Genomic DNA, 144,179 nt, shown 5'->3' with positions numbered 1-144,179 from the left:
TAAATTCTTTTGAGTAGTATATAAATGTGAAAACTGAGAAAACATTTCTAGGGAATATTTTACACAATTTTACGAAACACAATTCCCCCCCCCCCCCCCCCCCCCCGACTTTAAAAAAAATGTAATATTATTATTATGAATGTTGGCAAAATCGACTCATAAACCATCATTATTTTGTAGGTGAAAAGTTTATTGACTTAGTTTATTTTGTTTAACACCATTAGAGTGCATTGATTTAATAATAATTGGCTATTGGATTTCAAACATTTGGTAATTTTGACAGTCCCGTTACAGCAGCAAGGAATATTTTATATACACCATCCTACAGACAGTATAGCATCCCCAAGAAAGGACAACATCCCCCAAGACAGGATAACATCCCACAAGACAGTATAGCATCCCCCAGACAGGACAACATCCCCCAAGACAGGACAACATCCCCCAAGACAGGATAACATCCCACAAGACAGGATAACATCCCACAAGACAGTATAGCATCCCCCAGACAGGACAACATCCCCCAAGACAGGATAACATCCCACAAGACAGTATAGCATCCCCCAGACAGGACAACATCCCCCAAGACAGTATAGCATCCCCCAGACAGGACAACATCCCCCAGACAGGACAACATCCCACAGACAGGACAACATCCCACAGACAGGATAGCAATCCCCAGACAGGATAACATCCCACAAGACAGGACAACATCCCACAAGACAGGACAACATCCCCCAGACAGGACAACATCCCCCAGACAGGATAACATCCCACAAGACAGGACAACATCCCCCAGACAGGACAACATCCCCCAGACAGGATAGCAATCCCCAGACAGGATAACATCCCACAAGACAGTATAGCATCCCCCAGACAGGACAACATCCCCCAAGACAGGACAACATCCCACAAGACAGTATAACATCCCCCAGACAGGACAACATCCCCCAGACAGGACAACATCCCCCAGACAGGACAACCACCCCCAAGACAGGACAACATCCCCCAAGACAGGATAACATCCCACAAGACAGTATAGCATCCCCCAGACAGGACAACATCCCCCAAGACAGGATAACATCCCACAAGACAGTATAGCATCCCCAAGAAAGGACAACATCCCCCAAGACAGGATAACATCCCACAAGACAGTATAGCATCCCCCAGACAGGACAACATCCCCCAAGACAGGATAACATCCCACAAGACAGTATAACATCCCCCAGACAGGACAACATCCCCCCAGACAGGACAACATCCCCCAAGACAGGATAACATCCCACAAGACAGTATAGCATCCCCCAGACAGGACAACATCCCCCAAGACAGGATAACATCCCACAAGACAGTATAGCATCTCCCAGACGGGACAACATCCCCCAAGACAGGATAACATCCCACAAGACAGTATAGCATCCCCCCAGACAGGACAACATCCCCCAGACACGACAACATCCCCCAGACAGGACAACATCCCCCAAGACAGGATAACATCCCACAAGACAGTATAGCATCCCCCAGACAGGACAACATCCCCCAAGACAGGATAACATCCCCCAAGACAGGATAACATCCCACAAGACAGTATAGCATCCCCCAGACGGGACAACATCCCCCAAGACAGGATAACATCCCACAAGACAGTATAGCATCCCCCAAGACAGGATAACATCCCACAAGACAGTATAGCATCCCCCAGACAGGACAACATCCCCCAAGACAGGATAACATCCCACAAGACAGTATAGCATCCCCCAGACAGGACAACATCCCCCAAGACAGGATAACATCCCACAAGACAGTATAGCATCCCCCAGACAGGACAACATCCCCCAAGATAGGATAACATCCCACAAGACAGTATAGCATCCCCCAGACAGGACAACATCCCCCAAGACAGGATAACATCCCCCAAGACAGTATAGCATCCCCCAGACAGGACAACATCCCCCAGACAGGACAACATCCCCCAAGACAGGACAACATCCCACAAGACAGGATAACATCCCACAAGACAGTATAGCATCCCCCAGACAGGACAACATCCCCCAGACAGGATAGCAATCCCCAGAGAGGATAACATATGTGGAAGTTAATCCTTTTACTTTCAACTTTTACTGAATGCAGACATCAGATGCGATGGCTGTATAGCTACTATTCACGATTATGGATCAGCAGCAAGGGATCTTTTATCAGAATTTATTAACAAAGAATAGCGCATACCACAACGTTTGGAGAACTGGTTGTAATATGGAAACATACCGAGTCTGCCCATGGTGTGTATCGATCCTATGATAATGAGCTCTACATCAAAAAGGTGAACAGTAAATATAATACAGAAACACTGTCTCCCGCTTACCCCTTGTTTAGAGCCTGCGCTTCTGCATTAACAACTTTCATGATTTCTCTACAAGCTTTTGTACAGTTTTCAGGGCTTCCTTTAATTGTGACTAACTGAAAGAATCATAAAATAAATATACATTAAATAAATTTCAACATTAATGTAACTAGTATAAAAATGCAACTTCTATTCCAATTGTCTTAAGTATTATTTAACTGTCGTGTACAGGTTTTATTATTATTAATTGCTTATCTGCACAAAACTGAAAAAAAACAACCAAGAGTACCGGCGAGGTACATGATACGCCCATCAGGAGTTTGATGAAAAACCATAACTATATTAATGAATATGTTTTGGGTATGATTCAAGTCTAATTATGTGAAATGTTTGCAATGGGATGGATGGATGAAAAGTGTTTTGGACCAACCACCATCCCTAGTTGTTCCTACATGTGAGGTTTGATGGTCCTGTATGCATCTGTATGCAAGATATGGTCCGGACAAGAAAAAGTTGACAGATGTATGTACGATGGATGAACAACACTATACCATAATATAACCCATTATAGATGGGCGTATAAAAAGTAAAAAAAAATTAGCAAGTAGACAATATTCTAGTTTGGTTTTGGAAAAATGACAATTCGAGTAATTATGACTTACTGTTTCTTGACTATGATTATCCCTGCGATGTATATCAACTCTGGGGGGGGAAAAAACACAAAAAACAAAGGATCATTAGTATACTACAACATAAACCAAGCATAGACAATGCCACTTTATCTTTTTTAATGTTTCAGTAATGCTGCAATATAAACTTTGAAATGAAGACATAAGTAGTTTGTGATAAACATAATACTTGTTTGTGAAAATTATATGTGAGAGAGAGAGAGAGAGAGAGAGAGAGAGAGAGAGAGAGAGAGAGAGAGAGAGAGAGAGAGAGAGAGAAAGAGAGAGAGAAATATTAAAAATTAAAAATGCCACTGATGCAATCTAGAGGTATCCTAGGCTTTCATGATTAGAGGGGTCATCATTGTGACATTTGACTGATTATATACATGTACATGTACATGTGTGTATAGATAATTATATTGCATTAGAATTATGCATATAAGCATACTGATCTAATACATCTAAGGTGACAAGAGAAAATGGAAGAGATAGAACACAACAGAATGGCTTGTGACAGCATGCATTATGAATGACCGAATAGCTTGTATTAGGCCTAACAGACCGAGGAATGATGTAAGAGTTAAACCTCCTGGCAGCTTACCTAGCTCGACTCTGTGAGGTTATGTTTTTGATAGTCTGACCCTGTTTCCCGATTATTGCACCCACATATTCACTCCCAACAACAATTCTGAAAGAAACAAAAACCAAAAAAAGAAAATAAATACATTATCATACTAATACACAAAAGGATAAAGTTTGACATACATTATTATTATTATTATCCTTTCAGAGAACTAGTACACCAAGTGTTTATTAGCAACCTGCCGATATCAAACATGAGTGAGAACAGCTGCTCAACACAAACCATATGTATTGTCTCAGACCGGACAGTACATACCACGACCTTTGATATACTAACCACAGCAATTATTGGAACTAAAAACACATACACACAAAAAACTCAAGAGTACCAGCAAATGAGTCTTTAAAACCTCCGCATGCTGCAAACAATGACCACAAACTGACTAACCAGGCAGTCAAAAATTAACCAATTGATATATTCAAATATTTAATAAAAAGTGATAAAGAAGAATAAGGGAGAGAAATTCATCAACTCTACTAAAAAACGAAAACTAGGTTTAGATGTATCAAATTCCACACACATTTGATTGCCTGCTAGTGAAGTTTGGTCACATGAATCTGCACTAATAAAAGATTTTAACTAGATTAATATGGTAATTTTCTTTTTCTTAATTTAAAGTCAAAATTTAAAAAACTACATTGTCGCTTTGTGACTTAGTTGTAACTTGTAACTTATTCATGTAGAAACTATTACTCAATACATACCTTTTAAACATTTGAATGTTCCTTTTACTTTTGGTTCAGTTAGTTGGGACAAGGACAAAGGGAACTAACTAAAGGAATATATTTCTAAACAGTAAACAAAACTAACATTTAGCAGTTTTAGTTCTCAAAAACATGCACCCTGCACAAAATGCATACATAACAAACCAGTGAAGATGAAAATGTAATGAAAAATGAGCATGAAGTGATGTAAGTACATGAACCCAAAATAATTTACCACAGCATTAAACGTCATACCCTCAACACCCTTTCTCCCACCCAAAAATATATATCCACCGTCACCCTCATCCTTCATAAATAATATAATAATTTTAAAAAAGAAGAAAAGACAAAAAAAAAGACACTAAAGGTAGGAACATGACACTGGTTTAAAGTTAATATCCAGACATTTAGCAAAACATCAAACTTACTGCAAACACTAGGCCATGAATGAACAGAAACGTGTAGAGGCTAAAGTAGCACAAACAAAAACAGTGATGCAGAAATCTGAACTGTTCAGTGGCTACTATACAGAGCACACATTCACTGTATACAGCACATGTTCACTGTACAGAGTGTATTACCATGTTTCATGTTCTACAAACATCTAGATCACATTCTAACCAACTGTTCAGTGGCAAATGTACAGAGCACATGTTCACTGCACAGTGTATTACCATGTTTTATGTTCTACAAACATCTAGATCACATTCTAACCTCAACTGTTCAGTGACAACTGTACAGAGCACATGTTCACTGTACAGAGCACATGTTCATTGTACAGAGCACATGTTCACTGTACGGAGTGTATTACCATGTTTCATGTTCTACAAACATCTAGATCACATTCTAACCTCAATGGTGTTTCTTGAACTGGGCGATCTCTCCCACGGTTATTCTGTTCATATCGGTTGTACTGTCTTCGGTAACTAGATGTAAGAAGTGGATTGGACAAGAATAATATAGATAGAAAGGATAAAACAGATAAAAAAAGAACAAAATGCAGTGAACTCCATTTGAAAAAACAAAACAAAAACCCCAAAACCCAACTAAACATGAATTTCAATTAAATACTAAATTGGCATATACCTATTTTGCAAGTAAATGACATCATTGGCACAGAATAAAATAAATTTTTCTGACACCAGTATGAAATGATTTTTATGAAAACATGATAATGAATGAGAATAATGGAAGCTCTGCACATGAGTTAACCAGTGATAAGTATTTTGCATTCCCAACAATCCAGTTTTAAACAAGTGCACTGCCAAGAAGCCAGTGTTTTCCCCAGGTCCCATGTGCAGCCGTGAGCCATCCCAGTAAAAGATTCCGAAGAGAAAAGAAAGGAAAGCTACATTTGTTGTCATCAACACTTCTATGGCTATCTGATGTCTAACCTAGGATTATCTCAACACTCAGTATAGAGGAAACCTGCCAGCTATATCATTCCTACCAAAACAAGCAGCAGTTTGCTGTGCACAAAATAATCACACCCAAATTAAGTACAAACACATTGACCTCAAAACCAGTGAAATGTTAAAACTCGGGCATCGAAATAAGAATAGTGCCTGGTAACCTATGTAGAGGTTACCATAAATTACAGGCCTGGGACCTTAATTCACAAAGATCTCTTAGGCTCTGCTAGACAACAAAGCATCCTCTTTGCAAGTCTTTTAGCACTGCACTGCGAGATCTGTCTTCTATAGAGATATGGGGCCGTAATTCACAAAGATCTCTTAGGCTCTGCTAGACAACAAAGCATCCTCTTTGCAAGTCTTTTAGCATTCCACTGCAAGATTGCAAAGTTGTGAGAGTTTAGTGAATTAGGCCTCCTGGTTACCTATAGATTACAACACAATTATCAAGTCTACTATCCCCTTTATTATTCTTTTACAAAAACACCGATACTTGGACGTTCATTCGTATCACTATTCTCACTGTAAGGATACTTTTGCATAGATTATATTCAAAGAACACACAGCATATCGAAATTGAGGTGATCACTGATGTGTTCTGGTTCAAAAACATTTGTAGTAAACAAAGTACCATTCTGTACTTTCTTGACATGAGGTAACCTCACGGAAACCTGAACGACTATTCTCAAATTATTTTGATGCCTGAAAATTTTAGTTACATTAAAATAAACTTGCAATGTGTTTCCAAATTTCTACAACCCTTAGTAGCTGTTAATAACATTATTGTGCTATTAAAGACCCAGCTATGCACAGAACACTTTCCTGTACTGGACAGGCATGCACTAAAACAGCTTGCTCTGAATGTGCACGCCAAGCCTATGACCTGACCTGTCCTGACAGAGCATATTGGGAAAAAAAAAAAAAAAAAAAAAAAAAATTGCTACCCAAAACGGTTGGGTCCAAATGATTATTTAGACACCCCCCCACCCCACCCCCCCCATTGTGCCAAATTATTGAGATAAGTTAAAAGTTTGTTTGTTTAACGACACCACTAGAGCACAATGATTTATTAATCATCAGTTATTGGATGTCAGAAATTTGGTAATTTTTGACATATTCTTAGAGGAAATCAGCTACATTTTTTCATTAGTAGCAAGTGATCTTTTATATGCACCATCCCACAGACAGTATAGCATAGCATACTGTAAAACAGGCATTATTTGTGGCAGTAAATTTTCGCGATAGCAAAAATGCAGGCAGTTTGCATTTTTTAATTTTCACGGTGTCATGTTTTTTGTTTTTTTGTTTTTTTTTTAAATTACTAACACATACAAAACTATACTTTGGTACATAACATTAAATGATACTAGAGTGGTCAACTGAGGTATACGTAATATTCTCTTTCCAAGCGACTCCGCTAAGTGCTGCAGCCACATGTCCAGCGGCGACCACACATTGTGTACAATTAATGAAATTAATCCAGGAGGATGTGGTTCAATCAACTCTCCAGAAAGTGTGAAATAACGACAAACACTTGTACTAGTAATCTTGTATTAATGTTTAAACACCGGTTGTTAAAAACGTCTCACCTCTTTTGTTTTTGTCACTTGTCGATGACGTTTTTCCGGAAGTATACAAAACCATTTGTGTCCCTTATTTTGATTGGCCAATTAAAAATGGCTCATTATACTAATTTCTAAATGTTTATTCACAGCTTAACAATACCAGTTGTTCCAAAAATCAACTACATTGATCATTCTTCACAAAAACAGCGTTATGGCAGGTTCAATTTTGTAGTGGTAAAAAAAAGTGCAGACAAACCTGAAACTGTTGGTTTACCTGACCCTTCAACGTGTTTAACAATCGAAGAAGTTCAATCGACACAGGCCGCCAATGATGCCATTGATATATTAAACACTTCTACAAATCATAAACAAAAACACGGTGAATATATACTGTATGATGCAGAACAGCATGCCAAAATTGCTAAACTGTTATTTGCGTAAGTAATTTTCGTGGCTAAATTAAAAACGCGAAAATAACACATTCGCGAATAATACCCGTTTTACAGTATACCACCAGTGTTTCTGCCAGAAAGAAATTTTTGGGTATGTCACAATGGAATTGAATGCATCCCCCTGAATGAAAATGGGTTAAGTTTAGGGTTAGGGTTAAGAAAATCATATAGTAATGATAAGAGTAATTAATTTTGTGAACAAGTTAACTTTAAAAAAATAAAATTTGGGTATGGCACCATACCCGTTTTACCCTCTGGCAGAAACCCTGACCACGGCCTTTGATATACCATGGTGCACTGGCTGGAAAGAGAAATAGCCCAATGGGCCCACCGACTGGGATCAATCCTAGACGGACCGTGCATCAAGCCAGCACTTTACCATTGGGCTATGTCCCACCCCATAGTGAGATATAAAGCCCTATCGAGGGGTCTTATGTGCACTTTCCCAAAGACAGGACTGTATATACACACAACCTTTAATGTTCCGGCTGGGAGAGGAAAATACATCAGGTGAGCAGTCATACTCTGCATCCTGACACCCATCTTCTCCCCACACCCTCTACAACCAACATGAATCCATCTTTGATTTCATACTAATATATAAATAGTGCTATGAAAATAAGGAACCCTGGGAAAAACACTGCAATACAGAAGAAACATACACATTTGATTAAAGCACACAAGGAAGGTAATACCAATAAAAGAAGCTGAACACATTCAAACGAGACAAGCGAGTTAACATCCAGTGTTACAAGCGGACGTTTCAGCACTCGAGACGAGCGAGTTAACATCCAGTGTTACAAGTGGACGTTTCAGCACTCGAGACGAGCGAGTTAACATCCAGTGTTACAAGTGGACGTTTCAGCACTCGAGACGAGCGAGTTAACATCCAGTGTTACAAGTGGACGTTTCAGCACTCGAGACGAGCGAGTTAACATCCAGTGTTACAAGTGGACGTTTCAGCACTCGAGACGAGCGAGTTAACATCCAGTGTTACAAGTGGACGTTTCAGCACTCGAGACGAGCGAGTTAACATCCAGTGTTACAAGCGGACGTTTCAGCACTCGAGACGAGCGAGTTAACATCCAGTGTTACAAGCGGACGTTTCAGCACTCGAGACGAGCGAGTTAACATCCAGTGTTACAAGCGGACGTTTCAGCACTCAAGTCGAGCGAGTTAACATCCAGTGTTACAAGCAGATGTTTTAGCACTCGAGTCTCGTCTCACCTTAATGGAACCTCCTGGCGATTCATGCCTGCGTTGTTGTTTGTGTTTGCCGTTCTATTGTTGTTGTTCGTTCTTCTCGGGCGATTGTTACCTAGTTCCACCTAACAACAAATAGATGATAGCACCATAAATGTTTTGCCGTCCCATTTCTTATTTTTAGACAAAGAAGTGTCACTTTATTGTTAAAATATAATTTTGAAGCATTAGTTTTACCAGGAAGGAAGGAAGGAAATGTTTTATTTAATGATGCACTCAACACATTTTATTTACGGTTATATGGGGTCAGGTCAGACATATGGTTAAGGACCACACAGATATTGAGAGAGGAAACCCGCTGTCGCCACTTCATGGGTTACTCTTTTTGATTAGCAGCAAGGGATCTTTTACATGCACCATCCCACAGACAGGAGAACACATACCATGGCCTTTGATGTACCAGTCGTGGTGCACTGGCTGGAGCGACAAATAGTGCAATGGGCCCAGTGATGAGGATCAATCCCTAACCTACTGTGCATCAAACGAGCGCTGTACCACTGGGTACTCTATTTAAGGTTATGTGGCATCAGATATATGGTTAAGGACCACACAGATATTGAGGGTGGAAACCCACTGTCGCCACTTCATGGGCTAGTTTTACCAGGAATTCATAATTTGGACTAAATAAATACCAGCTTGCGAAAATAAGTTTTTCTTTGTCAAGTGTTCCAATGATTCATACCAGCCAAGATCTAGCAGGTGAAAGAGGGATTCAATCCTAAAACAATAATCCTAACAACGGTTCTATACTACATCCATGCTTAAAATGCATTTTAAATAATCCGACTGTACAGCCAGACAGCATTTTACTATTTAATTAGTAATGTGCTATGCATCATGTGTCCAAAAAATCTGATTAGAACTATATGGAACTTTTTAATTTTAGAATGTTAGCATTTCACCACGTGATTTAAAGTTATATAATACACATGCAACCAGAATGGCAGTTCACATGAAATTGTGTGCCCCGAGTCCCCACTTTAAAACATTGCTTAAGCAGAAACTGCACTAGTTTCTACATGTTGTCTCAATTATATAGTATAAAAATTTAAAAGAATCCTTTCCACTGAAACCATCTAACTTGAAAGAATATAAAAATAATCGACATTTCATCAGTAAAAAAACATCTTCAAGAGACAAAATAAAAGAAAAAGGAAGCCAGTAGGGCATAAAATAGGGAAAAAACCCCCAACCTAGCTTGGAAGTTAAAACAATACTAGGAAGGAATAAAATCTGACAAATAGGAGAAATAACTTTTTAAAAAAGAAAGAAGACTGGGGTATATATATTTTTAAAAAAAGTATTGGATATTAAAACCAACACAGAACATTAACAATTCTGAGGGTTTTATAAAAACCCTTTAAGACGAAGTTTGATCTCAAACCAGCTCCCAGAAATTTACATACTTTCAACAAGTTACCATTCAAGTTGTACCCATGCAATTCAGCAACAGCCCTGAAAAGAAAATAGTATTAGCAGATAAAATGTATTATAATTTAAATACCCAAAATGTAGATACACAGTAGCCAATATTCAGATAAAATAGCCATATAATTAGTAACACTGAACAAGCTATCAATCTCCTGCAACATGGTTTTGAAATAATATGTACACATATAGTATTGTATAAGTTATGTGTTCAATTATAAATAAGACATTGAATTTCACAAATTATATTACTTAATTTTGCACAAAGCCATTAAAAAAATAATTAGTCAAGTTAATAATTAATCTGGCTTCACATTTAAATATTTGTTTTAAGCAAACTGCTAAAAAACCATTTATTCCCCTCAATTACAATAAAACTGTACACAAATACATAGTGTTGAACACCAACTTGATTAAAATCTAATCCTATTTAGTTATCAGGAGGATCTATCCAAAGCCAATGTTACTCTGTATTTTTCGACCAATCAAAACACTCCAAGCAACCACTGTTCAGATAAACGGTTATTATTATGAAATGCTACCAACCAATATTCAATCTTACTGATCAAAGTAGAGGGTTCATTAGTAGTAGTTACAGTATGCAGCAGGTCGAAATTCTGGCAGCCACTAGAGCTACTACCTCTCTTGCCAGTTTTCTGCCAGAAAGAAATTTTGAGGTATGACGCTATGGAATTGAATGCAACCACAGTCAACAGTGGGTATGGGGGACCTCCCCATTAAAGAAAATGGGTTAAATTTAGGGTTATGGTTAAGAAAATCATACAGTAATAATAAGAGTAATTAATTTTGTCAAAAGGTTAACTTAAAAAAATAAAACCTGCAAAAACATTTGGGTATGGCATAATACCCATTTTACCCTCTGGCAGAAACCCTGCTTGCTTATAATTATACACCTCCCTGTATTCAGCACATATATCCGAAATTTTCTCTCAAACATACTACTACTTCCAAACATAATGAAAGGAAAGGAATAAACTAAGTCTAACTGCAGCTCAAAATATCTAATCAATCACATCCAAGTTTTAAAATTGAACATTTCATTGCAAGGTGATCAATTTCCTGCTCTCCTAAAACATTCCAGGCAAATGAAGAGGACACCGACAGTGATCTCTCTCCTAGCAAACAGTTGTAGGACACTGACAGTGATCTCTCTGCTAGCAAACAGTTGTAGGACACTGACAGTGATCTCTCTCCTAGCAGACAGTGATCTCGCTCCTAGCAAACAGTTGTAGGACACTGACAGTGATCTCTCTCCTAGCATACAGTGATCTCTCTCCTAGCAAACAGTTGTAGGACACTGACAGTGATCTCTCTCCTAGCATACAGTGATCTCTCTCCTAGCAAACAGTTGTAGGACACTGACAGTGATCTCTTTCCTAGCAAACGGTGATCTCTCCCCTAACAAACAGTTGTAGGACACCGACAGTGATCTCTCTCCTTTCCTAGCAAACAGTGATCTCTCTCCTAGCAAACAGTTGTAGGACACTGATAGTGATCTCTCTCCTCTCCTAGCAAACAGTGATCTCTCTCCTCTCCTAGCAAACAGTGATCTCTCTCCTCTCCTAGCAAACAGTGATCTCTCTCCTCTCCTAGCAAACAGTGATCTCTCTCCTCTCCTAGCAAACAGTGATCTCTCTCCTAGCAAACAGTGATCTCTCTCCTAGCAAACAGTTGTAGGATACTGACCTCTCTCCTAGCAGATAGTGATCTCTCTCCTAGCAAACAGTTGTAGGACACCGACAGTGATCTCTCTCCTAGCAAACAGTGATCTCTCCCTAGCAAACAGTTGTAGGACACTGACAGTGATCTCTCTCCTAGCAAACAGTGATCTCTCCCTAGCAAACAGTTGTAGGACACTGACAGTGATCTCTCTCCTTTCCTAGCAAACAGTGATCTCTCTCCTAGCAAACAGTTGCAGGACACTGATAGTGATCTCTCTCCTCTCCTAGCAAACAGTGATCTCTCTCCTCTCCTAGCAAACAGTGATCTCTCCCTAGCAAACAGTTGTAGGACACTGACAGTGATCTCTCTCCTTTCCTAGCAAACAGTGACCTCTCTCCTAGCAAACAGTTGCAGGACACTGATAGTGATCTCTCTCCTCTCCTAGCAAACAGTGATCTCTCTCCTCTCCTAGCAAACAGTGATCTCTCTCCTCTCCTAGCAAACAGTTGTAGGACACTGATAGTGATCTCTCTCCTCTCCTAGCAAACAGTGATCTCTCTCCTCTCCTAGCAAACAGTGATCTCTCTCCTTTCCTAGCAAACAGTTGTAGTGCACTGGTTGGGTCTATGAAAAACCTGGGTCTTACAAACAGTGATCTCCCTCCTTTCCTAGCAAACAGTTGTAGGGAGGGCACTGGTTGGGTCTATGAAAAACCTGGGTCTTAAAAGAGTGATCTCTCTCCTTTCCTAGCAAACAGTTGTAGGGCACTGGTTGGGTCTATGAAAAACCTGGGTCTTAAAAGAGTGATCTCTCTCCTTTCCTAGCAAACAGTCGTAGGGCACTGGTTGGGTCTGAGAAAAACCTCGGTCTTACAAAGAGTGATCTCCCTCCTTTCCTAGCAAACAGGTGTAGGGCACTGGTTGGGTCTGTGAAAAACCTGGGTCTTACAAAGAGTGATCTCTCTCCTTTCCTAGCAAACAGTTGTGGGGAGGGCACTGGTTGGGTCTATGAAAAACCTGGGTCTTACAAAGAGTCATCTCTCTCCTTTCCTAGCAAACAGTTGTAGGGAGGGCACTGGTTGGGTGGGTAAAAAAATTGGTTCTTACAAAGAGTGATCGATCGTACCACACATTGCACCTCAGGTGTGCACTTTATACAGAGTTACATCACATTCCTAACAATGGTTCTGTTTGACAACACTACTAGAGTACACTGATTTATTAATTATCGGCTACTGGATGTCAAAAACAATTTCCATTAGTAACCAGGGATCTTTTATATACACCATCCCAGACAGGATAGCACATACCACGGCCGTTGATATACCAGTCGTGATGTACTGAGTGGAATGAGAAATAGCTCAATGAGCCCACTGACAGGGATCGATCCCAAACTGATCGTGCATCAAGCGAGCACGTTACCACTGGGCTACATCCCACCCCCTAACATGATGAATATCCCCAAATTGGATTTCTGTCAGACTGTCACATACACTTACTGTTGAGCTTGTTCAGCAGTCTCGAAAGTCACATACACAACGCCTTCAGCACCAACTGAAAAACAATCGGACATCTTTCACTTTCAATCAATATTTCATAGTCACCAATATTCTCAAACACAATGAATTAATAATCTGTTCTACTTTCCAGTAGTCATGGTTACAGGCATTTATATGAAATCTTTTAGCTGGTTGACCTAATTTAATATTTACTTATTCAGACAGATTTCTGTGCGAGAGGTTCGTCTGTATATAGATTTTAGTCAAAATAACATCTAGTCAGTCCCATCCACCTACAAAAATGTTTGGGTTTTTCTGTAAATAACTACAGTTTGGTTTGACATAAAAAGAAAACTAAAGTGTTTTAAAAAATATACTATTTTTGTGTTCAATTTAGAAAACAATCGCCTCAGAAATAAATAACTTGTAGTAAATTCAATAGTATGAAAGAGTATATTCAGTGTTTTGTTAGAATATACCAAAGTATTCTGTATCATTCAAAATAAGTGGCTACTTATGCTTTTGCAACTGTCTCTGCAAGTTTATAAAACATTAATAGTTTAGTGCAAAATCATAAAAAAATTTGATATTATCAAGTCCAACAACACATTTTTATGCCAGTATCCAAATACATTTCACTAGTTAATGTGGCGTTTGCACCCTTCTTTTTTTTAATGACATTCTGATTTCATCGCATTAATTGCATCATATATATAGTGCACCATACTTTCTGAAGTTCATGGCTCACTTTGATACAAAATGAATGTTAGATAAAGGAAAACTAGAATGTGATAGGATGCTATAACAGAGTAGTGAAAAGAAATCAAATTTAAATAGGCCATTTTGCCCTGATTAAGTATCTGGTGATTATAAATATAATACATGAATTCAAACAAACCTTCTTCAAATTTTTGTGCATTTCCTAGTGTGTTGCTGACTAGCTGTTCGATATCTTCACGTGTTACATTGGCTGGCAAGTTCTTTATTTGTATCTTGTTTGTCTTCCTACAAGTACGACAATTAATGTTAATGGACACAAAACAAGTTTTGTCAATTTGATTTCAGCCACAACCAAATCCATGCATCAAATGGCTGTTTCTGTGAAAAGAACATGACTACACCCAACACATACACAAGAGGCCCATGGGCCTAAACGGTCATCTGAGTTAATTGTTGACCCCACCTACCACTCATGGACTGAAGGAAGGAAATGCTTTATTTAACAATGCACTCCACACAATTTATTTACAGTTATATGGTGTCAGACAAATGGTTAAGGACCACATAGATAGAGAGGGAGGAAACCTACTGTCGCCACTTCATGGGCTACTCTTTTCAATTAGCAGCAAGGGATCTTTTGTATGCACCATCACACAGACAAGACAGCACATACCACAGTGTTTGATATACCAGTCATGGTGCACTGGCTGGAATGAGAAATAGCCCACTGGGTCCACAGATGGGGATTGATCACACATCAAGTGAGTGCTTTATCACTGGGCTACATCCCGCCTATCTCATGGATCGAGTGCACAGATCTGTTATCCGTGTGTGTCAGAATAACTAAATTCATTATTTTATTTAGCAAAGGATAAAGGACGTTTTTCACCATATTTAGTTGAAAATGTACTAGTAGTTTTGAAGGAGCTACTGTTTAAAAGATAAAAAGGTTTATATAACGACATCACTAGAGCACATTGATTTATTAATCATCGGCTATTGGATGTCAAACATTTGGTAATTTTAGATATTAGAGAGGAAACCTGCAATATTTTTAAATTAATAGATCAAGGTATCTTTTATATGCACCACCCTATAGACAAGATAGCACATACCACAGCCTTTAGTATACCAGTCGTGGTGCACTGGCTGGAATGAGAAATAGACCAATGCGTCCACTGACTGGGATCAATGCTAGACTGACCATGCATCAGGCAAGTAGTTTACCACTTTGGTACGTCCCGCCCTGAATTAGTTAAAATGCAATTGGTCTATACAATTCTATTAAACTTCACCTCTCCCCAGGCACAAATCAAATACCCAATATAAATAAAATTAATAATAAACCAGGTTTTACATACATATGACTATTCTGTTATTGCATTTTTAGAAGTAGACAAATATCGAATTTCTCCTTTTAGACCCCACAACCCTGATGTAAAAAAGAAGAAAGTTTGTTTTTGTTTAACACCACCACTAGAGCACATTGATTTATTAATCATTGGCTATCGGATGTCAAACATTTGGTAATTTTGACAAGTCTTAGAAAGGAAACCTGCTACATTTTTTCATAGGTAGTAGTAAGCAGGGTTTCTGCCAGAGGGTAAACTGGGTATGGCGCCATACCCAATTTTTTTGCTGTCAAGTTGATCCTTTGACAAAACAAATTTCTTCTGTATTAATATTAATGATTATCATTACTGTATGATTTTCTTAACCCTAACCTTAAACCTAACCAATTTTCTTTCTGGGGAAAGACCCCCCTATTGCATTCAGCACACACATCGTAAATATCAATTTCATAGTGCCATACCTAAAAATTTCTTTCTGGCAGAAACACTGGCAAGGGATCCTTTAAATGCACCATCCCAGACAGGATAGCACATACCATGACATTTGATATACCAGTCATGGAACACTGTCTGGAATGGACCCACCAACAGAATGACAAAATTGTTAATTTTATTTGTTCACTGGTCAAAGATATCCACCCCCACCTCCAAAAAATGAAAATTTAATTAACAATTTTCTGTTGTTTCTTTTATGTATATATATATATATATATATATATATATATATATATATATATATTAAAAAAATCATTCACAAACTCTGTTAATCGGCACATAAGTTTGCCGATTTTTCCCCCCCCCCATATCCAGATAAACGTAAAAGAAATAACAATCTTTATAAGTAAATTTTAAGTCATACAGACTATTTTTTTTTTTTTTTGAACTAACATTCAATAATACGAAGTACTAATATGACGTGACATAATCAGAAATGACGTGACATAATCAGATATGACATTCCCTGACGACGGACTTTTTACATTCATCAAGAAATGAACCAACTCGTGTTGCTATGGCTGGAACAATGAGATGACATTGTAATAAATGTAATGGAAATATAATTATTTATAAATGAACTTTCACCATTTGAACGTTAAAGCTGACTAGAAGTATGTTTTGTTTAACGATACCACTAGAGCACACTGATTAATTAATCATCAGCTATGTCAAACATTTGGAAATTCTGACAAGTAGCCACCAAGAGGAAACCTGCCACATTTTCCTAATGCAGCAAGGGATCTCTTATATGCACTTTCCCACAGACAGGATAGCATATGCCACGGCCTTTAATCAGTTGTGGTGCACTGGTTGGAACGCAAATTCCAATCAGATGAATGGATCCACCGAGGTGTTCGATCCTGCGATGCGAGCATTTCAAGCGAGCACTCAACCAACTGAGCTAAATCCCACTCCGCAGATGGAAATGGTCACTCCATTGGTCAACTCGTATTATACATGGAATTTCAGCCAAAAATAAAACAATACTGACAATACATGTACATGTATGATCAACCAAGCAATCTTAAGATTGAACTGAAGATGTTTTACTGTGAACTACACAGTATAAAAAGACCAAGGTCATATAACATTTATAAGTACAAATATCTGGCACTAAATTAGTACTTTTTGTTCAATAAAGGATTATGTCAGAATGGTAAAAATTATGTAATGTAGGTATTTTAGGAGTCTATCTCAATCTTACATTTCTGACTCCAGGTCTGTGAATCCTGACTGAAAGAACAGAATCCTGTTCATTCCGCAGCCAGGATTTGTAAACAATTCTAATTTCCCAAGAGTAATAAACTATATCAAGTCATATTTTGTTGAGGGTAAAACAAATTGGCACATTCTAGTTGTCTTGTTTCCAGAGGCTATGTGAGTATGTCATTCGAGCTCTGTAATATCCATGTTCCATCTTGTAACATAACCCCTGAATGTTCTGTTCGGCCTTCCCTCCACCCAAAATAAGACAACCAATAATGTAATGGGACACACTCACAACGTGTTGGTTGACACAAAGCCAATGGAGGAACTAGAGCTCAACTAGAGGAAGAAATGTTCATTATTATCTATAGGGTATTCTACATACCTTCGTCTTGACATTGACGGTTCTACTTGCATTACAAAACCTAGCAGTTTGTATCCTGGAAGAAACCAAAGAGACAATATACTAGAGGGCAACTACTGGATGGAAACGCAGAGCATGTCCTAGGGAGCTAGTAGCTACTAGTCGCTACGTGTGCAGAACTAAAAGCAGGACTAAAGTTAACGAGAAAGGTGAGCAACCAGCTTCCAAATAATCTTAAAGCAACAGTACATTAATGATGAGCTATGAGGAATTATGACCTGTTCCCAGTGATGTAATGTTGCAGGAGGGTGATATCATGTTAAAAATAAAAGCTAAAATATCTGTAAAAAGCTGAAGACTATATACCACTGTCCAGGACCCATATTCACAAAAAAGTGTAAATTTACGTCTACAACTAGCACTTAAGTGTGCCGTAGATTTACGTTTACGTGCAAGAAGCACCGTATTCTCAAAGATGGTCGTAAATGTAAACGGAACTTAGTTGGACGTAAATCTACGATTTAACATTCTCACTGGAGTAATTAATAAAAACACATTAAAAAAACGATGGCTACTGGGTAAATAACAAATGCACAAAACGCAATTTTATTTGTCGTCTGCTAACAATAACATTGCGAACAGTGAACCATGGCATTTTGGTATTGGTGGGGATCCGCGTTTTGGTACGAACTTGAGGACATTTCTTAAAAAGGAAAAGATAACTCAGGAGAAATTGGCCGAGTCGAAAACATCCGTTCGATCACGAACAAAAATATGTTCAATCCGTGGGCGTTCGCCATCGCAAACTGCTTCATTTATTGGAAATACTGCTAGTTTCTGTAAATAGTAAATAACGGCGATCGTGCTTGATTTATTATATGTACACAACTTACGTGCAGCGTTAGTTGCAACCTGAGGCACTCTTATATTTACGTCCAACTTTACACGTAACTTACGTTTTCGTTGTTTCGTGAATAGCTCTTCAGTCGTAGATTTACGTTTACGTGTAAAACTAGGCTTACGATATTTTGTGAATATGGGTCCTGGCTTTCTGCCAGAAAATAATTTGAGGGTACGTAATAAAAACAAAACAGACAAATAATTTGAGGGTAAATAATAAAAACAAAACAGATCCCAAGTGCACGTTGGCAGGGAACATTTTGTTTTCAAAATCTTAAGTAATTAGCAGTATTTCTGGTAAACTGAAAATTAATTAGCAACTATTGTTTAAAGTTATAAAATTGTGTAGCGATCCTTGAAACATACACAGCAATTTGCAACACGATATTGAACAAAACGTTCCCTGTATGAGTTTTAAATCTTTTGAAATTAAAGCCTGCATTTCATGTACTTTGACAAATTTGAAACAGCAGAAGCCTATTTCACAAAACGTAAGTTTACTAGCAATTACACCGGTCATTCATTTACATGTGATTGACATCTTATTTCATGCAGAAAATTACATCATTACGGAAGATGGAGCATTTTAAGGACAAAAGTAAGTGAAATATGTGTACTTCAAAACTATATTTGTTGTACTATAGTAGTAATAAAAATTGTGGACGAGTACAAAACTAGGCTACGATGTTTTGTGAAATTGAGACCAGTTATACATTAAATCTGCACACCCTAGTTCCATCCAGCGAAAATAAATTATAATTTGGTTAATCTACAAACCTGTAACACACTTAGATCACGTTTTTATCAAATGGAGTAAAAAAGCAGGTTTTATATCGATAAATACCATGGGAATCCCCATGTCCCAATTGCTTGAAATAATTTTGAAAGTTAGTATTTTGATGTCACTGGTAGATGTCGCTCGAAGTACAACAATGCCTACGTCACGACAAATTTCACAGACTTGGGGTGCGTTTCTTTCACCTCTCCTGGACATGTTCCAACTGTTCTGTCCTGTTGTATCCCCTCTCCAGATATCGTAAGACTTGGTTTTATTGGTTTTAAGGGTTTGTAACGTTTTGTATTGAGACACTTACTTGTCTGAACTTTATTGTTACTGAAAATGTTCATGAACTGTGAAGAAAAATCTCACAAATGAACAACAACAAATCGGATGTTGATTGCGCGAACCGTGCACGAGAAAACAAACCGAACCAAAATGATAACGGTCACATGGTATACCAACGTCTGTGACATTGAAATGGAAATATCCCCTCTAAAAATAGATTAGAATTGTCTGCTCAATGGTTTTTTCTCAAACGTGCGTCCGTTTTTTAAGAAATACGAAAAATGTATTTTGTGGTATTACAAACACCAGGATTACCAGGATTACCAAAAAACACTTCAGGTGAATGGAAATGTATATTCTAAATAATAAATGGTAAGTAAAGTGCAATTTTATTTGTGAAAAAATGGGTTTAATAGCTAAAAACAACGTCGTAATGGTTAACAACTAGCCGTAACTAGGGTGTGTCCTTTTAATAGTAATGTATCCATTAATTTCTAACATTTTAGATTACATAATTTTACACTCTGTACCCTCTAGCAGGAACCCTGGTTACATAAAGGTAATTTTTTAGCATTTCAGATCAAATCGAATTCTTTTTGTGAAAATAATTTTACACCCAAAAAGCTGAAAATAAGATAAAAATGACACTGCAAGTGTTTATGTTCAACAATAAGTTTAATAACCAGTGTGAGTGCGACCAACATTCGATCTTGCCGATACTCTGTATTGGTCTCCATTACAAGATCTGACACAAGTTTGTCATATCTTATTCAGGTAACCTGTTTGTTGCCAAGTTAGTGCTGGGAATCAGTTGGAATTCCATCGATTATAATCATATTGCACAAACTAATCAACTTTCTATCTGAACACAAGAAACATTTTTAAAAATAGGAACATACACCTATTGTGTTCACCAGGAATTTCTTTATGTCCACATGAAAGCAAACACCAACCCAAACATATTTACACACCAATTCCAGCATCTAAACTTGTGGAACAATTACAGTTAATATTTACCCACACAATCGATTATATATTTTTATAATCGATCATCACATCGATAAAGCTGAACTGATCAATTTTTGATTTAAAAAATCTTGAGGGATTTCATTAAGGAATAAACAGGTCTGTACCACTCACCATCAAAATCTGAAGTTGCATCATAAGATTGAAGGTGCAATTCACCCTTGGACAGAAAACAGGTCTATTCAGTTCTTGTATTGGTTGAACATGTCAAATTTTTTTTACAAATCTGCATAAGTTGGTGGGTTTTTTTAGACAATGATGGAATACATTTATATTTTGACATAATTATATGGATAAATTAATTGAACCTTCTTATCTTTATCAATGAGCTTAGATTGGACAGCTGGGTGATGGCTATAGTCTTGTGTTCAGTACCATATATGTATGCATTTAGTGGCAAGTTGAGCTTGATTGAATGCTGGGATGCACTGCAACACCAGCACTGCATGCTGGCAAAAATCTTACCTTTCCTTTCAAACCACAAAAATTCTTATTCTACTACTAGCGTTCCATTCAAGAAGTATTGTTTTGCATTTGCTTAGAAAGTACTATTAATATAAATTTGCTAATAACTGGTAACTTGTTTATTATTCTTTATATTAGGATTGGAGATTTCTTTGGCCTTCTATAAAGAGAGATCCAACAAAGACATGAACATTTTAACCATGTACATGTATTAAAAGATAATGATTTGTATAAATATATTTTTGCAACAAGTAAATTAAGAGAGGAATATTCATGCATAGCAGAAAATGGGTACAAAAGCTGTAATGATGATCAAGGTTGAATAAGCTGAAAACTACATATAGCATAGATTTAATAAAGATAACTTTATAGCATTTCAGATCAAGTCCTGTTCTGTTTGTGAAAACTTTTACGCCAAAAAGCTGAATTCAGACAAAAAGCTTAAAATTAAAAACATCCATGAAAAAAAGTAATGTCACCAAAAACAATACTTTTAAGGGGACACAAAATGATTTTGACTAACACTAACAGAGCCCTTTTAACAACTAAAATTACATGTTAATACACTTTTGTGTTAAAAGAATCAGTGTCTCTTGTACATACAAACACTGATATTCTAAACCAGTAAATGCATTTCAGTCATTAAAAATGCTCAGCTAAAAATTAGTTACAAAAGCAGCAAACATGGCTCGCGCTGTCATTCGCCAATTGCAAAACAATTTGCATAAGATTTTTTTCAATCTCGATTTTTAAAACCAAACATGTTTTTAACCAATTTTGTTCAATTGATCCGCCTTGCGGTGTCAAGCGATATTTACATGTCCACGTGGCCAGTCTACTATTCAGTAGTGTACTGCCAGCTACTTGTCGTAAAGCTAGAAAACGCGATTAAATAAAATGAAATACTGTTTTAAGCCATGTTGCATTGTTGATACTAAATATTTGATTACTAGCGACAATAGTAAAGTTTTACTTTTTATTAGTCATGTTTTATCGTACCGGTTAATGTAAATCTAGGTCACACAGTTAGAGTTTGTTTCTCACTTATATATACAATCATTATTAGTTAAAACTTTCTATGTTTACAGATTATATTTCAAACATTAAATGGTGAAATTATAATTCATTTGTGCTGTATCTACATCCCTCTGTTCCTTGCACAGAAATACAAAACACTCGAAACTGGCATAAAACTGAAAGAGCTGTTTTCTCCACTTGTGAAAGACAGTCGCACGCCAGTGTTTTGATAGCATTAAGTTACATAAAGATGTTTCCTTTGTCTTTATTTTGCGTGACTGGCTATAATCTCGAGTTGGACACCATAATAATTATGAACAGTATTCAGTTTATAAACCATATAGGTAAGTTAAGAGGGTAAGTAAAAAACGAGGTCATGGGGTAGGGTATGATCAAGAGTTACGCACTTAAAAAAAAAATAAAAAAAAATCCTCATAAAATAAAAGAGCCAGTCTGGCCATTTGGTTTCTATAAAATATGACTTTCTATTTTGTGTGTGCGTGTGTGTGTGTGTGTATATATATATATATATATATATATATATATATATATATATATATATATATATATATATATATATATATATATATATATATATATATATAATATAAATATATATACTCTTCAAAAGAAGAAACGCAAAACCACATTGTCGTAACATTTGGAGAATTGATTTAATTATTGAATGGTGAGTCCGATAATTACCAAATGTTGCAGGATTGTTCACAATTCACTCTAGTCCATTGTGAGTAAGTGATAGGACACACCACCAAGGTCAAGGTCATCTGAGTCAATACCGGGTGTGGCCTCCGCGTGTGTTGACAACTGCCTGCCCATTGAAGCAACCAGAGTACGGATGACGTCCCGGGGGATGGTGGCCCACTCGGCCTGCAAGGCTGCTGCCAGCTCGGGCAGGGTCTGGGGCTGTGGTTGTCGCTGTCGGAGGCGTCGGTCCAACTCGTCCCATAGATTCTCAATTGGGTTCAAATCCGGTGATATCGATGGCCAAGGAAGGACATTAATGTTGTTGTTCTGTAGGAAAGCCGTTGTGAGACGTGCTGTGTGAGGCCTGGCGTTGTCATGTTGGAATACGTTGGCGTTGGCCATAACTGGAACGATGTGTGGCCGGAGGATCTGGTCAATGTAGCCCTGTGCATTCAGGTTGCCCTGCACGTGGACCAGGTCAGTTCTGCCAGTGTGTGAGATGGCTGCCCACACCATGACACTACCCCCGCCGAATCTGTCCACTTCCTGCACGCAGTTTGCCGCATAACGTTCACCACGACGCCTATACACGCGACATCTTCCATCATGACGTCGGAGCAGAAATCGGGACTCGTCACTGAACCACACCTGTCTCCATCGCAGTTGAGGCCATTGTCGATGAATCTGGCACCACTGTTGTGGTGTCAAGATGACACCTCGCACTGGACGTCTGGCACGAATTCCTACCTCACGTAGGCGGTTCCGTGCGGTCTGGTCGGATATCCTGCGCAAACCTGGTATTGCTGCGGCTGTAGAGGTGGCAGTAGTCAATCGTTCCCGAAGGTGGCGTACCCGGATGTAGCGGTCCTGCCCGGGGGTAGTGACCCGTGGTCGACCGGATCTAGGGAGGTCACGTGTTGATCCATGTTGCTGTAACGGTCCCACAGTCTGGAGATGGTGCTTGGGGACACATGGAATGCCCTGGCAACGGCCGTTCTGGATTCGCCTGCGTCTAGTCGGCCGATGGCATTGTTTCTCTGCGGTTCACTGAGACATGGCATGTCCTGGATTGTCAACTGTCGGCCAGATACAGAGGCCAGGCAAGCGAACACCCTCCACTTTTATACTGTCGGTGTTCATGTTGCACGTGCAGACAACGCACGTGCAGTGGTGACATGGTTTGCACGTGGCTGCGTTTTTGCGAATATTCACATTTTGGAACTTTATTGTACAGTAGCTGCGTTTTATCGAATGTAACCGTGGGAATGTGTTTGGGACATGCAATGACCGTATATTCACAAAGCATGAACCGGTAGGAAACATAAAATCGGAGTTATAACCCATTTGTGTTTCTTTTTTTGAAGAGTATATATATACACACAATAATACATCTATTTATTACCAAAGAGATTAAAGATGCATGCATGCCTTTGGGCCTGTGGCACTGGAACAATATCTGGAGGGGTAACAGTCTCTGATGGGACTAGTTTTATCTTTATATAAAGCAGAAAAGAAAAAGATAACCAAAATAAGAACAGAAAATCTAATGTTTATAAATTTATTTTTTTGGTAAAATTAATGCTAGTGAAAGGAAAAGAAGGTAGTGGTTAGGAGACAATTGTTAAATAACTTTAGAGGAGCGAGTATTATCATTACAAAACCAGTGTTAGAGATTAACAGTATCCCGATATCCCGGGGATACTAGAATTAATATTGGATACCAGACTTCAAGAACCCAGTATCCCACCGGGATACCATATAATGTTGTTGTTTTTAATCCTGCATTTTTATTTTTCATTAAACAATGAAAGTCGTCATTTACTGGTAAAGTATTTTCGAGCTTGTACCCAGTCTAATGCTATGCCGTAACAATATCTCCCCCAACATGTACCCAGTCTAATGTTAAACTGGAGCAATAGCGGCGTAGCAATAGACTGGGAACCGCTAAGACGCTATTGTTTTTCTTGGATGTTTACTCCCTTCAAATTTTATTTGAGATATTGATTCCATCATGAATTAATGTCAGAATCACGTGTAAATTACTGTTAAATATCAATTTATGTTAATATATTAAAAATTAGATTCCATTTAATTGCAAATTTCACAAATCCCGCCATTGTGGCATTGCAATAGACTGGGAACAAGAACAGTGTCATCCAAGTTTGTTACTATGTTATTTATGAATTTCATTTAAGTTGGATACTAAATTCTCAGGTAGGATACCAGATTTTGAAATGTTAGTATCCAACTGGGATACTGCCCCAAATTTTTAATCTCAAACACTGAACACATAATGGGGGCAGGCCAGGTTACAAAAAAAAAAGTCAGATCTTATGTTATGTAATTGTTGAACATCTCCATAACTGGGACATTTATGAACTACTCCTGTCATTTTCAAATTATTTTGTTGTCTCATCATATTTTTTAAAAACTTTTAATAAAAACAAAAGGGCATTGGGTCCTGTTCTGGACCTCATTTATTCCAGCATTTTGCACGCATTATCTCGAAAGATACTGAATGATATAATTTGTTAGGCTATTAAATATGTAAACATTATGTACCGCGGTACTTACATTTCACACTTTTGGTGCAAAAATGTGTGTATAGTGTACCGTATATCTTCGCCTGTAAGTCGATCTCGGCTATAAGTCGAGTCCCTAATTTCAAGCCCTGAAAACATATTTTTTTATTGACCCGTTTATAAGTCGACCCATGACAAACTACTTATAAATATTGAAATATTTCTTATTTTCAGCACATGAGAACAATAATATTTGAACAAAAGAAAATTATTTTACAAACTTCGGTTTTCACGGTTTGTACATCGCAATATGATCAGACTATTCCAATCAAACTATCATTATTACATAACATCAAAACGAAATATTCCCTTAGTAGAGAGTGAAAGCTGTTTGATTGTTACTGTATAGTACTGTACAGATGGTTTTGTGCACAGACAACAACTTTATTTATAAACACTGACAACAGATCACTACGATAAAACTGAAAGTATCACGTTTTGCCGCCATATTAATACATGTAAGGAGGATAACTCTGGAAAGTACACTGGTTTTGTACCAAATGATGTGTGTCCCTATTGCTCTAGATAGTGAACTGCAGAGATCAGTCTATTTTAAGGGAAAGCTCAGTAATATTCATGAAGTTAATCACCGCCAAAACATTGTTTGAACAACCATTAATGCCAGTGACCAGATTTCAAAATAAATTCAGGCAACAGGTAGTTAGTATTGTTTACATTTTTACTATTAGTGATGACTGTTAATTTAACTAAGTGGACTGTTGTCTTGGCATGTGAGTGAGATCGTACGCCTTTTCGCATAACCAAAACCGTTCTAATGCCCCAAAAAATAGGTTATAAAAAATAAATGTGTCAAATTAACATATTTGAGTATAAATACATGGCATACTTCAACAATAAAACTTGTAAAATAATCCCCAAAACAGTAATATTTTTTGGTGAAATTTTTTTACCCTCTTATAAGTCGACCCCCCAAGTTATAAAATAATTTTTGGGTGAAAAAAATTCGACTTATAGGCGAAGATATACGGTATATCTTAGTCCAGTGAATCTTTTGGGGAACATATATATGGGATCAAAATTCACTTCTTTTAAATTACAGAGAAACATACAAATTATATCATTATATGATGCATACAAAAAGTAAAATTGCCTCTTTTGTGATATATACCACTCGTGGTGCACTGACTTCAATGAACCCATCGACGGGGATCGACCCTAGACTGACCGCACATCATACAAGTGCTTTACCACTGGGCTACAGCCAGCCCTAGACATCAGCAGCATTTCATTATTAGATTACAAGACGTAAGCTGAATAATAAGTACATTTTAGCATATACTATATTATAAAGAACAAGATTAAAAACAAAATCTTTTGACTGAAATGACAGTATGTTACTGGCGAATATATATATTTAGATTGGCGAAAGAAATTGAAGATTAGCAAATGTTTTGGCAAACAAAAATAACAACCCAGGACTAGCCCTGACTTCCAGTATAAATGCAGCACAATGATATGTTTTTTCAACAAAATTAATGTTTGTTTTGGTCAATAACACCACTAGAGCACATTAATTAAAAGTTTGCTTTGTTTACCGACAACACTAGAGCACACTGATTAATGAATCATCTATTGGACGTTGAACATTTGGTCATGAATTCTGACATAATATAGTCATCAGAGGAAACCTGCTACATTTTTCCACTAGCAGCAAGGGATCTTTTATATGCACTTTCCCAGACAGGAAAGCACATACCACGGAATTTGACCAGTTGTAGGGCACTGGTTGGAACAAGAAAAACCCCAATCAGTTCAATGGATCCACTGAGATGGTTCAATCCTGCAATGCAAGAACCTCAGACGAGCACTCAACCAACTAAATCCCACCCTGTTATAAACAGCAATGTTTAAAGACCTGAATATTTCCGTATTATTTTATAGTAAAACAACCTTGATATTAAGACCACCCCGCTACTACAGATTACGACCAGTAAAGTCAGACCCAATGGTAATTTTCAGTGCATTTGAACTCCACAAATGCGACCACAACATTTACATGCCACGTCACAATAGATAACGTAGTAAAATCTTGCCTAGTTGTCCACACTATGGGTTTAAAGTTAATTGCAGGTATATGTGTTGCTCAAACTAGCAATGAAATACTTATATCTTTTTTAGTTTGAAAGAAAGGTATTAAGTACTTTCGAACTAGGAAGTCCTAGTCAATTTCTGGAAGGTACGACGCATATTTTGTTGTACAACTTGTACACAATAATGTTGAAAAGTAACTTACACAGAGTAATATGTTTTTATGAAAGAAAATGCCAAACCATCCTAACACTTTATTTGTCACAGAAATTGGCAACAGATACGATTGGCTGCAAATCAGTCAAGTAAGACCGATGTCACGTCTTTTTATTACCTTTGGGATAGTGAACATCCTAAAACGTCAGGAGGGTGTCATTTGTCTAGACAGTTGTTCATCTCTATTGTGTAATAATTAAGAAAAAGAATGGAATCAAGCTCACAAATATCTGAAGCAGGTTTGACAATGATTATTCCTGCATCTGAATGTAAATGTTAATACACTGTCATCGCCAATGAATTTTAACAGTTTACATATTGCTGACGGCAACCGAAAAGGAGGATGGACGTAAAAATCACAATCAATATTTGCCAAACAATAATTTTGAATGTTGGTAATTCGGTATTAGGACCACACTATTAAGGCCAATTTTAATAAGTCGTGCCGATGGTCGCAATAGCGGGGTTTCACTGTATTGTTTTGGACAAAACCCAAAGCAGGGCGGCCCATCCAACCCTTTCTAAATGGTTTACTTGGTTTTTTTAACGACATCACTAGAACACATTGCTTTATTAATCATTGGCCTACTGGATGTCGAACATTTAGTTTTCTATTAGCAGCAAGGGATCTTTTATATGCACCATCCCATAGACAGGCTAACACATACCACACCCCTTGATGTACCAGTCGTGGTGCACTGGCTGGACTATGGAATTGAAATGCAACAGCAGTCAACAGTGGGTATGGGGGAACTCCCCCAGTAAGAAAATGGGTCAAGTTTAGGGTTAGGGTTAAGAAAATCATATCGTAATGATAATTTATTAAGAGTCATTAATTTTATCATTTGAAAGGTTAACTTGAAAAATAAAATCTGCAAAACAATTTGGGTGTGGCGCCAAGGGATTGTTTATATGCACCATCCCAGACAAAATGACACATAGCTCAGCCTTTGATATACCACTTGTGGTGCACACTGGAATGAGAAATAGCCCAATGGTCCCACCACCGGGATCAATCCCAGACAAACTGTGCATCAAGCGAGCGCTTTACCACTGACACTTTGTTTTTTTTTTAGAGGAAACCCATTGTTGCCACAGACTACTCTTTTATGACAGGCAGCAAGGGATCTTTTATTTGTGCTTCCCACAGGCAGGATAGCACAAACCATAGCCTTTGTTGAACCAGTTATGGATCACTGGTCAGTGCAAGTGGTTTACACCTACCCATTGAGCCTTATGGAGCACTCACTCAGGGTTTGGAGTCGGTATCTGGATAAAAAAATCCCATGCCTCGACCGGGATCCGAACCCAGTACCTACCAGCCTGTAGACTGATGACCTAAACACGACACCACTGAGGCCGGTCCACTGGGCTGTACGTCCTGCTCTTTCTTCACCATTTTTGTGTGGAAATATGTAGGAAATTATACAAATTCAAAAACCAATTATAGCATGCCAGTTTTCTGATTAATTTCACCCATATATCAAATTAACTGTCGGTTTGATGTTGTCCAGACATCTTAATAGTTTACATGATTGTTCTTTTCATGTACTAAAAATATTAAATTGAAGTTTAAATAGATGAAATTAAAAAAAGATTTTAGGTAATCTTATTGTGTACAAAGCCTAAACTGTCCAATGGTGCTAACCACTGAAATCCTGTGATTGACCTTAGGTGCTTTGCATAGTACTACAAATACTTGTCTTTTCCTGCAATAGTAAAAAAAAAAATCATAATCTGCACTGGCTGAACCATGTGGATTGACAGTTCTAATTAAAAGCATCCCTGTATATGTGCTCTAGTTACTATAATAATATACAACGCTTGCTGTTACATCATCACTCATGTACTCGCGTTGGCCGTAGGCCGAACCATCGTTACCATGCGGTCAAACAGGCTTTCAGTGTTCACCACTGGCAAATGGTCCATTACACCGACGTCAGTAACAGCAAGCAAATAGTATATCGCGTGTGCAAAAAGCTTCAGAAAAATAACATGGTGACCAGATGTCTAGATAATGAAAAAATGCAACGAATGCGTTTAAAATCACATGTCACCGGGTAACTTACGGCTGCATTCATAACCCGGCCATTTTGGATCAATGGAGGCGTGCGTTCATTCACATTGGTGCCCGAAGGGGAAAAAAATGGTGCATTCCTTAAATGCATTAATATGTAAACATAGTGCCGTGCATACCTACCGTTTAATTTGTCAACAGCCTTGTCAAGTGTTTCCTGATCTTCACAGTCTGCAAAAGCAAAGCTTCTTTTCAACAATATGTTGCTGACCGGTACAACTCCCTGCTCTTCGAACAGGCCACGCAGCGTTTCTTCTGTTACGTCACTTGACAAGTTTCCTAAGTATATTCTGAACATATCTGGCCAATCTACAAAACAAACAATACTTCATTAATAACCAGGAAATGGTTGCGTTTGATTAAAAAACAGTGACATTGGTATAACAAATGAGTACTATATTACATACGAGTTTTCAAGATGGTTGTACTCAGAACACCGGCATGGCGTAGTAATATATACAAATGAGTTTGGCACGTAATCGTGTAGGTGTTATTGGTTGGTATAACTATTTACAACCACAAGCTGTTCTTTGTTTTTCTTAGAAAAATAATAAAATCCACACAGGCATAATCATTATGATAAATATTTTCTAAATGTATAATACAGTGAACAGTGGTATGCTGTTTTATTAAAAAGTGTCGTACAACCTTCAACACCCATCCATAGAGATGGACTCGTCCACATATTTCCCCAAGTCTCCCACGTGGTTCTCGATATGGCTAATCTTGTCTGGGTGTGTGCAGACGTGTTGTTTATGATTGCGTTTGAGTGTGTATGTTAATTACTTTGGATTAACTTTAATGTAAACAGAACATTAATCAGTTAACTATCAGGATATAAGAAAATAAAGATGATGATACTCTTAAGTGTCAATTCACCCCGAATGCGTCCTCCGGTTGTCATGGGGGGCCATCCCCGGCCATGTATCCCCCACCCCATCACACCTCTTTTCATATTTGCCTGTTGTTCCATAACACGTGCAAAAGACGTGAATGCCCCCTCCCAATGTCGGTTGCCCCCTTTTAATATGAAATCCTTGTTTCGCCGATGAAGACATCGTAAGTGAGGGTGTATGGGTGCAGGGGCACTACCCACTGGTGTAAAGAAAATGCATCCCCCATCAAGTTGCTAGCATTTTCCGACGACTAGATGCAGCTCAGAGTAGCCATTAAAAATAAATCTAAAATGTCACAGTTCCCCTTTAAAAATACGAAAAAGTGGCCATTTATTTACAACTATGAAGGGGCGGGACGTAGTCCAATGGTAAAGCGTTCGCTTGATGTGCGGTCGGTCTGGGATCGATCCCCGTTAGTGGACCCATTGGGCTATTTCTCGTTCCAGCCAGTGCTTCATAACTGGTGTAACAAAGGTCGTGATGTCAATCCACCCCCACATATATATAATCAACTGTTCGATACACTAATTAACCCTATTCTACTCTATAACTCGGAAGTATGGGGCACGGAACTGCATAACAAACTAAAGAAACACAACCAATACCAATTATTTCACATATTAGAGTCTGAACCGTTTGGAAAATTACATATAACATTTTGTAAAATTAATCTTCAAGTCCCACGAAACAGTCTTATCATTGCCTGCAGAAGAGAACTGGGGCACTACCCAGTTATAAATAACATATATACATATAAATAGGCCTATTTGTAAATATGTTATGTACCTAGAAAATGTAGCAGAATCAAGGTTTATATTGTATGATGCAGTATCCTGTAGCAAAGAGCTACATACACAACACAGAACAGGCTGGCATGCTTATTTACAAGATGTGCTTGATAGTAACAACATTGATAATAGTCTATTAACTAACGCTAAAATTCACTCAAAACCAAACTATAGCTACATAAGCAAAATCCTTGATGACAGATATTACGAACACTTTAAAATTAAGCTACAGAACTCTGAAAAGCTGCAAATATTTAAACATATTAAAAACAAATATGAAATGGCAAATTACTTGAAATATATATACCAATTTTAGACAATATATATATATATATATATATATATATATATATATATATATATATATATATATATATATATATATATATATATACTGAACAAAAAAAGAAACTTCCGATTTGTACATTATAGTATTTATTGTGTTAAAGAATTCATTGTGTAATGAAATTATATAGGTAGTATTAGCCTTGAGCTGTATTATCAGGATTCATGAAATTTATCGATTATTTTTGCACTGTTAATCGTCGACAACGTGAAATTCAATTTGCACGTGCATGCATAGTTCGACATGTCCCGTGTAGTATTCGGTCAATTTGTTTTACTTGTCTTACTGACATTTTTGTCAAGTGAACGAAAACGATTCAAAATTTGTAAAAAAATTAACGTTTTTTTACATTGTAGCATTTTTAGTATGCCAAGAATACCCAATAATTTACGCGAACGGGCGATTGGCATGCTTGATGCTGGCATGTCGACAGAAGACGTTACAAGGCATGTTGGGAGTTCTAGTCGAGCGATACGAAATCTTCGCGTAAGATTTCGAACGACAGGAAGCACCAACGACTTGCCACGTCGTGGACGTCCGCGTGTTACAACGCGTGGTCAACACCGCTATATCATGAACACGCATTTGCGCAATCGATTCCAAACTGCCACTGCTACTGCTGCTAACACACCTGGGCTTCATAATAACCGAATCAGTGGGCAAACTGTTCGTAATCGTCTCCGGGAGAACGGTTTACATGCACGACGTCCTTACGTCGGATGCGTTTTAACGCAACGTCATCGTCTAAATCGTCTTAATTGGGCACGTGTACACACTCGTTGGATACGGCGACGCGGGAATACCGTTCTTTTTTTCGGATGAATCCAGATTTTCTTTACAACGTGGTGATGGCAGAGTGCGCGTCTACCGTAGGAGAAATGAACGCTGTGCTGACTGTTGTGTTCTTGAACGAGATCGTTTCGAGGGTGGGGGTTGTGTCATGGTCTGGGCAGCCATTGCCCATGGTTATCGTTCACCACTAGTCGTCATTGATGGCAATTTAAATGCTCAACGTTACCGCGATGACATTCTCGCTCATCACGTCATTCCTCTGTTCCATAACAACGCCAACATCTCGATTTTTCAGCATGATAATGCCACCTCTCATACAGCTAGAGACACTGTAAATTTTCTTAGGACAAATAACATTGATTTCATTGATGACTGGCCCGCTAAAAGTCCTGATCTCAACCCCATCGAGCATGTCTGTGATAGTCTGGACAGACGATTGAGGCGTCGTCCCAACCCACCCGATAACGTCAACGAACTTCGTCAAGCGCTCATTCAGGAATGGAACAATATTCCACAGGCAGAAATCAACACTTTAGTCAATTCTATGCGCCTGCGATGCACTGCAGTGGTCAATTCAAGAGGGGGCCATACCCGTTATTAAGTGGGTGGGTTTTTTTTTAACCCCTACCACACTTGGTCAGAATTTCTCCCAGTTTCTGTTAACCTATGGCCATGATTTTTGCACCAAACGATGCATCATGGAACACTCTTTAAACGCATATATAACAATTATTCCCCGTTTGTTTTCATCAAGTTATATTCAAGCAAAGTTAGCGGAAGTTTCTTATTTTGTTCAGTATATATATATATATATATATATATATATATATATATATATATATATATATATATATATATATATATATATATATATATATATATATATACCAATTTTAGACAAGCTCTCACTAAACTACGTCTGTGTGCTCACAGACTGGAAATAGAGATTGGACGATATATAAAAAAAATACCAATTTTAGACTAGCTTTCACTAAACTACGTCTATGTGCTCACAGATTGGAAATAGAGATTGGACGTTATAGAAATGAGCATATCTGCCGGCTGTGCAAAAAAGAACCAGAAGATGAGATTCATTTTTTAACTCACTGTTCAATAAATATGCATTTAAAAAAAATACTATACTGAAACACAATGAAAACGCAAAAACAACTTTTCATTGCAAATAACGACAAACTATTAATGAATTGATGGATAATGTAATATGACATTAATGACTGGTATTGATGAGATACATTCACATGGAAACATGGCCAGTTATCATCAGTAATCGAGTTACATTCGTAATCGAAAAGTTCAACCCCCCCCCCCCCCCCCCCCCCCCCATATCAAGGTCAGTATCTGGTGTGTCCACCATTGGCCCGTGAGCATGCGTGAAGACGACGGGGAAAGGATTGGCACAGACATCTCAAATAAGCCACAGGAATGTTCCTCCACTCCTGCAACGCCTGTGCAAGTTCAGCGACGTTACACTGTGATGGCTGGCGGTGACGTACACGGCGTCCTAACTCATCCCACATGTGTTCAATTGGGTTCAAATCCGGCGAAATGGCGAGCCAGTTCATAACGGTGATACCGGCTTGTTGCAGGAATGTCTGGGTAATTCTTGCAGTATGTGGACGGGCATTGTATTGTTGAAACAGAAGGGGACCTCCTGGTCTTCGGTGACGGAGCAAAAGTGGCTGGAGAACTGGTCTTAGAATAACGTCAACATAACGCTGGGCTGTAAGGGCATCGTGGACAATGATGAGATCATTCCTAAAATCACAGTTAATTGCCCCCCCCCCCCCCCCCCATACCATCAGACAACCGCCGCCAAACCGATCACGTTCCCTCACACATCCGTCAACGTACCGTTCATAGAGTTTCCTGTACACACGTGCTCTTCCATCGGCAAAGGAGACATAGGAACGGGACTCATCTGAGAAAACAATGCTCCGGTAAAAGGCTGGTGGATGATGTCCCGGTGTCATGATGTTACCGTTGTACGGGCGTCTGCATCTGAGTCCAGCCGTTCTGAGTCGACGGATGACCGTCATCGGATGGATAGGCCTTCCATGACGTCCTATCGTGTTGCTTGCTGTCATCGTCGCAGTTCTGAACCGGTCACGGAGGTGGTGTCGTCGAATCTGCCGATCTTGGCGTGGGGTCGTAACGGGACGTTGACCAGGTCGAGGTCGATCACGGACACTCCCGGTCTGTTGATGACGTTCAACAAGTCGTCCAATAGTTGATGGATGGACTCTGAAGGTCCTAGCAACTTGGCTTTGCGAAGTCCCCCTTGAACCATGCCCAACGCTCGCTCCCTTTGTTCTTCTCCGAGTCGTGGCATTCTTAATGTGACGAATATGACACCGTTACGTGACTTTTATGTGTCCACATACTGGCATTTCACGTGCATTGCATGCAGCATGATTGAGCATGTAGTGAACGCATTTCACACCATTTTGTGTGTTTCTGCTATTGTATGTGTAACGAGAACAAAACCAGGATTAAAACCCAGACAAAAGTACCAATCAATGGCTTCCTCTCATAAATTGTTATTTTAAGTCCAATAAATATATTTTTCATTAATCACAACAAAATATTGAAAAATATCTGTTTTGCGTTTTCATTGTGTGTCAGTATATATTATAAAGTCGGTGAAATAAGTTCTGAGTTCACATTTCTGTCTGAACTGGGAAAATGTGTTTTCCTTCTTGACAGCCCAGAACAAGTAACTCCAACTGTTGGCCATTTCTGTTATGAAATGTTCAACCATAGGCCAAATGAACTTACCAGACCCTCTACTACAACAACTTAACTTAACACAAATACACACTACATACATATACGTGTACATATCGTATAACTATTAAATGTATATATTATAATCATTGTCATCATTACTATTACTATGTATCCGATTTAACCATTTTATATTCTTATTATGTTGTCCACTGTATACCATGCCATTTTTATATGATTCATATATAAATAAATTATTTGATTTGATTTGGTATGTACTATCCTGTCTGTGGGATGGTGCATATAAAAGATCCCTTGCTGCTGATCGAAAAGAGTACGGTAGCCCATGAAGTGGCGAAAGCAGGTTTCCTCTCTCAATATCTGTGTGGTCCATAACCATATGTCTGACGCCATATAACCGTAAATAAAACGTGTTGAGTGCGTCGTTAACTAAAACATTTCCTTATAACTATAGTGCTCCGCCCCGGGTGCTTGGATCACAAGATCGAACCTCCTCGACGGACCATTTTCTGCCCGCCCCAACCAGTGCTCCACGACTGCCATATCAAAGACTGGAATGAGGTGCCATGGGGAAAGTACATACATAAAAGACTCCTTGCTGCCAATAAAGCGGTTTCCTTATTAGACTTCATGTCGGAATTAATTTGACATCCATGCAGTATAGAGCTATGAAAAGGACGATTAATTAATCAACGTGCTCTTGTGAAGTGGTCAAAACAAACTTTTGCATTTTCATTTATGCATCGATTGTTTTTAGCATCCTCCCCCCAGCTGTGCAAGGGAGGGGTGATTTAAGTTTATTGTTTTGTTTTACTGAACATGAATCGATCATAGAACCAACCACACCTCAGACGAGTACTCTAGCATATCAGTGAGCTAGTACTACTTTAGAACTATGTCATGTGGCCAAACAGTTAAATTGTCACAATTCCACTATTACAGCTCCAGCCAGGGCACCACGACTGGTATATCAAAGTACGCATATCATTTAGCTAGTACTACTTTAGAACTACGTCATGTGGCCAAACAGTTAAATTGTCACAATCCCACTATTACAGCTCCAGCCAGTGCACCACTACTGGTATATCAAAGTACGCATATCATTGAGCTAGTACTACTTTAGAACTACGTCATGTGGCCAAACAGTTAAATTGTCACAATTCCACTATTACAGCTCCAGCCAGGGCACCACGACTGGTATATCAAAGGCCGTGGTATGTGTTATCCTGTTTGTGCGATGGTGCATATAAAAGATTGCTGGCTGCTAATCGAAAATAGTAGCCCATGAAGTGACGACAGCGGTTTTCCTCTCTGTATCTGTGTAGTCATTAACCAAATGTCTGATACCTCCCGGTTTGCATCTCGCTAACCTCTACACCGAGACTACACTGTACATAGACATCTGATTTAAGTTAACAATTTTTTTTTTTATAGCTTCAACCATGCTCTTATGTAATTGCATTATAGGACGACTCCGGGCTAGGTTGGCCGATTAACAGCGCGGGACAAGAATTCCCCTTTGTTCCTATTTAAATCATTTCGTATTTCACGTCTTTGAGAAAGTAACTTTTAGAAGTTCCGTAGCGTATAGCGATCGACAATGAAAATAAAAACATGCCGGATGTGTTAGCAGTTAACCATTCAACATCCAGCGCGCTAAAATTAAACACACTACCTCGCGTCGGGCCGAGTCGTTAGAAGTGGTAGGTTTTGTTTAACGACACCACTAGGGCACCTTGATTTATTAATCATCGGCTGTTGGATGTCAAACATTTGGTAATTTTGACAGTTTTAGAGAGGAAACCCGCTACACTTTTCCATTAGTAGCAAGGGATCCTACACTTTTCCACAGACAGGATAGCACGGGCGTTGCTAAGTAGAACGGATCGGAGCTGGGCTAAGTAGGACGAGGCCGGCCTAAGTAGGACGGGGCCGGGTCACGTGGCAAGGCCGTGACGTCATCAGGGTCACAGGAAAGTAGGTCACGGTCACGGAAAGTAGGTCATGGATCTCAATAGACCTGGATACTAATGCTATCATATGCATACAAATGCCATAAACGTGTCATTGACGTCATGGTGAGTCATCTACGTCACAACAGATATTTTTTGCTTAATAAATATAAACTTTTAAAACTAATCTAATCGAAAGCTAGTGGTGTCCAGAGGGAATGCACTTGTTTAACGATTATCTACATCTGGTTACGGTGAATATCTGATATTTAACAGTTATGTCTAATATATCAAACAAAATGTGCATATTAGTTTTACAAAGTAATGCAGACATATTGGGATTCACATTATTAAGTTAAATCATATGGGAAACAAAATAAATGGAAGTGAAAGGCTACATGTCGTGACGTAGATGACACTGAAATCGGCCAGATATATCACTCCTGGCACTCCAAAATAGCGACAAAAAGTAGTGAAAAGTTTATTTTAATTGGACCTGAAATCTGCCAGTTACTGCATAGTGACTCTAATGTCTACAAATAGTGTAACATTGATTGTCACCGAGGATTACTGCTCGCAGACACAGTATCTAATAAACGTCCATAGCACTATCAGCAGTGCTATAGGACACACTGTTGGAGAGGGATCAACAGAGCCAATTGGAAGGTGTTTTGTTTACACTTGAATCGAGATTTCTAGGAATTTATCAGTTATGCAGATGGCAAAGTCCTAGCTATCTGCTGGTGATGTTGAGAATATTGCAATGGAGGTTGTTTTCAGCATCTTAATCGATGCAGTAGTGGCAGTGTTATAGTATGGAGAGATCTATTCTCAGGACCGAACACCTTGGGATGGGGGCAACTCTGAAGATGAAGCGGTGGAAGGGGCAACTCCCGAGTTTTTTGTTCATTCGATCATCATCATGATGGTTTATCTGTTTTCCCCTCATTGGCCATCGGGCTCTAACAATGTACATATTTGGGGAATGCTAGTATATTTATGACTACTACCATTTGCATTTAAAATAATAATAATAATATCTGTGAATTAATCAAGAGTTGAGTCCATATTTTTTAATGGTTACAATTTTTACGGTTCCGGGAAAGAAATTCACGGGGTCGATGCGGGGTCCTTCCGACTCCTAGGCGAAACACTGCCGAAGGTGAGGTATCAGAATATGCTTTGCTCTTCCACAGCTGAAACGAAAATTAATACCTCCCTCACCCAATTGATGGAATCTTCAAATACCTGTGCACCTAGCTACATGTGTTCCATTGTCAAGTTACAGCACCAACGTAGGCCTGCATAGACAGTTCCTCACAAGATGGCTGGACAGTCTGCACATCATTCCAACAGTTGTGTATGACCTCGAACAGTCTAGACAGCATGAACTGCATACAGTAGATGTTTGTTCTACCATGGTCTCCAACGTCTTCAGATCTACAGTCTAGACAGCATGAACTGCATACAGTAGATGTTTGTTCCACCATGGTCTCCAATGTCTTCAGATCTACAGTCTAGACAGCATGAACTGCATACAGTAGATGTTTGTTCTACCATGGTCTCCAACGTCTTCAGATCTACAGTCTAGACAGCATGAACTGCATACAGTAGATGTTGTTGTGGTCTCCAATGTCTTCAGATCTACAGTCTAGACAGCATGAACTGCATACAGTAGATGTTTGTTCTACCATGGTCATCAATGTCTTCAGATCTAGTCTAGACAGCATGAACTGCATACAGTAGATGTTTGTTCTACCATGGTCATCATTGTCTTCAGATCTAGTCTAGACAGCATGAACTGCATACAGTAGATGTTTGTTCTACTATGGTCTTAGTGTATGACCTCGAACAGTCTAGACAGCATGAACTGCATACAGTAGATGTTTGTTCTACCATGGTCATCAATGTCTTCATACCCATTGGGCATGTTTGAATGAGATTCGCTACTCAATCCTTGTCATGTCTTTGGGAGAGTCACCCTTTTGCTCAAATGATAATATATTGTCAAGTATGGTCATACCTGCCACTGAATTTTTTTATTTTTTTATCCTGCTGCCCCCTTTCCTTTCTCTCCTTTGATCTCATTTCTTCCCGATCTGGCAACTCATCCTATCTTTCATTTTCTTTCACTGTCCACCTCCACATCCCAGTCCGTCTCTCCAACCACATGTGCTTGTCTCTTATGGCTATCCATGCCACACACCTGTCATTTCCCCATCAGCTTTTAGCTGTGGGCTTAGTCTAACCAGGGGCAGGATTTAGCTCAGTTGGTTGAGTGCTCGCTAGAGGTGCTTGCATCGCAGGATTGAATCACCTCGGTGGATCCATTCAGCTGATTGTTTTTTTTCTCATTCCAACCAGTGCACCACAACTGGACAAAGGCCGTGGTATGTACTTCCCCGTCTGTGGTAAAGTGCACATAAAAGATCCCTTGCTGCATTAAGAAAAATATAGCAGGTTTCCTCCGATAACTAAGTCATAATTACCACGTTTGACATCCAATAGGCGATGATTAATTAATCACTGTGCTCTAGTGGTGTCATTAAATAAAACAAACTTTTTTCAGTAGTTACTACTGGCATTGTTAAGAGGCACTTGTAACCACCTACTATACTCCCTACTACCAGCAGTCATTAGGTAGACTGGCCTTGGTGGCGTCATGGTTAGGCCATTGGTCTACAGGCTGGTAGGTATTGGGTTCGGGACCCAGTCGAGGCATGGGATTTTTAATCCAGATACAGACTCCAAACCCTGAGTGAGTGCTCCGCAAGGCTCAGTGGGTAGGTGTAAACCAGTTGCACCGATCAGTGATCCATAACTGGTTCAACAAAGGTAATGGTTTGTGCTATCCTGCCTGTGGGAAACGCAAATAAAAGATACCTTGCTGCCTGTCATAAAAGAGTAGCCTATGTGGCAACAGTGGGTTTCCTCTAAAAAACAGTGTCTGAATGACCATATGTTTGACGTCCAATAGCCGATGACAAGATAAAAAAAATCAATGTGCTCTAGTGGCGTCGTTAAATAAAACAAACTTTACTTTTTTTAACTTTCATTAGGTAGTGCCATGGGTCAGACCAGCTTTATTAGCAGCAGAGGACAAAGATACCAGTTGGGTGCTGGGAAGTACACAGAGGAAGTTGAGACAGATAGGGTGGAAACAGATTGAAATCGTGGGAGAAATTAGAAAGTGTTTTATATTAAGATAATGAGAATGTTAGGCAGAAGGTGATAGATAGGAAAGATGAATGAAAGTGTGAGCCAGCTTTGACAGGATTTGAACCACTGTTGTCAGCTCGATTGTTCAGCAGCTTATCCACCAGACCACGGAGCTCACTTCTGCTACTAAAATTTTGGTCTTTGTTTTTAAAAGGACAAACACAAGCTGATATCTGTCTGAACCAGCCTTGGTGGTGTTATGGTTAAGCCATTGGACATACGGTTAGTAGGTACTGGGTTCACATCCCGGCACCCACACAGAGCAAGTTTTAATGACTCAATGGGTAGGTGTAAGACCACTCCACCCTCTTTTACTCTCACTAACCACTAACCCTCTGTCCTGGACAGACAGCCCAGATAGCTGAGGTGTGTGTCCAGGACAGTGTGCTTGAACCTCAATTGAATACAAGCACAAAAATAAGATGAAATAAAATGAATGAATGATATGTGTTGATCAGTTTTAAATAGCAGGATGAAAGAAAGAAAGAAAGAAGTGTTTTATTTAACGACACACTCAACACATTTTATTTACGGTTATATGGCGTCAGACATATGGTTAAGGACCACACAGATTTTGAGAGGAAACCCACTGTCGCCACTACATGGGCTACTCTTCTGATTAGCAGCAAGGGATCTTTTATTTGCGCTTCCCACAGGCAGGATAGCACAAACCATGGCCTTTGTTGAACCAGTTATGGATCACTGGTCGGTGCAAGTGGTTTACACCTACACATTGAGCCTTGCGGAGCACTCACTCAGGGTTTGGAGTCGGTATCTGGATTAAAAATCCCATGCCTCGACTGGAATCCGAACCCAGTACCTACCAGCCTGTTAGCAGGATGAGTAACAAAACCATTGAGCAATAAAACTCAGGGTGGTCATTTATTGGATTTCAAGCCTGGATACATTTTATGCCAACATAACAAAACAAAAGAGTAAATAAAATATTTTTGTTTATTTACATTAAATAATAGATTATGCTGTACTGGCATACACAATAACAAAACAAATCAGGGTTTTCAGACTACAGTTTAGTGCTGCTGCCATATTTTCCCCAACTTATAGAATTTCATCATTTAAAACGCCCAGGCTAATTCAGCATAAAATATGGTGTAAATCTCCCACCTCCTCCCCCCATTACGTAACATCTTTTACTAATGTAAAACACAAACACAACTACAGCTTTAAAAAAATCACCTTTCTCTATCAACTGATAAGTGTCGTCAATATTTTTAATATAAAGAATAACTGTAGATCCATTCTACCCTTTCAGCATCAATAATGTTATAGAATACCAGACTTTGGTTTGCCTGGGGCACCACTGTGCACCTATAAATTGAACCTAAGGGTTGTGAAACAATCTGCTTTCCTGTCTTGGACAGAGAGGCCGGTCAAGGCCGGCACCTGTGCCCACGACAGGCGTGCGCTACAACAGCTTGCTCTGAATGTGCACGTAAAACCCTTTGACCGTGACCTTGAAAAACAAACCACTTTTTCTCCATCTCCGATTACTTTGAGGAGTACAATTTTCTCCTTGACAGTCACCAGAATAAATGACAGCAATCGACAGTGCTGCCACAAAAAATGATTGTAAAATTAACCTGCAAAGGCATTTCTTTTTGTATCATTATCAGATATTTCTTTTGTTATTCTTTGAATAAAATTGGTGTCTCCAAATGATCTGAATTTTTAAGATGATTTTGAGGAGTGATTTTTTTAATGTTCCTGCACAGTACATTTACACAAAAAATGTTAGCGAATTTAGTGAGGTAAAGAAAAATTTGTTTTGTTTAACGACATCACTAGAGCACATTGATTTATTAATCATTGGCTATTGGATGTCAAACATTTGGTAATTCTTTAGAAACCCGCTACATTTTCTTAATGCAGCATGGGATGTTTTATATGCACTTTCCCACAGATAGAAAAGCACATACCACGGCCTTTGACCAGTTGTGGTGCACTGGTTGGAATGAGAAAAACCCCAATCAGTTGAACGGATCCACCGCGGTGATTCGATCCTGTGATACAAGCACCTCAAGCGAGCACTCAATCCCGCCCCCTTAGCGATGTAATACAAGACGCTAAATTTAAAGAGACATACAACAGACAGTTCCAAAAACACGTTTGTGCAATTGCTTTATCTGTGATTAACTGAAGACACAACAGTGGATTCATACTATTAGTTAGTTCGCATGCACATTAAAAACATTATTTCAACTTATTCTTTTTTTAATTTTTGATATGATGACATCGCTAAAGTTCCATGTCGCTAATAATAGTAATATGTCAATTATTTGTATTTTACTAAATTTTAAGATCGCTAATATTTTATGATTTACAGTACCCGGTATAACAGACAACAAAAAGTCTAGAATGGGGTCACAGAAACAAAAAATAAATAAATTCATAAGCACTACAAAATGAGCCATTTTTATTAATAAATAAATAATTTATTTCCTCTCCACAACATTTTTCTTTTTGTATGTTGTTAAAAAAAATTCAAATTCATTTGTCTTCTTTATAAACAAAGCAACATGTTAACAACAAAAATAACAAGCTTCAGATATATGGCAAGATATGACAGACCTATAAAAGGCACAACAAGTTTAACCTTGGACATGTAATTTCATGTGAGTGATCATTCAGTTAATGTAAAAGATATGCACATTTCAAATTAAAAGCAAGAAAATGCTACACCAATTACTGACCATGTGCTTATAAAACAAAGTCTAGACTAAACTTTGTAACAAAGACTTTAATGTCATGGCAACACCGTATAAACATCATAAGTTAAAGACAAGAGGTTTTGCTGGACTATAAGCATTGGCCCATGTTGTTATACTTTAACAAATTTCATAAATGTATGTCCGTTAAAAGTGAACATTATAATGCAATTGTTGACCATGAGCTATAGTGTGTTCTATTATAGTGCAATTGTTGACCATGAGCTATAGTGTGTTCTATTATAGTGCAATTGTTGACCATGAGCTATAGTGTGTCCTATTAGAATGCAATTGTTGACCATGAGCTATAGTGTGTCCTATTATAGTGCAATTGTTGACCATGACCTATAGTGTGTTCTATTATAGTGCAATTGTTGACCATGACCTATAGTGTGTCCTATTAGAATGCAATTGTTGACCATGAGCTATAGTGTGTCCTATTATAGTGCAATTGTTGACCATGACCTATAGTGTGTCCTATTAGAGTGCAATTGTTGACCATGAGCTATAGTGTGTCCTATTATAGTGCAATTGTTGACCATGACCTATAGTGTGTCCTATTATAGTGCAATTGTTGACCATGAGCTATAGTGTGTTCTATTATAGTGCAATTGTTGACCATGAGCTATAGTGTGTTCCTATTAGAATGCAATTGTTGACCATGAGCTATAGTGTGTTCTATTATAGTGCAATTGTTGACCATGAGCTATAGTGTGTTCTATTATAGTGCAATTGTTGACCATGAGCTATAGTGTGTTCTATTATAGTGCAATTGTTGACCATGAGCTATAGTGTGTTCTATTATAGTGCAATTGTTGACCATGAGCTATAGTGTGTCCTATTAGAATGCAATTGTTGACCATGAGCTATAGTGTGTCCTATTAGAGTGCAATTGTTGACCATGAGCTATAGTGTGTTCTATTATAGTGCAATTGTTGACCATGAGCTATAGTGTGTTCTATTATAGTGCAATTGTTGACCATGAGCTATAGTGTGTCCTATTAGAATGCAATTGTTGACCATGAGCTATAGTGTGTCCTATTAGAGTGCAATTGTTGACCATGAGCTATAGTGTGTTCTATTATAGTGCAATTGTTGACCATGAGCTATAGTGTGTTCTATTATAGTGCAATTGTTGACCATGAGCTATAGTGTGTCCTATTAGAGTGCAATTGTTGACCATGACCTATAGTGTGTCCTATTAGAGTGCAATTGTTGACCATGAGCTATAGTGTGTTCTATTATAGTGCAATTGTTGACCATGAGCTATAGTGTGTTCTATTATAGTGCAATTGTTGACCATGAGCTATAGTGTGTCCTATTAGAGTGCAATTGTTGACCATGAGCTATAGTGTGTCCTATTATAGTGCAATTGTTGACCATGAGCTATAGTGTGTTCTATTATAGTGCAATTGTTGACCATGAGCTATAGTGTGTTCTATTATAGTGCAATTGTTGACCATGAGCTATAGTGTGTTCTATTATAGTGCAATTGTTGACCATGAGCTATAGTGTGTTCTATTATAGTGCAATTGTTGACCATGACCTATAGTGTCCTATTAGAATGCAATTGTTGACCATGAGCTATAGTGTGTTCTATTATAGTGCAATTGTTGACCATGAGCTATAGTGTGTTCTATTATAGTGCAATTGTTGACCATGAGCTATAGTGTGTTCTATTATAGTGCAATTGTTGACCATGAGCTATAGTGTGTCCTATTAGAGTGCAATTGTTGACCATGAGCTATAGTGTGTTCTATTATAGTGCAATTGTTGACCATGAGCTATAGTGTGTTCTATTATAGTGCAATTGTTGACCATGAGCTATAGTGTGTCCTATTATAGTGCAATTGTTGACCATGACCTATAGTGTGTCCTATTAGAGTGCAATTGTTGACCATGAGCTATAGTGTGTTCTATTATAGTGCAATTGTTGACCATGAGCTATAGTGTGTTCTATTATAGTGCAATTGTTGACCATGAGCTATAGTGTGTTCTATTATAGTGCAATTGTTGACCATGAGCTATAGTGTTCTATTATAGTGCAATTGTTGACCATGAGCTATAGTGTGTTCTATTATAGTGCAATTGTTGACCATGAGCTATAGTGTGTTCTATTATAGTGCAATTGTTGACCATGACCTATAGTGTCCTATTAGAGTGCAATTGTTGACCATGAGCTATAGTGTGTTCTATTATAGTGCAATTGTTGACCATGAGCTATAGTGTGTCCTATTATAGTGCAATTGTTGACCATGACCTATAGTGTCCTATTAGAGTGCAATTGTTGACCATGAGCTATAGTGTGTTCTATTATAGTGCAATTGTTGACCATGAGCTATAGTGTGTTCTATTATAGTGCAATTGTTGACCATGAGCTATAGTGTGTTCTATTATAGTGCAATTGTTGACCATGAGCTATAGTGTTCTATTATAGTGCAATTGTTGACCATGAGCTATAGTGTGTTCTATTATAGTGCAATTGTTGACCATGAGCTATAGTGTGTTCTATTATAGTGCAATTGTTGACCATGAGCTATAGTGTGTTCTATTATAGTGCAATTGTTGACCATGACCTATAGTGTCCTATTAGAGTGCAATTGTTGACCATGAGCTATAGTGTGTTCTATTATAGTGCAATTGTTGACCATGAGCTATAGTGTGTCCTATTATAGTGCAATTGTTGACCATGACCTATAGTGTCCTATTAGAGTGCAATTGTTGACCATGAGCTATAGTGTGTTCTATTATAGTGCAATTGTTGACCATGAGCTATAGTGTGTTCTATTATAGTGCAATTGTTGACCATGAGCTATAGTGTGTTCTATTATAGTGCAATTGTTGACCATGAGCTATAGTGTGTTCTATTATAGTGCAATTGTTGACCATGAGCTATAGTGTGTTCTATTATAGTGCAATTGTTGACCATGACCTATAGTGTGTCCTATTAGAGTGCAATTGTTGACCATGAGCTATAGTGTGTTCTATTATAGTGCAATTGTTGACCATGAGCTATAGTGTGTTCTATTATAGTGCAATTGTTGACCATGAGCTATAGTGTGTTCTATTATAGTGCAATTGTTGACCATGAGCTATAGTGTGTCCTATTATAGTGCAATTGTTGACCATGAGCTATAGTGTGTTCTATTATAGTGCAATTGTTGACCATGAGCTATAGTGTGTTCTATTATAGTGCAATTGTTGACCATGAGCTATAGTGTGTTCTATTATAGTGCAATTGTTGACCATGACCTATAGTGTCCTATTAGAATGCAATTGTTGACCATGAGCTATAGTGTGTTCTATTATAGTGCAATTGTTGACCATGAGCTATAGTGTGTTCTATTATAGTGCAATTGTTGACCATGAGCTATAGTGTGTTCTATTATAGTGCAATTGTTGACCATGAGCTATAGTGTGTTCTATTATAGTGCAATTGTTGACCATGAGCTATAGTGTGTTCTATTATAGTGCAATTGTTGACCATGAGCTATAGTGTGTTCTATTATAGTGCAATTGTTGACCATGAGCTATAGTGTGTTCTATTATAGTGCAATTGTTGACCATGACCTATAGTGTCCTATTAGAATGCAATTGTTGACCATGAGCTATAGTGTGTTCTATTATAGTGCAATTGTTGACCATGAGCTATAGTGTGTTCTATTATAGTGCAATTGTTGACCATGAGCTATAGTGTATTATAGTGCAATTGTTGACCATGAGCTATAGTGTGTTCTATTATAGTGCAATTGTTGACCATGACCTATAGTGTGTTCTATTATAGTGCAATTGTTGACCATGACCTATAGTGTGTTCTATTATAGTGCAATTGTTGACCATGAGCTATAGTGTGTTCTATTATAGTGCAATTGTTGACCATGACCTATAGTGTGTTCTATTATAGTGCAATTGTTGACCATGAGCTATAGTGTGTTCTATTATAGTGCAATTGTTGACCATGAGCTATAGTGTGTTCTATTATAGTGCAATTGTTGACCATGAGCTATAGTGTGTTCTATTATAGTGCAATTGTTGACCATGACCTATAGTGTGTCCTATTAGAGTGCAATTGTTGACCATGAGCTATAGTGTGTTCTATTATAGTGCAATTGTTGACCATGAGCTATAGTGTGTTCTATTAGAATGACCATTGTTGACCATGAGCTATAGTGTGTTCTATTATAGTGCAATTGTTGACCATGAGCTATAGTGTGTTCTATTATAGTGCAATTGTTGACCATGAGCTATAGTGTGTTCTATTAGAATGCAATTGTTGACCATGAGCTATAGTGTGTTCTATTATAGTGCAATTGTTGACCATGAGCTATAGTGTGTTCTATTATAGTGCAATTGTTGACCATGAGCTATAGTGTGTCCTATTAGAATGCAATTGTTGACCATGAGCTATAGTGTGTCCTATTAGAGTGCAATTGTTGACCATGAGCTATAGTGTGTTCTATTATAGTGCAATTGTTGACCATGAGCTATAGTGTGTTCTATTATAGTGCAATTGTTGACCATGAGCTATAGTGTGTCCTATTAGAATGCAATTGTTGACCATGACCTATAGTGTCCTATTAGAATGCAATTGTTGACCATGAGCTATAGTGTGTTCTATTATAGTGCAATTGTTGACCATGAGCTATAGTGTGTTCTATTATAGTGCAATTGTTGACCATGAGCTATAGTGTGTTCTATTATAGTGCAATTGTTGACCATGAGCTATAGTGTGTTCTATTATAGTGCAATTGTTGACCATGAGCTATAGTGTGTCCTATTATAGTGCAATTGTTGACCATGAGCTATAGTGTGTTCTATTATAGTGCAATTGTTGACCATGAGCTATAGTGTGTTCTATTATAGTGCAATTGTTGACCATGACCTATAGTGTGTTCTATTATAGTGCAATTGTTGACCATGACCTATAGTGTCCTATTAGAATGCAATTGTTGACCATGACCTATAGTGTGTCCTATTAGAATGCAATTGTTGACCATGAGCTATAGTGTGTTCTATTATAGTGCAATTGTTGACCATGAGCTATAGTGTGTTCTATTATAGTGCAATTGTTGACCATGAGCTATAGTGTGTCCTATTATAGTGCAATTGTTGACCATGACCTATAGTGTGTTCTATTATAGTGCAATTGTTGACCATGACCTATAGTGTGTCCTATTATAGTGCAATTGTTGACCATGACCTATAGTGTCCTATTAGAATGCAATTGTTGACCATGACCTATAGTGTGTTCTATTATAGTGCAATTGTTGACCATGAGCTATAGTGTGTTCTATTATAGTGCAATTGTTGACCATGAGCTATAGTGTGTTCTATTATAGTGCAATTGTTGACCATGAGCTATAGTGTGTTCTATTATAGTGCAATTGTTGACCATGAGCTATAGTGTGTTCTATTATAGTGCAATTGTTGACCATGAGCTATAGTGTGTTCTATTAGAATGCAATTGTTGACCATGAGCTATAGTGTGTTCTATTATAGTGCAATTGTTGACCATGAGCTATAGTGTGTTCTATTATAGTGCAATTGTTGACCATGAGCTATAGTGTGTTCTATTATAGTGCAATTGTTGACCATGAGCTATAGTGTGTCCTATTAGAATGCAATTGTTGACCATGACCTATGTGTGTCCTATTAGTGCAATTGTTGACCATGAGCTATAGTGTGTTCTATTATAGTGCAATTGTTGACCATGAGCTATAGTGTGTTCTATTATAGTGCAATTGTTGACCATGAGCTATAGTGTGTTCTATTATAGTGCAATTGTTGACCATGAGCTATAGTGTGTCCTATTATAGTGCAATTGTTGACCATGAGCTATAGTGTGTCCTATTAGAATGCAATTGTTGACCATGAGCTATAGTGTGTCCTATTATAGTGCAATTGTTGACCATGAGCTATAGTGTGTTCTATTATAGTGCAATTGTTGACCATGACCTATAGTGTGTCCTATTATAGTGCAATTGTTGACCATGACCTATAGTGTGTCCTATTATAGTGCAATTGTTGACCATGACCTATAGTGTGTTCTATTATAGTGCAATTGTTGACCATGAGCTATAGTGTGTTCTATTATAGTGCAATTGTTGACCATGAGCTATAGTGTGTCCTATTAGAGTGCAATTGTTGACCATGACTTATAGTGTGTCCTATTATAGTGCAATTGTTGACCATGAGCTATAGTGTGTTCTATTATAGTGCAATTGTTGACCATGACCTATAGTGTGTTCTATTATAGTGCAATTGTTGACCATGACCTATAGTGTGTTCTATTATAGTGCAATTGTTGACCATGACCTATAGTGTGTTCTATTATAGTGCAATTGTTGACCATGACCTATAGTGTGTCCTATTAGAGTGCAATTGTTGACCATGACTTAGTGTGTCCTATTATAGTGCAATTGTTGACCATGACCTATAGTGTGTTCTATTATAGTGCAATTGTTGACCATGAGCTATAGTGTGTTCTATTATAGTGCAATTGTTGACCATGAGCTATAGTGTGTTCTATTATAGTGCAATTGTTGACCATGACCTATAGTGTCCTATTAGAATGCAATTGTTGACCATGAGCTATAGTGTGTTCTATTATAGTGCAATTGTTGACCATGAGCTATAGTGTGTTCTATTATAGTGCAATTGTTGACCATGAGCTATAGTGTGTCCTATTAGAGTGCAATTGTTGACCATGACCTATAGTGTGTTCTATTATAGTGCAATTGTTGACCATGAGCTATAGTGTGTTCTATTATAGTGCAATTGTTGACCATGACCTATAGTGTGTTCTATTATAGTGCAATTGTTGACCATGACCTATAGTGTCCTATTATGCAATTGTTGACCATCTATAGTGTGTTCTATTATAGTGCAATTGTTGACCATGAGCTATAGTGTGTTCTATTATAGTGCAATTGTTGACCATGAGCTATAGTGTGTTCTATTATAGTGCAATTGTTGACCATGAGCTATAGTGTGTTCTATTATAGTGCAATTGTTGACCATGAGCTATAGTGTGTTCTATTATAGTGCAATTGTTGACCATGAGCTATAGTGTGTTCTATTATAGTGCAATTGTTGACCATGAGCTATAGTGTGTCCTATTAGAATGCAATTGTTGACCATGACCTATAGTGTGTCCTATTAGAGTGCAATTGTTGACCATGAGCTATAGTGTGTTCTATTATAGTGCAATTGTTGACCATGAGCTATAGTGTGTTCTATTATAGTGCAATTGTTGACCATGAGCTATAGTGTGTTCTATTAGAGTGCAATTGTTGACCATGAGCTATAGTGTGTTCTATTATAGTGCAATTGTTGACCATGAGCTATAGTGTGTCCTATTATAGTGCAATTGTTGACCATGACCTATAGTGTGTTCTATTATAGTGCAATTGTTGACCATGACCTATAGTGTGTTCTATTATAGTGCAATTGTTGACCATGAGCTATAGTGTCCTATTAGAATGCAATTGTTGACCATGAGCTATAGTGTGTTCTATTATAGTGCAATTGTTGACCATGAGCTATAGTGTGTTCTATTATAGTGCAATTGTTGACCATGAGCTATAGTGTGTTCTATTATAGTGCAATTGTTGACCATGAGCTATAGTGTGTTCTATTAGAGTGCAATTGTTGACCATGAGCTATAGTGTGTCCTATTAGAATGCAATTGTTGACCATGACCTATAGTGTGTTCTATTATAGTGCAATTGTTGACCATGAGCTATAGTGTGTCCTATTATAGTGCAATTGTTGACCATGAGCTATAGTGTGTCCTATTATAGTGCAATTGTTGACCATGACCTATAGTGTGTCCTATTATAGTGCAATTGTTGACCATGACCTATAGTGTGTCCTATTATAGTGCAATTGTTGACCATGACCTATAGTGTGTCCTATTATAGTGCAATTGTTGACCATGACCTATAGTGTGTCCTATTATAGTGCAATTGTTGACCATGAGCTATAGTGTGTCCTATTAGAGTGCAATTGTTGACCATGACCTATAGTGTGTCCTATTATAGTGCAATTGTTGACCATGACCTATAGTGTGTTCTATTATAGTGCAATTGTTGACCATGACCTATAGTGTGTCCTATTAGAATGCAATTGTTGACCATGACCTATAGTGTGCTCTATTAGAATGCAATTGTTGACCATGACCTATAGTGTGTCCTATTAGAGTGCAATTGTTGACCATGACCTATAGTGTGTTCTATTATAGTGCAATTGTTGACCATGACCTATAGTGTGTCCTATTAGAGTGCAATTGTTGACCATGACTTAGTGTGTCCTATTATAGTGCAATTGTTGACCATGACCTATAGTGTGTCCTATTAGAATGCAATTGTTGACCATGACCTATAGTGTCCTATTAGAGTGCAATTGTTGACCATGAGCTATAGTGTCCTATTAGAATGCAATTGTTGACCATGACCTATAGTGTGTCCTATTAGAATGCAATTGTTGACCATGAGCTATAGTGTGTTCTATTAGAGTGCAATTGTTGACCATGACCTATAGTGTGTCCTATTAGAATGCAATTGTTGACCATGACCTATAGTGTCCTATTAGAGTGCAATTGTTGACCATGACCTATAGTGTGTCCTATTAGAGTGCAATTGTTGACCATGACCTATAGTGTCCTATTAGAATGCAATTGTTGACCATGAGCTATAGTGTGTTCTATTAGAGTGCAATTGTTGACCATGACCTATAGTGTCCTATTAGAATGCAATTGTTGACCATGACCTATAGTGTGTCCTATTAGAATGCAATTGTTGACCATGACCTATAGTGTCCTATTAGAGTGCAATTGTTGACCATGACCTATAGTGTGTCCTATTAGAGTGCAATTGTTGACCATGACCTATAGTGTCCTATTAGAATGCAATTGTTGACCATGACCTATAGTGTGTTCTATTAGAGTGCAATTGTTGACCATGACCTATAGTGTCCTATTAGAATGCAATTGTTGACCATGAGCTATAGTGTGTTCTATTAGAGTGCAATTGTTGACCATGAGCTATAGTGTGCTCTATAACGAGTGAACAGTGTTGTTCCTACTACTGCTTTAACAAAGTGCCAAAAAGCGATTATGTCAAACATTCCAGACTTTATTAAAAACAAGGACTTATTGTTGTTATTCATATGTGACGTCATTCTACCTCATATTCCAGGGGTGGCAGTGTAAAAAATAGTTGTACCGCTCAAGGTTGCCACTCTCCTTTCAAATTCACCTGTGAAGGACATTTTCACAGATACAACAAATATAATCCACTAAACAAAAAAGTGGTATGGTCATGGCGTACGTCTTTGAAAGTGGTATAGTCATGTCTGTACTGTCTACGCCACCCCTGTTTTCAGTATGTACACTACACAGCAGATGGAGAGTCACAAAAATTGTTACTAAAGTTTTGTTTTGTTTAACAACACCACTAGAGCACACTGATTTATTAATCATCGGCTATTGGATGTCAAACATTTGGTAATTCTGACATATAGTCTTAGAGAGGAAACCTGCTACATTTTTTCATTAATAGCAAGGGATCTTTTATATGCACCATCCCACAGACAGGATAGCACATACCACCCCTTTGATATACCAGTTGTGGTGCACTGGATGGAGCGAGAAATAGCCCAATGGGCCCACCGACGGGGATCGATCCCAGACCAGCCATGCATCAAGCAAGCACTTTACCAATGGGCTACGTCCTGCCCCGAAATTGTTACTATTCAAGGGAGTTAACTCATGGTCCTTTTCTTTCTATTTTTTTAAACCACAAAGCAATTTTAATGCAGGATTTTCAATAATTTTTAATAAACTGAAATAGCTTTTTTTGAAAATAAAATATATCTAATGTCATCATCTAATAGTTGACTGCAAACGTGGCAAAATCTTTTTGTCATCTGATTGTAACTTTACTTCAATATTATAAAGTTAAGCTTTAGTTGAATGATCAGTCACTCAAGAGAGAGACTACAGAGTCAGAAATCATATTGGACTGGATATAACATTTTCATGCCCTGCAGATATATATATACGTGTATATATAAGGCCACACAGTTTGTTACTCTATAGACGGTCTTTATAGTGAGGTTTAACTGTATTAAAAAAAATTACAACATCATCATCAATATCATCACAATGTCACTGTTGACATCAGTTAGACTGATAGTTAACAGTGTTATCACATTTGTCAATCACAATCACAGTACAGCTTGTCCGAGTGACTGCTAAAAATCCGGTTTCGGCTGTGCACGCAACTGTAACAATTGAATACCATAAACAATTTTATATCACACTGAAAGCTTGATCCCCTCAGCTGCCAGCAGAGCACAGCTTGGCTGTGGACCAGAACAACCAAGTCTGGAATTTTAACCTGATAACTTAACAACAAATGTCAATGAAAAGAATTTAGGGAACATCAACATTTTCACATGTGCCCATTTGTTGCAGACTAGTATAATAAACAGCCAGGGAAACGCAGATCAGGACTGTGGTTAATTTGTAATTAGAAAAGCTTTACTGGATTACAAATACTCAATTATGTGAAATGCAAAAGTAAAGTTGTTTTGTTTAGCGACACCACTAGTGCACACTGACTTGCTAATCATCGGCTACTGGATGTCAAACATTTGATAATCTTTGACATATAGTCTTAAAGAGAAAACCCACCACATTTTCCCCATTAGACAGGATAATACATACCACAGCCTTTGATATACCCATCATGGTGCACTGGCTCATACAAGAAATAGACTACGTGCCATCTCAATATGTGTTAATCGTTTAAGAAACTAAACTTAACGTTACACCTGAACATTATATTCAGTTTCTTTGGTGTTCAGTGTATTATCAAAACATTTCCAAAATGGAGATGTTTACAGTATTTTTAGCAAATATTTCTTCATAATGTATTGTACGTGCTATTTTAATTTCAGTCTGAAATATTTTGACTTATGTAATATATCGATGTTATATGTAATCAGAGCCTGTGCTTATAAAACACTGATGTCCAAACTGAAGAATTTAGCAGTCTCCACACGTTATATGTATGGGCGAGACTTACTAAAGCCTTGCGTAAAGACACTGACAGTTTTATAAGCATGGGGCCAGGGCTCACACATGACAGAATTCCATCTCGGTCAAATTTCAGAAATTGAAATATTGTCATAAATAAATGATTGAGATGTGTCAGTTAAGTAAAATTGTTTATCAACATCCCAATTTTATTTCTGGTAATTGACACGAGTAACTGGCCTCAGTAGTGTTGTGATTAAGCCATCGGACGTAAGGCTGGTAGGTACTGGGTTCGTCTCCAGGTACCGGCTCCCACCCAGAGCAAGTTTAATGTCTCAATGGGTAGATGTAAGGTCACCACACTGACTTCTCTCACACTGGCCAATAACAACTAACTACTAATCCTGTCCTGGACAGACAGTCCAGATAGCTGATGTGTGTGTCCAGGACAGCATGCTTGAACCGTAATTGGATATAGGCACGGAAATAACCATGAAAGCATGAATGAATGAATGAAGTAACTGGCCAATCTGACAGTGCAGTATTATGTAATGTAATCACACGTTTTAAACACAAAAATCCTCACCTACCCATATACCGACTGGTAAATAAATATATAAAATGTGATCTTACATTCAGAATTAATCCCTTCCTTAGTTCTTAAAAGTATAAATTAAACTGAATTAAAAAATATAAATATATATTTCATTTAATAATTTTTTTTGTATTTTTCTTAAAACAATGATACATATATTGAAATAATGAACTTTCATAGGTGCAACTATTAACCAAGTTTCACTGATCTAGGACCCGAACACAAACATATAACATTGGAGCTAAACACCAACATTGATACTGTTGCTGTTGCCAGGAAAGTAGTACCTATATTTCACCGTTACACTGTCGCCAGGAAAGTAGTACCTATATTTCACCGTTACACTGTCGCTGTTGCCAGGAAAGTAGTACCTATATTTCACCGTTACACTGTCGCTGTTGCCAGGATAGTACCTATATTTCACCGTTACACTGTCGCCAGGAAAGTAGTACCTATATTTCACTGTTGCTGTTGCCAGGAAAGTAGTACCTATATTTCACTGTTACACTGTCGCTGTTGCCAGGAAAGTAGTACCTATATTTCACCGTTACACTGTCGCTGTTGCCAGGATAGTACCTATATTTCACCGTTACACTGTCGCCAGGAAAGTAGTACCTATATTTCACTGTTGCTGTTGCCAGGAAAGTAGTACCTATATTTCACCGTTACACTGTCGCCAGGAAAGTAGTACCTATATTTCACTGTTGCTGTTGCCAGGAAAGTAGTACCTATATTTCACTGTTGCTGTTGCCAGGAAAGTAGTACCTTTATTTCACCGTTACACTGTCGCTGTTGCCAGAAAAGTAGTACCTATATTTCACAGTTACACTGTCGCTGTTGTCAGGAAAGTAGTACCTATATTTCACTGTTACACTGTCACTGTTGTCAGGAAAGTAGTACCCATATTTCACGGTTACACTGTCGCTGTTGTCAGTAAAGTAGTACCTATATTTCACCGTTACCGGGAAAGTAACAGCTATATTTCACTGTTACTGTTGTCAGGAAAGTAGTACCTATATTTCACCGTTACCGGGAAAGTAACAGCTATATTTCACTGTTACTGTTGTCAGGAAAGTAGTACCTATATTTCACCGTTACACTGTCGCCAGGAAAGTAGTACCTATATTTCACTGTTGCTGTTGCCAGGAAAGTAGTACCTATATTTCACTGTTGCTGTTGCCAGGAAAGTAGTACCTTTATTTCACCGTTACACTGTCGCTGTTGCCAGAAAAGTAGTACCTATATTTCACTGTTGCTGTTGTCAGGAAAGTAGTACCTATATTTCACCGTTACACTGTCGCCAGGAAAGTAGTACCTATATTTCACTGTTGCTGTTGCCAGGAAAGTAGTACCTATATTTCACCGTTACACTGTCGCCAGGAAAGTAGTACCTATATTTCACTGTTGCTGTTGCCAGGAAAGTAGTACCTATATTTCACCGTTACACTGTCGCCAGGAAAGTAGTACCTATATTTCACTGTTGCTGTTGCCAGGAAAGTAGTACCTTTATTTCACCGTTACACTGTCGCTGTTGCCAGAAAAGTAGTACCTATATTTCACTGTCGCTGTTGCCAGAAAAGTAGTACCTATATTTCACCGTTACACTGTCGCTGTTGTCAGGAAAGTAGTACCTATATTTCACCGTTACACTGTCGCCAGGAAAGTAGTACCTATATTTCACTGTTGCTGTTGCCAGAAAAGTAGTACCTATATTTCACTGTTACACTGTCGCTGTTGTCAGGAAAGTAGTACCTATATTTCACAGTTACACTGTCACTGTTGTCAGGAAAGTAGTACCTATATTTCACTGTTACACTGTCCCTGTTGTCAGGAAAGTAGTACCTATATTTCACAGTTACACTGTCGCTGTTGTCAGGAAAGTAGTACCTATATTTCACTGTTACACTGTCACTGTTGTCAGGAAAGTAGTACCCATATTTCACGGTTACACTGTCGCTGTTGTCAGGAAAGTAGTACCTATATTTCACCGTTACCGGGAAAGTAACAGCTATATTTCACTGTTACTGTTGTCAGGAAAGTAGTACCTATATTTCACCGTTACAGGGAAAGTAATAGCTATATTTCACCGTTATACTGTCACTGTTGCTGGGAAAGTAATACCTATATTTCACCGTTACGAACTAAATGATTCAGTGACAAACTGTGTGAATCAGTCTCAAATGTGGTTTCCCTTGATCAACACACACTCCCCTTAGAAGACTTTTAACACAATGCTCCCCACCCCATCCACCCTTATTTGTTTTTATAAAGCCCTTAATGATAGTATTTACCATAAAGCCCTGTGGTAACACTGAAATTGCTGTGTGCCCTGTATAAGAAAGAGAACCACAGTAATCAGATTTTAGAAAACATTGCAACTGAACCACCAATATTTGCAATTTCAGCACAGATGCTCTGATATTTAGCAGAAAATGGAGGTCATCCATTCCATTAATGATGGACATCAGTGATGTCATCATTTGGTTCCTTCTGCTGCTGTCAAACGTCGTGCAAGAATGATATCATAGGAACACTTAACTCTTATTTGGTACCCTAAATTGTTTTGAACAAACATGGTACAGTGAGCAATCACAGAACGTGATAAGTCTGAAAGTGTCACGTGAAACTGTCCACTTTAATCTTCAAAGGAACTTCTGGTTTTCGTTTTCTAGATCCAGTTCCATTAGAAGCATTCTTCCTTTCTTCTCTCCTGAAAAATAGCCACCAGAAGTGTGCGTAAAGCTTTACTGTTAGTTAGAACTATTATTAAAATAGTGAATTTTTTTAATTAAAACCCCAAAACAAAACAGAAATCTTAATTTACTTCTATTTAAACCTTTTTGTTAATGGACTCTCCTGGGAGTACATCCGTTGTAACACATTTCCAACTTACAATGATTACAATTACACCTCAAATACATTTTCTCGTTAGAATATTGGGGTTCATATGTTCTATGCGTTTTTCATCATGCTAATGTTTATAGTAGCCTAGCCAAAACTAGATATTACTGCCTAATAATTTTGTAACATGAAAAAATATATATTGGGGGAAAAAAGAAATTTGAACAGAATCATGAGAAACACATTGAATATACAGAGACTGGTATTCTAAACAAGAATCAATGAATTAATTTTAGTTGTTGAAAAGACTCTGTTAGTGCGTAGCTCAGTGGTACAGCACTCCTGATGCACGATCGATTCCCGGCAGTAGGCCCATTGGGCTATTTCTCGTTGCAGCCAGTGCTCCACAACTGGTGCAACAAAGGCCATGGTATGTACTATCCTGTCTATTTGACGGTGCATATGAAATATCCCTGGCTGCTAATCGAAAAGAGTAGCCCATAAAGTGGCGACAGGTTTCCTCTCTCAATATTCCTCAACCGTAAGTCCGACCGTAAATAATCATAAATAACAGGAGTTGAGTTAATCTCTTAAGTATTTAAAAAAAGAAGAAGTTTGTTTTGTTTAATGACACCACTAGAGCACATTGATGTATTAATCATTGGCTATCGAATGGCAAACATAGGGCAATTTTGACATCTAGTCTTAGAGAGGAAACCTGATACATTTTTTCATTAATAGCAAGGAATCTATTATATGCACCATCCCACAGACAGGATAGCACACACCATGACCACTGATATACCAGTTGTAGTGCACCGGATGGAGCGAGAAATAACCCATTGAGGCCACCGATGGGGATCGATCCCAGACTGACTGGGCATCAATAAACGCTTTACCACTGGGCTACATCTCGCCGCACTGATGTATTTAGAATGCCGAGAGTACATTAAAAACTGCTCAACTTACATCTTCCTCTTCTCCTCAGCTTCTCTCTTAAGTTCTTCTAGCCCCTCATCATCTTCCACTGTGTTGAAGTCATATTTGTTATCACGGTGAGACTGAAAAACACAGAATATATCAGTGTTATAAAGTCATATCACACGTGACGATTTCAATTATTATGGGAAAAATGTTTTTTGCTTCAGTGCCCTGTAATCATTAGAATCCACTAAAAACAAATTGTTTTGGTAACCATGGTAATGGTGGATTGTGATACATGATAATGGGTAATGGACTTCCAGTTCCATGAGTTTGATGACTTGCTACTGATACACTACCAGAAAACAACTATTTCTGTGAGATCTAAACACCTGCATATTGATCATCACAGTGAGACCCAACAACGTGAAAAAAGACAACATGGAATAAAACTCATCAGCGTTACAAAGACATGGTTGTCATCGTAGTCAGATCTAACAAGCAGGGTAAAATATAATTAGTGCTGAAAAAAGAGAAAAAAGAAGGGACAATAATGGACCAGTAATAATGCCTCAGATGGCCCCATGCATAAATCACCATGCGTTGCCATAGCAACAGTGAGTTTGTGGCACCACATGTACCAGCAAAAAAAAGCATGGTCATTCATCATCGGCAAAACACCACCTATTAACTCAGTTGCCTGGACAATACCCTAAATTGTTTTTGAGTATATGTATTAGCATACTGGGAAAAAACCCCAAGAGAGAATATATCAGTGTTACAAAGTATATTTGATCGTGAAAAATTAAAAATATATAAGTAGCCCTGGAAAAGAGAAAAAAGAAAATGTGATTTTACTCTATTAATACTCAAGTTTAATTAGAAGTTTTGAGGGAAATAATTTCACCACCAACATAAAGCAACTTCCCAGATATCTAAATACACCTACGTCACACGAGGTTCTGGAATACACCCTTTAAAAAACAAATCATAATGTTTTGAATAGATTAAGAAAGTTTCTGGGGATAATAATTAAACCCCTCCAAACAATCAATCATTAACAAACATTCTGAGAGTACTGCTAAAGCAATACATGTCCCCTACTGGGTCAATTTTTGGGGCTATTCCCAAGTTCAAGGTCATCTGAGAAAAGTGGGTAAATCGCCATGAAAGTCAAACGTGATCTGTAACTGTACATTATAAAGCTATACACAAAATTTCAGCTATCTCCTAAGTTGAAGAGCTTTAACTGTGTGAAAAATCGGTAAATCATCGTGAAAGTCCCACTTAATTTGTAACAGTACATGATAAAGTTATTAAAAAAAATTCAGCTCAATATCTTGATGCACTGCAGAAAACCCCCAAACAAAAAACATCTGTAAAACTATATGTTGGACAGACGGACAGACAAACAGACGATGAAATGCACAGTCCCCTCCGGTTGGACCAGCAGGGGGGACTAATAATGCCTCAGATGGCCCCATGCATAAATCACCATGTGTTGCCATAGCAACAGTGAGTTTGTGGCACCACATGTACCAGCAAGAAAGCATGGTCATTCATCATCGGCATAACACCGCCTACTTCCCTATTAGCTCAGTTGCCTGGACAACACGTTAAATTGTTTTTAAGTATTTAAGAAAGGTAGATTTTGTTTAGCGTTTTCTTCAAAGGCTAAGCAAGATTTTTCTATGATGTTCAGAATATAGACAAATTATTTGATTTATTTGTATGACAGTGACCTAGTAATTGTATGCGACACACCACCATCCCAAGTTGTTCCTACATGTGAGGTTTGATGGTCCTGTATGCATCTGTATGACAGTGTCCTAGTAACTGTATGCGACACACCACCATCCCAAGTTTTTCCTACATGTGAGGTTTGATGGTCCTGTATGCATATGTATGCAAGATATGGTCTGGACAAGGATTTACTGTTATGTGCAGTAGACCGTGAAAAGTAGGTCACAGTGATGTAGTAATAGTAATGGACAAACCTCCATTACAAGTTGAATGGATTGTAGATAATAATTAACACTCCATAACGAACTAATAATAATAATGCCTCAGATGGCCCCATGCATAAATCACCATATGTTGCCACAGCAACAGTGAGTTTGTGGCACCACATGTACCAACACAAAAAGCATGGTCATTCATCATCGGCAAAACACCACCTACTTCAGACTTATTGAGATTCCTGGACAACACTCTGAACTGTTTTTAAAGTACACGTGTTAGCATAACATAACCAAACAGGTCAAACAATACATAATGATGTAATAGAATTTTATCTCAGAAATCTACATACTGCCATTACTGGTTGTTCAAACTTGTAATTTGCACCATCCCACAGACAGGATAGCATATACCACAGCCTTTGATATACCAGTTGTGGTGCACTGTCACAACAACACTGTACCTGCACGCCTATGACATCGCCATCTGTTATATGAAATGGGGGTTGTCACTACAACACTGTACCTGCACGCCTATGACGTCGCCATGTGTTATATGAAATGGAGGTTGTCACTACAACACTGTACCTGCACGCCTATGACGTCGCCATGTGTTATATGAAATGGAGGTTGTCACTACAACACTGTACCTGCACGCCTATGACGTCGCCATGTGTTATATGAAATGGAGGTTGTCACTACAACACTGTACCTGCACGCCTATGACGTCGCCATGTGTTACATGAAATGGAAGTTGTCACCACAACACTGTACCTGCACGCCTATGACGTCGCCATGTGTTATATGAAATGGAGGTTGTCACCACAACACTGTACCTGCACGCCTATGACGTCGCCATGTGTGATATGAAATGGAGGTTGTCACTACAACACTGTACCTGCACGCCTATGACGTCGCCATCTGTTATATGAAATGGAGGTTGTCACTACAACACTGTACCTGCACGCCTATGACGTCGCCATGTTATATGAAATGGAGGTTGTCGCTACAACACTGTACCTGCACGCTTATGACTTCGCCATCTGTTATATGAAATGGAGGTTGTCACTACAACACTGTACCTGCACGCTTATGACTTCGCCATCTGTTATATGAAATGGAGGTTGTCACTACAACACTGTACCTGCACGCCTATGACGTCGCCATGTGTTATATGAAATGGAGGTTGTCACCACAACACTGTACCTGCACGCCTATGACGTCGCCATGTGTTACATGAAATGGAAGTTGTCACCACAACACTGTACCTGCACGCCTATGACGTCGCCATGTGTTATATGAAATGGAGGTTGTCACTACAACACTGTACCTGCACGCCTATGACGTCGCCATGTTATATGAAATGGAGGTTGTCGCTACAACACTGTACCTGCACGCTTATGACTTCGCCATCTGTTATATGAAATGGAGGTTGTCACTACAACACTGTACCTGCACGCTTATGACTTCGCCATCTGTTATATGAAATGGAGGTTGTCACTACAACACTGTACCTGCACGCCTATGATGTCGCCATCTGTTATATGAAATGGAGGTTGTTTCAAACTTGGAAGTTTCGGAAGGCGCGACTTCTTTCTGCCTTTATGACTCTCCGACCTAGACTGCAATAACAAGACAAATAATCTGAACTTAATTTGTAAAACAATGTTAAAGTGTGTTTTGTTTACCAACACCACTAGAGCACACTGATTTATTAATCATTGGCTTTTGGATGTCAAACATTTGGTTATTCTTACATAGTCTTTGAGAAAACCTGCTACATTTTCCCATCAACAGCAAGGGATCTTTTATATGCCATTTCAGAGACAGGACAGCACATACCAGTCATGGGATGGGAAAAACCCCAATCAGAGAAAGAGTCCACTGAGAGCATTTGATCCTATGGCTGGCACAAGAAGCTTAATCAAGAGGTCTACCGAGTTAAATCCTGTCACTGATAGGACTAGCCCACGTAACAGAAGCAGGTTTTACTCTCTTCCACCCGAGACCAAATATTGAAGTAACCGTATATGTTACAACCACAGCTTAAAATAAGCCGAGACACTGTTAAGCAAACATTCCTTTCTTTTCTGTCTGTTGTAGATAATGTATCACGGAAAAACACCTTCATTAGCACGTGAAAGAAACGTATATACCTCAGTGTTGAAGTTCAAGTAAGTATTAAATGCAATAAGAAAAACTGTTTCCTTACCACTGACATTTCTGTGATGGGAAGCCATGTGAATTTCTGTGGAAAGTGCTTAGCCATGACAATAGTATCAGCCTAAAATATAAAAAAACATAACTTAGCAGTATTCAAAATGGGTTAATGATTCTCCACAGCTGAAAAAAAACCAAACTAAAAAAAAACACAAATAAAAAAACTCAAAACACAAAACCAGGGTGTTGTACTTCCATGGGCAGAGTTTTGAACACTTGCACATTCAGCCACTAACTTATCTGCCGAAACTATTGCACATTCAGCCATTGATTCTACTGAAACTATTGTGCATTCAGCCATTGATTCATGTACTGAAACTATTGCACATTCAGCCATTGATTCATGTACTGAAACTATTACACATTCAGCCATTGATTCATCTACTGAAACTATGGCACATTCAGCCATTGATTCATCTACTGAAACTATGGCGCATTCAGCCATTGATTCATGTACTGAAACTATTGCGCATTCAGCCATTGATTCATCTACTGAAACTATGGCGCATTCAGCCATTGATTCATGTACTGAAACTATTGCGCATTCAGCCATTGATTCATGTACTGAAACTATGGCGCATTCAGCCATTGATTCATGTACTGAAACTATTGCAGATTCAGCCATTGATTCATGTACTGAAACTATTGCGCATTCAGCCATTGATTCATGTACTGAAACTATTGCACATTCATCCATTGATTCATCTACTGAAACTATTGCACATTCAGCCACTAACTCATCTACTGAAACTACTGCACATTCAGCCACTAACTCGTCTACTGAAACTACTGCACATTCAGCCATTAACTCATCTACTGCACATTCAGCCACTAACTCATCTACTGAAACTATTACACATTCAGCCACTAACTCATCTACTGCACATTCAGCCACTAACTCATCTACTGAAACTACTGCACATTCAGCCACTAACTCATCTACTGAAACTACTGCATATTCAGCCACTAACTCATCTACTGAAACTACTGCACATTCAGCCACTAACTCATCTACTGCACATTCAGCCACTAACTCATCTACTGAAACTATTACACATTCAGCCACTAACTCATCTACTGCACATTCAGCCACTAACTCATCTACTGCACATTCAGCCACTAACTCATCTACTGAAACTACTGCACATTAAGCCACTGACTTGTCTACTGAAATATTGCACATTCATCAACTAACTTATCTACCGAAGCTACAGCCACTAACAGAAACAAACTGAAAAACTACAGCACATGCAGTCACTATTAAATGCACCTACATAAATTACTGCACATTCAGTTATACACATAAAGAAACTAACTAACTGTACTGACATTCAACCACTACACAGACACAGACAGACAAACACACACACCCAGACAGAAAGTGCAGCACATGCATACAGTATCACACATACAGGCATTTCAACACAGAACTAACACAAATGCAATATGACCGAAGTTTGTGTGAAAGAACCTGAATATTCAGCAGCTCTGCAATGCTTTTGCGAAGACAGCGCGAGTCGGCGCTCTGTGACGTGTTCCAGATCAGCTCCTTCTCTGGCCCGTAGTCTCTCGTGTCTGCTATTCTCTCCTTCACAGCAAGGACAATCTCGTACTGGCTGCAACACAGTTGTATATCTAGTCAAACATCTTATACTGGTGCTAGACTATCATGAGCATCATAAGGAGTTTTTGAAAAGTTAAAGTTTGTTTTGTTTAACAACACCATTAGAGCACATTGAGTTATTAATCATCGGCTATTGGATGTCAACTATTTGGTAATTCTGACATGACGTCTTCAGAGGAAACCCACTAAATGTTTCCACTGACAGCAAGACAGGATAGCACATACCTTGGCCTTTGATATACCAGTTGTGGGACGTGGAAAAAACAAATCCGAGAATGAGGCCACCAAGATGGTTCGATCCTCCGACACAAGCCCCTCAGGTGCAGGATGTGTGGAAAGAGTTCTTTCTTGTAATAATTCCAATCTCTAAAAATCCCTTTATTATAAACCCTTGGATTGATTAAATTCGTATCACGTGATGATAAAAACTGGCATTCATAGCACCATGAATCTCAGTTTAGCACTATTTTTGGCTATATAGCCGGAACTACTTTATGAATTATGTCAACAAAGGAATCCCCGAGAAATTTCCTTGAGATTCTATTTTTAGACATCAAACAGTAATCGTCTGCCTTCAAACTTGTAAACATCTAAAAATCGTCACATATAAATTATACCATACAAAATAGGTGGCTTCAGACATTTTTTATTAAAGGTTAAAAGTTATTGAAATTACTTACGTTACATGTTTAAAGTGAATTCAAAATCCCACAGCTAAAAATCTATTTTGTCGATCCCAAAAAAGTGTACAATTCCAATGGAATTTGGTCTTTTACAAAAGCGATTTCAAAAACAAAATTCAGTTAGTTCATGCCAACCATTAGCAGTAACGCACATTCAACGGCATTGTAGTATGACGTACACGGTACACAACAAATAGCCACTGCGATCCAATCTTTAAACGACTCGGGTTTTGAAACTAGGCATATCATGTACATGTCGGGACACAGGAACGAAGCTTCAATTCGAAGCTACAACAGAGAATGTTCCACTTTCCAAAAACGAAACATCAGCATGGCACTGTCAAATGTCACGAATACTTGTGTCGCACCACTTGAAGTCACACATGCCAAAACCATCCTGTGTTGCCACTTCCACAATTACAAGGCCAGTAAACACAGAAACTCGCGACACACCTGTTTCATCCATTTCCGGAAACATTGAAACCACTTTCTCCATGTCAAATCTATCAACACATGGAATTTTGACGCACTCAAATATTTTATAACTGTAATTTCAACGTCGTAATTGGTAAATCTGGACAGTAATCAAAAAATGGCGCCCATCCACAGTTCGTAGTTAAATATTCATACACCAACCGCTTCACATATAAATTATACCATACAAAATAGATCGCTTCAGACATTTTTATTACAGGTTAAAAGTTATTAAAATTACTTACGTTATATGTTTCTAGTGAATTCAAAATGTTTCTACTTGGTATTGATATTTAATGCAAAAAATTAATATGAATTGTATTAATGTTTGTAACATTGTCATTCTCTCATTCGGCTATTGACGGAAAAAGCCGAAACTACCATAGGCATTCCGCTAATGTTGAGTATGAATTTCGTGTTAATAAAATAGTAAATAGTTGGAAAATAGAGTTCACTTTTTATTTTAAAGAGGTTTACATTAATGACATGGTTATGTGTTTGGAATTATAAGAATTGAACGTGAATATTTTTGAGTTTCATACTAGCATAAAACTCAAAAAATGTCACGTTCAATTCTTAAATGATCTCAGAAATTTTATAGCTATTTTGATTTTTTTTTAAAGCAAAAAACTGCAAACATATAGCTGAAAGAGGTTCGTTCACTCGTCTCATCCCAGGTGAACTTGAATACTACAACAATTCATAACACGTGAATGCTGATTTCACAAACTGTCCCATTGTTAGAACTTGAACCCAGACACTATTCTAGAGTGGTAAACAAGACATTTGCGCCATTGTTACAACTTGAACCCAGACACTATTCTAGAGTGGTAAACAAGACATTTGCGCCATTGTTACAACTTGAATCCAGACACTATTCTAGAGTGGTAAACAAGACATTTGCACCATTGTTAAAACTTGAATCCAGACACTATTCTAGAGTGGTAAACAAGACATTTGCGCCATTGTTATAACTTGAATCCAGACACTAGTAAACAAGACATTTGCGCCATTGTTACAACTTGAATCCAGACACTATTCTAGAGTGGTAAACAAGACATTTGCGCCATTGTTATAACTTGAATCCAGACACTATTCTAGAGTGGTAAACAAGACATTTGTGCCATTGTTATAACTTGAATCCAGACACTAGTAAACAAGACATTTGCGCCATTGTTACAACTTGAATCCACACTATTCTAGAGTGGTAAACAAGACATTTGCGCCATTGTTACAACTTGAATCCAGACACTATTCTAGAGTGGTAAACAAGACATTTGCGCCATTGTTACAACTTGAACCCAGACACTATTCTAGAGTGGTAAACAAGACATTTGCGCCATTGTTATAACTTGAATCCACACTATTCTAGAGTGGTAAACAAGACATTTGCGCCATTGTTACAACTTGAACCCAGACACTATTCTAGAGTGGTAAACAAGACATTTGTGCCATTGTTATAACTTGAATCCAGACACTAGTAAACAAGACATTTGCACCATTGTTACAACTTGAACGCAGACACTATTCTAGAGTGGTAAACAAGACATTTGTGCCATTGTTACAACTTGAATCAAGACACTATTCTAGAGTAGTAAACAAGACATTTGTGCCATTGTTATAACTTAAATCCAGACACTAGTAAACAAGACATTTGCGCCATTGTTATAACTTGAATCCAGACACTATCCTAAGAGTGGTAAACAAGACATTTGCACCATTGTTAGAACTTGAACCCAGACACTATTCTAGAGTGGTAAACAAGATATTTGCGCCATTGTTATAACTTGAATCCAGACACTATTCTAAGAGTGGTAAACAAGACATTTGCGCCATTGTTAGAACTTGAATTCAGACACTATTCTAGAGTGGTAAACAAGACATTTGCGCCATTGTTATAACTTGAATCCAGACACTATTCTAGAGTGGTAAACAAGACATTTGCGCCATTGTTATAACTTGAATCCAGACACTATTTTAGAGTGGTAAACAAGACATTTGTGCCATTGTTAGAACTTGAATCCAGACACTAGTAAACAAGACATTTGAACCATTGTTACAACTTGAATCCAGACACTATTCTAGAGTGGTAAACAAGACATTTGCGCCATTGTTATAACTTGAATCCAGACACTATTCTAGAGTGGTAAACAAGACATTTGTGCCATTGTTATAACTTGAATCCAGACACTAGTAAACAAGACATTTGCGCCATTGTTATAACTTGAATCCAGACACTATCCTAAGAGTGGTAAACAAGACATTTGCGCCATTGTTAGAACTTGAACCCAGACACTATTCTAGAGTGGTAAACAAGACATTTGCGCCATTGTTAGAACTTGAATCCAGACACTATTCTAGAGTGGTAAACAAGACATTTGCGCCATTGTTATAACTTGAATCCAGACACTAGTAAACAAGACATTTGCGCCATTGTTACAACTTGAATCCAGACACTATTCTAGAGTGGTAAACAAGACATTAGCGCCATTGTTATAACTTGAATCCAGACACTATTCTAGAGTGGTAAACAAGACATTTGCGCCATTGTTATAACTTGAATCCAGACACTAGTAAACAAGACATTTGTGCCATTGTTATAACTTGAATCCACACTATTCTAGAGTGGTAAACAAGACATTTGCGCCATTGTTATAACTTGAACCCAGACACTATTCTAGAGTGGTAAACAAGACATTTGCTCTTGATAGTTAAGCTAAACCTTCAAAAGAGTTAGTGTTCCTTATTTCTAAATATATAAACATATACACACAGAGAGAAATAATTTGGATCTGACAATAAAAATTCGTCTATTTATCAGCAAGATGTTTTTAATAGACATTTTGTTTTTGCAATGGCACTGCAACAGATATAGCACCCTTTACAATACTAGTTATAGAACATTATTGGAATGGGAAATAACAACTTCCCATGGGAATCAATTCTACAACTATCAACCCCTGAGGTGACTGCTCTACCAAAGACCTACGTCTTACTTTAAAATGTTTGTTTTGTTTAACAACGCCACCAGAGCACACGGATTTATTAATCATCCGCTATTTCATCTTACTTTAAATGCCTAAGATATGAGAAATAGAAATACTAAAAGGGGATGGCTGTCAAATAAACTGTTGAACTGAATAGCAACTGAAGGACGACTGTGGTTCACATGAAGACAAGATACCTGAGCTGCTCTTCGACATCCAACACTTGGATAGCGATTCTACTGCTGGAAGTCACCTTCTGGCGTCTGCGAACAACAAACAGAACAAAAATAAACACACACACACCCACTCTGAATATTTATTACATCACTGTAACGCAGGTCTGAACAACAGAACAAAAATAAACACACACACCCACTTTGAATATTTATTACAGCACTGTAACGCAGGTCTCCAAACAGGAAGTACAATATGGCCCACTGTTATCTTTTTTTAATAAATAGCAGGCCAAAAGAAATATGTTCTGCTAAGAAACAAATATGGCCAGCTGGAAATGAGACAGCACGAGATGAAGGAGAATTTGGGACAGTGTGTGGAAGTGAGACAGCATGGGGTGAAGGAGGGTTTGGGACAGTGTGTGAAAGTGACAACACGAGATGAAGGGGGGTTTGGGACAGTGTGTGGAAGTGAGACAGCATGGGATGAAGGAAGGTTTGGGACAGTGTGTGGAAGTGAGACAGCACGGGGTGAAGGAAGGTTTGGGACAGTGTGTGGAAGTGAGACAGCACGGGGTTAAGGAGGGTTTGGGACAGTGTGTGGAAGTGAGACAGCACGGGGTTAAGGAGGGTTTGGGACAGTAGGTGGAACTCATATCAAATGAGATAACTGTACACACATCCGTCTATTGAAAAGTGATTTGTGATTTGTTTTTGTTGTTTTAACAGGTTAATTTCACATGAAAAATGGGCTGCTTTTCACAGGCCGCTATTTTGAGCCCTGTAATGTACACAATCAGCGTATGTTTTTATATATGACACTACTATCAGCTCTCTTCACTCCTACATGTTCACAATTCCAGACCTGACCTTTGCACCGAAATATGAAGACATCATATTTTTATGATATTTTTTGCATTTTACCTCATCTGTACCATTTTTAAAGACGTGGTCACACATAAGATATGGTGCACCTATCTAAGAGACTGATGGAGGACCCCGAGTACGGTGGTCAGGCGGTTAAGATATGGTGCACCTACCTATGAGACTGATGGAGGACCCTGAGTATGGCGGTCAGGCGGTCAAGATATGGTGCACCTATCTAAGAGACTGATGGAGGACCCCGAGTACGGTGGTCAGGCGGTCAAGATATGGTGCACCTACCTAAGAGACTGATGGAGGACCCCGAGTACGGTGGTCAGGCGGTCAAGATATGGTGCACCTATCTAAGAGACTGATGGAGGACCCCGAGTACGGTGGTCAGGCGGTCAAGATATGGTGCACCTATCTAAGAGACTGATGGAGGACCCCGAGTACGGTGGTCAGGCGGTTAAGATATGGTGCACCTACCTAAGAGACTGATGGAGGACCCTGAGTATGGTGGTCAGGCGGTTGTTCTCGATAAGGCGAATGCGGATGAAATCTGGTGTTGTGATGTACAGCTCCAAAACTTGTGGCAGCATCAAGATCTTCTGTTTGAGCTCCTCTAGTGATGCGTCTTTGGATATCTGCACCTCTCCGATGGGCGCCAGGCCCTTGTGGGAGGCGCAGCTGGTGGTCGTGAGGATCTTGGACATCAGAGCTAGTTAGTCAAGAAATTTACACACATTAAAGTAGGCTATGAAACAAAACATCTGGAAATTTTAATAATGGTAGTCAGTACTGAGACTAGCTCTAAGTTTAGGGATGCACAAATCTGAAATGGCAATCCCCATTCAGTATCAGTCGAAATCATATTACAAGTTTTGGATGGACAGTGTAGAATATTTTGGACAAACTGCAAAAAACCTGAAAACAATGTACAGAAGAATAACCATCCAGAATTCCAGATAAAGTCACACATCTTTCATCTCCAGTAACAGAATGTAAAGATGTAGATATTCATTCGTTTTTGTTTGTATATCTAATTAAAGTTCAAGCACGCAGTCCAGGGCAAACACGTCAGCTATCTGTCCAGGAAAGTGGGATAGTTGTTAGCGAGAGGGAAGTACGTGTAGTGGTCTCACACCTATCCACCGAGTTGTTAGTGAGAGGGAAGTACGTGTAGTGGTCTCACACCTATCCACCGAGTTGTTAGTGAGAGGGAAGTACGTGTAGTGGTCTCACACCTATCCACCGAGTTGTTAGTGAGAGGGAAGTACGTGTAGTGGTCTCACACCTTTCCACCGAATAGTTAGTGAGAGGGAAGTACGTGTAGTGGTCTCACACCTATCCACCGAGTTGTTAGTGAGAGGGAAGTACGTGTAGTGGTCTCACACCTATCCACCGAGTTGTTAGTGAGAGGGAAGTACGTGTAGTGGTCTCACACCTATCCACCGAGTGGTTAGTGAGAGGGAAGTACGTGTAGTGGTCTCACACCTATCCACCGAGTTGTTAGTGAGAGGGAAGTACGTGTAGTGGTCTCACACCTATCCACCGAGTGGTTAGTGAGAGGGAAGTACGTGTAGTGGTCTCACACCTATCCACCGAGTTGTTAGTGAGAGGGAAGTACGTGTAGTGGTCTCACACCTATCCACCGAGTTGTTAAAGTCACTATGAGTGGGCGTCGGTACTGGGATGTGAACTCTGTACCTACCAATGGCTTAACGACTACACTTTTAAGGCTGGTGTAAAGATGTAAGAAAAAATCTGTCTTTAACAATTTCAATTTATTTTCTAATCACTAATGATAATACACAAAATGCCTTGAGTATTAAGTGTCTGCACTGCACATGATTTGCCTACCTTGAATACTACTTGCAATAGAATTGATGATCCACGAATTCTGGGAACTATCTTCAAAAGAGTACAAAAAGATGGGCAGTTGGAAATAACCCTGAAACAACAAACAATAGGTTTAATTTTCACAATACCATGGGTGAGAAATGGTGAGATTTTAAGTTTTCTACTTGTAACATTGTTTATTTCACACACATGCATACACACACACAGTCACAAACATATACTGCATTTGATGATGCTAAGTTTCTTTTTAAAAAAAAACAATTAGTGAGTGATCAAGAATGATTAAGAGATTTTCACCTTTGGAGGTAATTTTCCTTCCTTCAATAGAATGTGATCTCCATCATTAACCAAACTGTTTTCTAGTGATATGTCAAGGTCATCTAGAAGGTCGGCTGCTTCTCCACACCAGTTGGTTTTCCTTAGATGCCATGAATCACCTTAATTATTCAAAACAAAAACTCTTACAAAAAAAACCAACCCGTTTATTTTATTATATTTTATCTATTGGTTATTTTAAAGAGCAAAAGATGTTAAAATGCAGATAAGAAGTTATCTAAAACATGAGATAGATTTAAAACATTGCTGACAGATGTTAATAATCAATAATTACAAAAATCTTTAATTATTAAAAAAAACCTCAATTAGGTATCATACTTTTAATATTACTATAGACATTAATCTCTTCATTTCTAACAATTTGTTATATTTCTGCTTCTAATGTACAACTTCGAAAACATTCCTTCCATTTATGTAAATGGCAGGTAGCAATTTTTCTATGCTAGGAACACATAAGTTCGCAGTGCAATGAAAAGTAAAGTTTGTTTTATTTAACGACGCCGCTAGAGCACATTGATTTTTTTTATCTTATCATCAGCTATTGGACGTCAAACATATGGTCATTCTGACACTGTTTTTAGAGGAAACCCGCTGTCGCCACATAGGCTACTCTTTTTATGACAGGCAGAAGGGATCTTTTATTTGCGCTTCCCACAGGCAGGATAGCACAAACCATGGCCTTTGTTGAACCAGTCACTGGTCGGTGCAAGTGATTTACACCCATTGAGCCTTGCGGAGCACTCACTCAGGGTTTGGAGTCGGTATCTGGATTAAAAATCCCATGCCTCGACTGGGATCCGAACCCAGTACCTACCAGCCTGTAGACCGATGGCCTGCCACGACGCCACCGAGGCCGGTTGCAATGAAAAGGTTAAAGGAAACATGTCACGTAAACCATATTTGGCACCAACCATGTACAATTAATTATAAATTGAATCACCTAAAAAAAAAAAATTATAAAAAATTAATTACTTAAAATATCTCCATAAAAGAACCCCAGATACGAGCTCTTAGCGGAAATTGCCGATCTTTAATGAGCAGGGCAATTACGAGGTCCGTGACGTCAGAGACGCGTCGCTTGATCTGACGCCTTACACTTAAAAGCATTAGTCCGTACCACGCATGAAGAATCTAAGACTTGCACAGCTTACCAAAACAATGAGTGTTCGTTCGCAAAACGTTTTGCCGTATCAATATGAGCTGTTAGTAAATGAAGAAAGACACACATTTACTTACAACAGTGATACTGAAGAAAAAACGGATAGCGAGTCGGAGGGTGGAGAAACTGATGGTGCCAGACCAGACCGGTCGACCAATTTACAGCCCGGAGCCCGAAAGTAACCCGGAGACAAAACCAAAACTCGGATGCTAATGCCGAGGTGTATACTGTTCATATTTAGCATAAAGATACACCTCGATATGATGTATTTAAATATGTAAAAAATATAAATGTAGGACAAACATTTTTTTTTTTTTTTTTTTTTAGAAAATATCGCATTTTTTATGTTCGTGCTGTACATAATGAAATCTGTATGCACAGTGTAAACAAACGCTCTAATTTACGACAAGGCGCTTCGCTTTAATTAACCTGGCTTGTAAAACAACATAAATGACTTGAGAGTATAATCAACTTTTAAACTAAATATATTTCTATTTGCATCAATAGAACGAAATGGTGTTATAGTATTTTTCTCTCATAAAAAAAAGTAGCATATTATTAGGCCTATTGGTTGGGTGCGTTAGAGTAAAAACGACCACTCACGATACCCAAGTGATAATTTTCTTTTCTTTGGTACTACGTAATTGGTCAGTTTTGTAATTTTAGATGGGAAAGTCTACTTAATCAAGGGTTTTACAGCATTATTTACAGTAATGAAGCAGGGCGGCTGATAATGTCCATTAACATTGTACTATAGTCGCGACAGGTTACGCCACAATACCCTGTGATCTTAAAAAAACTGGCACGTATTTTGTACGTATGTCTAGACCGTGGTAATCACTTACCTGGTCGATACCCTACAATATACACCTGCCAATCAGGAATCACATGTGCAGGCCACGGAAAGAAAGGACCAATTAACTAAAACAACACTCCGATTCTCAAGTCAGCCCGTGGATGAAACATAATAGTTATTTCGACACCGACAGTAGTGGTTTATTTTGTATTGAACTTCGTGTTGCTTTGGGGCTTCGGGCGATGAGGAACGTTTTTGTGACGTATTCCGCCCGAAGATTAAAAACATTATTTAAAATTATTATTGTTTTCTACACGTTTTTCTAAAAACATATTTAAATACATCGTACTGAGATGTATCCTCATGCCAAATCCCATGTTTGTATATGCCATATTTAATTACTTATTGACGTTTCCTTCTTCGGACGGTGAATACAGATTTTGTTATGTAGGCCTACAGCCCTAACATGAAAAATCTTTTTTTTTCCAAAAAAATAAATAAATAAAAAATTCTACATTTTTGTTTTAACATATATAAATACATCATGCTGAGGTGTATCTTTGTGCCAAATATGTACAATGTACACCTCGGCATTCGCAACCGAGTACTGTATTTGTCTCCGGGTAACGTTCGGGCTCCGGGCTGTAAATAGGCTGACACCAAAGTACTATGCGGTGTTGGTGTCCAATCTTTTCTTTTGCGATAAAATACACGCGTCTTTCTTCGGATACAATCCTTTGGAAAACCATAAAAAGACAATCCCGATCGTTTAAAGTGTTTATTTTTACACCCAAAGGCCGCGCAGTACGGCACTGTTGGACTGAAAAGATCGTAAGCCCCTTACTCCATATATAAACAGTTAACAACAATGGAAGAGTACAGCGGCTCTGAAGTCACTTCCCTTTTTTTCCGAACGCTCACGAAGAAATATGCATAAATCGTACTTTGATACTGATTAGCATAATTTCTTCATTTTAAGTTAACTACACGTATTTTATTGTTATAAAGTTATTTGTATATTATTTTTATATCATTTTTCTTTTAAAATGAGCTATAATATGGTCTCGTGTCATGTTTCCTTTAACTGTTTAATCTGATGACTTATAAAGTAACATTAATGTAGCATGAAAAAAACCCCCAAAAACCCCTGTATCTTTTACTTATTGAATACATGTAATGAACTATAGTTAAACTGTTTAAGCTGTTTGCCTTCGGTGAGACAAAGACTACAAACCTCGTAGGTGACATTTGTGGATGATATGTTTTAAACATCTGCCCACGGTGATGTTGTAATCCACGGTTATTTCCATCTCAGGGAGTTCAATGTTAGGGTCACCGGAGCTCACAGTCAATGTGATCTGCAATAAAGTAGTAAAACACATCATCACTTCACTGGCCACTAGCAGAAAGAGAAAGAGTAAATTGTTTAACAACACCTGCACAGTTCCAGGCATAGAAATAAACATAGTGTCTAAAACTCATCATCACTTCATTGGCCACTAGCAGAAAGAGAAAGAGTAAATTGTTTAACAACACCTGCACAGTTCCAGGCATAGAAATAAACATAGTGTCTAAAACACATCATCACTTCACTGGCCACTAGCGGAAAGAGAAAGAGTAAATTGTTTAACAACACCTGCACAGTTCCAGGCATAGAAATAAACATAGTGTCTAAAACTCATCATCACTTCACTGGCCACTAGCGGAAAGAGTAAATTGTTTAACAACACCTGCACAGTTCCAGGCATAGAAATAAACATAGTGTCTAAAACACATCATCACTTCACTGGCCACTAGCGGAAAGAGTAAATTGTTTAACAACACCTGCACAGTTCCAGGCATAGAAATAAACATAGTGTCTAAAACTCATCATCACTTCACTGGCCACTAGCGGAAAGAGAAAGAGTAAATTGTTTAACAACACCTGCACAGTTCCAGGCATAGAAATAAACATAGTGTCTAAAACACATCATCACTTCACTGGCCACTAGCGGAAAGAGAAAGAGTAAATTGTTTAACAACACCTGCACAGTTCCAGGCATAGAAATAAACATAGTGTCTAAAACACATCATCACTTCACTGGCCACTAGCGGAAAGAGAAAGAGTAAATTGTTTAACAACACCTGCACAGTTCCAGGCATAGAAATAAACATAGTGTCTAAAACACATCATCACTTCACTGGCCACTAGCAGAAAGAGAAAGAGTAAATTGTTTAACAACACCTGCACAGTTCCAGGCATAGAAATAAACATAGTGTCTAAAACACATCATCACTTCACTGGCCACTAGCGGAAAGAGAAAGAGTAAATTGTTTAACAACACCTGCACAGTTCCAGGTATAGAAATAAACATAGTGTCTGGCAACCATGTATAAAAATAGCTGCGCTCTTACTATGCAATTAGTTTGTTTTGTTTAATGCAACCACTAGAGCATACTGATTTTTTTTAATCAATCATTGACTATTGGATGTCAAACATACGGTCATTTTGACAGTCATAGAGAGGAAACTGGCTACCGTTTTCAACTAGTAACAAGGGATCTTTTATATGCACCATCCCATACACAGGATAGCACATACCATGGCCTTGATATACCAGCTATGGTGCACTGGCTGGAGCGAGAAATAGCCCAATGGACCCACCGATGGGGATCGATTCTAGACCGACCACGCATCAGGCAGGTGCTTTACCACTGGGCTATGTCCCAGTCGCGATTAGTGAGAACGTATAAGACTAAAGTTGTTATGATTTAGGTGTCCTCACTGTACGATATAATCGCGATTAGTGAGAACGTATAAGACTAAAGTTGTTATGATTTAGGTGTCCTCACAGTACCATATAATCGCAATTAGTGAGAACGTATAAGACTAAAGTTGTTATGATTTAGGTGTCCTCACAGTACGATATAATCACAATTAGTGAGAACGTATAAGACTAAAGTTGTTATGATTTAGGTGTCCTCACATTACGATATAATCGCGATTAGTGAGAACGTATAAGACTAAAGTTGTTATGATTTAGGTGTCCTCACAGTACAATATAATCACAATTAGTGAGAACGTATAAGACTAAAGTTGTTATGATTTAGGTGTTCTCACAGTATGATTCAATCGCAATTAGTGAGAACGTATAAGACTAAAGTTGTTATGATTTAGGTGTCCTCACAGTACGATATAATCGCGATTAGTGAGAACGTATAAGACTAAAGTCGTTATGATTTAGGTGTTCTCACATTACGATATAATCACAATTAGTGAGAACGTATAAGACTAAAGTTGTTATGATTTAGGTGTCCTCACATTACGATATAATCGCAATTAGTGAGAACGTGTAAGACTAAAGTTGTTATGATTTAGGTGTCCTCACAGTACGATATAATCGCAATTAGTGAGAACGTATAAGACTAAAGTTGTTATGATTTAGGTGTCCTCACAGTACAATATAATCTCAATTAGTGAGAACGTATAAGACTAAAGTTGTTATGATTTAGGTGTTCTCACAGTATGATTCAATCGCAATTAGTGAGAACGTATAAGACTAAAGTTGTTATGATTTAGGTGTCCTCACAGTACAATATAATCGCAATTAGTGAGAACGTATAAGACTAGTCGTTATGATTTAGGTGTCCTCACATTACGATATAATCGCGATTAGTGAGAACGTATAAGACTAAAGTCGTTATGATTTAGGTGTCCTCACATTACGATATAATCGCGATTAGTGAGAACGTATAAGACTAAAGTCGTTATGATTTAGGTGTCCTCACATTACGATATAATCGCGATTAGTGAGAACGTATAAGACTAAAGTCGTTATGATTTAGGTGTCCTCACTGTACGATATAATCGCAATTAGTGAGAACGTATAAGACTAAAGTCGTTATGATTTAGGTGTCCTCACAGTACGATATAATCGCAATTAGTGAGAACGTATAAGACTAAAGTCGTTATGATTTAGGTGTTCTCACAGTATGATTCAATCGCATAATGAGAACGCACGTTTACCACAAAATATTGGCTTGGTAACCTGTAAGTTACAAATCATATTTACATTATTATCACTGCCATAAAATCCATTCACAGAGAGACTGATGTATTGTTCTTCTTTCATATCACCTTTCTCCTTACACTGACACTGGTATAAATAACTTATACTTGAACAAGCATTCGGAGAGTACTGCTGAAGCCATACAAGAGTAAACAGACCTGAGAGTCAAACTTGTTCTGTAACTACACGATAAAACTGTAAACAGAATTTCAGCTTACTATCTGGAAGCATTGTGACAAAACAAATTCCAGAAAACTACGTGTGGTACATAGAGGATACTCCCGGAGTGTCTTCCGATATCATAATTTATCAGCACGAGTTGTTAAAAGTATGAAATCCGAGGCTAGCCGAGGATTATTATACTTTTATCAACAAGTACTGATAAATTATGATATCACAAGACATGAGGAGGGTATTCTTTTTATCATCCATTATCATTCTTTTCATTTGGGACAATTGTAAACCATGTCAGTAAAGTGGGTTGAATGTCACTACATTTGGCAAGGGTAGACTCGTTAACTAGCAAAACGACAGTGGCGTGACATCACTAATGATAGGTTTAGCGCTGAAACATACACAGTGATGTAACAAAATAATATCTTGTGATTACAATTTGACCAATCAAGATTAGAAGAAGCGATATCTCCTAGGAGAATATCGCAGTTTATAGTGCCAGCGATATCTCCTGCAAAAGCCTTTAATGGATGATAAAAATGAACAGGTAGATTGAGACAAAGCCTATAATCCCCTCTGGGTTAAACATCTGCCTGGACTCCAAACCAGTTGAAACATTTCTCCTTCATATCAATCGTAAACAGATCTGCTACAATGACACATTACCTGGTGTTTTTCCGGAGCTTTGCCAGGCTCTAGTATGACAACCGACTTGTTGGTAATATTAGCATCTCCAACTGTCAACTCTTCATGCACTGTCAACACAACACAGAACAATTATAGTTTTCTTATATACAGACCATTCAATACTATTGTTTAAATCAACATCACCTTAAAGATATATTATCATGGAAGGAAGGAAATGTTTTATTTAACGACGCACTCAACACATTATATTTATGGTTATATGGCATTGGACATACGGTCAAGGACCACACAGATATTGAGAGGAAACCCGCTGTCGGTACTTCATGGGCTACTCTATTCGATTAGCAGCAAGATATCTTTTATACGCACCACCCCACAGACAGAATAACACATAACACTGCCTTTGATATACCAGGCTGGATGGAGAAATAGCCCACCGACGGGGATCGATCCCAGACCGACCGCACATCAAGTGAACCACTGGGCTACGTCCCGTCCCATATTATCACGGATAACATGGTTTGTTTTTGTTTTGAAATGTATACTTATGTGTTAGGTTTTTTTTCCCCTAAATACTATTAACAAAATTCATTTTGCAAATATTTTAAAGCATCAACAGCATTTGTCTTTGATTTATGACTAAATAGTGTTAAATTAAAAAGATGTCTATTTTTAGCGACCCATTTTGAACACTCAAAGAATTCAATAAACAAGAAGCTTTTATTTGTTTAAGTATAAACAACATCTAAATTAGATAGTATATGTATGTTTGTAAAGAATGTGACTGTTCCAACTCTCTGATGGTGAACACTATACAGATTTTTTGTAGGTGTTTTTTCAGGGCTCGAACTTAAGAATTTATCTCACATGACAATTTTTAAAAGAGTTGCCATGGGTGACGGCAATTTTTTTTAAAGCGACATTTGCAGCAAATAAACATGACTAAAAGGTTATTTTGTTATATGTAGACATATTTCAAATGTGCAAATGTTAACTACTGGCAGATAATGTACATCAGGTGTATACATTTTGCCATTTTCGAGGAGCTTTACCGATGACACAAAAATGCCATCGGTGATGCTCTCTACCTACGGCCATTTATATTTTAATGACGACAATTGTGGTCGGTGTTGTTGTTAAGTTGGAGCCCTGTTTTTGAACACTTGGTAATAACTAGAAGATAAGTCAATTAACTGACGCGGCACTCTCAGTCCCAGAGTCTCATGATCCACACGAAGACGTCCTCCGTCCAGAACCTCATTCACTCCAAACTTCTCCATGGCACACGACTTGACAGTGGACAGCAACTGGAGGGAAAGAAAACAGTTGTTTGTTTGAAGTCGCAGATTCCTAGTTTTAACATGTGAAAATGGACACTAAGTTTAGTTAATCTACAAACCTGTAACACATTTGGACAAAAAGTTAAAAGTAGGTTTTGTTTAATGACACCACTAGAGCACATTGATTAATTAATCATCGGCTATTGAATGTCAAACATTTGGTAATCCTGACACATAGTCATCAGAGAAAACCTGCTACATTTTTACAGAATTCAGCAAGGGATCTTTTATATGCACTTTACCAGACAGGAAAGCACATACCACCTCCTTTGACCAATTGTGGTGGATTGGTTGGAATGAGACAAACCCCAATTAGTTGAATGGATACATCTGGATAAAGTTACAATAGTGCCAAACAAGAGTATATCATGCTAAAATAGGGAAATTCCCTTAAAAAAAGACTAGAGTCTGTATCGATAACCATTACTTGTCAGAGGTATATGTGTTATTATAAATATGATGACCAAATGATTTCAATTATAAACAATAGTTCTAATAGTGAAAAATAGCTGTAGTGTTTAAAAACTAGGCTCTGTCACTTTACCGGCCTAGGTGGCATCGTGGTTAGGCCATCAGTCTACAGGCTGGTAGGTACTGGGTTCGGATCCCAGTCGAGGCATGGGATTTTTAATCCAGATACCGACTCCAAACCCTGAGTGAGTGCTCCGCAAGGCTCAATGGGTAGGTGTAAACCACTTGCACCGACCAGTGATCCATAACTGGTTCAACAAAGGCCATGGTTTGTGCTATCCTGCCTGTGGGAAGTGCAAATAAAAGATCCCTTGTTGCCTGTCATAAAAGAGTAGCCTATGTGGCGACAGCGGGTTTTCTCTAAAAAAAAAACCAGTGTCAGAATGACCATATGTTTGACGTCCAATAGCTGATGATAAGATAAAAAATCAATGTGCTCCAGTGGCGTCGTTAAATAAAATAAAACTTTACTGTCACTTTAATGATGCCGTAGCATACTGTTTAATCAGTAGCCACACAGTTACTGGATGGGATGGCATTTTATTGAAAGATTGGAAGGAATTTTTCCATGAAATCTTTAAAGGTAAAAATAGCTATTTGCTCTAAAATATACTCAATTCCCTAGTCATTTAGGAGTGGGTTGGGGGCTACCACCACCCGAGACCCCCATACACCTATACAAGTGGCTACAAGGTGTAGGAGTCAGTTGGGGGCTACCACCACCCTAGTCCCCCATACACCTATACAAGTGGCTACAAGGTGTAGGAGATGGTTGGAGGCTACCACCACCCGAGACCCCCATACACCTATACAAGTGGCTACAAGGTGTAGGAGATGGTTGGAGGCTACCACCACCCGAGACCCCCATACACCTATACAAGTGGCTACAAGGTGTAGGAGTCAGTTGGGGGCTACCACCACCCTAGTCCCCCATACACCTATACAAGTGGCTACAAGGTGTAGGAGTGGGTTGGGGGCTACCACCACCCTAGTCCCCCATACACCTATATAAGTGGCTACAAGGTGTAGGAGTCGGTTGGGGGCTACCACCACCCAAGTCCCCCATACACCTATACAAGTGGCTACAAGGTGTAGGAGTCAGTTGGGGGCTACCACCACCCTAGTCCCCCATACACCTATACAAGTGGCTACAAGGTGTAGGAGTCAGTTGGGGGCTACCACCACCCGAGTCCCCCATACACCTATACAAGTGGCTACAAGTTGTCTAATGTGTGGAGAAATTTTGTCTAGTGTTGGTAAAGAAACACACTCTCAACTCATAGGTTAATACATTCAAGTAGCAGCAATAAATATTTTACATACACCTCCACGGTCAGGTCACACACTACCAAAACCTTTCATACTTGTGTGAAAGAAACCCCACCAATTGTTAGAATGGGAAATAACACAATGAGTTCACTAATGGAACTCATTCTTGTTACCCATCTCACCTCGGTCGAGTACTCTACCACTGGGCTACATCCTGCTCTTGTAATTAAACAAAACTAAATTACAATTTGATATTCAAATCAAAAAAATAAAAATTATGATAATCAAATTATGATCTGCACACCATTGATGTAAATAACTGCTAGAAGGTTGAGATAAATCCATCCGAAATTAGAAACAAATTAAATATTCCTGTTTTATATTTACTTTGTAAGATGTTTATTTGTCTACTTACCATATCTTTGCTGACATGTACAGTTGTCTTGGGCCAGCTGCCATCATGAAGACACTGATGAAAAGAAATACAACAGTTAGCAACATGGATTGAAAAATCTTATGTCTAAATAAAAGATTGAGATCGACATTCTGTCAGTGATTCAAATAAAACAGGCTTAAACCTTCACCAACATTCAGATAAAGTCTGTTTTTAATGAACTGTTGATCATGTCAGAAACAATTTCACACATAAAATCATTCACATCAAACAGATTTTGAACAGATATCAAAACTGAATTGTAAAAGTGAAATGTAAAATTCAGTTGATCCTTTCTGAAACTGAATTTGAACTTTGAGTCATGGTTGAATGGTTAACAAGAAATCAGACCCAAGACTATTAGATTCTAGACTCACAAATTACAGTGCATACAATCAATTTAACGTTTTATATGAAATTCAGTGGTTTCAAATTGTTTACCAATGTCCACTGTTAGGCCATTTTTTCAAAGAAAGGCTCATTGTTATTCAGTTCATGTTAAAAAGACAAATTGAAAAATCCCCAACCCAAACAACCGTGTGCGAGGTGTGTTGGCTACCTGGCTGCTTGTTGTGTTTAGATAGCAAATATTATGTGAAAAACAGTCCAGGCTTTCAATAAAAGAAATTAATCTCGATTGATATTTTTAATTACAGAAAGTAAATAAAAATCTCTAAGTTTAGAAAAGAATTACCTGTCCACATTTGTTCTGCACTGTAATAAAGAACTGACTTTGTCGTGCAGCAGTTTTCTCGGCTAAAGAAATGCTGAAAAAAGAAATGAGAAAGAAACACATTAAACTTTAAATTTTCTCATTTAATTTGTATTTAACAATTTTTTAAATATAAAATACTATTATTATAATAAAATTCAGACTGAACCGATTGGATACAATTAATTCCGCATTATGCTGTCCTATTTTTCACAAAGTCCACAAAAATGTACTTGTCCACTATTTGTAAAAGATATTCAAAAGAGCATTTCTTTCCTTCAAACCCACACCGAATTACACCTTGTGAAACTTACAACTTAGAAATGTCCTCAAAAACCAACTTGCCTATTTTTCATTTTGTCTTCCACAATGATTTGATCCCCGTCTTTGAATTGAAGACCTTCGAGAGTCGACGTACAGTCTTCCAGAGTCTGGACGTGCATCGCAGAGTTCTTACCCACGATCTTCTTGAGCACGATGGTGGAGAAGTCCACTTGGGTGAGATCACAGATACACGACCGGAAGTCGTCGAAAGTCATGTCTCTTGGAAATCCGCGACTGAACTGAGCCGGGTTTCCGTGGATGATGGTCAGGTAGACAGGCTCACTGCTGGCGCCCACTGGAATAGGTTTATCTTTCACCTGAAATTATTGAACATCTGTTTAGTGTTACTCCATAGGTGCAGGGCGAGGGTTTCGGGGCTCAAAACCTATCCCTGCTCTAACACATGTTCTTTTTTCTCAATATATTTTCTGGGAGAGCAGAAACTTCTAACATATAAAGACTAACATTCCTGTTTCATTACTGACATTATTCGAGTACTATAAACTGGGGAATTTTTTTATAATTGGGTATAAATGTTGCATCATTTGATGTCCAACCTCAAATTGTGACATTTATATGCATGCATCATTTGCACTGCAGATATAAAAGTTGTTCACCAAATTTACATGCCGTGAACATACATTAAGATATGTATTCACAAAATAACCCACATCGCATTGTTAATCCTAACACTTGGTCTAGAGATAAATCAATGTGCTCTAGTGGTGTCTTTAAACTCCCCAAAAAATGTTTTTAGTTTAGAGAGAGAAGAAAACGGAATATTTAGTGACTGTATTTAGGCCCTGTACTAATAAAAGTGGAAATTCAAGACCTAGCATCTTGTGACTAACATCTTAGCAATGCATACAAATTACATGTGTGTGACATTAAGGATATCAGTTAAGATTCTAACATTTTATAATCTCGGGCCCTGAAGTTTTTCAGGGTAGCAAAAACTCCATCTAGATGACTGTAATTATCAAAAATAACATATTTGAAACTTTTATCAAGTTCATCTTTATAAATATTTAATCTATAATGCTGTTATCAATCGATTTTCAACTTCAAAAAGTAACCAACTGATGTTTCTTAATTAACTACAATACCTTGTGACCGTTCCAGGCAAATAGCTTTGTGTCACTATCGATGGACAGTTGGACAAGTTCCTTTGAACAGTCTTCTACAAAAAACCCAAAAACCAAAACAAAACAACCAACATTACTTTTAAAATATACAAACAGTCCACAAGTTCAAATATAAAACTTTTTATTTTTTACACATTTTTTTTCATAAGTTGGGTATTCACTGGGTAGCAGGATTGATTCGCCTTGCTGGATTATCTCATTTGACTAGTGGTCAGATATGAAAAAGACATTAAAAAAACCCCATTCCCAAAACAAGAATTCAGCAGAATTAAATGTCTCACCTAGCATAACATTTTCAGTGCACTGTGATGAAGATCCCTATGTGCAACTATAAACCAAGTTTCACTGACTTACAGTCTGTGAGAAACTGATCAAAACACAAAACTTAAACGCCAAAGTTGACAGCATTACCGTCAGAAAAGTAATACCCATATCTCACTTTTTTACTTGGTAAAGGTGAGACAAACGTTTAAAGAGGACAACTTTGAAAAGATACAGTACTACTGACGTCATTATTTTATTCCTTAGTCAGTCCTGTGTACAAATGTTTAAAGAGGACAACTTTGATGTCATTATTTTATTCCTTAGTCAGTCCCATGCACAAACGTTTAAAGAGGACAACTTTGATAAGATACAGTACAGCTGATATCATTATTTTATTCCTTAGTCAGTCATGTGTACAAACGTTTAAAGAGGACAACTTTGAAAAGATACAGTACTACTGATGTCATTATTTTATTCCTTAGTCAGTCCCATGTACAAACGTTTAAAGAGGACAACTTTGAAAAGATACAGTACTAATGATGTCATTATTTTATTCCTTAGTCAGTCCCGTATACAAACGTTTAAAGAGGACAACTTTGAAAAGATACAGTACTACTGATGTCATTATTTTATTCCTTAGTCAGTCCCGTGTACAAATGTTTAAAGAGGACAACTTTGAAAAGATACAGTACTACTGATATCATTATTTTATTCCTTAGTCAGTCCCATGTACAAATGTTTAAAGAGGACAACTTTGATGTCATTATTTTATTCCTTAGTCAGTCCCATGCACAAACGTTTAAAGAGGACAACTTTGATAAGATACAGTAAAGCTGATATCATTATTTTATTCCTTAGTCAGTCATGTGTACAAACGTTTAAAGAGGACAACTTTGAAAAGATACAGTACTAATGATGTCATTATTTTATTCCTTAGTCAGTCCCATGTACAAACGTTTAAAGAGGACAACTTTGAAAAGATACAGTACTAATGATGTCATTATTTTATTCCTTAGTCAGTCCCGTATACAAACGTTTAAAGAGGACAACTTTGAAAAGATACAGTACTACTGATGTCATTATTTTATTCCTTAGTCAGTCCCGTGTACAAACATTTAAAGAGGACAACTTTGAAAAGATACAGTACTACTGATGTCATTATTTTATTCCTTAGTCAGTCCCGTGTACAAACGTTTAAAGAGGACAACTTTGAAAAGATACAGTACTACTGATATCATTATTTTATTCCTTAGTCAGTCCCATGTACAAACGTTTAGAGGACAACTTTGAAAAGATACAGTACTACTGATGTCATTATTTTATTCCTTAGTCAGTCCCATGTACAAACGTTTAAAGAGGACAACTTTGAAAAGATACAGTACTACTCATGTCATTATTTTATTCCTTAGTCAGTCCCATGTACAAACGTTTAAAGAGGACAACTTTGAAAAGATACAGTACTACTGATGTCATTATTTTATTCCTTAGTCAGTCCCATGTACAAATGTTTAAAGAGGACAACTTTGAAAAGATACAGTACTAATGATGTCATTATTTTATTCCTTAGTCAGTCCCGTATACAAACGTTTAAAGAGGACAACTTTGAAAAGATACAGTACTAATGATGTCATTATTTTATTCCTTAGTCAGTCCCGTGTACAAACGTTTAAAGAGGACAACTTTGAAAAGATACAGTACTACTGATATCATTATTTTATTCCTTAGTCAGTCCCATGTACAAACGTTTAAAGAGGACAACTTTGAAAAGATACAGTACTACTGATATCATTATTTTATTCCTTAGTCAGACCCTGTGTACAAAATACATATAGAAAGAGAATGCATTGGAATAGACTTTGTAGTACAGTCGAACCTGCTCTAAAGGCCACCTGAATTAAGCACACACCTATTAAGATACCATATTTTATTCTTCCAAATCATCCAATGTAACATAAATTGACCTGTATGTTGAGCCAAGTTACATAAATTTACTTGTAATCTCATCGTAAAGAATTAATATATTAGTATTTATGTTGTGCTAAGTTCTGATGAATATATTTACGTGTTATCTCATCATAAAGATGGAAGCCAGCTGGGAGATCACGCATTCTATGCAGAACTAGTTGTTTAGGAACCAGATGACCGCCTATCTGCAAAACAACAAAATAAAAATCCCTTGAAACACCAAGTTAGTCACTGGATTCATCCCAAATTAAGGCCCTAGTTTTTAAACACTACAGCATATTCTTCACTATCAGAGCCGTTTGCTTATCCATTTCCCTTCATCCAAAGTGTTTCATATTTTTTGGCTGATTTGGATCAGTCGGTTGACAGCTCGCTTGAGATGATTGTGTCGCAGGATTGAACCACCTCAGTGGATCCATTCAAATGATTGTTTTTTTTCTCGTTCCAACAAGTGCAATACAACAGGTCAACGGCCGTGGTATGTGCTTTCCTGTCTGTGGGAAAGTGCATATAAAAGATCCCTTGCTGCATTAGGAAAAATGTAGCAGGTTTCCTCTGATGACTCAGAATTACCAAATGTTTGACATCCAATTAATTAATCAATGTGCTCTAGTGGTGTTGTTAAACAAAACAAACTTTTTACAAATATTTTTACAAACATATATACCTCTGAGAAGCAAGGGTTATGGAGACGAATTCTAGTCTATTTTTTAAAGGATATTTCTCGATTTCATTGTCACCAACTCTTGTTTCACTCTATCGTATCTTTATCCAAATGCATCACAGCTTTATAGATTAACCAAACTTAGTGTCCACTTTCATGAGTTGAAACTAGTCTGTGCCTGTAACACTCTTACACGGTCTTTTCAAAGAATTTTATATACTAGCTATTTACCTTTGTCTTTTATGGCAAATATAAATCAAGCTCGACAAAATGGCAGCCTTATAATTAACTACCACCAGTGGAGTTGCATGGCCTCTGAGGAATCCAATTTAAAGTTCTTATTCTCTAAAACTTTTCTTGTTTGTTAATTACATTTGAATAATGAGACAAAGAAACTAAACAGACCTTACATACTTGATACTAAAAAGAATACAAACATTGCTGCTTTGGAATAAGGGCATTCCATGTCAAAGGAACCAAAGGAAAAAGGCTGATGTCACAGAATTACTTCAAATAGTAACAAATTACTGCCTGTAAGTCGCTATTCTGAACACATTTGTGAACAACATGTCTGTAGGGTAATTTCACATCTTATTGCTTTGCTAGGAAGATAACTACCATGAAACAAGCTATTAGTACCAAAACCCCCCCCCCCAAAAAACCCCAGCAAAAAATTTTTTTTAGACAAGAACTTTTAATTTTTTCCTTCGACAGGATAATATATACCACAACCTTTGATGTACGAGTTATGGGATGCTTGGTTAGAATGGGGAAAAGCCCCCAAATCCATCAATTCAGTGAAAATTACTTATCACACCTCAGGCAAGTATTTTATCATTAACTACATCCCACGACAATCATTTTTGATAACTGGACTCCGACACCTCTAATGTTAGTTAGCTTACCTAGTGATAAAAGACATTTTCAAAACCAGGGACTACATAAAGTCCAATAACAACTGAAAACAGTGTTCAGACGGGATTTACAACAACCAAAGATATCTATACATAATGAAATCTAAAGGTAACTGAAGACAAATATTAGACGACCCAGAGTTACTTAACAGTACTTTGAACAACTGGACCTGGAGGTGCAAGGGTTGTAGGATCGAACCCACTCAGTGGAACCATTATCTGATCACATTTCCCCCCCCATCTCAACCAATGTCCCTACGTATAGTATTATAAAAGGCTGTAGAATGTGCTATCTTGCCTGCAGCAATTATTATAAAAGATCCCTTGCTGCTAATGTAAAAAATTTAGGTTTCCTCCAAGACTATATATGTATCGAGTAGTGTAGTGTGTGTTGCCAGCGCCTGGGGCAAGGCAAGTAGACTGTTAGCACTCCCCGAGTCCCTTCCACCAGTCCAGAATTTTGTGACCAGGGCAACTGCCCTGGTGGCCCCGCCCATGCTACGCCACTGTATGTATCAGAATTATCAAATGTTTGACAAATCAAGGTGCTCTAGTGGTGTTGTTATACAACATCAACAGTTACCTCTTTAACTGCAACAATCAGGTCCTGCACCGTTTGTCTTCTGTCCATAGTGAGCTCGGTGAAAGCGTGGTCTCCACCACAGTTCTTGAGAGCACCGTCAACATAACCATAGTGTGGCGAGAAGTGAACCTGCAGGGTGACCATGTTTATGATACACTCATACTCTTGCCTGGAAAAAAACACACAAAAAACCGTACAGCAGGTGTTCAGGTGACAGTTATTTTTATAGGGACGAACGTGACTTCTTTTCTAAAACTGGAACATGTTCTCAACTGACAAGAGTTCTTTTTAACCACTAAAATTACCCATTAACTACATTTTGTTGTTTATAATATATTCAGTATTTTCTGACTGTCCCAATAGTTGTAGTATCTCAAACTTGATATTACCTCCAAATATTGCCTAGTGTATTAAACATATATATATTACTGATCATCCCAACTGTCATCAGTACAACAAGGAAAGGAGAGTCCAGTACATACAATAGAATTACAGACATTTTGCTACAGAAAAAAGCACTTCTGTACACTGTTCTATATTTTCAGTTGTGAAGGCCACTAGACGAAAAACGATACTGGATTTTAGACAACTGGACACTTTGTAAGTCATTACATTTGGACGGATCCAAACGGTAACAAAATTTGTTCAAGAATCCTCCAGCAAACACTGGCGAGGCAGCACAAACCTTTGCATTTCCAGCTCCCTGTTCTCCTGCAGAATCGGGTTGACCAAACTCTCGGATAGTTCATATACTGGATTACCCATAGCTGGAAGAAAAAACACCTGGTAATAACACATGCTTCAAAACACCTGGTAATAACACATGCTTCAAAACACCTGGTAATAACACATGCTTCAAAACACCTGGTAACACGTGCTTCAAAACACCCGGTAACACATGCTTCAAAACACCCGGTAACCCATGCTTCAAAACACCTGGTAACACATGCTTCAAAAAACCCAGTAACCCATGCTTCAAAACACCCGGTAACACATGCTTCAAAACACCCGGTAACCCATGCTTCAAAACACCCGATTAACCCATGCTTCAAAACACCCGGTAACCCATGCTTCAAAACACCCGGTAACCCATGCTTCAAAACACCCGGTAACCCATGCTTCAAAACACCCGATTAACACATGCTTCGAAACATCCAGTAACACGTGCTTCAAAACACCCGGTAACCCATGCTTCAAAACACCTGGTAACACATGCTTCAAAAAACCCAGTAACCCATGCTTCAAAACACCCGGTAACCCATGCTTCAAAACACCCGATTAACCCATGCTTCAAAACACCCGGTAACCCATGCTTCAAAACACCCGGTAACCCATGCTTCAAAACACCTGGTAACACATGCTTCAAAAAATCCAGTAACCCATGCTTCAAAACATCCAGTAACACGTGCTTCAAAACACCCGGTAACCCATGCTTCAAAACACCTGGTAACACATGCTTCAAAAAACCCAGTAACCCATGCTTCAAAACACCCGGTAACCCATGCTTCAAAACACCCGATTAACACATGCTTCGAAACACCCGGTAACACGTGCTTCATTTTGATGAGAATGCTAAATAAATGCCCATTAAATCTCCGATTTTTCCTTTTAACAAAGAACTATTTTTAGGCCTCTGAACATTGTGAGAAAGACGGTTTCGTCCACATGCCGTTCATACAAGTCTAATTTTGTGCAACCTATTGTTCGTTTACACATTAAATTTAGGACATCAATCATTCATTTACACAGGACTTCTACAATTGTTATAAAATTCCACAAGTCCTGTGATCAAGTCTTTTTACTAGCCATCATTAAAAATTCACTAGCCTGACTTTAAGTACATACAATTTTACTAATAGGAATAATTGGATATGTCACCTAAAGGAGATGGAGCTTAAAAAGCCTTGAGGGGAGGAACGACCAGAATATTCACATTAACCAAATAGATTTAAATGCAGCATTTGACCAAAAAAAAATCACTAGCCATCAGGCATGGCGATGTTAGTTATTTACTAGCCCAACATTGAACATCACTAGCCATGGGAGTGGGGCTACCATAATCTAGAAGCCCTGTCTGGCATGGCGATGTTAGTTATTTACTAGCCCAACATTGAACATCACTAGCCATGGGAGTGGGGCTACCATAATCTAGAAGCCCTGTCTGGCATGGCGATGTTAGTTATTTACTAGCCCAACATTGAACATCACTAGCCATGGGAGTGGGGCTACCATAATCTAGAAGCCCTGTCTGGCATGGCGATGTTAGTTATTTACTAGCCCAACATTGAACATCACTAGCCATGGGAGTGGGCCTATCATAATCTAGAAGCCCTGTATTTACTAGCCCAACATTGAACATCACTAGCCATGGGAGTGGGGCTACCATAATCTAGAAGCCCTGTCTGGCATGGCGATGTTAGTTATTTACTAGCCCAACATTGAACATCACTAGCCATGGGAGTGGGGCTACCATAATCTAGAAGCCCTGTCTGGCATGGCGATGTTAGTTATTTACTAGCCCAACATTGAACATCACTAGCCATGGGAGTGGGGCTACCATAATCTAGAAGCCCTGTCTGGCATGGCGATGTTAGTTATTTACTAGCCCAACATTGAACATCACTAGCCATGGGAGTGGGCCTATCATAATCTAGAAGCCCTGTATTTACTAGCCCAACATTGAACATCACTAGCCATGGGAGTGGGCCTATCATAATCTAGAAGCCCTGTCTGGCATGGCGATGTTAGTTATTTACTAGCCCAACATTGAACATCACTAGCCATGGGAGTGGGCCTATCATAATCTAGAAGCCCTGTATTTACTAGCCCAACATTGAACATCACTAGCCATGGGAGTGGGCCTATCATAATCTAGAAGCCCTGATTTACATGAACATAAGTGGTTATGGAAAAAGGAAATGGGTTATCTGAAATTCATTTTGCATAACCGATAGTTAGGTTACACACATTTTCACAGATCAAAGACCTGGTATCCACACTGATGTCTCCCCCTTTACCTTCCTCGGGTCTGATCAGTGATTTCTTTCTGTAGAACAGCATATAGGCACTTTCCTTTCCAGAAAACTGTTTTTCTATGTCCTTAGCTCTGATAGGACTAATTACAGAATCATCAAAATTGAACCATCGATAGCCTTCCGGTGGTAGTGGCGAAGAGGGTCTAAAAAATTAAAAAGTAAAAAAATAACATGTAAGATGAATCTTCCTAAACGTGAAGTAGACTGCTTATATATCCACAAATAAAACACCCCCCACCCGGCCAGATGGCCTTTCTAAACAAAACTGACATCAAATGCCATCCAGTTTGTGATGTCATGGCTACTGTTATATCATAATAATAACATTCTATTTTATATTACCTTTTAAATGTTTAGACTGTTCATAAACCAGCCATCAATATAACTTAGCTCATTCAGATAGCTATATAGCTTTAAAAAAGAAAAAGAAAATTAGTGTTTATTTGTGTTTATATATATATATATATATATATAAACAATTAAATCTTCCATTTAGTTTCAAAAATAGTAATTGCCATTAAATGACTAACAATGGGAAAAGCCTGCATATATATTATGATTTCAAACTCTATCTTTTAATCAACATTACACTTGTAAAAATAGTATGTCCTGAGTTCTCTACCATTGTAGCATATTTCCAATTAATAGTTAAAAAAAGTTTGTTTTCTTTAAGAACAGCACTAGAGCATATTGATTAATTAATCATTGGCTATTGGATGTCAAACATTTGGTAACTCTGACATAGTCTTAGAGAAAAAACTCCCAGACAGAAAAGACCATATCACAGCCTTTGACCAATGGTGCACTGGTTGGAAAGACAAAAACCCACTCAGTTAAATGGATCCATTGAGGTGGTTCGATCCTATGATGCAAGCATCTCAGACGATGGATTAATAGAGCCTTTTAGTAACTAAACTAAACCTATACATCAAATACATTTTCCAGTTTAGAAAATCAGTGTCTGCATATTCAAAGTGTTTCAGGGCCACTAATCATAAAACTATATATATATTTTTTTTCTTCTGAATTGGAAGATCGGTGTCTGCAAATTCAGTGTTTCTGGGCCTGTGCTTACAAAACGTTAAAGTCTTGGATTCAAATCTTTAATGACGTCTCATAAATGTGTATGTCGTTGCCATGATGTTAAGTCTCAGACTCTCGAGTCTAGACCCTAAATGTTTTATATGCATGGAGTGTGTGTACCATTGCTTACCGCTCATCATCTTTTCTCCTGTCTCTGTCATCAGATTGTGAACTATCACGCCTCTTCGACTTATGGTCAGTCGGGGATTTGGTCCGATTGTTGTTTTTCTCAAGTTTCTGTGGCAAGTCTTGCCTTAAACTAACAAACCCTGAATCCAGATTCAGTACAAACTTGTCATCATACTTTTGGAAAAACTGAAAAGAAAAGAAAAACCCTCAAAATATTATAGCAGAATGGTTTCTCAATTTTATTATTTTTAAAACATTTTTATTCACAGATCCCCTGTATACAGAATGTGATATATCTCAACACACTCCCAGGCTAGTAAATTACATATATTCTCTTCATCCACTCACCAGTTTTACCTGATATATAATGTTATAAACTAAATGTAGGGCAATGTGCCCAGTAAACTTCCTGTACTGTACAGGGCTAGCTCTGGCACTCACCAAATTTGACAATTGCTAATTTTATTTTAATTTGGCAAAATAATTTGTTGATTTTTGTAATTTTTTAAGTTTAAGTTTAATAAACAATTTGTCGAATTTTTTGGCTCACTCAGAGCTAGCCTTGGTACATACATATCATACCACACATGCTCAGGTGAAAACAAGGGGCTATAACAAATGCATCTATAACAAATTCTGATGATCTAAGCCAGTTTTGTGAAGTAATATAGGAAGTAAATATGATTTGTTTCGAAATCCTGTTATACTAATTACTCTAAGATATTAATAAGTGATGGTTTCGCAGGCATCTTCACCTTGTTTATGCTTGCTAGGTCCATCATGTTGTTTTGTTTAACGACACCTCTAGAGCATATTGATTAATTAATCATCAGTTATTAGGTGTCAAACATTTGGTAATTAAGACACAAAGTCATCAGAGGAAACTAGCTGCATTTTTTTTATTAGCAGCAAGGGATCTTTTATATGTACTTTCCCAAAGACAGGAAAGCACATACCACAGCCTTTGACTGGTTGGAAGGAGAAAAACCCAACCATCTGAATGGATCCACCGAGGTAGTTTGATCCTGTGACGCAAGCGCCTGAGGCGAACACTCGACTAACTGAGCTAAATCCCGACCCACGCGTAAACAAAGAATAGCGAGTAATCTGATTATAAAATTACAAAGAAACACGTACAATATATACACACGTAAAACAGATAAGCCATTCCAATTTTACTTAATAAAACTAAAACGTAGAGTGTAGAACTGTGGAAAATAAACATATTAGATATGGTATATGTATTTTAATGTTTATTATACAAGTAGATTTTTTCAACCAATGCTGTTATTTTATTTAAGAGATACATGTCTGTTAAAGTAATGGAAAGCTGAAATAGTTCACCTTATTAATCGAACCATATCGCTTCTTGAAGAGCTTATTCCAAGAGTGCCCAGTCTGATTGCAAATCTCCTGCAATTGTTAATAAAATGAAAAACAAACACACACAAAAAGCACAACAATTTGTTTCAAAAAGAAAAATGGATGAACAATTACACTGTTTGCCCATTACTCTCACAAGTTTAGTTTTGTACAACTCATTTCTCATTGTCAATAAAATAATTATTTATTGTATCAGAGATGTCATTAAGAGCGGCTGCTGACAATATTTTGCCACCTATTTAATAAATCTTCGCCAGGTATAAAATAATACGGCATAAATACTTCATGAATGTTAGTATTCAAAACACAGTTTGCACATGTTGATAACCTTGCGACATGCATGCAGAGTTCACAATAAAACAGATTTTAGTTTAGCCGATTTTCAGTTAAAAAAACGTAAAGTTTGTTTTGTTCTGTTTAACAACACAACTGGAGCATATTGATTAATCATCGGCTATTGGATGTCAAACATTTGGTAATTCTGACTCGTAGTCAACAAAGGAAACCAGCTACATTTTTTCTAATGCAGAAAGGCATCTTTTATATGCACTTTCCCACAGACAGGAAAACACATACCATGACTTTTGTCCAGTTATGGTTTACTGGTTGGAACGAGAAAAAACCCAATCAGCTCAATGGATCCATCGAGGTAGTTCGATCCTGCAATGCAAGCACCTCAAGCGAGCAATTGACTTGAGCTAAATCCTGTCCCCGATTTTCAGTTAAGTTGAGGGTTTCTTTGAAAATTATTAAAAGATGATTATTTTAAGGATAAGTTTATTAGCCAAAGACTAAATATTTAGCCACTTTGCATCAAAATTAACATTTGGCTAATTTGGAAATGGAAAAGATGAGCCATGGCTTTGTAAAGTTTGTCCCTGATATGTTAATATAGCTGGTAATGAATGTATGGTGTTAATATTGAAGATAAACCAGCCTTGACTTGAGGCTGGTAGGTACTGGGTTCATATCCCATGCTGTCATGCTGGTACCGGCTCCAACCCAGAGTGAGTGCAGCGCTAGGTTAAATGGGGAAGTGTAAGACCACATTCACCCACTTCACGGGTACGATTATGGGTGTGTCTCCCGAGTGTATGACCACATTCACCCACTTCACGGGTACGATTATGGGTGTGTCTCCCGAGTGTATGACCACATTCACCCACTTCACGGGTACGATTATGGGTGTGTCTCCCGAGTGTATGACCACATTCACCCACTTCACGGGTACGATTATGGGTGTGTCTCCCGAGTGTATGACCACATTCACCCACTTCACGGGTACGATTATGGGTGTGTCTCCCGAGTGTATGACCACATTCACCCACTTCACGGGTACGATTATGGGTGTGTCTCCCGAGTGTATGACCACATTCACCCACTTCACGGGTACGATTATGGGTGTGTCTCCCGAGTGTATGACCCTACATGGTGGATATTAGCTGACATACAGTGCAGGTTCCGTGTACCAATGACATTGCTTCACTCTTAACATTTCATCACTGACCACTCTACTTACGAAACATAACATTATTGAAATGTGATTAATTTAAGGAACATTTTATCAGCCAAAGAGAAAATTGCTAATTTGACAATGGACAGGGTGAGCTGTGGTATTGTAAAGTTTGTCCCTGATATGTTGATATAGCTGGTAGTTAAGGTATGGTGTTAATATTTAAGGTAAACCATTGAAACTGTTATTTTCAGGCTTCGGAATCAAGTTGTTTCTGTCCTTGGAAGAGCTGTGTGCTGGGACAACATTCTTGAATTCAACTGTGGATTAAGATTTCATCACTGAGCTCTCTACTTACGACGCAGAGCTTGTTTATGTTCATTGCCCTGTGAGGATGTCTCGACAGAATCTGGTGACACAGGTCAACTGGCGAGTCGTACTGGATGTCGCCTGTGGCCGAGGCACAGCGGGGAACCTCCAACGCTGCGCTCTCCTAAAAAATAATTCAAGTCTTAACAAGGTTTGAACCAGACTCAGGTGACTATTGGCAATATGGCAAATCTGATCAGCTAATCGTTAGCCAAATTCAAGTTTAAGTTAGCCAAACTGACAGAATGGCGGTTGATCCACAAAAAGGGAACATATTAATCAAATTTGCTTTTTGTCAAATTAATAATGAAATATCTTTGCCAAAGCTATTTGGCGAATTACAGTTTAAACCCTCTGTTAATATTCATTATTGTGAGTATTCGATATGGCGCTCACACACAAGTAATAAATTACACAAAACATTTTGAAAATAATTAAAATTGAAAAATGCATATTTCAGTTAGACAGACAGAATCTCTTTAAACAGAAGTTGAATTTGATTGCTCAGTGTTATTAATACTCAAAGTAAGCAATAGTCACACAATGGCCAACTAATGTAAAGCAGTGAAAAGCTTACCCTCTACTTTGCAAAACTTTACCCAGTGTTTGGTTGAATGTTATGTTCACCTATGGTCTTTGTGTTGTTGGCACATATCAATAGTCTCTCAAAATACAGTTTAAGAAGATATATTCTGATTAAAAATATTTAATCTATAATATAATATGCCTTGCAGTTTTACAAGTTTCTAATTGTTCTGATCATGGGTCTTTTGATCTGCACTGCTGATCACCTGCTTTGTACTTAACCAATGCCACACTTAGCAAGGAGCTTTTTACACTCAGGTCCATTCGACTACCGTACACACACTGTGCTAAATAGTTAGCCAAGTGTGTGAACGGTAAATTGATGAATTCCATAAATACAATGGCAATGGAAGCCGTCATCTTTGTCACTTAACACAGAAATGGCTATATACATCACAGGACCAGTCGACTACCGTACACACTGTGCTAAATATTTCATACAAAGATGAATTCCATAAATACAATGTCAATGGAAGCTGTCATCTTTGTCACTATCAGTTTTCGGGCAGCATTAAAATCCTGAATTCCAGAAACGTGGAGCATTTTCACGTCTGAATGACATGTGATGATGTTCACAATGAAACACTTACAGGTTTAACCCAGTTACCGAGGTTATCAACATCTCGGATGTAGGCGTGGTAGTGGCCGCCGTGAGCACTCCCACGGTGAATCACCACAGAAAACAGTTCATATTCCGTCACATCCGAGGGCATTTCCTGAAAACAGATCAAACAAACTGTTCATTGTAATGCAGTAACCTATCAGGACTTAAACGTTTTTGTTTTTATTTGGTAAATGTCTGGAATATTTGTGTTGTGTACATGTAATAGTTGTTGTTTTGTAATATATTAGTCTATATACTTTGTATGTGCAAACCAAAAATCAAAATAAAGAATTAAAAACAAAATAAACTGAATAATTACAACAAAAAAACCCACGTCCCACCCCCCCCCCCCCCCCCCCCCCCCCCCCCCCCCAAACAAATCAAACATGTAGGTTGTTTATTATCATTGTGGATTGCTATTTTTACTGGTTTTCTCAGATTGCTTGTTAGTTTTATTTGTAAATGTAATGTAGCTATACACAAAATTTCAGCTCAATATCTCACGGCATTGTGAAAAAATATCTGGAAAACTCTATGTGGGACAGACAGGACAGAAATTAAACCTATTGTCCTCTCCGGTTGGACTGGTTAGCAGACTAATAAGGAGGCCACTATTTTGAAACATACCAAATACCCATGCAATACCCTCCCATATGCTGAACAAACTCAAATACCCATGCAATACCCTCCCATATGCTGAACAAACTCAAATACCCATGCAATACCCTCCCATATGCCGAACAAACTCAAATACCCATGCAATACCCTCCCATATGCCGAACAAACTCAAATACCCATGCAATACCCTCCCATATGCTGAACAAACTCAAATACCCATGCAATACCCTCCCATATGCCGAACAAACTCAAATACCCATGCAATACCCTCCAATATGCTGAACAAACTCAAATACCCATGCAATACCCTCCCATATGCTGAACAAACTCAAATACCCATGCAATACCCTCCAATATGCTGAACAAACTCAAATACCCATGCAATACCCTCCCATATGCTGAACAAACTCAAATACCCATGCAATACCCTCCCATATGCTGAACAAACTCAAATACCCATGCAATACCCTCCAATATGCCGAACAAACTCAAATACCCATGCAAAACCTTCCCATATTCCAAACAAACTCAAATACCCATGCAATACCCTCCCATATGCTGAACAAACTCAAATACCCATGCAATACCCTCCAATATTCTGAACAAACTCAAATACCCATGCAATACCCTCCCATATGCTGAACAAACTCAACATGATTTTCCTTTGTCTGTGAAGTTGATACCCATCATCGCGTCAGTAACAGATACAATTGTCATGAAGCAAACCAACCATATTGAAATGTTTTATGCTGAAGAGCTCTTGTTGCGAAAATGACACGGAGGGAAATGAATATTTGCTTAAAATGACACGAAGGGAAATGAATATTTATTTAACGACACCTCAACACATTTTAAACTATTCAAATCTAGTATCAACAAAACAATGTGATTTAGATACCTGATCTAGAGAAAGGAAACTTGATGTCGCTACATAGCAAGTTATCTTTTATATGCACTTACCCATAGACAGAACAGTTGATATGAAGAAGACCTTTGATCCAGTGCCTTACTGAACCTAAGATGAGTATTATAGCACTGAGTAATATCGTTGAGATATAAATTACCGTATGTAGAGAGTATCACCGATGGCACTTTTGTGCTGTCGATAAAGCTCCTCAACAATGTCGAAATGTATACAACTGGTGTACATTATCTGTCAATATTCAATATTTGCACATTTAAAAGATGTCTACATATAACAAGATAGTCTTTCAGTCAGGTTAATTTCCTGCAAATGTCACCCATTGCAATTCTTTAAAAAAATTCTGTGGGAGACAAATTCTTAAGTTCGAGCCCTGGGAAATGCTATTATTTCAGCTACATTGTACAATGACCTAGAAATCAAACGAGCAATTGCGTAATGTAGCTATGCGTATGATGTCAAGTCATAATCTGATAGTATACATTTATGACTGCTTCAATCTGTCATCACAATCGGCCAATAGAAACAGTGTTAGCAGGATAAAACATTTCAACCCTTCACCTAGTGGATGTATTCAGGGTAAGATGACCCTAACAATGGTTATGCTTTCAACTCGGGGAAGTCTAGCATTTTCTTACCTCATCCAAGAACTCTTTCATATTGATTGACATAGGAAATGTAAACTTTCCAGTCTCCTGAAAAGAAAAAAACCACCCAGGTAACTTAAAGCAAATTAAATCATTCAAAATGTTGACTCCATTACTCAAACATCAACTTTGTACTCTACACACAGAAATATTCTGTGATCCACCTTGGTGTCTCAAATCTTTTTTTCATCCTTTTCTACAGAATGACTCTTAGTATTGGGTTAACAGGAGGATATGTAACACCCTGAGGCACGTAGCTCACATTATGGGTGATGTATGAAGCATCACCTGTGTACACCAACCTCAGAGCAATTCAACACAAAGCCTATTGCATGACATTAACATTAAACATTAATCGAGCCTGCGACGCAAACACCTCAAGTGAGCACTCAACCAACTGAGCTAAATGCTGCCCCCGAAGAGACAAAAAGACAACAAGTGACTTCTTACCTTGTAGCGTTCCATTTTCCTGAAGTTGTAACTGAACCGCAACAGTGAGATGGTCAGTATGGGAGGCAAGCTTCTTATTTTAGTTCCCTGCAAGTAACAATCAATGTCATTGGTTAATCCAGCAAAGAAAACATTTCTACAAACAAAATGATAATATTAAAACATGTTATCAGTGGCTGAATGCAATTACCATTTTATGCAGAGCAATTATTAGAGTTGCATACTTGCCATTGTTAAATATTAAAGATAAAAGCTAGTTATGTTGAACAACACCACTAGAGCACACTGATTTTGTAATGATCAGCTACTGGATGTCAAAAATTTGGTACTTTTTAGCACAGTCTTTTCCATTAGTAGCCAAAAAAGTTAAAGCTTGTTTTGTTTAACGACATCACTGGAACACACAGATTAATTAATCATTGGCTATTGGATGTTAAACATTTGGTAATTCTGATATATAGTCATCAGAGAAAACCTGCTACATTTTTCTTAATGCAGCAAGGGATGGTTTATATGAACTTTGCCATGGTCAGGATAGCACATACCACGGCCTTTGATACACCAGTCATTGTGCACTGGCTGTAACGAGAAATAGCCCAATGGGGCAACTGACAGGAATCAATCCAAGACCGACCAAGAGCTTTATCACTGGGCTAGGTGCCACCCCTTGCCAAATATTATGATAGTTAGCTAACGACAACTCATAAAAGGAAACGCCTACTTGTTTAACACCACCTCAACACCTTTTAAACTACGGCTATTTTGTGTCTAAAATATATCGTTATTATGACACAGGTTACTACAGAGAAGAAATCTGCCCCTGCCACAGAAGCTACTGTTAATGATAAGCTGCAAAGTATCTTCTATATGCACTTTTCTAAGACAGGACAGTACATACCATGGGACACTGGTTGGGATGAGACAAATACCCTGAATCCACAGAGGGTGATCGATCCTGCGACCCTCCAGCCCTCAAGCGAGCTCGCTACCATTCAGCTACATCCCACCCCAGTCGATGAAGGACAATGAAGTAACAGTGCTATTTCAAAGCACATCCTACGATTGAATTGATGATGTGTCCATTAGTACAGGGTTCCTAACGTAGCCCAGTGATAAAGCGCTCGCCTAATGTATGGTCCAGGGCTCATCCTGTACATTGGCAAATAAGCCAATAGCTCATTTTTATACAAAATGGCTACAAAATTTAGTCTAATAAAATATGCCTCAAATTAACCACATTCAAGAAACTACTCTACATTTCTGAAAATTGGCTTAACCCAAATTTGTTACAGTGTGAGCCCTGATGGTCAGTTTGGGATTGATCCACTTGGGTTAATTCTAATTCCAGCCAGTGCACCACAGCTGGTAAATCAAAGGCCGTGGTATGTGCTATCCTGTCTGTGGGCCACTTGGGTTATTTCTAATTCCAGCCAGTGCACCACAGCTGGTAAATCAAAGGCCTCTGTATGTGCTATCCTGTCTGTGGGCCACTTGGGTTAATTCTAATTCCAGCCAGTGCACCACAGCTGGTAAATCAAAGGCCGTGGTATGTGCTATCCTGTCTGTGGGCCACTTGGGTTATTTCTAATTCCAGCCAGTGCACCACAGCTGGTAAATCAAAGGCCTCTGTATGTGCTATCCTGTCTGTGGGCCACTTGGGTTATTTCTAATTCCAGCCAGTGCACCACAGCTGGTAAATCAAAGGCCTCTGTATGTGCTATCCTGTCTGTGGGCCACTTGGGTTAATTCTAATTCCAGCCAGTGCACCACAGCTGGTAAATCAAAGGCCTCTGTATGTGCTATCCTGTCTGTGGGCCACTTGGGTTATTTCTAATTCCAGCCAGTGCACCACAGCTGGTAAATCAAAGGCCTCTGTATGTGCTATCCTGTCTGTGGGCCACTTGGGTTATTTCTAATTCCAGCCAGTGCACCACAGCTGGTAAATCAAAGGCCTCTGTATGTGCTATCCTGTCTGTGAGCCCTTGGGTTATTTCTTGGGTTAGGCCGTGGTATTCTAATTCCAGCCAGTGCACCACAGCTGGTAAATCAAAGGCCTGTCTGTATGTGCTATCCTGTCTGTGGGCCAAAGGCCTTGGGTTATCCTTCTAATTCCAGCCAGTGCACCACAGCTGGTAAATCAAAGGCCTCTGTATGTGCTATCCTGTCTGTGGGCCACTTGGGTTATTTCTAATTCCAGCCAGTGCACCACAGCTGGTAAATCAAAGGCCGTGGTATGTGCTATCCTGTCTGTGATCCCTTGGGTTATTTCTAATTCCAGCCAGTGCACCACAGCTGGTAAATCAAAGGCCGTGGTATGTGCTATCCTGTCTGTGATCCCTTGGGTTATTTCTAATTCCAGCCAGTGCACCACAGCTGGTAAATCAAAGGCCGTGGTATGTGCTATCCTGTCTGTGGGCCACTTGGGTTAATTCTAATTCCAGCCAGTGCACCACAGCTGGTAAATCAAAGGCCTCTGTATGTGCTATCCTGTCTGTGGGCCACTTGGGTTATTTCTAATTCCAGCCAGTGCACCACAGCTGGTAAATCAAAGGCCTCTGTATGTGCTATCCTGTCTGTGGGCCACTTGGGTTATTTCTAATTCCAGCCAGTGCACCACAGCTGGTAAATCAAAGGCCTCTGTATGTGCTATCCTGTCTGTGGGCCACTTGGGTTAATTCTAATTCCAGCCAGTGCACCACAGCTGGTAAATCAAAGGCCTCTGTATGTGCTATCCTGTCTGTGGGCCACTTGGGTTAATTCTAATTCCAGCCAGTGCACCACAGCTGGTAAATCAAAGGCCTCTGTATGTGCTATCCTGTCTGTGGGCCACTTGGGTTAATTCTAATTCCAGCCAGTGCACCACAGCTGGTAAATCAAAGGCCTCTGTATGTGCTATCCTGTCTGTGGGCCACTTGGGTTAATTCTAATTCCAGCCAGTGCACCACAGCTGGTAAATCAAAGGCCTCTGTATGTGCTATCCTGTCTGTGGGCCACTTGGGTTATTTCTAATTCCAGCCAGTGCACCACAGCTGGTAAATCAAAGGCCTCTGTATGTGCTATCCTGTCTGTGGGCCACTTGGGTTATTTCTAATTCCAGCCAGTGCACCACAGCTGGTAAATCAAAGGCCTCTGTATGTGCTATCCTGTCTGTGGGCCACTTGGGTTATTTCTAATTCCAGCCAGTGCACCACAGCTGGTAAATCAAAGGCCTCTGTATGTGCTATCCTGTCTGTGGGCCACTTGGGTTATTTCTAATTCCAGCCAGTGCACCACAGCTGGTAAATCAAAGGCCTCTGTATGTGCTATCCTGTCTGTGGGCCACTTGGGTTAATTCTAATTCCAGCCAGTGCACCACAGCTGGTAAATCAAAGGCCTCTGTATGTGCTATCCTGTCTGTGGGCCACTTGGGTTATTTCTAATTCCAGCCAGTGCACCACAGCTGGTAAATCAAAGGCCTCTGTATGTGCTATCCTGTCTGTGGGCCACTTGGGTTATTTCTAATTCCAGCCAGTGCACCACAGCTGGTAAATCAAAGGCCTCTGTATGTGCTATCCTGTCTGTGGGCCACTTGGGTTATTTCTAATTCCAGCCAGTGCACCACAGCTGGTAAATCAAAGGCCTCTGTATGTGCTATCCTGTCTGTGGGCCACTTGGGTTATTTCTAATTCCAGCCAGTGCACCACAGCTGGTAAATCAAAGGCCTCTGTATGTGCTATCCTGTCTGTGAGATGGTGCATACAATGGAAAAATGTAGCAGGTTTTCTCTCAAGACTATATGTCAAATTATCAAATGATGATTAATAAATCAATGTGCTCTAGTAGTGTTGTTAAACAAAACACACATAACTTTTAGTATAAGGTTCATACACTTTATCAACCAAATTCCATGACTATTAGATATAGTTTGTTTTGTTTAATGACACCACATCAATTTATCATCGGCTACTGGATGTCAAACGTGGTAATTTAAACATTTAACATGCAGACTTAGAGAAAATTTGCTACAGTTTTCCATCAACAGTAAATTCCCACAGGCTGTCCAGCACACATTTTCGTGGCCTAAAAAATTATATTTGCAAATTCTGTGACTTGCTAGAATTTCCAAGACCCGTAGGAACCCTGTAGTATGTCATTTACCTTTTTGGCATCGACCAGTCTCCGACAGACCTCACACCAGTACTGGTTTTTACCCTTCATCATCTCCATGTCACAAAACATCTGTTGAAACCCATCGACCAGCGAGTCGACTCCACCGACGGTCACCGTCAAATCTAAAAAGTCCTCCTGAAAATCAAACAAATATTCTTAAGTGGTAATGCTGCATATCATTCCCTTAAAGCAACAATATTAAATCAAACAAATATTCTTAAGTGTTAATGCTGCATCTCATTCCCTTAAAGCAAAAATATTAAATCAAACAAATATTCTTAAGTGTTAATGCTGCATCTCATTCCCTTAAAGCAACAATATTAAATCAAACAAATATTCTTAAGTGTTAATGCTGCATCTCATTCCCTTAAAGCAACAATATTAAATCAAACAAATATTCTTAAGTGTTAATGCTGCATCTCATTCCCTTAAAGCAAAAATATTAAATCAAACAAATATTCTTAAGTGTTAATGCTGCATCTCATTCCCTTAAAGCAACAATATTAAATCAAACAAATATTCTTAAGTGTTAATGCTGCATCTCATTCCCTTAAAGCAAAAATATTAAATCAAACAAATATTCTTAAGTGTTAATGCTGCATCTCATTCCCTTAAAGCAACAATATTAAATCAAACAAATATTCTTAAGTGTTAATGCTGCATCTCATTCCCTTAAAGCAACAATATTAAATCTTCTGAACTTTGACAAATTAGAGGTGGGACTTAGCCCAATGGTAAAGTGCTCTCCTGATTAATTTATCAATTTGCTCTAGTGATGTTGTTAAACAAAACAAACTTTTAATGCTGCATTTCAATCCTTCAAAGCAACAATATCAAATGATGATTCTACCCTGGTATAGACTGCATTACAGGGCTGCAAAAAATACTCACCCGCTCACCAAATGAGAGTAAAAATTCTAACGGATGAACTAAAAAATGCAACTACCAGTCTGATGGGCGATCTATCTTTTTCTCACTGACTGCATTATAATTTTTTTTTTTTTTTTTTTTTTTTAAACTTTTTATTATTATTATTTTTTTTTTTTTAGCATTGAATCCGCGACTACGCATCAGTCATGCAAGGATTCCAAACCATTCAAACAAATGTTTCAGAATGATGTCGAAACACACAATAATACATGTGCCGCACTGCCAAAAAATGACTTAAGAGTTCCGAACGGTGCAAGCGCAACATTCCGGAAACGGGTTATAGCGAAAACGGAATTGTGCCAAAACAGCCCCAAATAAAAATGGAACCTACCGTTGATTGAAACGGCACCCCACAATTTATATATCCACAAGATATTATTTTTTGCCATTACATTGAGGTGCTGTTACAGCCAAATCGGTTCCGTTTTTCGCCAACAAAAATGGTTCCATTTTGATAGTGGTTCCGATTTAGCCTAATTCCCAGGAAACAGGTGTATAAAAGAAATGTGAATAACATAGTCTTGATACAAATATTTTAACATGTATTGATTTGTCAATCACGGTTTGGGGTATGATTTCATTTGTTTGCCATGTGATGTTGATTACTTACCGAGTGTCCTTAATGTTTTTGTCATTAAATATATATACATACAGTGGCGTAGGAAGGTGCCAAAAAGTGTGTGTGTGGGGGGGTGGGGGAGGGGGCACACACACATATATGCACACACATACATGCTGCTACTGGATCAAAAAAAGTGGGGGCTTTCCCCCGTTTCCTATGCCAGTGATATTAAAATACTGCTAAACAAAAGTATATTTTCTATAGGCTGGCGGACTAATAGAAATTCTGGCGGATTAGTAAATTTTAGTTGGTTCTGGTCCGGCCGGCTTGTGAAATATTTTCCATTTCTGCACCCCTGCATTAATATTGGATTTTAAAATCTATTTCTTCTCTTTCATCTACTTTTGAAGGAAAACATGTTTTATTTAATGACGCATTCAACACATTTTATTTATGGTTATATGGGGTCAGACATATGGTTAAGGACCACACAGATATTGAGAGGAAACCCACTGTCGCCCCTTCATGGGTTATTCTTTTCGATTAGCAGCAAGGGATCTTTTATATGCACCATCCCACAGACACGATAGCACATACCACAGCCTTTGTTACACCAGTTGTGGAGCACTGGCTGGAATGAGAAATAGCCCAATGGGACTACCGACGGGGATCGATCCTAGTCTGATCTACTTTTGAGTGCAAAAACTTTACAAATCAAACGAGCCAATTGTTGCTAACAGAAATGTATACTACTCAAAAGAATTTAAGGGTCAGACGATATTTTCGACATTATTTTCTGAATGTCAATTATATTAGCTAGACCATAATGTCACGCATGGTATTGTTCCATTTTGACGAAAGTGGGTCTAAGCAACCCATAAATGAATTAAAATCCACTGTCATTGACACTGTCGACTAGTTCTAATGGCGAAAACATGCTTACATTTGCACGTAAATTAGGGCGAAAGCGAAAGGTCTGCTAAGTGCCCATAACTTGCTTTTTCACAAAGCGCTTCATTTGCACGTGTATTCCATGTTCCCAATGCTGAATTTCCGTATAATTGGAGCTTGCGTTCGTGTACGGTGCACACTCCAAATTCGACAATGGTACGACTTCAACTGACTATCGAAGATCGAGGAAGGGCTATTGCTTGGCTTCAGGATGGCAATACGCTAAGAAATGTTGCTCTGAGACTTGGTGTCAGTCAGAGTGTCGTTGGCCGACTGTGGCAACGGTACCAAGCAACGAATTCTGTTCGAAATCGTCCACGTTCGGGAAGACCCCGAAGCACTACAAATAGAGAGGACCGCTACATCACCAATATGGCTCTACGTCAACGCACAACCACTGCACGCCGATTACGTGACAATCTGCGGACTGCGACTGGAACTCCGAGTGTCTGATCAAACCATACGCAATCGTCCGAGAGCCAATAATCTACGCTGCCGTCGCCAGGCTGTTCGACCACCACTCCTACCACGTCACAGAACGGCCAGACGTCACTGGTGCACACTTCATCTGCGGTGGCAACGTGTTCAGTGGGGTCGAGTGATGTTCACTGATGAGTCCAGGTTTAGTCTCCAGTTCAACGACGGTCGGGTTCGTGTCTACAGACGTCCTGGGGAGCGCTTCGCTGACGTTAACGTTAGACAACGTCACCAGTTCGGTGGTGGCAGCGTCATGGTGTGGGGCGGCATCTCTATCCACCACAGGACCCCCCTCTATGTGGTGGATGGCAATCTGAATGGAATCCGCTATCTGAATGAGATTATCCGGCCGTTGGTTCTCCCAGGCCTTCAGCAGATGCAGGATGACAATGCCAGACCCCACCGCGGCCAGGGTTGGACTTTCTCAGACAACAAGGTATCGCCAGGATGGATTGGCTAGCCTTCGCCTGACTTGGCCCCAATAGAGCACGCCTGGGACGAATTAGGCAGGAGAGTTCGGGATAACCATGCCCCTCCGGCCAACCTTCATGATCTGGGTCAACTTCTTATGGCAGAGTGGCAGGCCATTCCCCAAGAGTTCTTCAGACGTCTGATCAACAGCATGAGGCAACGATGTGTCGAGTGTATTCGCGCCAGGGGTGGATTCACACACTATTAAACGAATGTTCTAATGTGTAAAATCCATGTTTGACAACCTTCAACTTTGACAGCATGTCATGTGACTTTCTTGTATACAGTGACGTTTATTTGTGGTTTTTTTGTAAATATGGAACAATAAATTAAATTTTTGGTGTAGTTTACATCATCAATCTAATACACTCTGAAACTTATTTGGTTATAAATTTTTGACCCTTAAATTCTTTTGAGTAGTATACAAGTTTAAGATAGTGTTAATAAAAGTTTTTATCAACAAAACTGTAAGACAGCTACATTTGTTTGTTGTTAAAAGTAGTGTGTCTGCTATAGGCAGTTTGTATCAGCCCTGCTGCCAATCGGTTATTTCGTGAATCTTTACACATTCTGAAATTAGAAGTCGCAAACATAAAAAAATACTAATTCAAATGCAAGTTTGAGGTAATTGATATTAAATATAATTCATGTAACTAAACAATCATGTAAACCGACATCTGGTTTAAGACCAAATTTTGAAATATTGTCCCCTGATATTTTTTCTTTGTCGACTAAAATTGTGATATTAACATTATGTATTCAAAAATATATATTAAATAAAATTACAAACCTCCCTTTCACTGATTTTCCCACACTGCATGCACGTAATCTGAAAAATAAAAATAAAGATTAGGACTTTCTTTTCCAATCAAGAAACAAGACTGAAATGCTAATATAAAGGAGAAAACCGAACCCAGCCAGGAAATAAGCAGAGAAATGTTTCGAGACATTCCCCAAGTAAGACAGAATTCTTCCACGAGTACATTTTGTTCAGTATCGTGTCGCAATTCGCTACACAACTTTCATAGATTGCTACACAATTTTGAAACATTAAACAGTAGGCTAATGGATGTCAAACATTTGGTAATTTTGACATATAATCTTAGAGAGGAAACCTGCTACATTTTCCATTGGTGGCAAGGGATCTTTTATATGCACCATCCCACAGACAGGATAGCACATACCATGACCTTTGATATACCAGTCATGGTGCATCGGCTGGAGTGAGAAATAGCCCAACAGGGATCGATCCCAAACCGATCGCGCATCAACAGAGCGCTTTACCACTGGGCTACGTCCCACCCCATTTTCAATTAAATATAAACATCACTAACCAAGATTTTTGAAAACAATGTGTCATAGAAGGATGAGTGACCTGATTAACGAGCTTGCCGTGATAAAGCTCCTTGATGAGGTTGTTTCCTCGGGTGCCAGCCAGCGAGTCTTCAATAGCCAGGAAGAGAATCCGGTTGAGCTCCTGGACATCATGTTGCTGCAGTTCCTGGAATCAAGAGTGAAGTCTTCAATCACATCACATTTATGTATAGAGGAAAAAACAAGAAAGGAGTTTACCATAAGTTATCTACAGTAAAAAATCTCCAGGACGTAATACTGAGATGCATCAGTAAGTAGGAAAAGAAGGAAGAAAAAAGAAAAAAAGGAGTTTACCATAAGTTATCTACAGTAAAAAATCTCTGAGACTTTATTCTGAGATATATCCATAATTAGTGAAAGGAAGGAAGGAAAAGAAGGATGAGAGAAATGTTTTGTTTTCACTCAATATGTTCAGATATGTTTGTTATATTCCATTAGACACACGGTTAAAGTTTGGTTTGTTTTCACTCAATATGTTCAGATATGTTTGTTATATTCCATTAGACACACGGTTAAAGTTTGTTTTGTTTTCACTCAATATGTTCAGATATGTTTGTTATATTCCATTAGACACACGGTTAAAGTTTGGTTTGTTTTCACTCAATATGTTCAGATATGTTTGTTATATTCCATTAGACACACGGTTAAAGTTTGGTTTGTTTTCACTCAATATGTTCAGATATGTTTGTTATATTCCATTAGACACACGGTTAAAGTTTGGTTTGTTTTCACTCAATATGTTCAGATATGTTTGTTATATTCCATTAGACACACGGTTAAAGTTTGGTTTGTTTTCACTCAATATGTTCAGATATGTTTGTTATATTCCATTAGACACACGGTTAAAGTTTGGTTTGTTTTCACTCAATATGTTCAGATATGTTTGTTATATTCCATTAGACACACGGTTAAAGTTTGTTTTCACTCAATATGTTCAGATATGTTTGTTATATTCCATTAGACACACGGTTAAAGTTTGTTAAAGTTTGGTTTGTTTTCACTCAATATGTTCAGATATGTTTGTTATATTCCATTAGACACACGGTTAAAAGTTTGTTTTCACTCAATATGTTCAGATATGTTTGTTATATTCCATTAGACACACGGTTAAAGTTTGGTTTGTTTTCACTCAATATGTTCAGATATGATTTGTTATATTCCATTAGACACACGGTTAAAGTTTGTTTTCACTCAATATGTTCAGATATGTTTGTTATATTCCATTAGACACACGGTTAAAGTTTGGTTTGTTTTCACTCAATATGTTCAGATATGTTTGTTATATTCCATTAGACACACGGTTAAAGTTTGGTTTGTTTTCACTCAATATGTTCAGATATGTTTGTTATATTCCATTAGACACACGGTTAAAGTTTGGTTTGTTTTCACTCAATATGTTCAGATATGTTTGTTATATTCCATTAGACACACGGTTAAAGTTTGGTTTGTTTTCACTCAATATGTTCAGATATGTTTGTTATATTCCATTAGACACACGGTTAAAGTTTGGTTTGTTTTCACTCAATATGTTCAGATATGTTTGTTATATTCCATTAGACACACGGTTAAAGTTTGTTTTCACTCAATATGTTCAGATATGTTTGTTATATTCCATTAGACACACGGTTAAAGTTTGGTTTGTTTTCACTCAATATGTTCAGATATGTTTGTTATATTCCATTAGACACACGGTTAAAGTTTGTTTTCACTCAATATGTTCAGATATGTTTGTTATATTCCATTAGACACACGGTTAAAGTTTGGTTTGTTTTCACTCAATATGTTCAGATATGTTTGTTATATTCCATTAGACACACGGTTAAAGTTTGTTTTCACTCAATATGTTCAGATATGTTTGTTATATTCCATTAGACACACGGTTAAAGTTTGGTTTGTTTTCACTCAATATGTTCAGATATGTTTGTTATATTCCATTAGACACACGGTTAAAGTTTGTTTTCACTCAATATGTTCAGATATGTTTGTTATATTCCATTAGACACACGGTTAAAGTTTGGTTTGTTTTCACTCAATATGTTCAGATATGTTTGTTATATTCCATTAGACACACGGTTAAAGTTTGTTTTCACTCAATATGTTCAGATATGTTTGTTATATTCCATTAGACACACGGTTAAAGTTTGGTTTGTTTTCACTCAATATGTTCAGATATGTTTGTTATATTCCATTAGACACACGGTTAAAGTTTGGTTTGTTTTCACTCAATATGTTCAGATATGTTTGTTACATTCCATTAGACACACGGTTAAAGTTTGGTTTGTTTTCACTCAATATGTTCAGATATGTTTGTTATATTCCATTAGACACACGGTTAAAGTTTGGTTTGTTTTCACTCAATATGTTCAGATATGTTTGTTATATTCCATTAGAGACACGGTTAAAGTTTGGTTTGTTTTCACTCAATATGTTCAGATATGTTTGTTATATTCCATTAGACACACGGTTAAAGTTTGGTTTGTTTTCACTCAATATGTTCAGATATGTTTGTTATATTCCATTAGACACACGGTTAAAGTTTGTTTTCACTCAATATGTTCAGATATGTTTGTTATATTCCATTAGACACACGGTTAAAGTTTGGTTTGTTTTCACTCAATATGTTCAGATATGTTTGTTACATTCCATTAGACACACGGTTAAAGTTTGGTTTGTTTTCACTCAATATGTTCAGATATGTTTGTTACATTCCATTAGACACACGGTTAAAGTTTGGTTTGTTTTCACTCAATATGTTCAGATATGTTTGTTATATTCCATTAGAGACACGGTTAAAGTTTGGTTTGTTTTCACTCAATATGTTCAGATATGTTTGTTATATTCCATTAGAGACACGGTTAAAGTTTGGTTTGTTTTCACTCAATATGTTCAGATATGTTTGTTATATTCCATTAGAGACACGGTTAAAGTTTGGTTTGTTTTCACTCAATATGTTCAGATATGTTTGTTATATTCCATTAGAGACACGGTTAAAGTTTGGTTTGTTTTCACTCAATATGTTCAGATATGTTTGTTATATTCCATGAGACACACGGTTAAAGTTTGTTTTGTTTTCACTCAATATGTTCAGATATGTTTGTTATATTCCATTAGACACACGGTTAAAGTTTGTTTTCACTCAATATGTTCAGATATGTTTGTTATATTCCATTAGACACACGGTTAAAGTTTGGTTTGTTTTCACTCAATATGTTCAGATATGTTTGTTATATTCCATGAGACACACGGTTAAAGTTTGTTTTGTTTTCACTCAATATGTTCAGATATGTTTGTTATATTCCATTAGACACACGGTTAAAGTTTGTTTTCACTCAATATGTTCAGATATGTTTGTTATATTCCATTAGACACACGGTTAAAGTTTGGTTTGTTTTCACTCAATATGTTCAGATATGTTTGTTATATTCCATGAGACACACGGTTAAAGTTTGGTTTGTTTTCACTCAATATGTTCAGATATGTTTGTTATATTCCATTAGACACACGGTTAAAGTTTGGTTTGTTTTCACTCAATATGTTCAGATATGTTTGTTATATTCCATTAGACACACGGTTAAAGTTTGGTTTGTTTTCACTCAATATGTTCAGATATGTTTGTTATATTCCATTAGACACACGGTTAAAGTTTGGTTTGTTTTCACTCAATATGTTCAGATATGTTTGTTATATTCCATTAGACACACGGTTAAAGTTTGGTTTGTTTTCACTCAATATGTTCAGATATGTTTGTTATATTCCATTAGACACACGGTTAAAGTTTGGTTTGTTTTCACTCAATATGTTCAGATATGTTTGTTATATTCCATTAGACACACGGTTAAAGTTTGGTTTGTTTTCACTCAATATGTTCAGATATGTTTGTTATATTCCATTAGACACACGGTTAAAGTTTGGTTTGTTTTCACTCAATATGTTCAGATATGTTTGTTATATTCCATTAGACACACGGTTAAAGTTTGGTTTGTTTTCACTCAATATGTTCAGATATGTTTGTTATATTCCATTAGACACACGGTTAAAGTTTGGTTTGTTTTCACTCAATATGTTCAGATATGTTTGTTATATTCCATTAGACACACGGTTAAAGTTTGGTTTGTTTTCACTCAATATGTTCAGATATGTTTGTTATATTCCATTAGACACACGGTTAAAGTTTGGTTTGTTTTCACTCAATATGTTCAGATATGTTTGTTATATTCCATTAGACACACGGTTAAAGTTTGGTTTGTTTTCACTCAATATGTTCAGATATGTTTGTTATATTCCATTAGACACACGGTTAAAGTTTGGTTTGTTTTCACTCAATATGTTCAGATATGTTTGTTATATTCCATTAGACACACGGTTAAAGTTTGGTATGTTTTCACTCAATATGTTCAGATATGTTTGTTATATTCCATTAGACACACGGTTAAAGTTTGGTTTGTTTTCACTCAATATGTTCAGATATGTTTGTTATATTCCATTAGACACACGGTTAAAGTTTGTTTTCACTCAATATGTTCAGATATGTTTGTTATATTCCATTAGACACACGGTTAAAGTTTGGTTTGTTTTCACTCAATATGTTCAGATATGTTTGTTATATTCCATTAGACACACGGTTAAAGTTTGGTTTGTTTTCACTCAATATGTTCAGATATGTTTGTTATATTCCATTAGACACACGGTTAAAGTTTGGTTTGTTTTCACTCAATATGTTCAGATATGTTTGTTATATTCCATTAGACACACGGTTAAAGTTTGGTTTGTTTTCACTCAATATGTTCAGATATGTTTGTTATATTCCATCAGACACACGGTTAAAGTTTGGTTTGTTTTCACTCAATATGTTCAGATATGTTTGTTATATTCCATTAGAGACACGGTTAAAGTTTGGTTTGTTTTCACTCAATATGTTCAGATATGTTTGTTATATTCCATTAGACACACGGTTAAAGTTTGGTTTGTTTTCACTCAATATGTTCAGATATGTTTGTTATATTCCATTAGACACACGGTTAAAGTTTGGTTTGTTTTCACTCAATATGTTCAGATATGTTTGTTATATTCCATTAGACACACGGTTAAAGTTTGGTTTGTTTTCACTCAATATGTTCAGATATGTTTGTTACATTCCATTAGACACACGGTTAAAGTTTGTTTTGTTTTCACTCAATATGTTCAGATATGTTTGTTATATTCCATTAGACACACGGTTAAAGTTTGTTTTCACTCAATATGTTCAGATATGTTTGTTATATTCCATTAGACACACGGTTAAAGTTTGTTTTCACTCAATATGTTCAGATATGTTTGTTATATTCCATGAGACACACGGTTAAAGTTTGTTTTGTTTTCACTCAATATGTTCAGATATGTTTGTTATATTCCATTAGACACACGGTTAAAGTTTGGTTTGTTTTCACTCAATATGTTCAGATATGTTTGTTATATTCCATGAGACACATGGTTAAAGTTTGGTTTGTTTTCACTCAATATGTTCAGATATGTTTGTTATATTCCATTAGACACACGGTTAAAGTTTGGTTTGTTTTCACTCAATATGTTCAGATATGTTTGTTATATTCCATTAGACACACGGTTAAAGTTTGGTTTGTTTTCACTCAATATGTTCAGATATGTTTGTTATATTCCATTAGACACACGGTTAAAGTTTGTTTTGTTTTCACTCAATATGTTCAGATATGTTTGTTATATTCCATGAGACACACGGTTAAAGTTTGGTTTGTTTTCACTCAATATGTTCAGATATGTTTGTTATATTCCATTAGACACACGGTTAAAGTTTGGTATGTTTTCACTCAATATGTTCAGATATGTTTGTTATATTCCATTAGACACACGGTTAAAGTTTGGTTTGTTTTCACTCAATATGTTCAGATATGTTTGTTATATTCCATTAGACACACGGTTAAAGTTTGTTTTGTTTTCACTCAATATGTTCAGATATGTTTGTTATATTCCATGAGACACACGGTTAAAGTTTGGTTTGGTTTGTTTTCACTCAATATGTTCAGATATGTTTGTTATATTCCATTAGACACACGGTTAAAGTTTGGTATGTTTTCACTCAATATGTTCAGATATGTTTGTTATATTCCATTAGACACACGGTTAAAGTTTGGTTTGTTTTCACTCAATATGTTCAGATATGTTTGTTATATTCCATTAGACACACGGTTAAAGTTTGGTTTGTTTTCACTCAATATGTTCAGATATGTTTGTTATATTCCATTAGACACACGGTTAAAGTTTGGTTTGTTTAAAAACATCACTAGAGAACATTGATTTATTAATAATCGGCTATTGGATGTCAAATATTTGGTAATTCTGACATGTTGTCAAAAGAAAAAACCCACTCCTTTTTTCCTAATATAGCAAGAGATCTTTTATATACACTTTCTCATAGACAGGAAAGCACATACCAAGGCTTTTGACCAGTTGTGGTATACTGGTTGGAATGAGAAAATGGATCCACCGAGATGGTTCGATCCTGTGATGCAAGCACCTCAAGCGAGCACTCAACTGACTGAGCTAAATCACGCTCTCTCTCTCCCCCCCCCCCCCCCCAACATACGGTTAAAAGGACATTCCTGAGTTTGCTGCAATTTTTAAGATGTTATCAACTAACAGACTTTTTAACGATTGTAATTACATATCAAATATATTTTTCTGCATAAAATATTAGTGGCTGTATATTAAACGTGTTTCTTGTCGTTCTAATATTTGTACCAGGTTAAATGTCATTTTATTTCCTAAAATATGTTTTTTCGTATGTACAAAAATATGTGAAGACAAAATCCATTTTGAGTATCTTACAAATATTAAGACGACCAGAAACACATTGAATATACAGACACTGATATTCTAAACAAGAAAATATATTTTATATGTAAGTTTAATCAGAAACATCTTACAATGCAGCAAATTCAGGAATGTTCCTTTAAGAACCATACATATAATGCAGACGAAAATCACTGCCACAACTCCGTTAATTGTATTGCCTACCACAGGTACCGGTATATGTAACTTAACAACTAAAACCATGAGCTGTGTTTCTGTTACACGCCTGGTGGGTAATCCTCTTTACTCCGTACCAGCGACAACGGTTTGATGTCGAGTAACAGGAAACACCGATATTCTGGACACTATAAATTTATAACAACCACACCAACAGTGAGGTGTGTTTTTCCATACCGATACAGGCAATATTGGCCTTCTTTTTTTTTTTTACAGATGCCAACGGTCATTCGCTAAGGTGTGCATTCACACACACAAAAAAAGTTGCAATATTAATCCGGTTTGGAGTAGTGAAACATATTTTCAGATATTTTACTGAATGTTAGATATGTATATATTTTTTTCATAGATATTTTACTGATCAGAAAAAAGTCAAAAGGATTGCACAACAGGCAGAGCCTAATAAGTGCTCTCCTAACTGAATGTTATATAATTAAAATATAAATAAACATGAACAGCATTTGCCAAACCAATGTGACCAACCTCACTATTAGTCCAGCCAAAACTCTCTGTTAATTCCACTGTGGAAATACTCTGTCGATTGCTGAGAAGAAGCCTCAAAAATAACCTTTTCAGCTGAAGGGGAATAACTCTGACCTACATTAAAGAAAAAGAGGTATGGAAATGTAACACATTTAATAAAGCACAACCATAAATATGGACAAACAATGATTAAAATGAGTAGTGTACAGTAATCTACATTTATATAATAATAATTATACATGTAAAGCAACAATGTAGATAAAACATTACAAAATATCTGCTAAGAAAGTTACTGATGCTCAGGTTTTTATGACATTAGTGGTGTTAAGCATAATGACTCGTGCTAAAACAAATAACATTAAAAATGTATATTTAATAATTCCAAATCGGTAGAAGACAGAACTTCAAATTTCCAAATCAGCTGTCAGTTGAAATGAACTGTATGATCTGACACCTGGACAAGCCACGGAAGAATGGCCCTACCTGTACATCTATAGAGAATTGATACATTTACAATCTTTGTTACATTACTACTAAAAAATAACCTGAAATAAAATGTATACGATCATGATGCACTAAGAGCTTTGTTAATTACCTTTAATCTAGGATTATCTTTGTCTTCTAATCTTCCTAGTTCACGTTCTGATAAACCAAACAATGCTCCTGAAAAATACATAAAATGGCACCAACTTGAAAAAGTCCATTTTACTTTTCAAATTAATTGAAACATAAAATAACAAAATCTTAACAAAGAAACAATTATAAAGGAGATAACACAAAACATTAAAAATATATATGGCCCAAAAATATAACTAAGTATGTATTGGAACATAGCTAGTTCTGGTTTGTGAGTTAAGGGGCGTTCTCAATACGCGATTAGTAATACCGACAAAAAACTATCACGGCTTTATGTCTTCGCTAGCTTTGCTTTAAAAAATAACGCTTTTTCGGGAGTCATGCGAAATCATGAAAAGAACCATATACTACACTAAGCATGGCTTCTAGATTATGGTAGCCCCATTCCCACGGCTAGTGATATTCAATGTTGGGCTAGTAAATAACTACTATTGCCATGCCAGACGGCTAGTGTAATTTATTTTGCCAAATGTTGCAGTTAAGTCTATTTTGTAAATATGAATATCCTGCTCCCACCCCAACCCCTAATGTTAGTGTTTTTAAGCTCTATCTCCCTCTTTAGGTGACATATTTAATTATTACTATTATTTAGTAAAATTGTATTAACTTAAAGTAAAGTAGGGCTAGTGAATTTTTAATCATGGCAAGTAAATGTTTTAAATCATCAATCCTATGGCTAGTGGATTTTATAAAAATTCTAGAAGCCCTGACTAAGTACTACAAAACAAGGAACAATAATATACAATAATATACAATAATATACAATGATATACAATAATATACAATAATATAACCGTCTGACTCAGTATCAAGTAATTGAAATGTCAACACTTTCTATATGGGCACAGTTGTCTGCAATTACTGCATCATTTACAGTCCACAGGAATCCTCTGATTCTAAACATTTTCAGAGAACTTTATCAATAGTGTTAGTATATATAATTCTGTCATATGCTATTAACTGTATATGGATTAGTGTATATAAAACAACCCTTACTATTTACTGGAAAGAATAACCAGTTTGTCAGTAACAGTGTATCCAAGTTTAAAGCAAAAAAAAATCCTCAAACAAACAAACCATTTTTTTTTTTTTGTAACAGTTTTTTTAGTTGTTGATTCCACTTTTCTTTACAGTCAGTGTTTTTCAGGTGTCTTACCAGCCCCAAGTTCAGCCTGCAAATGTTTGGCTAACATTCGCGAACTAATTGATTGGATCCCAATGTGGACATTTGGTTGACTGTGAACTGCATAAATGATCAGTCTAGCGGACGTTTTTCTGCATGGTCTCGCTGAACACAGCCCAGGTTACTTTTCAAAGATTGCTTATTTGTAAACATCGCATGAGATATTTTTGCCGATGTATTTTGTGCATTGGTTCAATGTATGTATGGATATTACTGAAGTACATTTCCACTACCGACAAAAAGATTTATTGATTAAAAAGAACAGGCAATTCAAGGTCAGTAACATAATATCAGCGAACGAAGATAGAAATGTTTGATGTATTACTAAATTTGGCACACTAAATTACGGTCTATTGTTATTATGTAAGAACTCAACAAACATGTTTCTTTCGGTTCTCTTCGTTGGCAATTTGGTTCATAGAAATGGACCAACCACCGCTTGGCTCCAAGCCAGACTATTCTCGATAAACCTCTACATTTCAAACATGCACGGATTCGAATGTATGCTACGCTTTTGAAGCTAGTTTAACCCTCTGACTACTGACTATATCACGTCAGTCGATATACTGTACACTGTATACAGTGCATTCCCCAATTCATATTTCCCGCACACGACACTCACCGGAAACGGAAATATAATTAAAGAAAAAATATTTTTTTTCAAAATGGTGGTTTTTGTTTTGATTTTTTTAATTGAAAATACCTTGAAATTTTGAGTTCAAAAAGTGGTTTTCGGCAAGTATTTTCGCTTGACAACAATGGCGGCACGTCGCGGTAATTTTCAGGGATCGATAGCTGATTGTAACAGCTAATTTGATAATAAATTTGATCGTTTTACCAACAACGAAAATTACCAAATATTGCAATATGAATCGTAGTTCGGGTTTTAAAAAAAATTCTGGTCAGAAAACCAGTTATCGGGAATAATGGACATAAATACTGGACAGCTGGCCACAAATGCCCGTAAGTAAACGCAACTTTTTCGATTTTTTGCCTAATTTTAATCACCATTAGCCGATCTAAAATAATAAAAATTACAAAAAAAGATACAAGTTTTGAATACCAAATACATTACAGGTATTTAAGGAGATTCGGACATAGAAAGAATCACACTTACTAGTAGTAGTACTACAGCCTTTCTAGCCCGAGTACTCTGACTGTAAGAGAGCTAGACGGACATTTGGACATAAATACGCTCTCATTACAGTCAGAGACCAAGCTATGTATTTTTGGGGCAATTCCCGACAACCAAAAAGTTGGCAAAGATTTCCGCCCTAATATCACAACAAAAAAAATCCACATATTAATCACTAATACACACACTACAGAAAGAAACCCGACAGCACCCACATTCAGCTATGCTTCGGCAAACTCCGGACAGCAGAATTTTAAGTTCGCCGACCTATATCGTGACGTTGTGTCACATGATCGCCCACTCAGCCATTCCGTCTACTAGGCGGAAACGCCCAGTGGGCGATCACGTGATCTATGTCACGAAATAGGTTACCGAGCTTTGTAATTTTTGCGACAGTGTCACGAAGCGTTGCTGAATGTGGGTGATGTCGGATTTCTTTCCGTACTATGTGTATTAGTGATTAATATGTGGATTTTTTTAATCAGTTAACTCAAAAATGATCGATGTAAAGGTATTTGACGTCAAACATCGGATTGTTTTGGTATTAGAGCGGAAATCTTTGCCAACTTTTTGGTTGTTGGGAATTGCCAAAAAAATACATAGCTTGGTCTCCGACTGTAATGAGAGCGTATTTATGTCCAAATGTCCGTCTAGCTCTCTTACAGTCAGAGTACTCTGGCTACAGCCTTTCGTACCATAATAAAACAACTTCTTTTAAACATTTTTTTTACAAACATTTGCTTGAACCTGGAATCAATACCTCTAAACTCCGGAGTAAAGAATAGTGTTTGTAGAAGAGAGTTTAGATAGCAAGTTGCTCCCTGGTTGTTAATGCCAGCCAACTGGCACTGGGCACGCGGGCTATCTGGTGCATTGCCATTGGTGCTAATCTGTAAACGTCTGCTTTCTTCAATTGCTTCACTCAAAGCAACGTCGTCTTCGTTAAATATGTTACCAAACATCTGTATCAGTTGGAAATAAGAGTTTAACGGTGTTTACTTTACTCCGTGTCGGTTGACAGGACCTAGCAATAGAAAAATGTCTTTAAAAATTAAATTAAAATAAAGTTTGTGGATTTTCATACTTCCCGGAAGTTGAAAATCTGTTACTTCCGTTTGTTGTTGTTCTTGATAGTAGCCGGGCACGTTAAATATGCAAGCACCAATGGAGCAGAATCTCTATTCTATACCCTCCAGTTCCGTAATTGGCAACTGGCGAAGTCAGAGGTTAAGTCTGGGTTGGGCGTGCCTGAACCTTCATTGGATATGGGCACGTAAAAAGAGTTCCCATCCCATCTAGTCTATATACAACAGGCGCGGATGCAGGATTTCTGAAAGGTGTGTATGTGGGGGGGGGGGGTCCAAATGTGATGACTGATATATCATTTTACACAGAACAGTTAATATAATCACGTTTCCCCTTAAAGGTTATGGTCAGTTTTCAAGAGGCGGGAGGGGGGGGGGGAGAGTCTGGACCCCTGGACCCCCTCCAGGATCCGCTACTGTACAACCCGTCGTGAACTAGTCACGTGATGATATACCGTACAATTAGTGGCCGTTCAATTGTTACATAGGAGCTTGGCTCATTGTTTTCGACAAACTCAAACTCGTTTTAGAATTTTAAGTTCAAGCGAAGAAGACAAATTAAAATCTTTGTTGAAAACACAATTTATACCGAATGACCCCATACACATACTTAGCCAAAAAAGTTTAGCAAAAGAAAACTCGTGACTAAAAAAGTAAAATCAGACACTGGATTTAATTGAGACATCATTTGTAAGTGTAAGTAACAGGAGATTTTCAATACAAAATTAAATGTGTGACTGTCACGTCGTTAAATGGTGCTTGGGTGTCCGAATATTGTCAGTAGGCCTAAAGTCTCTGATAAACTAGATACGCTATTATATAATATATAATAGCGTATCTTTTGTGATAAAAGTATGTGATATTTTTCTTGTCACATACTTTCATCATTTGATAACTTTAAAAATTAGATGTAAATTAATCGATGTCCAGCACTTCGTTTATTTTGACATAAACACACGTAGGCCTACCATGGTGACGTACTACGATGACACGTAAGCATTAATAGACTCCAAACAAAAACATGTTAGGCCTAATAGCAACTTTACATTGAAAGTTGTCCAGCGTTCTGACCCCCCCCCCCCCTACACACACACACATCAAAACATATACTAGTTTGGTTTCACTTAAGGATATTCAAAACGTCACAGCGTTACATCTTCATGTCATTTGAATGCTGATTAATTTGTCGACAGGAATTATATAGTTACGTTCCCCCCCCCCCCCCCAACAACACGAGATGAGCTCGAGATTATATGATATTACGATTAAAAATTAATATATATACTGTGCTCGCCAGAGGCTCGCATACTACACTGTTTATTCATAATATATATGTGTGTGTAATGGCATGAGATGAAGAAAACTAATTCCAAATCGGTAAATAGTAAATATATATATATGTATATATAGATAGATAGATAGATAGATAGATAGATAGATAGATACATACATACATACATACATACATACATACATACATACATACATAGATATTAACGCACTGGCGCAGGGGATAATTAAATCCTTTCTGGCCTCACAAATTGTTCCATGCCGTTGCTGGGACTCGAACCTATGGCACCGATTCGCCCGCAAATTGCAAGACTAACCACGATACGCTCTGAGCTATCGAAGCTCCATAAAAAGGAAGCTCTTTTAACTCAACCATATGCATGGGGCCTACAATCTACGCGGTCGATCCTACTTACGTGCATGAAACAGTGGGCAAACCTGGCACTGGCTAGTATGTATTGATGTATGAATATCTATATATTGTATGTATGTCGAGGTTGACTATTGCATACATAGACATTAACGCACTGGCGCAGGGGATAATTAAATCCTTTCTGGCCTCACAAATTGTCCCATCGAAACACACTCTGGTAAAAACAAAAACAACCAAATACGTGTCTATATTTCATTTAGCATTCATGCATGGTTAATACTTGTATGTAAGTTTCTAAAAAAATTAGAATACATAAATAAGTGAGAGAAATTATAAACTGCTTTGTCTGCATATTGTCTATAGGCATCATATTCTATTTCTTTTGGGGGCGAGACGTAGCCCAGTGGTAAAGCGTTCGCTCGATGCGCGATCGGTCTGGGATCGATCCACGTCGGTGGGCCCATTAGGCATTTCTCGTTCCAGCCAGTGCACTACGACTGGTACATCAAAGGCCGTGGTATGTACTATCCTGTCTATGGGATGCTGCTAATCGAAAAGATTAGCCCATGAAGTGGCGACAGCAGGTTTCCTCTCTCAATATCTGTGTGGTCCTTAACCATATGTCTGACGCCATATAACCGTAAATAAAATGTGCTGAGTGCATCGTTAAATAAAACATTTCCTTCCTTCCTATTTCTTTTTACTGCGTTTATTGTTGGTCTCCACAATTAAAGGAGGAAAGCACAGAAGGATTGGAAGAGCGTCGATACTTTCGGTTCCGAAACCGCGGGTGAAGCGATCGTGAGTTGAACACCTTTGGTGGTTTTTTATCACAGCTGATTACATCTGATGTATTAAACGATTACTGTACAATTGTTGGTATTCCTTAGACTTAATGTTGTTTTAACTAAACACTTTGACAGTTTCAAAATTCGACAGCGACTCGGACAGTATGTATGATAGGTTTTTGGTGAATTCGTACCATAACTATTCCGTACCATAGTATTCTCGTACCTAACTTGGTCCTGTCGTTCCAGTCATTTTGTATGATTCCAAAAAGTAATTGCGTACCATTGCAAAAAGTCATTTCGTACCATTGCAAAACGTCATTTCGTACCATTGCAAAATGTCATTTCGTACCATCACATGGAAATGAATGTCGGACAGGAGGCGGGGTGTAGCCCAGTGGTAAAGCGCTCGCTCGATGCGCGGTTGGTCTGGGATCGATCCCCATCGGTGAGCCCATTGGGCTATTTCTCGTTCCAGCCAGTGCACCATGACTGGTATATCAAAGGCCGTGGTGTGTACTACCCTGACTGTGGGATGGTGCATATAAAAGATATTTTGCTGCTAATCGGAAAGAGTAGCCCATGAAGTGGCGACAGCGGGTTTCCTCTCTCAAGATCTGTGTGGTCCTTAACCATATGTCTGACACCATATAACCGTAAATAAAAATGTGTTGAGTGCGTCGTTAAATAAAGCATGTCTTTGTTGAATGTCAGACATGGTATCACAACGGTAGTGACATTTAAAAAATAATATTACATTACAAAAATCCACACGATGCAAAGAACACCACCTACTTTATTAACTATTTAATAAATGCATTGAAGTCCCCGAGGTATGACATGAGTTTTAATATACAATTGTCTTGGTACGTAATAGGTCTAACTGTAATATCAAGTCAGTTCGTACCACCAAGTCAGTAAGCTACGAATAACAATACGAAATGACATGGGTAGGAAATGACTACATGTATGGTACGAAATTACTTTTCTCAATAGTACGAACTTACTTTTCACACTGGTACAAAATGACTTTATTATGAAATGACTGTGGTACAACATGATCAGGCAATACGGTACAACATGGATGGTACGAAATGTTATTAGTAGCGCCAACTTATTTTCAATGATCTTGTTGACATGTAGAGTGAAAAAATACCCACATTGACATTATTAATCAAACATGGATTAATTTAGTATGTGACAATGACATACAAGTACAGATAATTAAAAGTATCTAAATAGATAATGTAATCAGCTGTGTAACGGTTGTAGACAACAAGTTTTCATTGCACTTAAAGTTCCCTATATAATGTAACCGGATGTTTTAAATTGCATATCACATACACTACAATTTTAAAACAGTTTACATATATTTTATTCTTTCTAACTCTAATAGTGCAAAGCTGTTTCTTATTTTGTTTCTATTGTTTTCCTGTGTCTTTGGTATTGTCAGCTTGGGTTGTGTTCACCCTCAACTCAGTGTTCAGGCCAGGTAATCGTTCAGTAGTAAGCCCATCTATTGTTTCTTTTCTTACCTGGTGTTCTCTGGAGTCAGAGACTTTTAAACATTCAAGCAAGACAGGTGGTTTTCAGCATTGCGAGTTTTATAGTTGATCAAGTTCTGCACGGCACAGTTATTAACAGCACAGGTAAATACAAACATATATTTTAAGATATAACCATGTGTTTTAAGTAGTAAACTAGATTAGTGTATGCATATTTTATGATAAGCCTTAAATTAGAACTTAGCATGTGTAAGCAGTTGATAAAACTTATTCTATAGCGAACGAGTTAAAGTAGTGTTTAATAATGTTTATAATTATATAGGGATATTTGTCTTCTAAGACGAATATTTGATTAGGTTTGATAATACAAATAAGTAAATAACTAAATTAGTTATTAAACTACTTTATTATTAAGTGTATATATGAATATATTCTATGTGTATATTTTATGTGCTCCTATTTATAAGTGGTATTTTGTTGACAGGTTATCAATGATGTAGCACAACCAGCATCATTATTCAAACGACCTGACCCACAGTCGGTAGGTTAAATATTTACTTATATGTGATGTCGTAATTCTGTGTGTTATAGAATATACACACAAGTATTTATATAGTTTTATGACGTGCTTAGCACATGCTTATAGCAATGATATGATAATTAACTTAACCTTTGAATTATAATTATATTTGATTTGAGTCTGAATTGAAATGTATGTGTGTTAAATGTACATTAGTAATATAATATTGAAGTAAATTGTTACTTAACCTGGAAAATGTAACTGATTTTATGTTCTTTTGTTATTCCAGGGTCGTTATAGAGATATATATTTGGGTGCGAATGTTTTTATAAACATCGGGATCTTCACAACCCTCCAGGTGATCCCTGAATAAAGACCTTAAACCCCAGCTGAAGTCTTCTTTGCTATATATAGAACCTTCGGTAACATAATATCCCCTGTAATGGTGATGCAATACTTGATACAAAGTCAGACATTTATATTACAATCAAACGATAAATTTGAACTGGCCCGACTCCTAAATTTTACGACAGTTATAATTTTATTATACATGTATATTAATTTTCATCCCCCCAAACCTCCCCCAAAGTTCCCTTGGCATTCTGCCTCATGTCAGCCCCCCCCCCCCCCCAAATGGATTTTCTGGATCCGCCACTGAAAATACTGTATATATTTAGTGTTATTAAAGGGTGTATACTACCAAATCAAATCCCATAGACGACAATAGTAACATATGTGGCTAAAACTCCTACCTGCAACGTATCAACCGACATAAACGCCACGAATATAAATACTACCACCCCTTACACTTAAAGTGAATCAGAAAAAAATGGGGGTCAAGCTGCTCGTTTCTGAGATAACGGGTAGCGTCTATGACTACCCTAGTTTCGCAAAAAATTCGAGTACTGTTTTTTACAGGTACCCCATACATGTTTCAAGCACAAGGCTACTATATGAAATAAAATTGCACATTTTTTTTACCCAGATGAAATTATTATTTTTTACAACCAACACACTCACATTTATAACCAATCGCAGGATTTGTGGTGTTCACGTCTCTATCAAAAGTTGGGTGCACCTCGAACTTTGACCCAGCCGGAAGTTATTTGGTTTAGTACTACCTATAGGTGTTCGTTTAGGATCCTGAACCAGGGTTTCCTGAATATCACTGTAGAGGAAAACATAATTTTACAAATATATCTTATCTCGTGTTAAAACTCCCACTCTGATGTCTTTCTTCTAGTGTTAATTAAAAGGACCGCAGTTACATATTATTGTAGAGAACGAGTGACAAATCGCAGAAATTCTATAGCTGATCTTTATAATTTATTTATTCTTTTATGCCTGTTGTGCAAACATCAAGAAATATAGCTTCAAAGTTGTCCGACTCACGATTGTGTCCGACTCACGATGAGTACCCTACTTGTCAATTTGAATATTAGCTGTTTCTTGCATATCCTCTATTTATAAATGCCAATATGAATAATTCCTAATTTTGCCGAGGAAGTGGTGAAACTCATTCTGTTAACCCGCCTCCACACACACACGCACGCACGCACGCACGCACACAATGTATACATATTTTCACCAGCCAAAATGGAAGCACACCTGTGGGTCAGAACGTGATGGGTTTCTTCTTTGGTTATATAGAACAGAAATTTCAAATACATACACAATATGTTAAGTATCTAATTATAATAATTGCTCACGTGGGTATCATGTAAAAACATTTCTTTCATTTCAGAAAAAAACGGCTTCGTGGAATAATTGCCATGAACGGCTGTCAGAAATGTCTGACCTTGAAAGCGATGCGGTACCAGACTCTTTCTGTGGAACTGAAGACAGTGGATATGAACCTATGGTAGCTAACAGCTCAACAGTTTGCCAAGATACAGAAAAATGTGATCTGACCGACTCCAGTACGTTTTGAAATAATGCCATTTTTATATGGGTTAACTGAACAATATTCAGCCAGCCGGTTTTCTCTAAACAAACTATTTTCATAATGATATGGGTTAACTGAATTACATTCAGCCAGCCGGTTTTCTCTAAACAAACTATTTTCATAATGATATGGGTTAACTGAATTACATTCAGCCAGCCGCTTGTCTCTAAACACTTGCAAGCTATTTTCATAATGATATGGGTTAACTGAATTACATTCAGCCAGCCGCTTGTCTCTAAACACTTGCAAGCTATTTTCATAATGATATGGGTTAACTGAATTACATTCAGCCAGCCGCTTGTCTCTAAACACTTGCAAGCTATTTTCTTAATGATATGGGTTAACTGAATTACATTCAGCAGCCGCTTGTCTCTAAACACTTGCAAGCTATTTTCATAATGATATGGGTTAACTGAATTACATTCAGTCAGCCGGTTTTCTCTAAACACTTGCAAACTATTTTGACTGGTTCTCGAGATTCAGGCCATATACCTCCAGAATTTTTTTTTTTTATTTGCTTTAAGCAATGGGTGGGTGGGGTGGTGGTGGTGGGGGGGGGGGGGGGGGGGTGTGACCCATGAAACCCCTTTTGAAAGGTATACATGACGCTTCGGTTGATTACGGTATATTCTCTCAGGCCGAAACGCCATCGGAAATCCTCGTATGGCCAATGTGCGTCACAATCAATGGGGTTTCCGTAAGCAGCACATGGATTACGTTACTAACACTGGAGCCGTTGTAACAATCGACGTGTACCTTACTATAGTGGAAAGATGAAATGTGACAATAACTTAATAATTGCAGCCACTATATAAGCAAACTACATCAATATATCACTATGCGTCTGAACATTGGTATAGTTTAGGTATTGTGTGGATTTGTTTAATTATTTATTTAAACCATTAACACGACTATCGAAATTAAAGTCTACAAAATGACGTCATTATGACGTAGATTGGCCACACTGATATTGGGCAATCGGAAATCCTCGTAACTTCTGTCGAAACAGAACTGAGTGTAGCTATACACATACAGTTCACTGGCGTAGGAAGCGGGGGGGGGGGGGGGGGGGCATGTGCCCCCCCACTGTCAAAAGCTAGCGGCAGTGAGCCATTTACACTGGCATATGGCACCCACGTGTTTGGAGTGTTCGTAAGTCCTTAGCCCGAGTACTCTGCCTGTAAGAGAGCTAGACGGACATTTGGACATAAATACGCTCACATTACAGTCAGAGACCAAGCTATGTATTTTTTTGGCAATTCCCGACAACCAAAAAGTTGGCAAAGATTTCCGCTCTAATACCACAACAATCCTATGTTTGATGTCAAATACCTTTTACATCGATCATTTTCGAGTTAACTGATTAAAAAAAATCCACATATTAATCACTAATTTAGAAAATTTATATGAAATGTATTTCAGGCGGCCACATTCCCAGTCTGGAGCTCCACGCGGTAAGACGTGTTTGTTTCGCGTGTGCTCGACTTGGGGGTCCTTCTTTTCGTTGTTTTTGTCAGCGAAATGAAGTTTTCTACTGGGATGTATGCGGCCATTGGAACTGATTGAACGCTGGAACGCTTCTCGTTTCGACAGCCTGCACCACCAGGTTGGATTCTTTTTTAGCGAGATCCCTTGCCTCCACGTCATTTCTCCGTCTGACTGTCGACTTGTTTTTTTCGTGACTCGTATGACGGCCATTCTGCAGAACGCCACGGTTGTTCGCGTTTAGTCTCTACATGTCCGAGCCTGTCCTAGCAGCACTGGAAGATTGACCGCCCCACTCTAAGAAGAAATAGGAAGCGGGGTCGGCCCCTACTACTCTTTTTCTAGACTTTACCTTGCTTTATAGTGATACCATCTCGTATCCTCCGGAGTCGGGCCCGTCCGCACCACTATACCAACCCATGAAGACTGGACTATACCCTAGTCTGATACTCTCTTTCGTTCAGACGGATCCGGCTTCTCAAGATCTGTATTTCAGCACAGCACTACACCTTCAACGTCTATCGACTGTCAATCTAGGGGTTTTCTTGACGGGATGCAACCCATCTCGTCCCTTTGAGCTGTGCACCCAAACGGCCTTAACGAGGCCACTCGCGTGGACATATCGATCGGACTTTAAACTTTTAGATCTGCGTTCAAAATTTTATGTCGAAATTACTTCTTTTTTAAAATATTATTAAATAGTCCGATCCTCTCTTCTTTCTCTTATTTAATTTTGGACTGTCCTTCTAAAATGCTCCAAATTATATAAATATTTTCAAAAATCTGCCCATTTTCACCCCCCCCCCCCCTCCCCATCCCGAGTCAGGCCACCGATCTTATCGGAGGTCGAACTCGAGATGGGCGTGTTCGAAACCCTAGTGGTATATGGGCACGTTAAACTAGTTATCATCATCATCAGGCGGCCACTGTTTCAAACATGACTTCTGACGATAGTTTAAGGTATGTAGAGGCGTTTTAAGGTGCAAAACAATCGGGGGGGGGGGGGGGGATGGGGGTTGGAAAGCAAATTAATGTTTTTTCTTTACGTCCCATTTTTTTCTGCAATGCTGACAGAGGTTACCCCGGAGTTAGTGGTGTGGGTGTGTGTGTGTGTCAAATCAATGTTTTATCGAGTTTAGTGTCAAAATAAAGGGCATTTAACACTGAATACCTTTACATCAATCATTTTCGAGTTAAGTGATACAAAAAAAATCCACATATTAATCACTAATACACTTACTACAGAAAGAAACCCGACAGCACCCACATTCAGCTACGCTTCGTGACACTCCGTCGCAACAATTGCAAAGCTCGGCGATCTATTTCGAGACGTAGACCACGTGATCGCGCACTGGGCGATTCCGCCTTGTGCAGCAGTTACAGGGGCCGTCTCATATCAAGCGAAGTTACAACATGGAAGAGTTGGCTAATGCCGTTTTGGATGAATTTGGATTTCATTACGTCATTGAACCAAAACAATTACACATTATTGATTCCATTTTGAATTTGAAGGATACATTTGGGGTGTTATCGACAGGATACGGCAAAAGTATGTGCTACGTACTGCCTCCTCTTATGAGACGACCCCTGTAACTGCTGCACAAGGCGGAATCGCCCAGTCTCGAAATAGATCGCCGAGCTTTGTAATTGTTGCGACGGAGTGTCACGAAGCGTAGCTGAATGTGGGTGCTGTCGGGTTTCTTTCTGTAGTATGTGTATTAGTGATTAATATGTGGATTTTTTTTGTATCACTTAACTCGAAAATGATTGATGTAAAGGTATTTGACGTCAAACATAGGATTGTTGTGGTATTAGAGCGGGACTCGTTGCCTACCGTTTGGTAGTCAGGAATTGCCAAAAAAAGACATAGGTTGGTCTCTGACTGTAACGAGAGCGTGTTTATGTCCAAATGTCCGTCTAGCTCTCTTACAGTCAGAGTACTCGGGCTAACCTGCGAATAGTTTGTATACAATTATACACAATTATATACTCAAAATTATTTACAACTGTTATGAATGGATTATCAATACTATTCACTACAATAGAGGCACACAAATGTAGCATACCTTTTGCAGATGGAATATAATAATTGAAAACAAATTCTAACAGGGGTCTTAAAAATCGTAAAAATTAAATTCTCTGGCCTTGGTAATCTGGCACATGTGAGGTCATGTGACACGCACCGAATGTTAATTCATCTTTCTCCATTTTAAGTCAATTTCTACGAGTCATGTGGACCCGATATCGGTAATTTTAAGGAATAAACAAAAACAACTTAGTAAAATTAATGGTTTTAGGGCTTTGTAAAGTTTTGTATTTAGATACTCACTTTTCTCAACTTTATTGTTTATAAAAATGTTCCTGAACTGTGAAGAAAAACCTCATAAATGAACGACATGCCGATGACAACAAATCGGATGTTGATTGCGCGAACCGTGCACGAGAAAACAAATTTGAAGCATAACGCAGTTAGGGACGTTGACGATATATATATATGTTAAATAGTAAAGAAATACACATCTGTGATGAAACAATTAAAGTAAATTTAGTGATGAATACGATATGCAAGTATAACATTTTATATACTTACCTTTTCTGACACCCAATAGCCGATGTGTATTTGTTTTGCTGGAGTGTCGTTAAACATTCATATGGAAGTATAGCATTTTAATGTTTTTTATATTTTACTTTTTTTAGATGATGTTGTGATTTTATATCATAAGAGTTGTCGAGATAAGGCAATCACTCTTCAAACCAGATTGGAGGCAATCCGTCAGTTTACAGTCACGCTTGGGGAAGAATATGGAAGAGGTGGCCAAAATGAAGTTGAAATTCTTGATGATTTGGTTGACCATATTGGCTGCATATTGTTGCTCTTGGAAGAAAATTATGTCGTAGACCCGGTGTGTTATTTTGCTGCTGAAGTATCTCTTTACTGTTCAATTACAAGTTTTACAAAGAACAAGTTTGTTATACCCGTGTTCTTGGAAGATAAATACAAAATACGTGGTTTAAAACCTACAATGAGAGCCATGAGGGGAATCGATTATCACGATGAACAATGGGATTCCACAACTGAATCAAACTTTACAAGACAGATACGCATGTGCTTACAAAATCCAAGGCATTTGGAAGAGAAATTCCAGGGAATGCAGCTTACCGAGACTCCGAGAGTTCAAGAAAGAATTTAAGTGTATATTCCCAGCACATTTATAAAACAGTTTTTAGGTTCCTAAGGCCAAAAACATACTGGAACTGGTTCTGGGCTGAGCACTGGCCCAAAATGTCCTTGGGACATCTTCTTGGGCCAAGAGACGCCATATGCTTTGTTACATTTGCTTAAAGCGTTCAAATTTGTTTTTGTTTAACGACACCTCTAGACCACATTAATTAATTAATCATCGGCTATTGGATGTCAAACAATTGGTAATTCTGATATGAAGTCCTGAGAGGAAACCTGTCACAAATTTCTGTTAGCAGCTGCACCATGGATGGATGGGTGGATGGATAGATGGATGGATGCATGTTTGTGTTTGTTCATGGGTGCCTCTATGTGTATCTAGTTATGTAAATATGTTTTCTGATGATAACTAGTTTAACGTGCCCATATACCACTAGGGTTTCGAACACGCCAATCCCGAGTCCGACCTCCTATAAGATCGGTGGCCTGACTCGGGATGGAGGGGGGTAGGGCAGAATTTTGAAAATAGCAATTAGTAAAGAAGTTAATAGATACAAAAATAAAAAGGTTACAAGCCAAAAAAAATTAAAAAATTCACTGCTCGGTCGAATATTTATATAATTTGGAGCATTTTAGAAGGACAGTCCAAAATTAAATAAGAGAAAGAATAGAGGATCGGACTATTTAATAATATTTAAAAAAAAGAAGTAATTTCGACAAAATTTTGAACGCAGATCTAAAAGTTTAAAGTCCGATCGATATGTCCACGCGAGTGGCCTCGTTAAGGCCGTTTGGGTGCACAGCATCTACGGGGAGGTGATGATGTTCCTCTCCTCAAAGTGAGGCACCAGTCTCCTGTAGCTGTGGGTGCTAAGGTAGTGGACCATCTGTGGGTACTGGGCGCCGGTGACGATCTTCATGATTCTGTGGATGGTGTTGTTATCCATGTCATGGCTGAGGAATCCCTGCCGGTAAAGATCATCCCGGCGCGACGTCACTACTATAGCTTCCACTCCCCGTAGTTTGACCGTGTGGATGGCGACCTGGTGGCCATCGGGAAACGTCTTGAAGTTTTCTTCGTAGACCCCGCCTGGCAGTCTGTCGGGGTCCGTGACGTCTCCAACCAAGTACTTAGAGTACTGGCCTTTGATTTTCCGCGCTGCCACTCTCCAGTCACCCGAAGAGGAAGTAGAAGGCCGCGTCTTGGCTGGTTGGTCCTCCGGGGAGGGGGGGGGGGGGGGGGGGGGGTCACGGCCTTCCTCTTGACAGCCCCAACATCCAGAGTCGCCGTCGCGGAGTCCCCCGTGGGTGGGGGTCTCGATGCAGACGAACGACGAGCGGGAACAGGTGACGCTGGTCGCGGTGCACTGGTTGGCTCCACTTCCCGCATCTGAACAGTCGGTCCGGCTGGTTGGCGAGTCGCCTCCCGTCGATCCGTCCGATTTGGTCGTGGTGGGGGCGGCGACGCAGACGGGACCGCCACTGGCGGTTGAGCCGCCAGCTTTGTCCCCGCCTGAGCCTCCCCTGGCGCACGTTTCCTCTTCCTAGTTCCCTTCCTCTTGGCTGTAGCCGCGTCGCCATACACCAAGGTCACGGTTGCCCGTGACCCGGTGTACGCGACGCGGTACTCCAACAGCAATCCATAACTAGCGATCAGTCCCCCCCCCCCCGGGGGGGGGGGGGGGTAATTTGAGAGCGCATAAAACCACGTCTAACTTCATCGCTGGCCAAACTGAGAGTCCAAATATGTTTGCGTGTGCATATTTGGACATATCTCAGTTTTAGTACGACATACGACTACTTCATCCTTTCTGCACCGCTTAATACTTCATCATTCCTATACTTCATCACTCCTGCACCGCGTGTAGCACGACACAATACTACTTCATCATTCCTGCACGTGGGGGTGGGGGTGGGGGGTGTAGCTCAGTGGTACAACGTTCGCACGAAGCACGATCGATCTAGGATAGATTCCCATCGGTGGGCCCATTGGGCTATTTCTGGTTCCAGCCAGTGCCCCATAATTGGTGTAACAAAGGCCGTGGTATGTACTATCCTGTCTGTGGGATGGTGCATGTAGAAGATCCATTGCTGGTAATCGAAAGGAGTAGCACACGAAGTGGCGACAGCGGGTTTTCGCTCTCAATATCTGTGTGGTTCTTAACCACATGTCTAACGCCATATAACCGTAAATAAAATGTGATGAGTGCGTCATTAAATAAAACATTCCTTTCCTTCCTTCCTTCCTGCACCGCTTGTAGAACGACACATCATTCCTGTACCGCCTAGGATCGGCTCCCGTCGGTGGGCCCATTGGGCTATTTCTCTTTCCAGCCAGTGCTCCGCAACTGGTGTAACAAAGGCCGTGGTATGTACGTTTTTAAACGAAATTCGACCATTCAAAAGTTGGGTCATTCAAAAGTTGTACGGGGGCGAGTGTTGCTGTGAGTGGCCCGATTGACCAGTCAAAAAAAATCCCAAGTGCATACCCTGCATGTTGATTTAAAGTTGTAGTATGTACTATCCTGTCTGTGGGATGATGCATCTAAAAGATGCCTTGCTGACAATCGGTAGGCCTGTAGTCAGCATGTTTAGCGAATCGAAATTTCATATAGACTGAATTCATCAAATGCTAGCGCGGAGCCGTAGACGGAGAAGGGAGGGGGGTTCCATATATATATATATATATATATATATATATATATATATATATATATATACATATATACATACACACATATATATACATATATACATATATATATATATATATATATATATATATATATATATACAACCCCGTGCCAAACAATGTGATGAAGCCGGTTACATTCGAGAATAATACACTAACGTTTGTTGCGAAATATACATTAATATGTTGCATTAAGTTGTGGTATGCATGTAAATTGGCCTGGTCACAGACACGACCGTTTGTTTTTAGTCGTACAATGTATTTATAATAAATGATACATGGCAAAAAGTGAGACAAATGTAAGCCTACTGGAACACATTAACTGCTAATCAGCAGTATTTGGATGGCAAACGCACAGTTATATCGAAACTTAGTCACAGATGAAATCCGCTGTCGCCACATGGTTACTCTTTCCAAATAACAGCAAGTGATCTTTATGTGTACTTCCCACATCCCACAAACAGGATAGCACACACGACGTCCTTTGATGGACCAGTTATGGATAACTGGTTGTGACGGGAAATAATCAAACGGCCCCACTGAGGAGGATCGAACCTTCAGCAAATGGAACCTCAGACAGACGTTCTTGCTACGTCCCGCTCCCTAATTTGCATAAGATCATATCATTTCATTGTATAAATATAGAGTCAAGTTGCATTTTCCTCGGGTGCTGTTGGGCGAATAATGTTGCAACCTCGTTCACATCTATATCTTGGTCATAATGAATCGTTAGGAGCGCCAAATTAGAAAGGCGCTCCTGTCCCATAGAAGCACGCATGTATATTTACATACATTTGTGTCCGACCAAAACAGAATCCGTGCTTCCACTCTAATCTGTAAACTCACTAATATTGATATGTTGTCAGTTTAGAATGTGTTGAATTTGTTATATATTATCTATCTATTATTTTGTAATAAAATGCACTTTTAATCTAACTATGCGTTTCTTTGGTTAACCGTATGCTATTATTTAACCATACCGCTATAACTGATTTGGTGATTGAGGAGTCCGACGGGTAGAAAACCCGGCTACCTTATCCCGGTCATTTGGACAGGAACTTTTATATGTAAAACAGATTTGTTTTTCATTTGAGCGAACTCTCAATCCTGCAAGGGGGTGGGGTCGTCCGATCCTCCCCGATCCCCCCTGGCTACGGGCCTGAATCGAAAAATATAGCCTATTGCGTGGCGGCAGCGGGTGTCCTCTCTCATAATGTGTGGTCTTTTACCATATGGCCGACGCCATATAACCATTATCAAAATGTGTTGAGTGAGTCGTTAAATAAAACATTTCCTTCTTTCTTTCTTTCATAATACTTAAACTGAACACGAACATGTGTATTTGGTTGTTAATTTGAAAGTTTTAGGACGATCTGGAGTGCTGAACGAATTAATAGGTGATTTTGCACTCAAAAATACATTTCTCATGACTAGATGTGACAAACAAGAAACTAAGTTTTACACATGTATACCTCAGTGTTGTAAGAGGTGCAAGTACCTTAATCTCCCAACCATACTAACTCTATGGTTTTGGCCTGCTTTGATATAGTTACAGTCATTGATAATATTAATCCTGAAGTACAATCGACAGTTCTAGATAATTCTGAAGAGTTAATAGATGCTGAACTCCAGAAAGATGACTAGCTATACACTGTCACATCAGCAAACCAATCACCACAGAAACAGTAGAATCGTTGCTCATCTCCACCTGATCATAGTGCCTTTGCATAACAATTGATCTTCATCTGTATTATAGAGTAGCAAAGCTGCAGTCTTTAACACAAAATACTAACTAATGTTTGAAAGTTGGTTGGATGGTGCTTGATTTGCTTCTCTGTGATAGGGCAGAGGGTTTTCATTTCATCAAACTTCAGCATTGGAGGTGGTCTCTATTCATTACCAATATATCATATGTTTATTGGCAAGTATTCCAACTTGACAACACATCCTTGTGTTCAGTAGCAGATCACAGCACCGGCTTTATAATCACTAATGAATAATAATTAACCTAATTAGCCCAGCTAGCTGAGCAAAGAGGGAGAGTTGGATCTTGTCCTTGAAGCTCTTGCTCATGATGTCATCAAGTTTATCTTGCTCAAATTCTGGTGCTCAAGAGCACTCACCAAAAAAACGTGGAAATATCGGACATATAGTAACATTGCATTCACAATTATATCCAAGGATGAAACACTGGACCAAGCTGTCAAAGAACTCAAGATTGTAGGAGAAATTACTGCAATTATACAGAATGCAGATGCGCCGAATATACCCACCAGTCACCCTTCTTCTTAGATGGCCTTGTCGTCGAGAGTACATTTGTTAATACTGCTGAAGATAAAGTTGGCCACTCTGCTTTTACTGGTGCTGAATAGTGCGCAAAATGTGCCAGTATTTTCAAGGTGGAGCCTTGAATTCAGTTGAGTAGTTAATTCTTACGGAAAATTTGGTGATGATGGTTTCAACAAAGGCAACATGTCAAATCTGCTTGATGACTTTGTTACCTGCAATGCGTCTGTATGCTGAGAACAGTAAATGAAGCATAATTCATAACACGAAATGGGAACTTTTCAATTAAAAAGCATTGGACTACCGAAGCCACACATCCTGAAAACCATTATCAGTGTATATACAAGCATGGCTGTAAAGCTAAAAAGGTTACACAATTGGCTGTGTTGTTGTAAATGAAGATAACCAAAATATACTTACTGTAATACTGTTCATTGTTATATGATTTGTATACTGTGTAGATAATTTCGAAGATGGTATGATGTTTTCCTCCAGAAAGTTTGACCCCTTTAAGTTACTTACATGTATCATTCATAAAGTATTTCTGAGCTTTCCTCTCCCCTCCCAAGTCTGGGGGCGTGTCTCCGTGTGCTCTATTTATCCAATAAGCTATATATAATAAAGTCTTCAAACTCAATGAAGAATATACTCAAAACCCTATAAAAGTTACTTAGACCACTAAAGTATTCAAAATAATAGGAGATGCTTCACCCATTCCGCATTAACACCTCCCCCAACTGCGGTAGTTTTCCCCCATGTTATATATATAGGACAAACTTTGAGAAAACAAAGTGTTACATGCATAGCATTAGGTTACAACAACGTAGGACTAACCGAATTGCAAGGAACAAGGTCAAGTCATATCCCGGGGAAGTGTTCTTAAGCAATTTAGTGATTCAGTAAGCTATACTGGCTAAACGTTGTCAAAATATAAATACTAATACTCGATCAACCCTTTAAATTAAAGGTTATTCATGCCACCTGTCATGCATTAAAGGGACATTCCTGAGTTTGCTGCAATTTTTAAGATGTTATCGACTAACAAATACTTTTTAACGATTGTAATTACATATCAAATATATTTTTCTGCATAAAATATTAGTGGCTGTATAATAAACGTGTTTCTGATCGTTGTAATATTTTTACTAGATTAAATTTCATTTTATTTCCTAAAATATTTTTTTTTCGTACGTACGAAATTATTTGAAAACAAAATCAAGTTTGGGCTTCTTACAAATATACTCTGTCGAAAAAGAAACGCATAGGTGATAGGGAAAGAAGAAAAGTGTTTGATTTTACTTCTTTTTTTTTTCTTTTTTTTTTTTATAATGTTACTGAATGACTATGTTTGCACAGCATGCCCAAATGCACCCTAAAACAAATTTAACGCACCTTGTGCGACAATTGCAGGAATCGGCGTGAAATGGTCAGATTTTGGCGAATGCACGTGAAACTCGGGAAAAACATTGGGGTAGTGATGTGTATTTAAAGCTGTAATGCTCGCAATGATGCCTCATTTCCATTTCGACGTAGACGAGTTACAAAATGCCAAGACTAAAGCTGTATCCTAACCGGCCGCGAGCGACGCGAGCGATGCGAGCGATTATTTTAGAAATCATTGATTTCCATTGCCGCATCCTAACAGCACGCGCGTGACGCGGCCGGTTAGGATACAGTTCGCGGCCGGTTAGGATACAGCGTTATATGTCGCGTCGCACGCGTGCGGTTAGGATGCAGCAATTGAAATCAATGATTTCTAAAATAATCGCTCGCGTCGCTCGCGGCCGGTTAGGATACAGCTTAAGCCTGCCGAGTAGAATAATGACTCCCCGGTAACTTTTTTGACTCTTAGCCGTAGAAAACTGACTTTTATGGGAGAATTGTGACCGGGGGGTCAGAATACTACGGCATCCCAGTAACGTGGTATTTTTACCCCCGTAGAATACTGACCTCCGGTCACTACGGACGTTTTTGCAGGATAAAAATACCGTTACTTTAAAATTGGGACCGCTGCAGCGATTTAGCTCAGTGGATTGAGCGCTCGACTGAGGTGCTTGGGTCATAGGATCGAATCTCCTCGGTGAACCCACTGTTTTTTCCCCCGTCCAACCAGTGCCCCACGACTGGTATAACAAATATCGTGGTGTGTGGTGTCCTTTCTATGGGAAAGTGCATATAAAAGATCCTTTGCTGTTTTTTCGGTAGGAGTAGCCCATGGAATAGCAACAGCTGGTTTCCTCTCTCATTATCTTTGAGGTACTTAACCATGTCTGACGTCAGTATAACCGTAAATAAAATGTGTTGAGTTCATCGTTAAACGAATCACTTCTTCTTTTATGACGGCGTTGACGACGGAGACGGCATAAGTGGCAACGACGACATCAACGTTTATGTTTATGTTGCGAATTAATTTCTAATTGAATTGTTAAAATTTAGTATAAATTATTATTATTTTATAAATAAAACCAGATAAGTTATGAATTCGTCTCAATCGACTTTTTTTTTTTTTTTTTGATTACTTTGTTGTTTTTCAAAACGAACGATTCTCAGTCTGCAGCTCATCGAGGTAAGACGTGTTTGTGCACACTGCACGTGCTTTCGCGGCTCAACTTGGGAATCCTTCACTTTTGTTGTTTTTGTCAACGAAGTGAAGTTTTCTACTGGGATGTATGCGGCCATTGGAACTGATTGAAAGCTGGAACGCTTCTCGTTTCGACAGTCTGCACCACCAGGTTGGATTCTTTTTTAGCGAGATTCCTTGCCTCCGCGTCATTTGTCTGTCTGACTATGATGACTAGTATTTTTCGTGACTCGTATGACGGCCATTCTGCAGAACGCCACGGTTGTTCGCGTTTAGTCTCTACATGTCCGAGCCTGTCCTAGCAGCACTGGAAGATTGACCGCCCCACTCTAAGAAGAAATAGGAAGCGGGGTCGGCCCCTACTACTCTTTTTCTAGACTTTACCTTGATTTATAGTGATACCATCTCGTATCCTCCGGAGTCGGGCCGTCCGCACCACAATACCAACCCATGACGACTGGACTATACCCTAGTCTGATACTCTCTCTCGTTCAGACGGATCCGGCTTCTCAAGATCTGTATTTCAGCACAGCACTACACCTTCAACGTCTATTGACTGTCAATCTAGGGGTATTCTTGACGGGATGCAACCCATCTCGTCCCTACAAGCTGTGCACCCTAACGGCCTTAACGAGGCCACTCAAGCTTTTAGTTTAATATTAAGTTTTCGTCTGACGATATAGATGACGATTTAGAAGGTATGTTAACGTATGAAGAATAATAAAAGTCCAGGAGTCGACGGATTCTCTGCTGAATGTTTTAAAACATTTTGGCCAGATATAGGTTACTTTGTATTGAGGTCTGTTAATTATGCTTTTATTAATGATGAATTATCGATAACTAGGACTAATAACTTGTATACCTAAAGGGGATAAACCAAAACGTTACCTAACTAACTGGCGACCGATTTCACTCTTAAATGTATATAAATTAGCATCCACATGTATATCTGAACGAATAAAAAGGGTCCTCGATATCTTAATCAATGAAGATCAAACTGGATTTATGTCAAAACGATATATTGGCGATAACATAAGGATTTTGTATGACATGTTATACTACACTAAATCCCAAAATATTCCTGGTATGTTACTAAGAGTAGATTTTGAAAAAGCGTTCGACTCTATTTCATGGTCATTTATACATAAGACTCTCACATTTTTGGGGTTTGGGGATCATATTAAACGTTGGATATCAGTTTTTTACAAAAATATTAAATCAAGTGTTATAGTTAAAGGCAATACATCTTCATCGTTTAAAATACACAGGGGATGCAGACAAGGGGACCCATTATCGCCATATATATTCCTCCTTTGTGTAGAAATTCTGGCAGGACGCAAAAATACGAAAATTAAAGGAATTTACAAAATAAAGAGTACCTCATTTCACAGTACGCTGATGATACAGATTTTATACTTGATGGTAGTAGAGAGTCCTTCGAAGAGACAATAAATACTTTGAATATATTTGCGAAATTATCTGGACTAAAAATTAATTAGTATAAATCTGAAGTCATATGGATTGGCTCATTTAAGAACAGTGCAGTCAGATATTTACAAAACATTCATTTAAAATGGAATCCTTCCACTTTTAAAGCACTTGGCATTACCTTCAGTACTGATCTAGCTAAAATGACTAAACTTAACTATAATTATAAACTATTTGAAATTAAACAAGTAATAAATAATTGGATACGAAGAATTATCACACCACTTGGTAGAATAGCTATAATAAAATCCTTATTAATATCTAAACTCAGCTACTTACTTTTAACACTACCTAATCTCTCTGAATATTTTATGCGTGAATTAAATAAAATATTATTTAAGTTTGTATGGAACCAAAAACCAGATAGAATTAAAAGAAATACCATGTGTAAATCTATTAAAGAGGGAGGCCTAGACATGATAGATATATTTAAATATGTTAAAGCTTTGAAAATTACTTGGTTACGAAAACTGGAAAGTAATGATTCAAAATGGAAATCTCTTTTATTGGTATGTTTTCCCCAACTATGTAATATTCCTGTATTTGGTAATGATTTCCCTCAAAGATGTTATAAAAATATTAACAACTTGTTTTAGAAGGTCTGTATTGGGGCTTTTTGTGATTTCTCTACAACTATTAAGGTAACAGACTTTAAAGATTTTTTATCAGAACCAATCTTCTATAATTGTCATATAAAAATCGATAGGAAAACGTTTCTAAAACAAAAATGGCTCGAAAAAGGCATCTCTCAAATATGTGTCCTAGTTAATGATCGTAGAGAATTCTTTACATTAACTGAATTTAATTATATTTATGACTTACATGTGTCTTTTTTAGAATATTAAGGAGTCATTAATTCACTCAAGGTATACCTTAAAAAAAAACTAAAATTAGTAAAATAGACACAAATATTCCTTTATACGATTCGCCTGTCCAAAGAAAACTTTGTTCCATTTAGAAAGGATAAAATTATACTATTACACATTAACATATTCAGCCGTACCAAATACCGTTATGGCAAAATGGCAAACTCGTTTTAGTACTGATCTTATCTGGCCCATTATTTATTTGAAACCATTTCTCACCACACAAGAAGTAAAATTAAGATGGTTCCAATATAGGATATTACACCGAATACTAACGACAAATAATTTTGCCTTCAAGCTAAAACTTATTGATACTGAAACATGTACCTTTTGTAATTTAAATAAAGAAACAATAGAACATCTTTTTGGGGAATGTAACTTTGTTCAAACGTTTTGGAGTTCGTTTTTAAACTGGTTATCGAAGTACTGTAATCATTTATGTAACCTAAAACTGTCTCTCGAACTAGTCATATTTGGATTTAAAGACAACATTAACACAGATAATATTTTTGATCTCTTGTTACTTCTAGCTAAGTATTTCATATATAAATGTAAAGTGCAAAAGGTTAAGTTAAATATCATTCATTTTAAAAAAGAAATTAAACAAAGATACTCTGTAGAAAAACATTTATATTTTAGTAAGAACAGTCTTAACAATTTTTTACCAAGTGGTCACTGTATCATTCATTAGTTGAACATATTTAATATAATAATTTTTGTATTATTATTATTATTATTATTTAAATCCATCTCGTCTCCCGCAACATATGTAATATATAGTAATTTAATAAAACATCTACTTCCCGCAGTATCACAGAACATTAACAAACTATAATACAACTGATAGGAAACTAATCACATGTATACAATTGTTATCAATCTATGTTGCGTGCTGGTGTATGTGTGTGTATGTGCATGTATGCTTTTTTAATGTTAAAACTGTCTTGCTGTCCTGTTTTACTCTCTCTCTCTCTCTCTCTCTCTCTCTCTCTCTCTCTCTCTCTCTCTCTCTCTCTCTCTCTCTCTCTCTCTCTCTCTCTCTCTCTCTCTCTCTCTCTCTCTCTCTCTCTCTCTCTCACTTCTATCTCTCTCTCCCTCTTTCTATGGAAAAATGTACAATCAATCTGAACATATTTAGTCTAACAATACTCATCATGTATTATATATATATTTAATGTTATATATGTTCAACATTATCTGTAAGATAGTGATTCAGGGCCCCATCCCTGACACTATCGACATTTCTGGGCTAATAAATTTAAAAAAAAAATCTTCAATTTGCTCTAGTGGTGTCGATAAACAAACAAAAAAAGGTTTTCGTCTTTTGGTCAATTTATCACGAACTGTAGGTCACAAACTTGGTTTATAGTTGTACCTGAATGTTCATCTCAATGCATGTGAAAACATTTAAAAAAACTTGTTACATTAAAACAAATTTCCTTTAGGTTTTTAAAAGAGAAATTTTAAATAACTAAATTAACCATGAATTTTATATTACAATTTTATATATATTTTAATAAATTGTATTTTGTTAACATGACTGAGATGAATGAACAATGAACAATGAATGTAACTATAAGCGACACCAACTGCCCTGTGTTTATGGTAAGCGATGCATTTAAGTTCGCAAAATTATTGTATTATACCGAAAATACATCCTAGAAACAATGCAGTAAAACTAACTCCATACGGTTTTAATTTTGAAGGAATATATATTGACTTCACCCACTAGCCGAAGAACCATTTCACATTTAGCCTTTTTATGTATTTTATAGACTTTACTGTTAGCAATGGGAAAATAATGTGTCCAAATTACCATATGTTCTCTTTTTTCATGAGTATATCTTGATTGCTGGATAGTAACATGGCATGCAATAGAATGCTTAATGGTTTTTTTTATTATTTTATTTTGGCAGGAAACCGATACATTTTGGTTTTCACGGAATATTTGACAAAATTGGTTGAAGCCAAGGCAATTGTTGACAAGACGGCACACAGTGTCCTCCGTGTGTTAGTAAAATTTGTATTGAGCCACGGTTGTGCTGAAGAGCTTATCACAGATCAAGGAAGAAAGTTTTGTAATGATCTGAACGACAGGTTTTGTCAAAAGATGGGAATTGACCACCGCATTGCCTCGCCCTATCACCCACAGACAGGAGGACAAACTGAAAAATATAACAGAACACTGTGTAGCATGTTTAGATGTTACGTCAATGAACATCAAAATGACTGGAATGAAAAATTGCCATATATGTTGTTTTCATACAGAACGGCGGAGCACGAGTCAACGAAGAAGACCACATTTTTTCTTGTTTATGGGAGATCAGCTCGGCTACCTATTGAACTAAATATTCCCAGTGGGCCAGACACTGAATCGGCCGATTTAGCATTGGGAAACAGATGCGAGGCATTCGTTCAGCTTTCGTTGTATACACAAGAAGCCAAAGACAACATAAAGATTGCGCAGAGAAAGCAAAAACGGTATCATGACGCAAAGGTGAAACGTGTAAATTTCAAAGTTGATGACAAAGTTTTAATGCATAACACAAGGA

At 38.0% G+C, this 144,179-nt stretch overlaps 3 protein-coding genes across 17 annotated transcripts in view; 1 reads left to right on the top strand and 2 right to left on the bottom strand.

Annotated features, from left to right (window-relative positions):
- LOC121381650 (insulin-like growth factor 2 mRNA-binding protein 2) overlaps positions 1-30,456 on the bottom strand; it is a 45,524-nt gene extending 15,068 nt beyond the window's left edge. The window contains exons 1-11 of one of the 2 annotated variants that reach the window (XM_041510988.1): positions 30,308-30,456; positions 30,024-30,209; positions 17,819-17,873; positions 14,556-14,662; positions 13,658-13,712; positions 10,455-10,503; positions 9,013-9,113; positions 5,208-5,282; positions 3,611-3,697; positions 3,001-3,040; positions 2,360-2,454 (exon numbers count right to left, since the gene is read on the bottom strand). In XM_041510988.1, coding sequence (XP_041366922.1) covers positions 2,360-2,454; positions 3,001-3,040; positions 3,611-3,697; positions 5,208-5,282; positions 9,013-9,113; positions 10,455-10,503; positions 13,658-13,712; positions 14,556-14,662; positions 17,819-17,873; positions 30,024-30,198 — 839 coding nt within the window. In that variant the 5' untranslated portion in view covers positions 30,199-30,209; positions 30,308-30,456. The remainder of the gene's footprint in view (positions 1-2,359; positions 2,455-3,000; positions 3,041-3,610; positions 3,698-5,207; positions 5,283-9,012; positions 9,114-10,454; positions 10,504-13,657; positions 13,713-14,555; positions 14,663-17,818; positions 17,874-30,023; positions 30,210-30,307) is intronic. The other variant, XM_041510989.1, reaches the window with a different exon arrangement.
- A 24,661-nt stretch (positions 30,457-55,117) lies between these two features.
- Positions 55,118-120,617, bottom strand: LOC121380620 (ubiquitin carboxyl-terminal hydrolase 40-like). Of its 14 annotated transcripts, XR_005958975.1 has the most exons (34): positions 120,303-120,617; positions 117,184-117,251; positions 116,589-116,702; positions 109,066-109,191; positions 108,481-108,519; positions 104,288-104,434; positions 100,151-100,237; positions 99,692-99,748; positions 97,500-97,625; positions 96,314-96,448; positions 94,464-94,532; positions 93,121-93,305; positions 91,890-92,050; positions 89,558-89,639; positions 88,873-89,041; positions 86,809-86,896; positions 84,444-84,517; positions 83,359-83,654; positions 82,996-83,068; positions 82,284-82,337; positions 79,987-80,095; positions 78,807-78,895; positions 75,152-75,275; positions 71,924-72,063; positions 71,627-71,717; positions 70,253-70,484; positions 68,927-68,992; positions 64,433-64,577; positions 62,954-63,025; positions 62,256-62,363; positions 58,832-58,923; positions 56,864-57,731; positions 56,489-56,570; positions 55,118-56,449 (listed from the first exon to the last, which is right to left on the bottom strand). XR_005958975.1 is itself a non-coding variant. In XM_041509522.1 (32 exons), exons 1-32 carry the CDS (start codon positions 120,502-120,504, stop codon positions 57,638-57,640), a joined length of 3,714 nt encoding a protein of 1,237 aa, XP_041365456.1. In that variant the 5' UTR covers positions 120,505-120,617; the 3' UTR covers positions 55,118-57,637. The 14 variants fall into 14 exon arrangements, 1 of the variants encoding a protein (XP_041365456.1); XR_005958976.1 differs by having other exon boundaries at positions 55,118-55,555; positions 55,598-57,731; XR_005958971.1 differs by having other exon boundaries at positions 55,118-55,749; positions 55,787-57,731.
- A 979-nt stretch (positions 120,618-121,596) lies between these two features.
- LOC121380707 lies at positions 121,597-132,221 on the top strand. The gene is made up of 6 exons (XM_041509658.1): positions 121,597-121,619; positions 123,025-123,091; positions 125,068-125,124; positions 125,393-125,461; positions 126,848-127,022; positions 131,231-132,221. Exons 1-6 carry the CDS (start codon positions 121,597-121,599, stop codon positions 131,722-131,724), a joined length of 885 nt encoding a protein of 294 aa, XP_041365592.1. The 3' UTR covers positions 131,725-132,221.
- Positions 132,222-144,179: the final 11,958 nt, after the last annotated feature.

The sequence above is a fragment of the Gigantopelta aegis genome, chromosome 9 (assembly GCF_016097555.1).
Source record: "Gigantopelta aegis isolate Gae_Host chromosome 9, Gae_host_genome, whole genome shotgun sequence".
NCBI lineage: Eukaryota > Metazoa > Mollusca > Gastropoda > Neomphalida > Peltospiridae > Gigantopelta > Gigantopelta aegis.
The sequence above is the reverse complement of the archived record's forward strand: the minus strand, read 5'-3'. Positions and strand labels throughout refer to the sequence as shown.

Excerpts from the sequence above, each read along its gene's own strand:
- LOC121380620 (XM_041509522.1), bottom strand. The coding sequence starts at position 120,504 with ATGTTTGGTAACATATTTAACGAAGACGACGTTGCTTTGAGTGAAGCA. Across the intron at positions 100,238-104,287 it reads GACTGGTCGATGCCAAAAAG|GGAACTAAAATAAGAAGCTT; the intron begins GTAAATGACATA and ends TGTTACTTGCAG. Across the intron at positions 82,338-82,995 it reads TGCAGAACAAATGTGGACAG|TGTCTTCATGATGGCAGCTG; the intron begins GTAATTCTTTTC and ends TCTTTTCATCAG.
- LOC121380707 (XM_041509658.1), top strand. The coding sequence starts at position 121,597 with ATGGTGACGTACTACGATGACAC. Across the intron at positions 123,092-125,067 it reads AAACCGCGGGTGAAGCGATC|GTTATCAATGATGTAGCACA; the intron begins GTGAGTTGAACA and ends TTTTGTTGACAG. Across the intron at positions 125,125-125,392 it reads AACGACCTGACCCACAGTCG|GGTCGTTATAGAGATATATA; the intron begins GTAGGTTAAATA and ends TTGTTATTCCAG.